General features: G+C 39.5%; 2 protein-coding genes across 8 annotated transcripts; one reads left to right on the top strand and one right to left on the bottom strand.

Annotated features, from left to right (window-relative positions):
• The first annotated feature begins 8,985 nt into the window (after nt 1-8,985).
• Nucleotides 8,986-56,971, top strand: DRP2 (dystrophin related protein 2). 5 transcript variants are annotated; one of them, XM_077146690.1, is made up of 23 exons: nt 8,986-9,332; nt 26,606-26,782; nt 30,907-31,070; nt 32,692-32,848; nt 34,153-34,273; nt 35,760-36,028; nt 36,415-36,561; nt 37,036-37,114; nt 38,850-38,910; nt 39,219-39,280; nt 40,349-40,423; nt 41,328-41,529; nt 41,753-41,838; nt 43,496-43,653; nt 43,958-44,124; nt 45,560-45,671; nt 46,967-47,103; nt 47,416-47,481; nt 47,728-47,793; nt 48,665-48,808; nt 51,192-51,429; nt 52,542-52,662; nt 52,986-56,971. In XM_077146690.1, exons 2-23 carry the CDS (start codon nt 26,666-26,668, stop codon nt 53,108-53,110), a joined length of 2,874 nt encoding a protein of 957 aa, XP_077002805.1. In that variant the 5' UTR covers nt 8,986-9,332; nt 26,606-26,665; the 3' UTR covers nt 53,111-56,971. The 5 variants fall into 5 exon arrangements, with proteins under 5 accessions (XP_077002805.1, XP_077002802.1, XP_077002803.1 ...); XM_077146687.1 differs by lacking the exons at nt 8,986-9,332; nt 26,606-26,782 and adding an exon at nt 29,406-29,544 and having other exon boundaries at nt 30,987-31,070; XM_077146688.1 differs by lacking the exons at nt 8,986-9,332; nt 26,606-26,782 and adding an exon at nt 29,406-29,544 and having other exon boundaries at nt 52,602-52,662.
• Nucleotides 56,972-60,039: 3,068 nt separating this feature from the next.
• TAF7L (TATA-box binding protein associated factor 7 like) lies at nt 60,040-78,771 on the bottom strand. 3 transcript variants are annotated; one of them, XM_077145225.1, is made up of 13 exons: nt 78,504-78,771; nt 74,323-74,390; nt 73,463-73,541; nt 71,510-71,643; nt 70,741-70,867; nt 70,440-70,492; nt 68,497-68,538; nt 67,598-67,670; nt 67,158-67,271; nt 66,563-66,739; nt 66,257-66,369; nt 64,617-64,676; nt 60,040-61,115 (listed from the first exon to the last, which is right to left on the bottom strand). In XM_077145225.1, exons 1-13 carry the CDS (start codon nt 78,736-78,738, stop codon nt 61,071-61,073), a joined length of 1,320 nt encoding a protein of 439 aa, XP_077001340.1. In that variant the 5' UTR covers nt 78,739-78,771; the 3' UTR covers nt 60,040-61,070. The 3 variants fall into 3 exon arrangements, with proteins under 3 accessions (XP_077001340.1, XP_077001342.1, XP_077001341.1); XM_077145227.1 differs by lacking the exon at nt 78,504-78,771 and adding an exon at nt 77,784-77,952; XM_077145226.1 differs by lacking the exon at nt 68,497-68,538.
• Between the last annotated feature and the right edge of the window lie 35,468 nt (nt 78,772-114,239).

Below are 114,239 nucleotides of genomic sequence, written 5' to 3'. Positions count from 1 at the left end.
TGTACTTTTTCCCGTATACTGACTGTTTTCAGCACCCTGCAATGCAGACATTCATTTATTCTCTCTTGCAAAAATGTTTTTTTATTTGTACATTTAATTATCATCATTGTCCACACAAGGCATTCCTAAATTGTACCATCTCAGTCTTTATTCTCTATCTTTCCTTTTGGTTTCATTTGTGGTCCCTGCGCTTCAACTTCAATCATACTCACATTCAGCTTTACTCAGTGTATTTATATTGTGCTACAAACAAGTAATATTGTGCTACCAATTTCTAAATATTTATAATCAGTCCTCTTGTGCAATCTGAGAAATTGCTCAATCTCTAACCTATTTCTATCTCTTGATAACCTGTGCTCTTTACTTCAAATCTCAAAGTTCAGTCATTAATATTAATTCATATTAGTGAGACTATAGAGTATTTGTCCCTTTGTTTCTGGCTGATTTCACTCAGCATAATGTCCTTAAAGCTCATCAATATTGTTACATGCGGTTCTCGTTTGCTAGCTGCCAGAATACAATATACCAGAAATGGAATGGTTCTTAAAAAGGGGAATTTAATAAGTTCCTAGTTTACAGTTCTAAGGCTGATAAAATGTCCCAGTTAAAGCAAGTCTATAGACATGTCCCATCAAAGGCATCCAGAGAAAGATACCTTGATTCAAGAAGGCCGATGAAGTTCAGGGTCTCTCTCTCTCAAGTGAGAAATCACATGGCAAACACAGTCAGGGTTTCTCTCTCATCTGGAAAGGCACATGGTGAATATGATCAGGGTTCCTCTCTCATCTGGAAGGGCACATGGTGGACATGGCATCATCTGCTAACGTCTTCTCCTGGCTTCCTGTTTCATGAAGCTCCCTGGGAGGCATTTTCCTTCTTCATCTCCAAAGGTCGCTGGTGGTAGACTCTGCTTCTCATGGCTATGTCGTTCTGCTTTGCTTTCTCTGAATCTCCTTCATTCTCCAAAATGGTTCCTCTTTTATAGGACTCCAGAAACTTATCAAGACCCACCCGAATGGGTGGAGACATGTCGTCACCTAATCCAATTTAACAACCACTCTTGATTAAATCACATCTCCAGGGAGATGATCTGATTACAGTTTCAAACATACAGTATTGAATAGGGATTATTCTGCCTTTATGAAATGGGATTTGGATTAAAATATGGCTTTTATAGGGGACACACATCCTTTCAAACCAGCACACATGCTTCACAACTTTATTCTGCTTTAAAGCTGTGTAATATTCTATCACATGTATATACAAAAGCTTGTTTAGCCAGTCATCCATTTACAGAAATTTGGACTGTTTACATCTCTTGGCAGTAGTAAATAATGCTGTTATAAATATCAGTATGCAAATGTCTGTCTGTGTCCTTGCCTTCAGGTTCTCTTAATATATATCTAATAATGGGATTGCTGGATCATATGACAATTCTATACTTAGCTTCCTAAGGAACTACCAAACTGCTTTCTATAGTAGTTGTACCATTTTACATTCCCACCAACAGCGGATAAGTGTGCCTCTTTCTCCACATTCTCTCCAGAAGTTGTCATTTTCTGCTTTTTTTAAATAATGGTCAGTCTAGTAGGTGTCAGATGATATCTCAGTATAGTTTTGATTTGCATTTCCCTAATAGCCAGTGAAATTGAGGATCTTTTCATGTGCCTTTTAGCCATCTGCGTTTTCTCTTCTGAGAAGTGTCTGTTCATGTCTTTTGGCCATTTCTCAATTGGGTTGTTTGTCTTCTTGTTGTTGAGTTGAAGAATCTCATTTTATATTCTGGATACTAAACCCTTATCTGATATGTGGTTTCCAAATATTGTCTTCCATTGCATAGGCTGCCTTTTTGCTTTCTTGACAAAGTTCTTTGATGCTCAAAAGGGTTTAATTTTGAGGAGTTCCCAGTTATTAATTTCTTTCTTCAATGCCTGTGCTTTGGGTGTTAGGTCTAGGAAACCACCTCCTATTACAAGTTTTATAAGATATTTTTTTTTCCAATCTACATGTACAATCAGTAATTCTTAATAACATCACATAGTTGCATATTCATCATTTCTTAGTACATTTGCATCGATTCAGAAAAAGAAATAAAAAGGCACCAGAATAAGAATTAAAACAATAATAGAAAGAAAAAAAACAAAAAAACAAAAACAAAAAACCTATACCTCACATGCAGCTTCATTCAGTGTTTTAACATAATTGCATTACGATTGGGTAGTATTGTGCTGTCCATTTCTGAGTTTTTATATCCAGCCCCGTTGTACAGTCTGTATCCCTTCATCTCCAATTATCCCTTCTCTTTTTTTTTTTTTTTTAATTAACGGAAAAAAAGAAATTAACCCAACATTTAGAGATCATACCATTCTACACATGCAATCATTAATTCTTTTTTTTTTTTTTTTTTTTTTTTAAAGGAAAGACAGAGAGAAGGAAGGAAGGATAGAAGGAAGGAAGAAAGGGAAACATTTTTAAACATTTTCTTGTTTTATTGTATTCTGTTTCTCCGTTTTTGTTACATGGGCTGGGGCCGGGAATCGAACCGAGGTCCTCCGGCATAGCAGGCAAGCACTTTGCCCGCTGAGCCACCGCGGCCCGCCCATCAATCATTAATTCTTAACATCATCACATAGATGCATGATCATCATTTCTTAGTACATTTGCATTGGTTTAGAAGAACTAGCAACATAACCGAAAAAGATATAGAATGTTAATATAGAGAAAAAAATAAAAGTAATAATAGTAAAATCAAAACAAAACAACACAAAACAAAACAAAAACCTATAGCTCAGATGCAGCTTCATTCAGTGTTTTAACATGATTACTTTACAATTAGGTATTATTGTGCTGTCCATTTTTGAGTTTTTGTATCTAGTCCTGTTGCACAGTCTGTATCCCTTCAGCTTCAATTACCCATTGTCTTACCCTGTTTCTAACTCCTGCTGAACTCTGTTACCAATGACATATTTCAAGTTTATTCTCGAATGTCCATTCACATCAGTGGGACCATACAGTATTTGTCCTTTAGTTTTTGGCTGGATTCACTCAGCATAATATTCTCTAGGTCTAAGATATTTTATTCTAAAAGTTTTATGGTCTTAGCTCTAATGCTTTTGTCTTTGATCCATTTAGAGTCAATTTTTGTATGGGGTATGAGATATGGATCCTTTTTTCATTCTTTTGCCTATGAATACCCAGTTCTCCAAGCACCATATATTGAAGAGGCTGCTCTGTCCAAGGTAGATTAGTTTGACTGCCTTATCAAATATCAATTGTCCATAGATGAGAGGGTCTATTTCTGAACACTCTATTCAATTGCATTGGTCAGTATATGTATCTTTATGCCAGTACCATGATGTTTTGACCACTGTAGCTTCATCATATGTTTTAAAGTCAGTGTGAGATCTCCTACTTCATTTTTCTTTCTCAAGATATTTTTATGTATTTGGGGCACCCTTCCCTTCCAAATAATTTTTTTTTTTACAAGGGAAGGCATCAGGAATTGAACCCGGGTCCTCTGGCATGGCAGGCAAGCATTCTTGCCTGCTGAGCCACCGTGGCCCGCCCACCTTCCAAATAAATTTGATTATTGTTTTTTTCTATTTCTGCAAAGTAAGTTGTTGGGATTTTAATTGGCATTGCATTGAATCTATAAATCAATTTAGGTAGAATTGACATCTTAACTATATTTAGTCTTCCAATCCATGAACGCAGTATGCCCTTCCATTTATTTAGGCTTTTCCATGATTTCTTTTAGTGATTTCTTGTACTTATCTGAGATTAGGTCTTTTTATCCTTAGTTCAAGTTATTCTTAATTATTTGATTCATTTGGTTGCTTTTGTAAGTGGATTTTTTTCTTGATTTACTCAGATTGCTCATTACTAGTGTGTAGAAACACTACTGATTTTTATGTGCTGATCATGTGTGCTGCCACTTTACTGTACTCACTTATTAGCTTTAGTAATTTTGCTAGAGATTTTTTGGGATTTTCAACATATTGTATCATGTCATATGCAAACAGTGAGAGTTTCCAATTTGGATGCCTTTTATTTCCTCTTCCTGTCTAATTGCTGTGGCTAGAACTTCCAGCACAATGTTGAATAACAATGGTGACCATTGGCTTCCTTGTCTTGTACCTGATCTTAGAGGGAAAGCTTTCAGTCTTTCCCCATTGAGGGTGATGTCAGTTGTGCATTTTTCATATATTCCCTTTATCATGTTGAGGAAGTTCCCTTCTATTCTAGCCTTTGAAGTGTTTTCATCAAGAAAGGATGTTGAACTTTGTCACACGCATTTTCTACACAATTGAGATGATCATGTGTTTTTTACTGCTTTGATTTGTTTATATGGTGTAATACATTAATTGATTTTCTTACGTTGAACCATCCTTGCATATCTGGAATAAATCCCACTTGGTCATGGCACATAATTCTTTTAATGTTTTTCTGGAATCTATTTGCAAAAATTTTGTTGAGGATTTTTGCATCTACATTCTTTAGAGAGGTTGGTCTTTAATTTTCTTTCCTTGTAGTATCTTTGCCTGGCTTTGGCATTAGGGTGATGTTGGCTTCATAGCATGAGTTAGGTAGCTTTCCCTCCTCTTCAATTTTTTTGAAGATTTTGAGCAGGATTGGTACGAATTATTTCTTGAATGCTTGTTAGAATTCACATGTGAAACAATCTGTTCCTGTACTTTTCTCTTTTAGCGGCTTCTTGACTGATTCAATCTACTGTGATTAGTTTCTTGAGGTCTTCTATTCCTTTTCAAATCAGTGTTGGTTGTCCATGTCTTTCCAGGGAGTGTCCATCTCATCTATGTTGTCTAGTTTATTAGCATATAGTTGCTGAAAGTATCCTCTCATTACAGCCTGTATTTCTGAAGGATCAGTGGTTATGTCTCCTCTTCCATTTCTGATTTTATTCATTTGCATCCTCTCTCTTTTTTTTCTGTCAGCCAGCTAATGGTCCTTTGATTTTATTAATTTTTTCTGGTTTTGTTGATTTTCTCAATTGCTTTCATGTTCTCAATTTCATTTATTTCTGCTCTAATGTTTATTATTTCTTTCCTTTTGTTTTCTTTACAGTTAGTTTGCTGTTCTTTCTCTAGTTCTTCCAAGTGAACAATTAATTCCTCAATTTTTGCTCTTTCATTTTTAACATAGGCATTTAAAGCAATAAATTTCCTTCTCAGTACTGCCTTTGCTGTATCTCATCAAGTCTTATATGTTGTGTTTTCATTTTCATTTGCCTTGAGATATTTACTAATTTCTCGTAATTTCTTCCTTGACCCACTGGTTGCTTAAGAGTGTGTTGTTTAGTCTCCCTTTTTGTGTGAATTTTCTAGCCCTCTGCCTGTTATTTATTGTCCTTGGTTCGAAAATGAGCCTCCTGTAGACAGTATATAGATGGGTCCTGTTTTTTAATCCATTCTGATAGTCTATATCTTTTGATTGGGGAGTTTAATCCATTAACATTTTTTGTTATTACTGTAAAGGCAGTACTTTCTTCTACCATTTTTTATTTTGGATTTTATATGTCATACCTATTTTTTTCTCTTTTTACCTTTACTGACAGCCTCCATTTCTACACTGTCCTCCAGACCTCTCTCTCCTGCATTTTCCTATCTGCCTGTAGGGCTCCCTTTAATATTTCTTGCAGAGTGGTCTCTTAGTCAGAAATTCAATCAGCGATTGTTTGTCTGAAAATATTTTAATCTCCCCCTCATTTTTTTCACAATCACACAGTCACAGTGCTTAGCCTGTAGTAAATGCTCAATAATGTTAGCTATTATTATTATTATTATAAGCTAATATTCTAAGTAAATCTAAGGCATTACTACCTGATAATGGCTTAATGTTTTCTCTCTCACAGGTAAAATTCTCATTTTCACATGGGCCCTTAGTGCCTTCACCAAAGGAAAAAATGGGCAGAGATTTCTTCCTGCCAAGATAGGGCCTGTGGGAGATATTTTTGAGTAGAGGTAGTTTTCTGTCTCTCCACCATAAACTCCCCACCAAAAAAATAAAATAAAACAGTCGGTTTATTTTCAGGGAGGCTGGCATTTTATTTCTGTATCTGCAGACTGAATACTTTCTCTTGAGACAGAAAAAGAAAAGTAAAGGATTATTCTACATGCTCCTTCTGATTTGGACAAATCCAACTACAGTTGAAATGGGGAGCAAGTATACCATCCCACTCATTCTCTTTCTTCCTTCTCCTAGACCTTGACTATGGTTTTGTAGAGCATGCTGGTAAGCTGGTGGTAGAGCTGTGCTGGTTTGAAATGATGTATGTACTCTAGAAAAGCCATGTTTTCATCCTAATCCCATTTTGTAAAGGCAGCCATTTCTTTTAATCCTTATTCAGCATCGTATGTTTGAAACTGTAATTAGATCATCTCCCTGGAGATGTGATAAAATTGAGAGTGGTTGTTAAACTGGATTAGGTGACAACATGTCTCCACCCATTTGGGTGGGTCTTGATTAGTTTCTGAAGTCCTATAAAAGAGGAAACATTTTGGAGAATGAGAGATTCAGAGATCAGGGCAGAATGACATAGCCACGAGAAGCAGAGTCCACCAGCCAGTGACCTGTGGAAATGAAGAAGGAAAATGTCTCCTGGGGAGCTTCATGAAACAGGAAGCCTGGAGAAGAAGCTAACAGATGATGCCATGTTCAGCTTGTGACCTTCCAGATGAGAGAGGAACCCTGACCATTTTCACCATGTGCCTTTCCAGATGAGAGAGAATCTCTGACTGTGTTTGCCATGTGCCTTCTCACTTGAGAGAGAAACCCTGAATTTCATTGGCCTTCTTGAACCAAGGTATCTTTCCCTGGATGCCTTAAATTGGACATTTTTATAGACTCATTTAAATTAGGACATTTTCTCAGCCTTAGAACTGTAAACTTGTAACTTATTAAATTCCCCTTTTCAAAAGTCATTCTGCTTCTGGTATATTGCATTCTGGCAGCTAGCAGACTAGAACAAGGGGGTGAGCACTGCGCCAGTTTCCTATATGTTTGATGTGTTTCTGTCACATAGTTCTGGTGTCTGTGCCAGCCCAAATAATTTCTCACTGCTCCCTCCAGTACTTCTTTCAGCCAACTCCCCCATCCACATTATTCCAAGTTGGTTGTAAGGGACTTCTAGGGCCCTCGGATTGGATGGTGCTGATAAACCCTGGAAGGTACCAGAATTAGGACTGGGGCTCTGTTCATGGTGCATATACTGAGAAGCCAGGTATGCTTCCAAAGTCCTTTCAGAAATCAAAGGCTCATGTGTGTGTGTATATTTCTCTACAAAAATATTTTTTAAAAAAAGAAAACAAAGGCTCTTTCTACATACACATGTAGGCTAGCTGCTGGTGCTTGGGCCAGGAAGGAGGGGCCACTCACACAGGTCTGAGAGCTTAGCTTAGGGAGGGACATTTTGTTCCCATTTTATTTGCTTGATTTTTGAGATCAGGCCTCATCTCTAACTTTTTACTGAAATCAGCAACTTAAGTTTATAAAATTTCATCTCAAAAGAAAACACCAACACTCACATATACTAGTTATTTCCTGGTTGAGGGTTTTCAATAACAACAATAATTCTCAGTCCTTGTAAATACTTTCTAAACACTAGTCCTGGATCCTTTGGGCCAGGAAACATTTTCAGTTCTAAATTCCAGTCCCATTAGAGCTTACAGAATTTTTTGAGGCAAATCAGTGAAGTTAGCAACCTGGCCCAAATCAATCTGTTTTCTCTCTCTCATATATATCCTACTTTTGGAAATGGAGCCCTGGCCTAGAGCTCTTAGGGCTTTGAGTATTAGTATGTTCATGTAGGAGGATGGGGGCTTTATGACTGTTATACTGTCCATTCCTTCAATTTATTCATCCAACAAAAATTTATTATGCAATCTACTATTTTAGTTTGCTAATGCTGCAGAATGCAATGTACCAGAAATGGGTTGGCTTTTATAAAGGGGATTTATTTAGTTACAAGTTTACAGTTCAAGGGCCATAAAAATGTTCAAAGTAAGGCATCCAGAGAAAGATACCTTGGCTCAAGAAAGACTGATGGCATCTGGAACACCTCTGCCAGCTGAGAAGGTATGTGGCTGGCATCTGCTGGTTCTTTGGCTTCTGGTTTCAAACAGCTTCTCTGGGGGCATTTTCTTTCTGCATCTCCGAACAGCTCAATGTCAGCTCTGAGCTTTTTCCCTCTCAGTGAGTTCTCTTAAAGACTCCAGTGAACTAATTAAGACCCACCTTGATTGGGCAGAGTCACATCTCCATCTAATAAAAAAGTCCAACCTACAATTGGATGAGTCACATCTCCATGGAAGTAATCTGACCAAAAGGTCCCACCCACAATTGGGTATGTCACATGTTCATGGAAACAACTTAATCAAAGTTTCCACCCTACAATATTGAATCAGGATGAGAGGAAGATGGCTTTTTGGGGGTACATAATTTCAAACCCGCACACCTACTATGTGCTGGACAATCTGTAAGGGGCTATCATCCCCTCCAATTCCCTTAGTGCCTCTTCCAGTTCTCTCAGGCTGTTTGAACAGTTAAAATGAGGGAGGGTGGGTGTTTGGAGTAGTTGAAGGGAGTCCTGGAGGAGCTGTATTTTCTCAAATCATTCAAGGACCAATTTGTTTCCCTCACTTGAGGCTTTTTTCTTACATGTAGATCTAAGAGGGGGTGAAGATGGAGCCTAGGGGTGCTGTACCATGGGCACCAGTGACAATTCTAGAACGGTGTTTCAACCCCCAACAGAGAAACTGAATACTGGACTGGTTACTGAAGGGCCCCTGCCAGCTGCTGGTTTTGAAGTTGGCTTTGGCTCTGGGCTTGATTTGTGTAAGTTGGGCCCAGGCTCCTCACTCAACAGCTTGTATTGATTTCCGGGGCTCTTTTGTCTCCTCCTCCCTAGTGGAAGCCTCTCCCCCTCTCCCCCTCTGCCTTTCAGGCACTTCCGGTTTTCTGCTTTGCTTCTAATGAATTGAAATCACCGGGAGCCGCCAAGGCTCTGATAGTTTTACAAAACTGTCATTGCTCTTTCTGCGTTTGCCCAGACAAGGGTATCTTTGCCTGAGGTTGAAGTGATGCTGTTAGTCCTGGTATGATTGCATCCAACACAGCACGGCTCCGAGTTGGAAGAAGAGAGACAAGGAGAAGGAGGGCAGGGAGGTGGGAGAGACAGAAGGAGTGTGTGCATACAGCAGCTGTCGGCATTCCTGTCTCAGGGACTTCTTTGCTGATTCACAGAGGCAGCCTAGCCCTGGCCTCCCAGTTTCCAGCTGCCGTTGGCTTTTCAGACCTGACAGCATCATCAGAAGGTAGGTCACAGAGAAATTATTTCTAAGCTTCGCCCGTGTTTGGCTGAGGGGAAATGACTGAGGGAGGGAAAGCTGTGTGTGTGTATGTGCTGCCTGTCTGCCTGCCAGCATGTGCCTTTGGGGGTAAAACTTGCATTTAAAAATGCCTACAATGAAGTAGCCACCATTTAGATTAATGAAGAAAACAAAAGTCCAAGGATAGAAACTCAGACCAATTTGAGAAACTATGTTCTAAGAATGAGTAAGAGGAAGGTTTATGGTTTGCTTCTTGTAGAGGAAAGGGTTATTTATTTATTTATTATTTATTTTTGTTCTCAATGACATGTTTTTTTTGTGCTAGGGTGGATTTCCTGGAGGGAGGGAAGGGAAGGTGTGTGGAAAGCATCGACTGAAAAGGGAGGGGAGAGGGAATGTGGGACCTTGGATTAGGTTTCTGAACATAAGAGTATTCTGGCCAGCACATAGGATGCAGGAGTTCTTCTCTGAAGTAAACTGGGCTCTAATTTAAGAACCTGGAGCTGAAGTGTTCATCCTAATTTCTGCATTCACTTCCTGGCTCAGGTCATTAATGCATTTTTTCCTTTTCTCTTCCCCTGGTTTCCTTTAATCAATCAAGAGGCATCTCTCCACTCCTAAGAGTGTTGCTTGAGTGGTTTGCAAAAAGGGCTTACCTCTCTTGGAGCCAAACACCTCATTTTCTTCTGCTCTCTGTATCTCTCCTAAGCATCAGGCCCAAGCATCCCAGTCTGGTTAGTGGGCCAATTAAAGGCTTTTCCTTCCTTTGGTAGGCAGGTAGAGCCAGGCCTCATGGGTGTTGGCTACAAGCAGGTGGCTGGGTTGGGGGGAGGGGTGTGTAGAGAGCACATCAGCAGCTGCTGGCAGCTTCCATTGAAAGCGTGGTGAATTCTGTCTGGAAATGAACATACTTTTCTCTTATGTTTTCTTTTTGATTGTTCAAAAGAACAAAAGCCTGCAAAAAGCTCTATGTCTAGTTTTCCTTAGCTCCTAACTTTTCTAAAGGAATTATTATTTCTAGATTCAAGGCCCTCAGGTAAAATAATCTTTTAAAGGCCCAGTGGGAACTACAAACCTCAAGAGAGTCTCCCTCTAGAATTTGGGTGGGAAGATGGTCCCAGAGAATCTCAGGGCCTTCTAAGGATATCCTCCTGAAAAGATAGTGCTGGAAGTGGAAATGCTAGGTATCCTGTCCCCAGAAGAAGACTGAGCCCCGTTTTCCTGGATAAACAGACCTCTGCACTACAGTCCTGCTTCTTGCAAAATATGGGGTGGGGATGAAGAGACATAGAAAAGTTCCTCTTATGAGCTTGTACCTCTAGGCGTTCAACCCTACTTAAGTAGCCCTGAGTTCCAGGACGGTGCCCCTTTCAGCCCTGCAGTCACATAAAGGAGAGGAGCATGGCTTGAAGCAGCAAACTTAGCAAAGGCCCAATAGCTAGATACCCCGAGCACACCTCAGATGCAACACTTGGAACCATAGATGTTCAAATGTTTCTCTTCCACAATGTCAGATAGGATGGCATCTTACTAATGAAGCCTGAAAAAATATCCTTCTAAACTTATCAAGGGCACCCATTTAAAGGAAATCCACTTTGTGGAAATTATACTGTGAAATTACATTCCTCCCTTACAGAGGATTCTAAACACACATCAAAAACTAAAATAGCATTTGAGATAAATCCTTCTAGAACACTATTCTGAGGGAATGTTAATAGATTCTGTTTTAAAATAAAGAGTGGCAGCGAGGGTGTGTGTGTATTGGGGGGGAGGTGTTCCATGATTTGATAATTTTTGAGAAATGCTTCATAACTAAATTCTCCTCTTGGAGATTCACAGTATATATAAGCATATTAAAGGCTCTGAAAAGTACTGCTGTAGGAAAATTGGTTTAATTTTTTTTTTTTTTTTTTTTTTTTTTTTTAAAGGAAAGACAGAGAGAAGGAAGGAAGGATAGAAGGAAGGAAGGAAGGAAGAAAGGGAAACATTTTTTAAACATTTTCTTGTTTTTTTATTGTATTCTGTTTCTCCGTTTTTGTTACATGGGCTGGGGCCGGGAATCGAACCGAGGTCCTCCGGCATAGCAGGCAAGCACTTTGCCCGCTGAGCCACCGCGGCCCGCCCGAGGTTTAATTTTTTTTTAACCCATTATATCTGCAACTGGTTTTACCAGGGACCTCTCTTCTACATGGAAAGCACTTCAGCATCTTGCAGACACAGTTTGGGAATGACTGCTCAAAAGAATAAATAGGAACTGGAAGAAATAGTCACATGGAAGAAATTTGTAAGATAAGCTAGTCTAGCACCACATTTTAAAATGTGAAATAACTGAGAAGTTAATCAAATTGTTTTCCTTACTATAGCTGATGAGTATCTGAGAGAGTAGAATGCTTATCTTCTGATCCCCAGCCCACTGCGCTTGACTGCTGCTTCTCTAGCACATTTCTTCCCCTGAAACTAACCCTGGGAAAATGTAGCAACTTTAAGGAATAATCATTTAATATTGAGCACAGCATTTGCATTTACAGTATTTCTTTTGTTATTCTGTTATATAAAAAATGATCAATTTTCCTCTATGCATGGGACTTTCATTTTTTAAAACAATGGATTATGAAATACTTTACATTCAAAAGGTATAAAAAATAATATGAATATCAGGGTGTTCACAAGTAGCTCAAGAAATAAACATCACCTGTAGTGTTTAAAGCCCCTATGTATCCTTCCATGATTAAAGCTACCTCCCTTCCTCCCTCTGAAGTAACCACTGTTCTGTATCTGCTGCTTATCATCCCCATGCATTTAATTATACTTTTATTACATATGTCTGAATCTTTAAGCATCACATACTATTGTTTTGTATATTTTAAAAGTTTATATCAATGGTATATTGTATGTATTCTTTTACGACTTGTTTTTTCTGTTCAATCTTATATTTGTGAAATTCATTCATGTTGTAACATGTGGCCCTCTACTCATTTTTCGCTATTGTATAGAACTCTATTTTTTAAATATATCACTATCCATTTTGCTGTTGATGAACATTTAGGCTGTTTCCAGTTTTGAGCTAGCATAATTGGGACAGATCTCCTTCTGTTACTATGTCTATTGGGTATATATCTAGAGTGGAATTTTCCCATCATGGAGTATAAGCATCTTTATCTTTGGGAGATATCATCAGACTGCTCTCCAAAATGGTTTACTAACTTATACTCCCACCAGTAGTATATAAAGGTTTCAGAACAAAATCACCCCCATAGGAATCTCTCCCCCGTGAGGATGCATGTCTCATTCTTTCTGTGGAAAATAAATTGTATTTTTCAAAATTACTTGACTTCTCAGGAACACATTTTGTTGTTTTCATTTGTCAGTGAGGAAGTTGCCCTAATCTCTAATGTGTCTTTCACTCTGATTGTCTAGGTTTCTATATCTATATTCATTAAGTGAGGTACATCTGAAGCAGAACTTTGGTTTTTGGCATCATTGTGGGAATTATTTTAAGAGCACATAACAAGGTTCAGTACCAATTAAATTTGTCCCTTCTTTTTTAGTGCCATGCTGCCAGATAGAAAGGCAGTGTTGTGAGAAGGAGGGAAGTTATGCAGCATATTACCTTTGATTAGGGAGAGGAATTTGTAGCCTAAGGGAAGGGGTCTTCTTCTCCCTGCCCTGTTCTTTCCTGAACCTCTTGTGATCTTCAGAGTCTTCCCTATTTCTTGATTCCCCCCCCCCAAGAATGATAAATGCTTGTTACAAATATATATATACCAAAACATATAAAGTAAAAAGGAGAATCCTCCTTCATACAATTCCCCATAAGTAATCCCAATGAACATTTGGGTATGCTTCTTCCAGACTTTTTTCCTATGCATACACATATGTAGATTGTTTGAAAGTATTTCAAGTAAAAACTCTTTACTTGAAGTACTTTCAAACTTATAGGATTATTAAAAAATAATACAAACCCTATCCAGACAACCCCAGTTTATCACTATTGTTCCAGATAAACAGATCCACCAATTTTAACATCTTGTCACATTTACTGTATCATTCTATTTATCCATCGATCTATCAGTCATCTATCTATCATTCTATCTGTCTGTCTATCCATCAATCCATTTTCTGAACATTGAGTGTAGGTTGTATACATCATTCTCCTTGAACATTTAATACTGCCATATACATTTCCTAATAGCAAGGACACACACCCATGTATACACCTTAAATTCAGCTATGAAGTTCAAGAAATTTAGCATTGATAAAATACAGTCTGTATTGTAATTTTTCCATATGTCCCAATAATGTCCCTTTTTTTCCCAATAATGTCCTTTTGAGCCATCTCTCCTCCCTTGTTAGATCCCATCTAGGATCATGTATTGCCTTTAATTGTCATTGTCTCTTTGGTTGCTCTTTTATTGTGGGAACATGTATACAACATAAACTTGCCCTTCTGAGCCATTCCTAAGCATACCATTCGATGGAATTAATCACATTCACAATACTGTCGTATCGCCATCACCTTCTGTGCTGGATTGAAAGGATTAGGTGCTCTAGAAAAGCCATGTTTTAATCCTGATCCAATCTTGTGGGAACAACCATTTCTTTCAAACTTTATTCAGCACTGTAGTTTGGAAACTTAGTTCATTTCTCTCCATGGAGATGTGATGCTGCCCATTCCAGGTGGGTCTTGATGGTTTACTGGATTCCTTTAAAAGAGGAGGCATTTTGGAGAAAGATTGAGAACAATGGGAGCACAACAGAGCCATCACGAGAATGATGAGAGCCAGAGCCCATGCAGCCAGAGACCTTTGGGGATGAAGAAGGAATATACCCCCAGAGGAGCTTCATGAAACAAGAAGCTTGGAGAGAAAGCTAGCAGATGTCGCCATGTTCGCCATGTGCCTTTCCAGTTGAGAGAGAAACCCTGAATTTCATCAGCCTTTCTTGAGTGAAGGTATTCTCTTGTTGGTGCCTTAATTTGGACATTTTTATAACCTTGCTTTAATTGGGTCATTTTCTTGGCCTTAAAACTGTAAACTAGCAACTTCTTAAATTCCCCTTTTTATAAAGCTATTTTGTTTCTGGTATATTGCATTCCAGCAGCTAGCAAACTAGAACACCTTCCATTACTAAAACCTTCTCATCACCCCAAAAAGAAGCCCTACACCCATTTTGAACTAACTCTCCATTTCCCCTGCCCCCTGCCCCTGACAACCTGTGCTGTAATTTCAATCTCTATGAGCTTGCAAATTCTCTGATATTTTCTTTGTAGTTACTATGAGGCTTAAATTTAACATCCTAAATCTGTAACAATCTCATTGGCTTTGATACCAACTTAACTTTAATATAATGCATAAACTAGGTTCCTATACTCATCTGTTCCCCATATTTTTGTAGTTCTTTACACAAATTATATATTTATACATTATGAGTCCCAAACCATTGATTTCTCATTACATTTCAGGTATTTGCCTTTTAGATCCTGTAGGAAGTAAAAAGTAAAGTTACAAACCAAAAATACAATAGCCTTAGTGTTTATATTTACCCCCATCATTACCCTTGCTGGAGATCTTTATTTCTTCATGCAGCCTCCATTGTCCTTTCCTTACAACTTGACAACTCTCTTTTACATCTCTTACAGAGCTGGTGTAGTGGTGACAAACCTCTCAGCTTTTGTTTGTCTGTGAATGTCTTAAATCTCTCCCTTGTTTTTGAGAGACATTTTTGCTGGATATAGAATTCTTGATTAGTGTTTTTACCCATCAGCACTTTAATTATGTCTTCCCACTGCCTTCTTGCTAACATGGTTTCTAATGAGAAATTGGCACTTAATCTTATTGGGGCTCCCTTCTACATAGTATATTGTTTCTGTCTTGTAGCTTTCAGAATTCTCTTTATCTTTGGCATCTGGGATGTATATATTTCAGTTTTTTGTTAAATTTGGGAAGTTTTTAGCCATTCTTTGAATATTCTCTCTGCCCATTTCTCTTCTTCTTTTTGGACTCTGTTCTAGTTTGCTAGCTGCTGGAATGCAGTATACCAGAAAGAGAATGGCTTTTTAAAAAGTGGAATTTAATAAATTGCTAGTTTACAATTCTAAGGCTGAGAAAATGTCCCAATTAAAGCAAGTCTATAAAAATGTTCAAATTAAGGCACCAATAAAAGATTACCTTTACTCAAGAAAGGCTGATGAAATTCAGGGTTTCTCTCTTCACTGGAAAGGCACTTGGGGAACATGGGGATGTCTCCTAGCTTTCTCTCTAGGCTTCTTGTTTCATGAAGCTCTCCCAGGGACGTATTCCTTTTTCATCTCCAAAGGTCGCTGGTGGTAGACTCTGCTTCTCATGGCTCTGTCGTTCTGCTTTGCTGTCTCTGAATCTCCTTCATTCTCCAAAATGTTTCCTCTTTTATAGGACTCCAGAAACTTACCAAGATCTACCCAAATGGGTAGAGACATGTCGTCACCTAATCCAGCTTGATAACCACTGTTAATTAAATCACATCTCCAGGGAGATGATCTGATTACAGTTTCAAACATGCAGTATTGAATAGGGATTATTTTGCCTTTATGAAATGGGATTTAGATTAAAACATGGCTTTTCTAGGGGACATACATCCTTTCAAACCAGCACAAATGATAAGACTTTAAGCAAGTTTCTTAATTACTTTGTGCTTCTGATTTCTCATCCATTCAATGAAGATAAGAATAGTAACTACTTCATAGCGATTTTGTCAGGAGTAAATGAGTTAATATGTATAAAGTAGTTAATATATGTAAAACCTGGTATATGATGAGTTTTAACTATTATATATTTGGCTATGGTAATGCTGCCATACTAGGCTTTCTATATAACAATTGAAGACCTCCATGAAATTTTAGTGGGGAATGAGAAAGGAGGGGAGAAGTTTTTAAATAGGTAATATATTCACATTGTTCTAAATTTAAAAGGTACAAAAGGATACTCAGTAAAAAGCATATCTCCTATTGGCAACGTGGGGCAGCAACATCTGGCAACACTAGGCAACACCTGGGCAATGATTATATGGAGAGTTGCTTTATGATAATTCAGTACCCCTTAAATACATGTTTTATGCACTTTTTGCACCTTTATTTCTAAAAGGGGAAATAGAAAAATATCCAAATGAATGGAATAATTTTTCCCACCCCTGACTAATAGTCACTTGGTTCCTGTGTCCAAATGCAACAAACATTAATATTTGTTATTTTTTTATACTTCCAAAGATATTTTAGGGCATAAGTAAGGACCTATTTTCCTTTTTGTTACAGAGATAAGACTAAATGCCTTTTTTCCTTATTTTTTAAATTAAAAATGTATCTTAAGAGATCATTCTATATTGACATATAAAGAGTCCTTTGTTCTTTTTCACAGCTGTATATAATTTCATTGCATAGATAGACCACCATTTAATCAGTCCCATGTAATGGACATTTTGGTTGTTTGCAATTTTTTGCCATCCAACAAAGTCCAGCATCTGTGCATTACCTAATTAGAGTTCAGTTCAACAAATTAAGTCAGGAAACATTCACTGAATGTGTTAAATATATATATATATATATTTGGTATATAAGTAGACATTAGGTATGGACCTTGCCATCTGTTTTAGTTCCCTAGCTGCTAAAACAAACATCAGACGTTGGGCTGGCTTAAACAATGGAAATTATTTGTCTCACAGTTTTGAGGCTAGGAGAAGTCCAAAATTGAAGTGTCAACAAGGTGATACTTTCTCCTTGAAGACTGTGATGTTCTGGGGCTGGCTGCCACGATCCTTGGTCCTTGCCTTTATCATCACATGGCAATACACATGGCAGTGTCTTCTTTCTTCTTCAGGTTCTGTTGACTTCCAGCTTCTGGCTGCTCCCTGTGACTTGTCTTTCTGTGTCCAATTTTCTTTGCTAATAAAGACTTTAACCATATCGGATTAAGTCCCATCCTCATTCAGTTTGGGCACACCTTAATTGATATCATCTTCAAAGGTTCTATTTACCAAGCAGGTACACACTTACAGGACCAGGGATTGATACCTGAACATGCCTTTTGTGTGGAAAATGAGTCAATCCCTAACATCCTCTAAGAGCCAACAGAAACCCCACTATTTCTCACATGTTTCAAAAGCTCTTATTTCTGCCCAAGAGAAAAGATGTCTTCCCCTTCTTGGCTCCTCCTGTAAAGGCCTGTGTGTGGCTTTAAGAACCAGGAAAAAGGTATTCCTAGTGGCAGACAGCCGCAGCTTGGTATCTAGCATGATCCTTAGTGGAGAGCACAAGAATAATTTCCACTCACATTACTCTGTGTGTCAAAATCTTCTCACTCACCTTTGTTCAAAAGCATCCTTTCCATGAATATATCCTAAATTCCTCCAACTAGAAGTGAACATTTCCTCCTCTGTGACCTCTCATAGCATGATTTCTTTGTCTCACATAAGGCATGCATCACTTTCTCCCTTAAATAATACTTTTTTTGTTTATCCATCTCATTTCCTATACTTGATCAGTTGGGGATCAAGTCTGATTCTTCTTAAATTCCTCAAAGTCTCTGCAAAATTAAAAGGAGAAATAGAAAGAGAATCTGTGGGTACAGATAGTACTTTGGGGCAAGATGGAAGTAAACAGAGAGACAAGAAGTTTTGCGAAGAAGAAAGAGCACTTGCCCAGGAGTCAGAAGTCCTGGGCTCACTTGTATCTCAACGTCTTCGTTGTAAAATGGGATCATAATTCTTGCAGGGACTGTTAAAAAAAGTTGAAAAAGTGACCAGATTTCAACAAGAGATATGAATGGAGCTGATCTGAGTAGAATTAAGGTAAATCCATAATACAGGGTGAAGGAGGATATGGTCTATATTTTAAAACTTCAACTCTGTCAGACCAAAGGAAGAAATGCTTATTTGATGCAAAATTTATATTTTTGGTAGCACACTGTCTAATTTAACTTGTATGGTCATTTTATTCAAACACCGTAATTACATGGAACCTTGATATTCAAGGTAATGAGAGCTTGTTACTTTGTACAAGTTAGTGTGATGTCCCAATACCTCCCAGTATAATTTGAGCAGAGAATAAAAAAGTATTTTCGAAGTTCCCTTAAGGGTCTGAGGAAAAAGGAGGAAATATTAAACTTACCCACCTGGGGGATTCCTGAGTAAAAAACTAGGACAAAAAAATGAATAAATAGTAGGGGCTTGTTTTAACCTTTTATTGCATTGACATATACACAAGTCCAAATTTCCCATTTTAACCACTTTCATGTGTGCAATTCAGTGGAATGGCTTTGCCTTTTGGTAATGATTTTTACAAGATATATCTTCAGCTATAATATGCAGTTTTTGTTAGTTCATAGATTAAATGGCTATTTGCTCAAATACTGCTTACTTGTTAAAGTGTCAAAGTATGTAATTGTTTAATTGTCAAAGTGCTTTAACATTTCTTAAATAAGTACTAAACATAGTGTGCTATTCTTTTAATTTCTGCTCAGCACAGTAGGTTGGAAATTTGATTAGATTATCTCCACGGAGATGTGACTCACCCAGTTGTGGGTATTAACCTTTGATTAGAGGGAGATGTGACTCCACCTATTCCAGGTGGGTCTTGATTTACTGGAATTCTTTAAAAAAAGAAGCATTTTGTAAAAACCTTCAGAGTCATGGGAGAGCCATGCGAACCACGAGAGCCCATGCAGCCAGAAACTTTTGGAGATGAAGAAGGAAAACACCCCTGGGGGAACTTCATGAAACAAGAAGCCTGGAAGGAAAGATAGCAGACGTCGCCATGTCTGCTACGTGCCTTTCCAGTTCAGAGAGAAGCCTGAACATCATCAGCCTTCTTGAACCAAGGTGTCTTTCCCTGGATGCCTTAGATTGGACATTTCTATAACCTTGCTTTAATTTTGACATTTTTCACAGCCTTTGAACTGTAAACTTGCAACTTAATAAATTTCCCCTTTTAAAAGTCATTCTGTGTCTGATATATTGCATTCTGCAGCTAACAAACTAGAACAGACTTTGGTACCAAAGAAGTGGGGTGCTGCTGTTGTTTGCAAATGCCAAACATGTTGGAATAGCTAAATACATAAGGGAAAGATTCTGAAAGAGTTGTAAGGGGCTGGCTAGAGAATGCCTAGACTGCTTTGAAGAGACTATTGGTAGAAATGTGGATGCTAAAGATACTTCTGATAAGGCCTTAGACAGAAATGAGGCACGTGTTATTGCAAACTGGAAGAAAGGTGATCCTTGTTTTAAAATGGTGCAGTTAATCTGGCAAAGTTGACTAGTGGCTTTGGCTGGAAGGCTGATTTTAAAAGCCATAAACTGGGATATTTAGTAGAAGAGATTTCCAAATTAAATGTGGAAACTGCAGACTGGTTTCTCCTTGTAGCTTATAGTGAAATGTGACAGGAAAGAGATAAGCTGAAAACTGAATTCTTGGGTACAAAGAAATCAGAAATTAATGTTCTAGAAAATTTCTGGGCTTCCAGGAAGGGAGACCCCAGAGAATAGTGCCCGATGTGAGGATTTAACCAAATGTGGAACCAGTCAGCCATTTCAGAAAAAGTCAGGATTGGAGATGGAGTTATCCAGGAAGGATTTGTGGAAACTCCTGTCTGATGGGTGTTATCTGAAACTACTGCATAGAAAGCCAAGAAGAGTGTTGTGGGATCTGTATAAATACAACTGCTACCAGCCTGGAATGAAAATCTCAGAAAAGGGAAAAAGTGAAGGTAAAATGTCTAAAGAGGAAGAACCATGGAGACTGGGTCTGAAGTCAAGAAGCCTCAGGCAAGGAGAGCAAACCCACCCAAGCACGTGGAGAGGGTGAATTTTCCCGGAAGGCAGAGGGTGGGCCTTCCACATCCTTGCAGGGGAAGAGTGGTGCCACCTCAGGCCTTGGAGAGGGTGGAGCACATTCCTTGGGGATTGGGGAGGCCTGGATGCCACCATATGGAGGAGTTGAGCATGTGCCCCAGAGATGGCATAGAGCCCAGGTGTGGCCTCAGTGCTTGGAGAGGGTGGAGCTGAGAAAAAGGTGGTCTCCCCATTGTCCCCCGAGGTTGCATTCAAAGAGAGGCAGGCCACTACATAGGCCCTTGGAAAGGGTGGGACTGCTGTTTTCTAAAATGCCAAAGATAAATGACTCTCAGACTTTGAAATCTAATGGACTTTTCCCTGCAGGTTTTTGAAACTTTTTGGGTCCAGTGACACCTGTATTCCTTCCAACTTCTCCCTATGAAAATGGGAATATGTATTCTATGACTGTCCTTCCTTTGTATGTTGGCAGCAAATAACTTGCTTTAAGTTTTACATGTCTAGAGCCAGAGGGGAAATTTGCATTAGAACAAACCATGCCTGTATCTGACTTTGTTGAGATTTTGTACTGTTTCTGACTTTGTATTGCATTTGTATTGTTACTGAAATGGTTTAAGTCTTTCTGATATTATGGTGGAATTAAAGTATTTTGTATATAGAAAAAAAAACATTTCTTTTTTGGGGTCCAGAGGGTGGGATGTGCTGATTTGAAAGGATTATGTACCCTAGAAGAGCCATGTTTTAATCTTGATCCATCTTGTGGAGGCAGCTATTTCTTTTAATCCCTATTCAGTACAGTAGGTTGGAAACTTGATTAGATTTTCTCCACAGAGATGTGACTCACCCAATTGTGGATATTAACCTTTGATTTGAGGGAGATGTGACTCCACCTGTTCCAAGTGGGTCTTGATTAGTTTTCTGGAATTCTTTAAAAGATGAAGCAGTTTGGAAAAAGCTTCAGAGCCATGGGAGAACCACAAGAACCATGAGAGCCCATGCAGCCAGAGACCTATGGAGATGAAGAAAGAAAATGCCCCTGGGGGAGCTTCATGAAACAAGAAACCTGGAGAGAAAGCTAGCAGGCTTTGCCATGTTCACCATATGCTTTTCCAGTTGAAAGAGAAACCCTGAATGTCATCAATCTTCTTTCCCTGGATGCCTTAGATTGGGCATTTTCATAAACTTGCTTTAATTTGTACATTTTTCCAGCCTTAGAACTATAAACTTGCAACTTAATAAATTCCCCTTTTAGGAAGCTGTTCCATATCTGGCACATCACATTCTGGCAGCCAGCAAACTAGAATGGGGTTGGGGGGCGGATAATGGGTAAGAAAAAGTTGGGTAGAGTGCAATACTAGTGGTCAATGAGAGGGAGAAGTAAGGGGTATGGGATGGATGCAGTTTTCCATTTTTATTTTTCTTTATTTTTTTGGAGTGATGCAAATGTTCTAAAATTATCATGGTGATGAAGGCACAACTATTTGATGATGTGATGATATTGTATACTTTGGAGGGACTGTATGGTGCATGAAGATATCTCAGTAAAAATAATTCTTAAAAAAATGAAAAAAAATTCTTGCTGGAGCAACACTACAAGGCATTAGTCACAAGAGCATGCTACATGGATACAAGGAATGATTGCATTTTGGTGCTTGGCATACCTTAAACATAATCTTGTTGAGTCCTAACATTTTACAGAATGTCAGACCAAGACCTAGAGAGGTAGAATGACTTGTGGTCATGGCAAAGTCCAAAAACAGCAGGGAATAGTCATGCTAGGACCAGAAAGAGCTTATTCCTTTTCTGCCTACATTGGGATTAGAAGTTCTGAATTCTCCAACTCCTGGGTTTATTTTCTTTTATTTTGTTGTGTCAAGCATCAATCTGGCATCAGTTCAGTAAAAGAATAAGAAGGAAGAATGTTAAACTATAGAGGAGAAATGGATCTTAGAGGAAAGAAGATATAGTTCACAAAAGAAGAAATAGAAGTGGCCACTAAATATGTGGGAAAAAGGTTAAGCATCTCTAGTAATTAAAGAAATGTAAAATAATCCTCAAGATGCAATTTTTACTTTCAAAATTGGCAAAGATATTTTAAAAATAAAATACTCAGTACTGGCAGGTGTGCTGGGAAACTGGCAGTTGCATACGTTATTGGTGGGATGAGAAACTGATAAACTTTTATCTAGGGCAATTTAGGCCTGAAATTGGTTCATATTCTTTGATCCAGGAATCACCCTTCTAAGAAATTATCCTAAGGAAGAAATCACAAATATGCACAGAGATGTTCATTGTAGTGTGACTTATAAATCAAAAGCTATCAATAAATGTCAAATTGATAAATATAGATAATGGCGTATTCATGCAATGGAATACTATACAACAGTGATTAAAGTTAACAGTTATTAAGCTGGGTACTATTGCCAGATATTGTGGTAAGTTATTTAAATTCATTATTAACTTTAATCGTTAGAATAATCCTGTAAGGTGGTATCATTGTTATCCCCATTTCACAGCTGAGGACACTGAGGCTCAGAGAGGTTAACTTTTACTAGGCCACACTGCTATTAGGTTGAATAGTGTGAATTTGACTCTTGGTCTGTCTGACTCTAGAACCCATGCCCTTCAACCACTGTGCTGTACCACCTATACAGCCATTAGAAATCATGTTTTAGGGGAATATTTAATAGCGTTCTAAAATTGTAATGATATAATGGCAAGTGAAAAAAGCAGAATGCAAAATTATTTATATATATATATATACACACACAATGTGATGATATTATTTTTAGAGTACATACATATTTTTCATAGAAAAACTACAATAAGGCCTCACAACTGTTAGTAATGATTATCTCTGAGTGGTGGTCTTATAGCTGATTTTGATTTTCATCCTTATGATTTTTTGTATTTTTCAGTTTTTCTATAAGGAACATGCATTATTTATGTAATTAGCAAAAAGAAAAATGTTAATATAGAAAGAGATCTGCACGTAAGCCTTGAGTAATCTTTATGCCTATATATGCCTATATTAATGCTCCATTATTTTATCTGAATGACTAGTTTATGTTGGTGTCTGATCAGAGAGGAACCAACATTTCAACCATTCTTGGGAATATTTTGGGGGATGAGGGGCTATATAATCTCTAGGGACTTCAACTACAACAAAGTATCCTACAAAACACAAACGCCTGAGCCCTGATGATCTGTAATACTCCCCAATCTTTGGACCATGAACCCCTGAGGAGAGAAGAATGGTATTTAATACAAGGAGTCCACAGATCCTTAAATGTATCAATGTTTTTGTCTGTAGGTACTAAAAGTACAACTACTCTTGTGGGTGTGAGTGGATGAAGTAAGAACTTTTTTAACCTTAAGAAAGGGCTCTTAGACCTAAACTGTTGGGAACCACTAGAACAAGGTGTAAAAATGATGGCTATTAAATCAAAGATGTTCACTTCCTGCCCTTTGGATCTTGGTTTCATGTCTGTGCCTAGCACCAAGAGATAACACCTTTTTCTTGCTGTTTGTTTATTGTCTCTATTAGTCGGGGTTCTCCAGGGAAACAGAAAAGACAGGGTACACACACACATACATATACATGTAAATATATATACATGTGCATGTATATATGTACATGTAAACATTATGAGATTTATTATGGAAATTGGCTCATGTGACTGCAGGGATTGGCAAGTCCAAATCCTGTAGGGCAAGCTGCAAGCTGGGAACTCCAGTGAAAGTTTCAATGAATTCCCCAGGAGAGGCTGGCTGGCTGAAATAGAGATGGAAATTCTTCCTGCTGACTGGTGAAGTCCTCCGTTCTCCCTTGAAGGCCTTCAACTGACTGGATGAGACTTTTCTCATTGTTGAAGGCAGTCTCCTTTGTTGACTGGAGATGTAATCAGCCATGAATATGGTCAGCTAACTAATGATTTAAATCCATGAAATATCTTCACAGTAACAATTAGGCCAGTGCTTGCCTGCCCAAACAACTGGATAGCAAAACCTGGCCAAGTTGTCACATCAACTTAACTATTACAGTACACCCTTGTCAACATGGCACCCATACATATATCCTTAAACAACACTTCATCTCTAAATAAATCAGGAGCACTGAGAGGCACAGGTCCCTTTGGGGAAAGCTGGGAGGAAGATTAATAATATTAATCTTCAGCAGTATAACAGGGTCCTTCTCCAAGGATCCCAGCCTTCCCTTCATTCAAGGAGTTCTCCATCTGTAAACTGCCTCAAGTCTGGGAATTGACTGAGTCAGTTCTGTTCTTCATATGGTACCAACAGGACCAGCTTTCAGAAACTCAGACCTGAGCATGTCGTTCTTTCCATGGCTTATGGCTATGGTTTCATGGTCTGGTACCTGTTTATCCTTCTCCCTCCTTGAAAGTCTGTGCTCTGAATCTTGTACATTGCTCCTTCTGGCTTCCTTTGCACATCTGCTATCTGAGTGGAACACTCATTCCAATGCCACTCCCCAACACACTCCAAATTAAGTCATATTTCAAGTCTCAATGACATGTCGCTTCCTCCAGGAAGCGTTCCTTGCTTGATTTAGGTGCTCTTCCTGTGTGTAGCTCTACTTGAGGCCTTCCTGCCTTCTGTTGAAATTGCATCTTACTTGATAATCTCTCCCACTGAGTCGGTTCCATGAGGGCAGGAACTATGTCTGTCTTGTTCACACCATATCCGTGGCAAAAAAAGTTTTGAGGCTGAGAAAAATGTCCAAATCAAGGCACCAGCAAGGCGATGTTTTCTTTCTGAAGACTAACTGCCGGCCATCCTTGACTACTCTCCATATAGCAAGGCATATGATGGCGTCTGCTGATCTCTCCCTTTTCTGGATTTCGTTGCTTTCGGTTTCTTGCTTCTGTGGCTTTCTCTCCTAAAATATATCACTTTTTTCCGTTTGCAAGCATCATCTTCACCACTCATTCTCATCACACTTGTGTACATTTATTCAACTGTTAATTGGTTTGTGCATCAAATTTTTCACTATTTCTCCTTTTCTAAATTTAGCTCCTGGCATCTAAAGCTGCCTCAAGCATTGCATATTACCCAATATCACACTCAACCCAAACCACACCAAATTTGCTCCTTCTCTTGTCTTCCCTGTCTTGCTATTGACTATATTACCCACCCAGGCCCCCAAATTAGAAACTTTGACTCCTTCACTTTACTACCCTTCACATCCAATTGATTACCAAGTACAATATATTTTACCTCTTCAGTGTATCTCAAATCCATGCTCTCTACTCCATTCTCACTGCAACTGTCTGATTTTTATAACAGCTTCTTAATGGATTTTTCCTCTGGGAGAATCATTCTACATGGCAGCCAGAACACTCTTTCTAAAGGGCAAATCTGATCATGTTACTTCCCTGCTTAAAATCTTCAGTTTCTCCCATTGTCTACAAGATAAAGTCTAGAATCCTCTGCTTGGCATTCAAGGCACGCCACAATCTGCCCACTGCCTCATTTTCTAGCCTCATCTTCTATGACTCTCTATAAGGAACCTACTTTGTGCTCTGGTTACGCTGAGCACACCATACATTTTATTTTCATGCTGTTTAGAATGCTATTTTTACAATTTTCTCTGCCTAATGGCAATCCTATTTCTCTTTCATGACTCAACTCAAGCATATTTCCTCTAGGGAAACCTTTATGGACATTTGACATTCCCATGTAGAACTCATGTTTCCCTCATTTGTCCCTTCATATCACCCCATAAACATTTCTATTATTAATGCAAGTAATACTTTATGGCTTTTATTTTTTCCATATTTGTTCTTTCCGTATGAGGCTGTCAAATTCTCAAGGACAGGCACTGTGTCTTTTTCATCTCTGTGCCTCCTAAACTCTAGCCATACTGAATTCACTGTTCTCTGATGATGCTTATGCCTTTTTGGAACAGCTGCATTTACACAGGCCCTCTACCTGGAACACCCTTCTCTCCTTCTCTGTGTAGGCACACATCTACTCATCCTTTAAGATGTAGTTCAAATGCAGTTTCTTTGAAATCTACACATTTTCAAGAGTAGTTTATTGTTCCCCACTCTGTGCTCCCCTTTCCTTCTGGTCAAACCTTGATGATAGCATTTGCCACATAGGCATTTTATTATATACATTAGCTTACATGAATTCCCCCTCCCCCGTTACCATCTTCCACTCAGGCTGTGAGATCTTTGACAGCAAGATGGGGTCTTCTTCATCTTTGTCTCTCTAGCATAAAGTACAATAAATACTTCCTTAACGAATAATTAAATAAAGTCCTTTGAAGTACATGGTGGCCTGGGACAAACTATTGGGGAGGCTGGTAAGCTTTTAATACTTAATTACATAACTGATCAAGGCACCTCTGGGTAAGTGCTAGATTCATAAAACTTTTCTAGGTCTTCACTCTAAATCTCTCCTTGTTAATCTTCCAGGTACTTATGCCCAGCAGTGGGTATACTGACCATCTTCACCCTCCATGAGGCTTGGTTCTGATGCAATCTATGGTCATGCAGGGATGCCCTTACACCTTCCCACGATGTCATGAGTGGCAGGCCACTGACCAATTCCATCACAGCAGCAGCCTCAGAAGTGCCTGTCCCCAGCCTCAGGTAAGAGGCCTATAGCAAAAGACAAACCTGAGGAGAAAGGGTGTAGACAAGATCTATGTGTGTTCTGATGGGTATCCATGCTTCCTAAGACTCAGAGGCATTCTTGTACATATAAAACCCCTTGGATAACATGGAGCCTCCTTGTGGCCCATTATTTGTCACTCATAAGACCTTTCATGGGGGGCAGCAGGTAAGGAAGAATTATGGGCTGGGTAAGCTAATGGGTCCACAATAGTTGAGGAGCTGATTCCATATTAACTTCTCAAGGTCTACAGATCTAGGAAGATCCCAAAAGAGGGAGATCCTTTATAGTATGGCCTAGAACTGTGAAAGGCTTTTCTCTGCCTTGTATTTTCTGTGAAATACCTCAGAGTCTGTAGGTATCTCTCTCCTTCCACTGGCTCTTTCTCTCAACTTCCTAGTCTCACTTGCAGCTCCCAGCTTAGCCCCAGGAAGCATTCCCTGAGCTTCATTTCTGCTTCCATTTCACTCTTGTCCCCTAGGATAAGGAGCAGTGGTGGTGGTGGTGTGTGTGCATGTTTCTGTATGTTGGTAGGGTGAGTGGGGAGGGCAAAGGGTTTAGAGAATTTGTGAGAGGCAGTGATCTTGAGATGGCAGAACTCTCTCCTGACAGTGAGGGAGGTTCACAGGAAAGTTTAGTGGATAAAAGAGAAGCATAAGCATATTTTGGGTTGTCCTCCAGTGCTTTGGGGTCCAGATGCCATGAGAGTTTGAGAAAGTCATGCTACTGCCTCCTCACACATAGGTCTGCAGTGCTGATTCACTACTGGGGATGCAGGTGGTAGCTAAATATATAAGGAAGAAAGGAGGGAGGAAAGCCATGGGGATGGAGAATGTGGGTGCTGGTGAGCTAGTTTTCAGGAGAATAATAAGGGAAAAGTTCAGATTCAGAGAGTCATAAAAGCCAGAAGTAAATTTCACTGAGCTGTTTTCCCACATCTAGTCAGACAAAGTTGCTGCCTCTAACATATTCTCAAAGCCAGGGTCAACGTGGGAGTCTCCCAGTGCATCCACCTCTTCCCCATGTTGAAACTTTCATAGGGTTGAGGGATTGAGAAGCCTGAACCCCTCCAAAAGGCTTGCCGTGTTCACTGCCCCCCACCAAGCTTTACTGCCTAGGCAAGGGTACCTAATGGCTTCATTTTGTGATTGGGATTGATGAGGTCGAACTCCTCTTCTCTGCCACCGTCCAGTTTCACTTTCTTCCCTATTGCCCTGATTTCCTCTCAAAGGTTCAAGAGATGGGTAGAGAGCCCTGTGCAGAGTGAAGAGTGAGAAGCTAATATCTTGGCTACAAAAGCCAGAAGTAGAACGCAATCAATAGGGAAAGGGAAAGAAAACAATTGCTGTTCATTTCCTATTGTGTTCCGACTTTGCTAGGTGGGACTTGGGAGTGTAAGGGGGAACTAGGAGAGGGAGAATAAGAGGATAGGGAACAGTTTAGAAGCTGGGCAGGGGCCAGGAAACAGGGAAGCTGGAAGGGATGAAGGACTAATATGGGTAGAGCCAAGCTTATTGTAGGTTCTTCCCCCAGAGCCAGGACAGCTGTGTTGTGGCTGAGTCACAAGAGGCTGTTTCTAGCTCTGGGACAGGCCTGGTCCAGAGGATTCTGCGAGACAGTTGTCTCCACCTCAGTCCCCTGAAAGGGTCAGGCGGCTGTTCAAACTATTCCTGTAGGTGGGCTTCAGCATGGAAACAATGTGGAATTGTGGAAAGCCCAAATGACTCTGTGGGAGATAAATGAGGATGGGAACAGAACTCTTTTTGGTGAAAGCTAAGTGTTTTCCCTCAGTGCTGAGGAATGAGGCCTAGTTATGGAATGTTAACCCTTCCCCCAGAAAAGACTGCTAAAGAAATCAAAGGGGGCCCTGCATCACAGTCCAGTGGCTTATGGGAGTGGACCTCCCCTCAGCTCCCACCCAAGCAGGGCACAAGAGTTTCCTTTGCACTGGGTCCCTGCATGGAGCTGTTGGGTTCCATTTTCTCTATTTGCTCCCCTGCAGAGGTCCAAGGGGATGCCCACAGAACCCCGCCCCTGGACTCTGATGAATTTTCTGGGCTCTGCACTCATCCAAAGATCATCGGATTCAGAGGGCTATTGCTTCCCAATCCTGCCATCCCATGGCTCTGTTCCCCTGTTTGCCACACACATTCCTTACTGTCTCTGAGGATCCTTATTTAATTAAGGACAAGTCTTCCTTCCCTAGCCCATCCTCCTGACAGACCTTGGGAAAATTGCTTACCAGAGGTCTGCTACCAAAGTGGTCTGATCCTTTCCTCTATTTCAGGGGAGGGGTGGGTCTGGAGGCAAAGTGAGTCCTTTGTGTCTTCTGTGGAAAGGGAAAATAAATCAACAGAAGCTACCCTCAGCATGCCCCTCCTCAGCACCATGGAATGCCCAGTCCCACTCCTGTTATCCTTGCCAGCCTGGGAGGGCCATCTTGCCCTGGTACAGTGGGCCCAGTTGCGAGAGAGCTGGAATTCCTCAGGGACAAAGATTTGATTCACCAACCAAACCCTGACATAGCCACCCCCTCCAGATTCCTGGGGGGTCAGTAAACAAACAGGGTGACAGCTCCCACCTCGTAGCCTGGCTCAGCTCTGCCTCCCACTGAGTGGGCTTGATCAGAGCCTGTCAGGACTGCCTGTGGCTCACCAGACATTGGGTCCGGCAGGGGATTCGTACTGAGGGATGATCATGGAGCAGCCCAATCCTGGAATGGAGCCCCCAGGCAGCACAGGTAGGGTTAGCTCATAGGCCCCAAGAGAATCTGAGTTCAGAGCTTTGCCTCAGATGGTGAAGGGAAGCTGGCTAGGCTGTCCTTGTGTGCAGAGGCTCAGAGCTTGGCTACTGACACTCCCTCAACTTCCTTTTCACTGAGTGGCTGAGAGCCATGGTTTTTTGTGTGTGTGTTTGTTTGGTTTTTTTGTTTGTTTGTTTGTTTTAAAATTCTGAGATTCTAAGCTTTTTATATATAATCTAGTCTTCCCCAGAGAGAGCTGTGGTTTTAATGGGAAGATTTGTTTCGGAAATTGCCTGGAGAGTCTTGTGGGGGAGAAAGTATGGTTTGAGGAAATGGGAGACTAGAAGAATGTTAACCACTAGCGGGGTCATTTTCTTTCCACAAGAAGACAAGCAGATTAATAAGCAGATAGGCATGTGGGTTTCCATGGATTAGGGTGGAGTGGCACAGGCCAAGATTTCTTCCTCTACGCTCCCCTTCCCTCTACTCTCTAATGTCTGCTGTCTGGGCAACCCTGGTACTGTGCTGTGTGGAGCTAACTTCTTTCGAGCTATTTGACCAACCTGCCTTCAAATCCCACAATACCCCTCAGGGACCTACTTATGCTAGGGATAGCAAGTGATCGGCTATGAACTTGAGGGCCCAAGGCTAGACTTTGGCATGCTCCATGGCTTGTCCTCTTAGCTGCCAACTCTGGGCAGAGTGCTTTGAAGATCAAGATCCAAAATGCTGCTAGCCCTTCCTCAGCCCATGGAAGATGAACAGTTCTCTTTAAGACTATTTCCGGGTTTTCCAACTGGTAGTGGGGAATGTGGGAGGGGAACTAGGGAGGGGATATTAAAGCCTAGGTCCATTTGAGAAGTAGGACACCAATACTGATAGCTTTCTCTGACTGGTCTACTCCTTCTTAGAATCTTTATGGGGTAGCCTTTCAGCTTTCTTTTCTAGAAGGCCAGGTAGACTGTGGGAACCTGAAATACCAGCCTACAGCTTGCCTTGAATGTTGCATTTGCCAGTGATCAGACAATTCAGAGAAGCTTCTTACTTAATGCAAGTACTTCCAGGATCCAGTCTGGGCAGTGGTTACTGATAGAATGAATAACAATAATAATAATAATAGAAGTAGTAGTCAGCAGTTATAAGTGACCAACCTATACCAAAAGAGGATTTTGCAATGAACAGAGTTTACAAAAGTTTTATTTGTTTTATCCCCAGAGAATAAGATTTCTGAACCCTAAGACAAGATTTTTTTCTCCCCTCATTCACATTTGTTCCACCTTGGCTTGATGCACACTTGGGTGTGACACACTCCAGGGATCACAGCAGCCTGTGTGCTGGGATATCTGTGTTTCTGTCCAGGTTAGAGCTGCTGCCTCTGCCCCTGTGCCTCCTCAGGGTGGTGCTGGGGTTCCCTGCTTAAGCCAAAAGCTGTTTATCAGATCTGTTGGTGCCGCTGGACCTCTGGAATCACCAGCCATGAATCTGTGTTGGAATGAAATAAAAAAGAAGTCTCACAACCTCCGGTAAGGCCTGGCTCCTTGAGACACATGCCTGAGGGAATTGGCTGGGATTGTGAGTGGGCTTTTTTGGCTGCTGTGGCTTTGCTGCCTCCTCTCAGCCTGGGCATCATCCTTTCCTCAACCTCATCATTCATTTCTTCTCCCTTTCTTTCTCTGGCACTGGATAAGAATCCTGGTTTGAAAGGCAGGACACTTGGTTTTGAGCCCTGGTTTTAAATAGCTGTGTCACTTTGTTTGAAGCCTCTGAATTTTAACTTCCACTTGTTTTTGTTTTTAAGAAAAAAGATGAGTGGAGGAATAATACCTGTCTTAACTACTTTACTGTGTTGTGAGATTCAAATTCAATATGAAAATGCTTAACTTTTAGTGTATACTTAAAAATACTATAATGTAAACGATAGAAATGATTACTCCCCCTCCTGTTCCTCTCATAAGTGTCCTCCATCTTGGTAGATCTCATCTGCTCTCTCTCCCATGCTTTTATTTCTTCTACTCACATCCATTTGGTTATCAGTCCACTTATTCTATCCCAAATTAAAGACAAGTCAAGAAGAACCTGAAGGAAATTTCTATATCAGTTGCTCTTCTTTTCCCTTCCCTTCTATGACCAACTCTACTTCTCCTCCCCACTTCCTATCATCAGATCCCAAATTCCTGGGCTCCAGTAGGGGTGGGCCGTGTGGAGAACTTGAAAGGATGAAGGCTCTGGAGCCAGACAAACTTGTGTTCAAATCATAGCCCTACCAGTGACTTAACTGTGTGACCTTGAGAATCACTTAATATCTCTGGACAATATTAGTTCCTGCATTTTTAAGGTTACTGTGAAAATTAGCTGAAGCAATAATGTAGGGAGAATGCTTGGCCCAGGTGATAAAGAGGCAATGAAAAAAGATAGTCATTATTTTCAGCTGAAGGGAATGGACTTGATGGCTGCACACAGTCTGGGCCAGCCTCCAGCTGCCTCCCACTTGGATCTCAGCTCAGAGTTCATTTGTAGGGGGAAGCAGACAGAGATAATTATATACTACAAACTTTCTGCTTATGTATGTCAAACCTCTAGCCTATGTTGTTATCAACTGTTGGGACCCTTAGGCTGCTTGTATTCGTAGGCATTCTCATACAAGTTTGCACACAGACAAACACCTGACTTACCCTTTCCACTTACAGCATCCTTTTCCGCTCAGAGGGCAGGCTCAGAGCAGCCTTTGAAAGAGCAGTTTGTTATGACTTGAATCCTGCCAGGGCAAGAGGGTAACTGACAGTTGTCATCCCCTAATGCCCCTGCTCAGTTTCCTACCATTCCAGTTTCCTACCAGCCTGATACTGGGTATGAAACTGAATTAACTGAGGGCCAAAAAGTGACATTTTAAGCCACGTTAAGTTTGGGCTCCCTTCCCATCCATGGCCCTCCTTACTGGTTTCAGTTCTGTGTTCCATGCTGAGAAGCCTTAGGAGCCTGTGTGTGGAACAGGGGGAAGCTGTGGGCCTCCGTCCACTTCCACCAGAGCAGCTCCTCTTTAATCTGTCTAGCATATTAAGTTTCCATGTAAATATTTTGTTTGAGAAAAACTGTTTCCTCACTTAACAAAGGTTGAAAATCACTGTTCGTACCTATTGTGTGCAGTGCTCGCCTAGAAGCCTTCTCAGACCATAGTGGAAAGCTTCAGCTCCCTCTCCAAGAGATTATTGACTGGCTCAGTCAAAAGGATGAAGAGTTGTCAGCTCAGCTGCCTCTACAAGGGGATGTAGCCCTGGTACAACAGGAGAAGGAGACACACACGGTAGGTAGAATTATGGAATCCATGGTGTATAACTTCTCAGCTGGGGAAGGAATCCCTTCTGCAATACCCTGGTAGACAGGTGCTTAGACGACTCTAGTAACAGGAGGCTTCATGCAGTCCATCTGGTCTGTGGATAGCTCTTCACAGAATAAGTCTAATCCTTCTTTCCTATCCCTCCCATCAAATATTGGGACTCACTGAAAATCCTCCCCTGATTTTAATGGGGGTATGGAGAAATTGCCTTAATATGATATTAAGTGAAAAAACAAACAGACTCCAAAACTATATACAGATAGAGCTCAGTTGTCTAAAACTGTATATAGGTGAGTGTATATAGAAACAGAGGAAGGAAGGGTGGGCCACGGTGGGCTCAGTGGGCAGAGTTCTCGCCTGCCATGCCAGAGACCCGGGTTTGATTCCCGGTGCCTACCCATGCAAAAAAAAAAAAAAAAGCAGAGGAAAGAAATATGTCAGAATGTTGATAATAGTTAATGAAATTAGAATTGTTATTAATTTTCTTCTTCGTACTCCTCTGAAATTTCTGAAAATGTGTGATTCATATTACCTTTGTAGTCAGAAAGTAACAGCAGATATGTCTTTGACTATAAATACAGAATAGAGTACAATATACCAAGAAAATACACTATTAATTATATGCCACAATGTGGATGTAATTTACAGACAATAGGTTAAGTAAAAAAATTCAAATACAAAGAGAACTAACGTATGGTTCCATTTATATAAAGTTCAAAAATAGACAAAACTAATCAGTGATGTCACAAGTTAGGATGGTTTTTACTTTTGTGAAGAGAGCTATGGTGTAGTGACTGGAAGTGGCCACAAGAGGCCCTTCTGGATGCTGGTAGAGTTTCCTAATTGCAGCCCTGGATACACAAATGGAATAATTTTATGGAAATTCATCAAGCTTTACACTTATGGTTTGTGTACTCTTCCTTATGTATGTTTCAACCTAAAGTTTAAAATATAACACAGTTTTTTTATTTCTCCAAGCCCCTTACAGGGACTTTTTGAGTCCTCCAGAGAAACAAGCTTCCCAACCCAATATCCCATACTTTGCTCTACTCTGTGCCATAGACAGATTTTCCAGTGTCAGAAATTCATTTCCCTGCCTGCAGGAAAGATTGCACCTTTTATTATTCTGTGAAGCCCAAAGAAAATGGTCACATGATAGTGTGAAAGGACTAAATCACACTGAAGAGAAGAAAGGGTGTTAATTTCAGTATGGAACTTAGAGAGTTTGAAAGACCAATCTCTCCTGTTGACCACATTGATAAACTTCACAGGCCTTTATGGACGAAGTCAAGTCTCGGGGCCCTTATATCTACTCTGTGCTGGAGTCAGCTCAGTCCTTCCTGTCCCAGCACCCATTTGAGGAATTAGAGGAGCCCCGTTCTGAGAGCAAAGGTGGGTGGTCTTCGTCTCTTTCCTCTTCTTCTTGATCTATGTGCCACTAAACACCTACTGCCTTCACTAAACTCATTTCCTTAACTGGTATCTACGAGGACAATTTTCTCCGAGGAATCCAAAGTTGGGGAGGAGCAAGATTTATACTGAAAAGCAAAGCAAAGAGAGCAGAACCTGGAGTGGAGTTACCAGTGCAAAGCCCAAAGCTTTATGTGGCTATCTGGAGCATCATGTGTAGTCTTTTAATTAGACATAAAAAAGAAAAAAAAAAAGCTCAAATGAATTGAACTTATTCAATGAATAAAAACAGTACTTGAAAATATACACTGCTTTATTCCAATATAAAATAAAAATTTTGAGTAATGACACTAGAGAGGAAAAACTTGTTATGACTCATTGACACTGCCCTGGTAGCTTTTTGTCCTTTCCCTCGGTAGAGTGGGCCAACTCTAGTACTAGATTCAAACTAGAAGATAGGATGGGATTCATGGGGATTCTGTCTGAGTGGTGGCTCAGCAAGGCCTCTTCTCCAGAAAGAGTGCTCAGGCTTCTGAGAGAGTCTATTAATATCCTGGAAAGACCCTTCATTAATGGAGCCTTTTGTTAATGTTGTTTATTGTCAGTTTACTTCTAGCCCCTCGTAGGAGGGCTAGGACTTAATTTGCTGCCGATGAGCTCAGCTGGAACAGTGACAACTCAAGTGAGTGTGGGGCTTTGGGACTTTGAACTTGTTTCTGCAAAAGCAAGAGGAAACCTACAAATTAGGAGATTAACTGGAAAAGTTGGATAAGAATAACCTCTCCTGGACTAGGCCTTCATAAAATGCCACCATTCTCTGTATCAAAGTGGGCAGCAGGCATTGGACAAAATCATGTTCCAGAATCACGTGAACATGACTTTACATGATTCACCTCACAATACCCCTTAAAATATGTAGCTCAATATTTTGCCCATTTTTTTAAGGCTATGAGAAACTCCTCATGATATAATAAATGGGGAAAATATATAAAACAAAACATAGTATCTTAACTGTGGTGGTGGATACTCAAATATATGTATGTGATAAAGTCACACAGAACCACATACACAAGTAAGTACAAGTAAAATTGAAGAATTCTGAATAAGATCTGTAGATTGTGTCAATGTCAATATCCTTGTTGTGATATAGTACTATAATTTTGCAAGTTGTTAGCATTTCAGGAAACTGGATAAAGGGTATATGAGATCTCTGTTTTATTTCTTACAAGTGAATGCGAATCTACAATTATCTAAAAATAAAAGTTTAATTAAAAAATCTAAATATGAAAAGGAGTTCAAACACGGAAAATGTCTATTTGTATATGTATGAATATATATATATATAACTACACACACACATACACATGCACACATATTCTACAAGGGCTGTCTGTGTCTCTGTTCTTCCTTGTCCCCTGAGCTGCCTCTGCCTGATTGTTCTGACCTGACTTCCTGCTTGCCCTTGTAGATAACTCCCCCCGACAACGGATTCAGAATCTTAGCCGCTTTGTGTGGAAGCAGGCAACAGTGGCCAGTGAACTGTGGGAGAAGCTGACTGCCCGATGTGTGGACCAGCAACGCCACATTGAGCGCACTCTGGAGCAGCTGTTGGAGATCCGAGGGGCAATGGAGGAATTAAGCAATACCTTGACCCAGGCCGATGGAGTTCGAGCCACTTGGGAACCCATTGGGGATCTCTTCATTGATTCACTCCCAGAGCACATCCAGGCTATTAAGGTATACAGGTCCCCCTCACCTGGCTTCAGTCCACCCTTAGTCCTGATGCCTTTCCCACACCCTGACACTATTCCTCCTATTGAGACTCCATTATTGGCCTGGACTACAACTGGGCCTTCTTCAGTTTATGCTGCTGGATTTGGGGGCTGGTTTGACTGTGGTTTTCACTGTTCTGCTGTCTTTTCTTTTCCTGGTGTTTTCTGAGAAGAGGAAAGGAAGAGGGTAAAGACAGTAGCCAACCCCATCTTAGTCTGGTTGCCTTGTTAAACAAGCACCTAGGTTGTGTTTTAGTTGTAAAACCTTTGGGTGGGAGGGAGGAGTTCAGGGGAATGGCTAATGATTCCTCTTTCCCACTCTGTTCTGGGACTTTGGTCCTGCTTTTACAGCTATTCAAAGAAGAATTCTCCCCTGTGAAAGATGGCGTGAAATTGGTGAATGATCTGGCCCACCAACTTGCAATTTCTGACGTGCATTTGTCAATAGAAAATTCCCGGGCCCTGGAGCAGATCAACATCCGGTGGAAACAGCTACAGGTAGAAGAGCAGCCTGGAGTGAGAGATGAGGAAGAGCCTCAGTATGCGTAGGCTTGGGGGAAGGTGTGTGGTGGTGGCAGGAAACTTCTTCAGGTCCAAAGTAAATGAAGGAGTATTGAAATGAGACCTACATGGGAAAGGGTAATTACAAAATCTGAAACAGAAGAACAGGACTCTCAACCTTTAAGCTGCAGGAAGTGATTAAAATGACAAAATGAGAGGGATCTGTCTAGATTTGAGCACTTTGGGTAGAGAGGGCAGATGAAGAGTGACTATAGCCTAGAATTAGGGCTGTTCTTCTCTCGCCCTTGGGAATGCCTAAGGAGCAGTAGGAGTTGGGTGATGGTGTGAGGAGCTGGAACTGGAAAAAAGCTAGCCTATGAGGTAGTTCATAAATATACCTAGAGGTGCCTGGAAATCCCACACTAAATACCTGGAATGAATCAACTTACCTCCTACCCATTCTTTCCATAGGTGTCAGTAAGCGAGAGGCTTAAGCAGCTCCAGGATGCCCACAGGGACTTTGGGCCAGGGTCACAGCACTTCCTCTCCTGTACGTGAGCCAAACTGGACTTTAAGTAGCAGAACCTCAACTACCTTCCAAGAGAGTCTACTATTGTCCCTTGGGGGCCTGGTGGGAGCCCAGTATACCTTGGTATCCAAGAAGCAGTAAGGATAAAAAAGTGTAGTATAGTGGTTAAAAGAACAGTCTCTCAAATCAGCTAGCTCTAGGTCTGAGTCACAGCTCCACAACTTAATAGCTGTAGAAGCTTGGAAAACTGGCTTAACCTTCCTGAAGCTCAGTTTTCCTATCTATAAAGAGGATAAAAATATTACCTAGGTCATAGATTATGAGAAGTTAATGACGTTATTTGTTCAACAATATATATTGAGGGCCTACTATGGACCAGGACTGTTCTAGGCATTGGGATTACATCAGTGAACAAAGGGGACAAAAATACTTGGACTTGTAAAGCTTGCATTCTAGTTGGGAAAGCCAAGCAATAAACAAATAAGTAAAAAATATAATGCCAATTGGTGACAAATGCTATGGGAAAAATTAAAGCTGGGAAGGCATGAATAGGGAGTGCTGGACTTAAGGAAGGTGTTGCAATTTTGAATAGGGTGGTTAGGAAAAGGCCTCACTGAGAGGGTGACAATTGAACAGAAGCCTAAAGAATGTGAAGGACTGAGGCACGTGGATATCTGAGGGAAGAGCATATCAGGCAGAGGAAACAGAAACTTCCAAGATCTTAAGGTAAGGGCATGACTAAGGAACAAGAGACTGGCGTGGAAGTGAGCAAGGAGGGGAGAAGGTCAGAATAGTAGCAGAAGGCTAGAGCATGGAGGGTCTTGCAGGCTGTGGTAAGAACTTCAGATTTTATTCTGAATAGAATGGAGAACATGTGATGTGGTTTAAGCCAAGGGATGATCTGACTTATGTTAAGAGAGTCAGAGTGTTGAGAATAGACTGTTGTAGAGTGGAAGCAAGGAGTTCTGTTAGGAGGCATGTTGCAACAATCCAGGTGAGGTATTATGGTGGCTCAGACAAGGGTGGTAGCAGTACAGATGATGAGAATATATATATCTATATTAGAGAGAGAGAGAGAGATGCACACAAAGGATTTAGCATAGTCTCTGGCACATAGTGGGAGTGCAATAAATGTTAACTGATTATTATCACTATTATAGTCACTAGCATGCAGTTATACCTTCTAAGGGCTCTTGTATCCAGGGAAATTGCACTGCGGAGGTTGGTCAGGTCACCAGAGCCTTTCCTAGAACATCCAGAATGTAAAGATGTAAGCCAGAGAGACACATACTTTTCCAGAGTTCCTCACTAGACACAGAAATGAGCTGTACCTTCCCCTATTGTCCCACAGGACTGAGAAGCTTAACCTTTCCATAAAGAAAGTAAGATCCACTTCATATCCACTGCTGCATTCCAGCTGTCTGCAGCTGAATGTGTAGAAAAGGTAGTCTGTTCAGGGAGGGGATTATCATGATGGCCAAGGCTCAGTATTCCTGTTCATGCCCTTGCTATATCTCTGGTATGTTAGTACCAGTTGCAACCTTTTCTCTTTCCCTTGTCCTAACATAAGGGAGAGAATTTTGTTCATTAAAAGTTTTTCCCCATACCCTCAGGGGCTGTGAAGAGTTGGCGATGAGAGTCATGAATCTCTTTTGGGTTTGACCACCTCTTATGGAGGATAGAACAGGGTAGTGATCAAAGGCCCTGAAGAGCATTCATAGTCAACTTTCTTTTTCTTTCTCTTCTCCTTTACCAGCCTCTGTCCAGGTGCCCTGGGAAAGAGCAATTTCACCCAATAAAGTTCCCTACTATATCAAGTGAGTGACCATTTGGATCAAAAACGGGTCAGAAACCTGCTCACCCACTCCCTCACCTGTCCTTTTTCTACCTTCCCCTGTCACTCCTTGTCTGTCAAGATTCCTGCATCCAGTCCAGCTTTTCCCCCACTCATCTCAAGAGCTCAAGATTCTATCAGAGTATATGTGAATCTCTTGTGCTTTGAGATCTCCAGAGTTCACCCTTGGATCTTGCAGCTTCTTTCATTCGACTTATCACTGAATGGTGTGCGTGTATGTGGGGAGGTGGGTGGTATAGACCCTGGTGCCACTGATATTTTTGTTTGTAGCCACCAGGCTCAGACCACATGCTGGGACCATCCCAAGATGACCGAGTTATACCAAACTCTAGGTAAGAATGTGAGACCTCTGAATAGGGTAGGAATATATACAGCTGCCTTTGTCTTATAATATTAGAAGGGATTTCCCTTGAATAAACAAATGGGGTGGAAGTGAGTACCTTGTCCTTTCTCCAACAGCCTTCCTTCTTTCCATTCTGTACCTCCCTCAAATGGGGTTCTACATTTCCCCTGGACCACTTTATCATTACATTTGGAAATTCTGCTTATAAATGTGAAGTCTGATCTGCTTTGAAAGACACTGTCAAAGATATGTGCCTTATCTCTAGCTGCTAAGAGGGACTCACCATTATGTTGCAAATTTTATCTATATTGATGCATGTAACTATAGGTTATTAATTTTCACTGTTGTACAGTGTTCCATTGTATATAGTGCAGTTTATATATCCATGCTACTATTGATGGACGTTTGGGTTGTTTCCAGTTTGGGCTAATAAGAACAATGCTGCTATGAAGTTTTGTGCATGTCTTCTGGTGCATGTGTGCCAGAATTTCTCCAGAACATATTTTTTTTGGTCTGTAAGTAATAAAAGCATTTTAGAGTGCTGAGACAGGCATTCAAAAGATAAAATGGACTAGGAAATAGCATAATGCAACAGAGTCTTAGCAAGAATCATATTTGATATTAAGGTTGTTATGTTTTCTTACCTATCAAATCTATAGCGCTATTGTTTCCTAAAATATTTGTTTTAGATATTTGTGTGTGTTTGTGTGTGTGTGTTTGTGTGCATGTTTGTATTCTGGGTGATGATACAAAATGTTTTTCTTACCATAAGTCTTTTTCAAAAATGCTTGAAAAATAAACTGTTCTGGGATAAATAGCTAGCTAGGTTGTAGGGTACATGAATGTTGATTTTACTAGGTAATAAGTTTTGTATCAGTTTACAGTTCCATAAGCAGTTCTTTGATCCACCAATAGTGGATCAATGGATCCACATCCTTGCTGACGCTTGCTATGATCAGACCTTTATTTCTTGCCAATCTGATGGGTATGAAATGATATCTTGTGGTTTTAATTTGAATTTCTCTGATCTGAGTGGGTCTATTTCCATTCTTTGCAGCTGATCTAAACAACATTAAGTTCTCAGCCTATCGCACTGCCATGAAGCTACGTAGAGTCCAGAAAGCACTGCGCTGTATGTCTCCCACTGCACTTCCCTTATGGCTTTCACTCCTATTATTCTTAATCTATCTGCTCTTCCCACTCTCACCTCATCTTGACCAGGGTGGTGGATTAGCTTGGTGGGAACTCTACAAAGGCTGGGATATGTTGACTATGAACGGTTGTTGTTTCCAGGGTCCTTCCACTCTCCCCAAACCTCAGATGAATCCCCAAATTACCCCCAAGGTCTCCTTCCTTGATTCATTTTCCCTGCCCAACTGCCATATAAAAGGAAGTATCTCAACCCATTGTTTGGAACTACCAGGGGCATATTTTTTTTCCATCTTGGGGTTATTGGATGTGGCAGCATGCCAGTTGTTAGGGGACAAGATGGCTACACATATAATGTGGCGTCTAACCTTCCTCAAGGAGACTGTCCATTCAAGATTCCTGGCCCAAGCAATTCTGGCTGGGATAATTCCAGCATTGGGAAGAAATAAAAAGTCCTGTCCTCCTGAGCATATTAATGTTCAGATGTCCAGCCACATCTGAGCATTAATAACCAGTATCTAGGTTCTCAGAACAAGGTTCAAGGACAAACCTATTTGCAGTTTGAACATGTGTAAGAACACAGAAAATTAACATGGAGTTAATACGACATAGGAGATTAGATGAGTCATATCCCACCATCTATTGAAACTGATGTCAAACAAAGAACATATGGGTATGGAAACATCTTAGGATAATCTGTGAGGCTTTTATCTACCTTCTGTCTCCCTGGGGTGAGGGTCTTGGTAAAGGAAAATATTGTATCCTATTTGCAAATGGTTGGTCTGGAGATTGAATCAAATTTGGTGACACCGATAGCCCAGTTTCCTTGTCTAACCCCCAGAATTCTACTTTTGCCTGTGTTTTTCCCTTTTTCCTTTCTTTCCCAGTGGACCTGATAACTTTAACCACAGCACTAGAGATCTTCAATGAGCATGACCTTCAGGCCAGTGAGCATGTGATGGACGTGGTAGAGGTTATTCACTGCCTGACTGCCTTATATGAACGGCTGGAGGAGGAAAGAGGCATCCTAGTTAATGTGCCACTCTGTGTAGACATGAGCCTCAACTGGCTCCTTAATGTTTTTGATAGGTAAGGTCTTTCAGCCTTGGCAGCTTCCAGGATGAAATTCAATGGGACATCCTGGAGTGGGCGTGGTGTGAAGGGGTGGCTCTCATAGTGGACCTGGACCTAACTCAGTCTGGGGTATGGTTTGCACAGAGCCCAGCTGGGATCAACTTTGTGAGGAAAAAGACTACCAAGATATTAATTCTTTACATATATTCATGTTCTCAGTCTCTTCTTTTAAACCTAGTGGTCGCAGTGGAAAGATGCGGGCATTGTCCTTTAAGACTGGCATTGCGTGCCTGTGTGGCACAGAAGTGAAGGAAAAACTTCAGTGTGAGTACAATTCCAAAGTCTGAAGTGGAGCTGGGTGGAGGGGAGAGGACGTGGGGAGGTAGAAGCATGTGAAATAAGCAGACAGTAGGTCCTATGATCCAGCTGAGGGCTACTTGGGCTACCTTGTGATGCTTCCTGGTCAAGGCTATTGAAAACAACCCACAGCAGACAAGGTCCATGGTAGCCCTAAGGCCTGTTATTCCAAGTGCCACTCCAGGGGGGTTGGTTTCCTCTGATCTGTTGTAAGTTCTTAGTCAGGATCTGAGTTGGCTTCCTGGGATACCTAGGCCCTGACATTCTAGTTTTACTTCTCCCTGGCCTATCAAACTTAACTCTATCCCAGACTGAAACTGAAGCCATATCAAACAGTCTACTTGAGACTTTCAATATGAATACATGATCAGAGTGCAATAATCTTCATTATCTGGAAAGTGAACTGTACATAATTATACAGTTTTTAACCTCTCTTGTTTATAGTACCTTTGCTAGCCTCATCATCCTCCATCTTTTAAAGTTTAGCATTTTTAACTTTTCTCCATCATCATTAGTTGCTGAGTGCATAATGCGTGTCATCCACTTGCTAAATGTAGCAAATATGAGGTTAAATTAGACATGGCCCCTGCCTCAAATGGTTTCCAGTCCAGAGGAAGGGACAGAAGTACACAGAAAGCATTTAAAAATTAGAATAGTTGAAATGGCAAACGATATGTGCTACATAAGATCGGCGAGAGATGACAGTGGTCTGGAAAAACTTTACAGGAAAGGCAACTTTTCAAAACATGTTCATAGCTAAGAAATAATTTATTTCTCCCACCATTCCTTTGAGATGACAGTGATTATTTATCCTCAGTTTACACCATAAGGATACTTCAGTATAAAGAGGTTCATGACCAAGTTTCTACAAGCTAGTTAATAATGGATACAGAAGTAAAACCTAGGCTCCTTGCCCTTTACTTCTGTGTATTTTCTAAGCTTTGATGACATGTGAAGCAAACAGGCAATGACCTCTGGAGGCAGGTTTTCTAAAGAGTGGTTTGGGGTAGTTCCCAGGACAGCAGATACAGCCCATATTCAAATATGAGTACCATAGTAAATTCCACAATCACTGAGATCACTTAGAGATAATTTTTAGATGATTAAACATTTTGAATCATCTCCTCTTTGGGGATTATCATGTCAGTGTTTCCTTCCATTTGGGTGGATAATTGAAAAGTGTCTGCAGTATAGGACTACATGAACTATATGAACAGAAGGGTATATGGCAAAGTGACTATGACTCATGTTCAGGCCGCCCTGAATCCCACACCCCACCCATCCTACTTCCTGAGGAATCTGTTTTCTCAGAAGTGTCATATCTGTGTCTGGTACTGCTCTCACATGCAGTTCTCTCTCTCCATTTCTCCCTTTCTTTCTCTCCCTCCTCTTCCTGACACACCCTCTTTGTGTCTCACATTTTCTCCCTTAACTCAGAGAAATACTCTTTGTTGAACTCCTGGGCTTCTAGAAGGTCAGGGATGACTTCTAGATATTCCAGTTCCAAAAGTTATTAGCTAAGTGTATGCACTCTTTCTCTCTCTCCCTTTTATGTACTTTCCTTGCACCATTCTCTGGTTATTCCTGCATCTGGGTTGGGCATTACTTATGCTGGGGCCAGCAGACCTTTTCAGCCAAGTGGCCAACTCAGGCAGCCAGTGTGACCAACGCCACCTTGGTGTCCTGCTTCATGAGGCCATTCAGGTGCCCCGTCAGCTGGGAGAAGTGGCAGCCTTTGGAGGCAGCAATGTGGAGCCCAGTGTCCGTAGTTGCTTCCGTTTTGTGAGTATGGAACACAGGAAGAAGAGAGGAAAGGGAGGAGGGATGGAGGGAAGGAGGACTTAGAGCTAGGCTTTTGATCTGAAGTACTCATGTGTAAGAGAGTGGGGACAGACAGTTCTCTGGGCTTTGAGAGTCAGAGTCCTGTTGGGGAGGGTGCCACCTCAACTGGGTCAAGATAGAAGGTAGGCTTCTCTGGAGAATAGGCCAATAAGGCCTTTCTGGTTCCCCTGCTCCTCTGAGGGTTGATATTCCAGAATATCACTTTGGTCCTCAGTCATTCCCATTGTATTTCTTGTTTCCCTAGAGCACTGGGAAGCCAGTCATTGAAGCTTCCCAGTTCCTGGAGTGGGTCAACTTGGAGCCCCAGTCCATGGTATGGCTAGCTGTTCTGCATCGGGTCACCATTGCTGAACAAGTGAAACATCAGACCAAATGCTCAATCTGTAGGCAGTGCCCCATCAAAGGCTTCAGGTAGGGAAACCAATACCTGCTGGAATGTAAATAATGATAAGCAGTCCATTTTACATATGAAATACATATTACATAATCACTATATAATTACAGGTAATTGATTATACATTTTTATATATTGCAATCCTTTCTGTTTATAGCATGTCTAACTTATTTAAAAATTAACAATTATGAAATATTTTATTTCATAGAAATGAACTGAAATGGTGTGTCAGCAAATGTTTAACAACCAGCTCTCCTCAAAGGAAAAATGAAACCTGATTTGTAGCATTTGCTGATTTCTGTGATATTAATTCTCCCACCACGGTTGATGTCAGGCTACCAACATGAGATCACTGAACACAGAGTTGGGAAGAGATGTGCAGTACAAACCATTGATAGTATTTCCATCATGCAGATACAATAGACATAAAGACCTCAGATAATAATAAAATAATTAAGAATTGATGAGGTTTGAGTATTCATTACCTTTGTTTTTTAATATAGTTTATTTAATTGTAAGTGTGTAAAATTTAATTTTTAAATAATGGCTGTATTTAACATCTGGCCTGTAAAATCTCTGAAAGGTTAACAATTGGCTCCTGTGAGCTGGTATGAGTTGGCTTAAGCAAACCACCTTGTGTACCCACCACCAAGCTTGAGAAATTAAATATATTAAAATACATTTGAAGCTTTCCTGATTACATTCATCTCCTTCCCCTACAAAGGTAACCACTATTGTGAATTTGGCTTTCATCTTAAAATGCTCAACTTTTGAACTTTTTAAAGCACACTCTTCTCATAACCACCCTGGTTTTTGTAAGATGAGCAAATGAGGCACAGATGTGGAATGTGTTTGTCTGAGTTCACACGGCTAGTTAGTGGTAGAACTAGATATTGGACTCTTTTACTCCCATAAGTCTAGACACTTCACTATTCAATGCTGTTAGCTCCAGGCAGCTGAGCCTGGCTTTGGAACTGGATCTTTTATATTCTATAATAAGAGATACTATACATAACCTTGGGAAATAACTTTTAATCAACTTGCCCAGGGCTGGCAGAATAAGTTGCCTTCATATTGGATGTGTAATTTCCCCAAGGTAGGTGGTGGTACTTGTGAGTCTGGAACCTTTGAGGTCCATCTTTGTACAGAAATCCATTTAATCTAATGATATCTTTACCTCTGTTCCCCTCCCCCTGCCCATTTTCTTGAGAAGGTGGTGAGATAATGCTATTTCCCATATATCCTGGATATCTGAACTCGTGGTTTCATGGAAATTTATAGTCCCTGAAATAAAGCTATTCATCTATTGAGTACTCAGTCACTGCTATATATAAGATGTTGAACAGTTGATGGCCAAATGCCTCACTCCCATTCCAATGTGTGCATATATTTGAATGATGGGGGAGTGAGGGGAGGTGAATTGTCTTTCCTACTACTTTTCATCTCCTCAAGGTACCGCAGTCTGAAACAATTTAACGTGGACATCTGCCAGACCTGCTTCTTGACAGGCAGGGCCAACAAAGGCAACAAGCTGCACTACCCCATCATGGAGTATTACACCCCGGTATGGAGCCTCTGGGCTGGGTGGGAAGGGTAGGCAGCTCTCAGGTACTAGCCATTTACCCACCTTGCCAAGCATTGCCTAACTGTATTCTGCTGTCTTTTGAGGGAGCATTCTTAAAACAATCCTGGTGACTCACAGGTTTGGGGAATCCAAGGTTCTCTGTTTTTCTCTCACTGGGGTAAGCAGAGCTTCACCCTCACTGGGGCCACAACTGATTATAGCAGCCCAGCATACTCTCAGCCTTTTAAAGGGCACTCACTATGTACTGCAGAGAAAAGTCTCAGGAAAAAATAGAGAGTAGGACAATTCCAAGTGACTAGCCTTCCTTGCCTTCCATTGCTCACTTTAGTTTCTCCTGTCCAGCTTTGTCCTTTGCTCCTGTACTGGATCACCCTTCCTTACCTGATTCTTTGTCATTGTTTCCACTCCTTCTAGTCAATACCAAAGTTTGTACTCAAATATTCAGTCCCTTGAAAAAAAAAAGGTATGTTCTATACCTGGGGTCCCAAACTCCACTTGGAAACTGTGTCTTTCATAGCCACTTGAGCCCAGATCTGTCCACAACCCTGAACTCTAACCATAGAATTTCTCCTTTTCTGTGTTCAAGACCCATAGCTCTATACTTAGCTTCCTGAGCTGACTCTGGTCCCTAAACTTTTTAACCTCTTTCTGCCCCACAGATTTTCCCAAGGCCCCAAGCATATCCCCAGCTCCCTGACCTTTATCTAATCTAGCCTGCATCACCATCTTTCACCCTGTTTCTGTATAATCCATCTTTTCAAACTATCATCTCTTCTCCAAATTATGTTGGCATAGAAACATGTGTGACTCAGTGGAAGCAGGAATCTTTCCCTTTATTTCATGTTTATCATTTGAAAGAAAACATTATAGAAGCTGAACATGGGAAGCTGGCTTGAGATGATAGACCAAACACAATTCCCTACTTCCTGCTCATCCCCTATATCCTTGACATTTATATAGAAGATATGCAAAAATAATTAACAAATATATACTCATTTCAAAAGATTCAAGTTATATAGAGATGTCTAAAGTATAAAACGAAAGTGTCCCTCTCTCCTTACCCTGGCCCCCACCCCTCCAGTCAACTTCCCAAGGGCAACTGGAGTTCACAGTCTGGCATGTATTTTTCTACACCTTTTTCTAAGAGCAGGGTGTGATAAGCATGAATAAGAGTGGATTACCTGTCACATGTCTTGTGCTAGGGGAGCAACCACATCTTTCCATCATTTCTGGAAGCCTTTAGGGTGAGTCCCTCTGACCTGTCTCCTCCCCAGACAACATCCAGTGAGAACATGAGGGACTTTGCCACGACCTTAAAGAACAAATTCCGCTCAAAGCATTATTTCAGTAAACACCCTCAGCGAGGTTATCTGCCTGTACAATCAGTGCTGGAGGCTGACTACAGTGAGACGTGAGTAACTGTGGTGGAGCAGGGTAGCCTCACTAAGAATCGGTATGTACTGTGAAGGGGTTGGGTCCCAAGCGGGCTAAGATAGGGTTTCAGGGCAGATCTGAGTAATGATAGGACAGTTCAGCTTGGGACTAACCAGGTATCTAGCCAGAGAAATACACTAGAATCCAGTCTGCGTACTGTTTCCATCAGTTTTTGCCCATTTCATAAATTTGGTGGTGGTGGAATGGGGGCGGGTGGTTGGAGAGTGAGAAAATAGGCAGACTAGCTGCACAGTCTTTGGTCATCTGAGTCTTTGTTGCTTTCTTCTAGGCCGGCATCTTCCCCGATGTTACCACATGCTGACACACACTCCCGCATTGAGCATTTTGCCAGCAGGTACCGCCAGGTTTGGGGAAGATTTTAGGGAGTCCAAGGGGGAAGGAGTTTTCAGTTGGGGCAAGGATAATGGAGTCATGGCCAGGGGGATGTGCACAGTAAGGTATGCAGCAACCAGTAAGGCCCAACACTTTAGAGATGTTTGGGGAAGCCCATAAATCTGATGATCCCATTGGAGGGTTAGAGTATTGAGATAAAGTAGACCCCACACCCTGTTTTCCCTCTTTTCCTGCTTTTTCTTCCCAGGCTTGCTGAAATGGAAAGTCAAAATTGCTCCTTTTTTAATGACAGCCTGTCCCCAGATGATAGCATGTGAGTCTCCACAGCTGCTTATTTCTCCAGGAATAGCTTTTCTTGGGATCCTTCTGCCACTGTTTGGGAAGGGTATATCCTTGAGGAAGAAGTGGTTAGGCCCTTGATTCCCTAAGGAAGGCAGGCTTCTTTCTGGGCAGTGTATAGTAAGAGAAGCAGTCTATCCTCTATTACCTGAACTGGGGAATGAATGGTGTACTCTCTCCCTGCCTAGATCTCTTCCTTTTGCAAAATTCCATTCTTCTGTGCCAAACTTTGAGGGAAGAAGAATATGCCCTCATGTAAAGTTGAACATATGAGCCATTGTCTTATGCTCAAGATTCAAAGTCCCATCTAGTACCATGATATCCCTGGGAAGACATCAGAGACTTGGCTGAAGTATGGCTAGAGATACTCCATGGCTCTGTAGCCCAGAAAAGGACCCCTTCATCTATAAGGAGGTCCCTGTCCTACTCAGAGGGCTAGGAGATATTGGCTACATGGATCAATCTGGTCCTGGCTGGATTTCAGGCAGGCAGTGGTCCTTTGGTGGTGGGAATGGGTGGTACTGGTGAAGAAGTGAAGAGGAGCAGGGAAGTAGAACAGCAAGGAAAGGGGATTGATTTGCTTATTGCTTGTCACTAAGCCATAAGTAGAACCCAGAAACCCCAGCATCCAGAAAACACTCTCTTCCAATAGCTTCCACCATGACCTGTGCCACCTTTGACCACTTTCTCCCCTCTTAGACAGAATACATGGCCTTTCCATCTCTATGTTACTTAGAAATGAATCTCCGCCATGTATCTCCTGGGGCCCTCCTGAGCTGAGAGCAGAAAGCTGTTTTTCTGTTCAATGCCTGACCACCTCCTTTTCTCTCCCTATACCCACGTAGAGATGAGGACCAGTACCTGCTGCGGCACTCCAGCCCTATCACAGACCGGGAGCCAACCTTCAGACAGCAGGCTCCATATGGCATGGCCACAGAAAGCAAGGGGGAGCTAGAGAAGATCCTGGCCCACTTAGAAGATGAGAACCGGTAGGTCTGGTGATGGCGCAGTTTCTTTTTCTCCTAATTTTTAAAAACTTTTTTATTGTAAAATATAACATATATACAAAGCAAAGAAAGAAAAGAGCAATAATTTTTTTCATCACATAGTTGTACATTCATCATCATGGTCATTTCTTAGAACATTTGCATCAATTCAGAAAAAGAAATAAAAAGAAAACAGAAAAAAAGTCATACATATCATACCCCTTATCCCTCCCTTTCATCGATCACTAGCATTTCAAGCTACTAAATTTATTTTAACATTTGTTCCTCCATTATTTATTTTTATGCTTTATGTTTTACTTGTCTGTTGATAAGTTAAATAAAAGGAGCATCATACCAAGGTTTTCACAATCACACAGTCACATTGTGAAAGCTATATCATTATACAATGATCTTCAAGAAACATGGCTACTGGAACACAGCTCTACATTTTCAGGCAGTTCCCTCCAGCCTCTCTGTTATGCCTTAACGAAAAAGGTGATATCTATTAAATGCGTAAGAATAATCTCCAGGATAACCTCACAACTCTGTTTGGAATCTCTCAGCCATTGACCCTTTATTTTGTCTCATTTCTCTCTTCCCCTTCAGTCAAGGTTTTCTCAATCCCTTGGCACTGAGTCCCAGTTCCTGCTAGGATTTCCGTCCCAGGTTTCCAGGAAGGTCCACACCCCTGGGAGTCATGTCCCATGTAGAGAGGGGGAGGGCAGTGAGTTTGCTTGTCGTGTTGGCTGAGAGAGAGAGGGATGGCACAAATTTGTATGGGTTCTAGAGACAGACTGCTGGAATTTAAATCCTGGTACTTCCACGTCTAGCTTTGTGACCTTGAATAAGTTGTGTTCTGTGATCCTCCATTTCCTCATCTGTAAAATGGGGATGATGATAATAGTATCTACCTCCTAAGGTCATTTGTGAAGACTAAATGAGATCGGGCATTTAATGTGATAGTCCAGTCAATAAATGCTAGCTATAATAATAATTTATTGAATCCTTTTAATTCAACCAGACTATATTCAAGTACCCACTAGATGCAAACCACTACAGAGAATACAGAAGAGTATGACATGTCCCTGTCCTCAAAGAATTTTCACTTAATGAAAATAGTAAAGGAAGAAGAAGATACCACATAGAGCACATGAGGGCAGAAAGAGGGAAGGTGAAGAGCCTCACAGGGTTGGCCTTAATCTCCATGAAATAGGGGTGACAGCAGGAGCCCTAGGAGGATCCAAGCCATTTGGGTTATGCAGTAGAATCCATAGTATCCCTAAAAGCGGCACTTCTTGAATGTTAGTGTACATACAAAGCACTTGGGGAGCTCAGTAAAATACAGTCTGAGTCATAGGTCTGGGATGGGGTCTGGGTTTCTGTGTTTCTAGCCAGCTTCAAAATGATGCCCATACCACTGGTCTTCAGACCACACCTTGGAGTAGCAAGTCTTTAGAACAGTAGCTACTCAAAATGTGGTGTACAGTCCAGGGCCAGTCTGTGAACTGTTTGTTACTGATACAGGACAAGATAAATACAAAAATGGAGAGTAAGTTCTGAGAAAGTTTTGATATTGCCATGATATCCAAGCACACAATTAGTGGACTCGTCTCATTGAATAGGATATAGATCAGTTTGGGTGGTGGTGTCACATGTAGCATGAGCTCTGTACCAGACATGTGCATTAGAACCACATTTTGGGCCACAAATGTACTAAAAAAAAAAAAACCTGGATTTTCACTAACTATAGATAGTTTGAGAAACACTGCATTAGAGCAGCAATCAGCAGGCCCTGTGATTCTGTTCTGTTGCAAAAAAAGGTGATGACCCCAAAAGTAGGTCATCTCTTTGGTATCTGTTTCCCTGATGACCCAGCATGGGTGTTCCAAGTGAGCCAAAGAGGTAGGTCATGGAAAGAAGAGACAAGACCTGTGATCTGTTGTGTATGTTTATGTCTTCCTGTGGAATCTAAAAATCTGTAAATGGAGTCAGTAAATCAATGGCCCTAATACCTAATTTATTTGCAGGCTGTGTTTATGCCTGAATCTAAGGTGTGGATTAATCCCCAAAGCAGCACATCAAAACTGTGAGACATTTGTAATGTGAAATGTCAGTTCTCTCTCTTTCTCTGAGGTGTAAGGATAGCAAAGTAAATGACACATACACTGGAGGAGAGGTGGATATGGCCATTCAAGCAAGAACATGACTAGGGTGGGAGTGATAATAGGGGAGCAAAGGGATTGCTCACACTAGGCCTGCATCCAGGCAGCTCAGACCAAGCCCTTCACGTTGTCCACGTAACTGGCGTAAGTATGCTGGGATATATAGGACCTGGACAGTCAATACCTTGTCAGACCATAGGTCTTGGTTTCTCTATCCTCGGCAGGATTCTCCAGGGAGAGTTGAGGCGCCTGAAGTGGCAACATGAGGAGACAGCTGAGGCACCCACCCTGGCTGAGAGCTCTATCGAGGTAGCACAGGACCACCGCAATGAGGAGCTTCTGGCTGAGGCTAGAATCCTTCGGCAGCACAAGAGCCGCCTGGAGACACGCATGCAGATCCTCGAGGACCACAACAAGCAACTAGAGTCCCAGCTGCAGCGCTTAAGGGAGCTGCTACTGCAGGTGTGGCTGAAGACGGAAAAAAGAGGGCAGCCTTAAAGGGGAGGGAGGTGGGAAGTGTGGCAACGAGGAGGAAAGAAAGAGTAACTTGGCAGTGGCAATTAGGTGACTACCTGAGGAGTACTTGGCTGGCAATGGGGATGGTCACATAGTGTGACCGATTCTCTTCCACCTTGTCCTTCACTCCACCCTTGTCTGTTATTCTCAAGCTACCTTGCAGCCTGGGGCAGAGGGGGGACTTCTGAGGGCTCACTTTTCTACAAACCATTTGAATCCAGTATAGAAAGAACAAATTTCACAGAATCATCCAGAACAAATTGTTTTTGCTAGTGTCTGCCGAACAGATTTGGACATGCTTGGAAAAACAAATATTTTTGCTGTAAAGAAATCTTACGTTATTTTTTGCTTCATTCTTCTTTGAGAGGAAGTGTATATAATATACAATGCAGCTCTGGAGCCAGATATCCCAGGGTTTGAATCTGACTCTGCGACTTAGTGGCTGTGAATGTTGGGCAAATTTCTTAACCTCAGTAAGCCCCAGTCCCCTCATTTGTAAAACAGGGATAATAATAGTACCAACCTCATACAATTGTGGTGAGGATAAAATGAGATAATGTATTTAAAACATTTAGCATGATGCCTGGATTACAATAAACACTTAATAAATGCTATCTATTATTATATAACAGGTAATGCCATACTGCTACCTCTTCCTCAGATCCTCCAAGGGATGGCCTCTAAATGAATTTTCAGGGATTTCTAAAATATGCTGTTCTATCATGAACTGAGGAGCAGGTGTGCAACTGTACATTTCCAGAAAGAATTGGGTTTTACCTAGCCTAATTATAGCTGAAATGATAGTGAGAGACCTTTAGGTGTGATGTAATCCTTATAAGAATTGAAAGCCTTTGGCACATGTTGTTGAGGGAAGAGGGTAACTGGTAATGGAATAGTTTAAGGTTTCCAAAAGGGGAAACCACTCTTTGGGGTACTACCAAAAGTGTCATAAATTCAAAGGGATGGGCATGAGTCTTTAAGGTCCCTTCTAACCTCAGGAATCTGTTAAAGTGATCAGAAAAGCAATGCCACTTAAGTAATGCTTTACCTCTTGCTAGCCATCCACGGAATCAGATGGCAATGACTCCGCAGGCTCATCCCTAGCTTCCTCTCCACAGCAGTCAGAAGGCAGTCATCCCCAGGAGAAAGAACAGACTACTCCAGACACTGAGGCTGCAGGTGAGCTCCTCTTGCCCCTCCTAGCCCTTTCCTCCATGACTGTCCTGTCCCAGATTTCTTGCCCAACGTTCTTCTAGGATTGGGAATGGTTTCTCCTCATAGCTTTCAGCCTAGGGTCATGATTTGATTGGCTTAATAATGGGTTGATTCATTTGTTTATTCTACAAATGTTTATTTAGCACTTCTTACATGCCAGGCATTGTGCTGGGAAGACACAAATGTTGTGGGTTCGTCCTTCATCTGGCGCCTTCCTACCTGAATCCCCTGGTCTGATAAGAGGTCTTCTAGTTCTCTTTCCTAATCTCTTCCCTTTTCCAACTCAGATGATGTGGGGTTAAAGAGCCAAGATGTCAGCCTGTGCTTGGAGGACATCATGGAGAAACTCCGCCATGCCTTCCCCAGTGTACGAAGCTCTGATGTGACTGCAAACACCCTGCTGGCCTCCTGATGGGGCCAGATCCCCATGTGATAATCCGTAGCCCTCTTGGTTCAGAGTCAAAGCCTTCCCTTGGTTTTCACCCAGTCTTTCCAGTCCCCATTGGTCCTACATTCCTCAACCAGAGTTATTTGGGCTCCAGGTAGCAGCAGGGATCTGGTGATATGTGAGGTTGGTGTGTAGGGACTGAGGAGGGGGAGATATAATTCCTCTGACTCTAGAAATGTGCCCTTTAATCCAAGTTTGAGACCTGTCCTTTAAGTAACACTTCTGTTGCAGCCTAGGCAAATGGCACTTGGAGGTCATTCAGATGGGGAGCCTTGCAGAACTAAACAATGCCCAATAGCCACCTTTCCCTTCTCCACGGAATTATGGAGATAGAGAAGCTCTCCGCCTGCCCAGGGTTTCAACATATAGTCCTACTTTCTGGCTTAGCTTGGGGTGGTGGGAAAGGATATCTCTAAGGCCCTCCCCCAAAGTACCCCCCCAAAAGTCTGGGCAGTGTGTGTCATATTACTTCAGCTCCAGGGCATATCTCTAGTCATCCTGATGCTGCTTAAATGTTTCTGCCTCAGTCCCTGGCAGACCTTCCTCTAGAGGGGGAACAGTTTATTGTGGTTCCTACTTCCAACTTAAATTTGGAAACATTAATGAAGTACTTATGGGCTTGATTTTTTTTCCCACCCTGATCCTCCTCTTTCTTAAAGGCCCCAGCATTCTGAAAGAACAGCTAGAGTGCTCAGGGAATCCAGCTGAAACCGCCCTTTGCTCTTCTGAGTCTGCCCTCACAGACCTGGGGGAGGAGTGTCAGCTTGCCATACAAGGGTACCTTGCTGTCTTTGAGTGAGAGGAGTGAAGCCATTCTCTAGGCTCCAGGAGTATGACTTCACAATACATTTCACAGGCTATGGCTCTTCTTTCTCTTAGGCTGAATCAGGTGAGGTGGCTGATCACACCCAGCTAACCAAAGGTAGATGCAATCCCAGGGGCCACTGGCCACAAATCAGGAAGCTGGCCACTTTCCTGAGATACTGAAACAACAGCAAGGCCTTTTATTGTTTAAAACTGTTTTTTGTAACTCTGGAAGGTGATTCCATCCTTAACTGAAAAACTCTTCCTTGGCAATATATACCATGATCCCTTTATCCATAAAAGTTCAGAGTAGATGGGGACAGGGGATGGAAACTTTGAACATATTCACAGTCCACTTTTAGTAAGCTTTCTCTCAAGAGGAGCTTTATAACCTAGAGCCTTGCGATTGACTTAATTTTCCTAGGTTTATATACATAGGTTTACACATCTATTCTATATATCTACTGTGCATCAGTACTCTGCTGCCCTTATTCACTCATTAAATTCTAATACCTCTTGAAGTATTAATGTTCTGCCTTGCTCTTTGTTAGCCCCAAACTCTGGTTGGACAGGTAGTTGCATCTTGGAGCACTCCACTCAGGACTGTTAATCTAGGATGTCTCTCTCCATGATGTTTGAAACGGGTTGACCTCAAGACCAAAGCAACAGAAGCCTGTGGCCACAGAGGAACCTAGCAGGAAGAGCCCCTCTGTTATCTTCATTCTTTCCAAATTTTGTTCCCTTGAGACCCAGGTCTTTGATGTCTTTTCTTGGGTTCCTCTGAACAATGGTTCAGGTGCCAAGATAAACCAAATCAAAGCTCTGCCAATTGCATGCAGAAAAAAAGGAACAAATAGGCCTTTGTAAGCCTTTGCCAGGCTAATACACGGAGTACATCCTCTAGATCCTTCCAGATTCTAAGATCTGGCTCAGTGTCTTAAAGAAAGCAGTGGTTGCCAACAAGGTCAGGAGAATATGAGATGGTTGGGGTGTTGTGTTATAATCAAGCCAGTAGTTACAACTGCTGGGAACCTAGATTTATCTGCTGTAGGAGAGGGAGGGCAGAAGCTTGGGTCCAGAAGCTAAGAATTGCCTCTTCTGGAATTTCCAGGGGGCACTAAGCAGCAGGACCTCATACCACAGTATCTGCCTTACTGTTTTTAAGGGCTCATGGTGGGAGAACTGGGTATCTATCTATATGGGGAACAGGTGGTAGGCAAAGCCTGGGTATCAGTCAGGTTGGGGGTATATTTGTGGGGGCCTATGATGTAGGCAGGGCAGGAACGGGATAGAAGACATTTGCTGTAGGGCAAAGGGCTCAGAAACTTTGAGGCATGTGCCTGTCTAATCTTTAAATATGTTGTGGAACAATCCTTTCCCTGGAAAGCCCTCGAAAATCCTTTACATAACCCCCACTTCCCCCTCAGAGATCTTGGGTTGCTGAGGGCCTATGGAAACTGCAGTGGGCCAGGCATGGGAGAAAAGATACAGATCTTGATACGTTGGATGTGTGCTATAGGTAGACTGAAGCAGTAGGTCATAGAATCAAGAGTTGGAATTTTCACTAATGTGGGTCACTGACACTTAGTGGTTCTGTATTTACCTTAATGCTTGAGGTGAGTATATTGCTCAAGGGTCCAGAGACAATCACTGTAGTGTGTGTTGGCAGTTTTCCCACAGTGAGGTAAATGGATCCTTGGGCACTGTGAGTCCAAATTAGGGTTGGATTTACTGAAATGTGCTGTATGTTGTTAGGCATCTGTTATGTATCATGTCTCCTAAAGGTATTGTCTGTGGAGCTAGGTAGTTTATTGCCCTGTACTGGAAGGATGGTGAAGGAGGTTGCTGGGTAGGTAGACTAAGGAAAACCTGACTTGTGGGATTAGCATTAGTGATAAAGAATATGAGCATTTGCTGGGGTTGTTGGCAAATAGTATCAGTGAACTGTTAGGACTGATAGATGATTTTCTCTTGGCAGGATCTGACAGAGGCCAAAAAGACATTATGAGAGTGTCTGCTCCTAGCTAGAGCAATAGATTCATGTTGGCTTGGAAATTGGTAGGGAAGGCTGACTGGTGAGAGGACATCAGGCTGTGGGATGGTTCGCTAGAGTAGGTCCTACCTGTGAGGAAAGGCTCTACAATGAAAGGAAAAGCCTCTAGAATGAAAAGGCTGAAACTGAGACTCTTAAGTGCCCATTTTCTTGAAGTCCCAAAGTTTGGAAGTATTTCTCCCCAGAAAAGCTTCCTTAAGTTCCTGGTACCCCAGGAACTGGGCTGGCAGGCTACAGTAATAAGAAACCTTTTGAGGCCAGGCAGAGACCAACCCTGGGAGATGCTCCCCCTCCCCTAGAATCATTTTAAGGAAGTCCGATCTGGCTGGGGTGTGTACTTGGAGTTTGGGCTTTGTATACAGCTTCAGGATAGAGTATTCCTTGAAACTGCATTATCAGTGGCAGAGTCATGGTCTCTGGGACAATTTCAGATCAAGAATACAATAAAATTTCCCTCGGCATGGGTGACAGATAAGCAAAAATGTAGTTTCCTTAAAAGAAACATTCCTAAGAAAGAAACTGGGGGCCTTGCCTTGATGCTGTGGAGACATCTCCTCAGCTAGACAACTCTTATCTCTGGGCTTTCTTGCCACAATCAGTCCCGGGGAACAAAGGAATACTTCAGTTACTTCTTACTGTTTTAACACCAAGGCCTGGACCCAGCTCCCAGCCTCCCTCTCCTCCCACAGCTGCCCCATTCGGGAGGGTACCTGCTGAATGTTACTGTTGTCCCCAGGGCAGTTTTCATGCCAGACTGAAGGCTGCTATGCTGCTTGCTGGCTGCAAGAACTGCTCACAAGGATGGGAGAATGGGAAGGGATTTGCTGGAGGTGGGAAGGGTAGCATGTAAATCTAGAAGAGTCTGGGGTGAAGGGGTGGGGTGAATTGGTTAATTTTGCCGCTCGCTGTGGTGCTTTTCCAGTTTCTCTTTGATTCTGCCTTGAAGAGAATAAATTTGTATTTGTTTACTTCGGTTCCTCTGGTTATACTCTGACTCTGACATTCCACATTCTTCTATCATTTGGGGGTGGGAAGAGAGGGTGGGCCAAGATGTGACAGGAGCAGTGTAAAACCTAGGCCACCAGCTGATGCCAACATCTATGGGACAAAAAGGCATCCACTATGTCCCCATCCGCCACTGTTACATGGATTGTTTGCTTCTCGAGGCCCTACACAAATTAGCTAGTTATCACCTCCTGGCATGAGAGGTGTAACACCATGGTTCCTAAATACCATCCTCATCAATATGAAGAAGTTTCACCAGTCTGAAGCAATATGAGAAAAATCAGGACAATGCAGTGAGTTCTTCCTTAAAGTGGTATTTATTCAGTTTTAAAGTTCTATCCTTTATTCTGAGAGAATGGCTATATATATATATTGGTGTTAGAATGTCCTTGTGAATTGATGGAGACAGATTTTTTTAAATGCCACTTTCTGGTTACATGAAACCCTGTCAGTCCCTCTTCCCCACCACCAAAATTTTTCCCTCACCATTCTAGAACACCACTTTCCAACAGAAATATAATGTCGTTAAAAATTTTCCAGCAGTCATATTTTAAAAAGTAAAAAACCATGAAATTAATTTTAATATTTTAATTGACCTCAAATATTATCATTTCAGCATGTAATTAATATAAAACAATTATTTTATATATTTTTTTGTACTAAGTTTCTGAAATTGTCAAGAGGCTGACAGATCCAGCTGCTAAAGAAGCAAGAGACCCAGATAGATTTAGACAGTTTATTACTTATATAGACAGAAAAAGCAAGATCAGCAATGGTATCAGCTTCCTATGTCTCTCATCCCGCAGGATAACACCAAAACAACAAAAGGGCCCAGATAATATGCAGTATGAGTGGTGGGGTGCCCTGTTGCTGAGTAGTAGATTCCACACTGTGGCTAAGCAGTTTTATGGACTGCAGCTGTAACCTACAGAGGTGGGGGTAGGGTGGGGGGAGGCAGAAAGTCCCATGCCTGACCAGAATGAGGAAGGCAGATGAGAACGTGCTTCATAGTAGCTTCTCACGAGATAGAGAGCTGAGTGAGAAACACTCTTGTCCCAGGTCTCACAAGACTGCCTATCTTCCCATATTCTGAGAAGATCACAGGCCATTTTGCCAAGACCAGGTCAGTCTGTGGTTAAGCCTTGCCTATATGGTCTATGTGGATGCTTGCAAAGTCATTAAGGTGCTGGCACAGAGCAGTTTCCCTACAGAAATCTGTTGTGTATTTTATGCTTAAGGCACATCTCAATTCAGGCGATCAACATGCAACTAGTGGATGCCATATTGGACAGCACAGGTCTATAACATGTAAAAATCTGAGAACCCCTGAGTTCTAGCAAAGAAAATCTTCTTGAGGTGTCAGTGTATGTATGTTAGGGGTAGGGTGGGGAGACACAGAAGCAATAAGATTTAGGTTGACTGGAAGGCAATGATGAAGCAGTTACCTAGGTTACAATGTGAAGTGGTAGCAGAGGGAATAGAAAGACATTGCAGACGAGCTAGTTTTCCTTTGTCCTGTCATGTTGACTTCCCTGCTCTTGGACTGCAGTATCAGGCAGGGACTAGACTAAAGCTCTTCTACCTCTATCATTCCTGAATGCCACCTGGGGCATATGTGCCACCATCACTGGCCTCAGTCTACCCAACCATGTTCTTAGGTGTTAAGGGCAGAATTGTGTCCTCTTAAAATGTATGTTGACATCCTAACACCCAGTACCTGTGACCTTATTTGGAAATGGGGTCCTTGCAGATGTAATAAAGTTAAGATGAGGTCATACTGGATTCCAATATGATTGGTGTTCTTGTGAAAAAGAGAAGAGACACAGATACACACAGAGAGGGGAGTGATGCCATGGGAAGACAAACACTGGGAAAAGATGGCCATGTGAAGTCAGAGGCAGAGATTGGAGTTAGAAGTCAAGGAATGACTTGTGCCATCAGAAATAAGGAAGAAGCAAGGAAGGTTCTTCCCTAGAACCTTCAGAGGTAGCATGGCCCTGTTGATGCCTTGACTTTGGACTTCTAGGTTCTAGAACTGGGAGAGACTAAATTTATGGTGGTTTAAGTCACCCAGTTTGTGGTATTTTGTTATGGCAGCCCCAAGAAACTAATATACTAAGGAACTTTAAAAAATTTGTTTCTGCTCCCCTTCCCTGCCTTCTTTTATCTGGAAAGGGCTATCTTCGTTTTTAACTCTACCTCTTTCCCCACCTTCTGCCCTGATGTTCAATTCCTTTTTCCCACCCTTATTCTCCTTATTTTCATCTTCTCTGTTCCGTATTTCTGAAAAAAATCTTTTTAAAATCATCTTAGTTTTCAAGCTGTCATCTGACTTCTCTCCTAATCTTGGCTTCATTTTGTTTGCCCTTAACATGGCTACCTCCCTTAGTCCTACTTCTTTCCCTTCATTTCCCCCAGCATTTCCTCTGTATTCATACTACCTCCACAGGCCCTGCCCATACATATTGACTTCCTCTTTTCTGCCCTTGGCTTACTAACTTTGATTTGGAATAATAATATTAAAAGTGACAAAGATAACTTGGGAGCACATTTCCTAGAGCAGCAAGCACTTCAACTGAGACCAGCCTGTGTCTAAACAGGCTACTTTCAGAAAATGCTCAGATGCGTCTTACTGCTAGGCATTAACATCCTTGATTTACAGACGAGGAAACAGAGACTCTAAAATATGTTGGAATTTACCCAAGGCAAGTGGCAGACATGGGATCACAACCTTGTGTTCACTCCACTATAACATAATATTTTGATCCAAATACTGGAGCTGCCATTTTTACTGCTTCTCTATACCACTGCTCTATACCCTCTCTCTCCAAACCCCAATACTATGTGCTTAATATGAGATTATTTGCTTGGTTCATTAGAAATTATAAGAACTCTTTAGAAGGATGTCCCAGTACTGATAGCATCTTACTGTCATTTCCTAATTGTATAGTTTATTGCTTGTCTCACAAGTGTCCATCTGGAAATGAATGCTCTCTTCACGGGAATGGCTTATTAAAGTGACATCAATCCATTTCAAATAAAGAATTAATTTATTGCATAAAGAATACATATCAGAAAGGCTTAATAATACCACTGAACAAACAACGCAGGGTTATTAAGGAAGTCTTCACAGGCATCATAGGCATCTTGTTTCTCCTAACCTTTTCTGATGGAGGTTAGGATGTGGAGGCTCAGAATAAGGATAATAGCTCAGAATTTCTTAATCTATGCCCTGCCTCATTGCTATTAATTTTTTTTTCATGGGCAGGCACCGGGAATTGAACCTGGGTCTCCAGCATGGCAGGCGAGAGCTCTGCCACTGTGCCATTGCCAGCCCTGGTCACAAAAGCACAACAGAACAAAGACACCAGCAGCAAGACAGCATCCCTGAACAGAAAAGCAGCCCTTATCACACCTGAATAGAGACAGGACACAACCTAACATGAACTGCTATGAGGTACACACTTAAATTCACTGAGCCAGGTCCTAACCCTTGGTAGAAATGACTTGTTTTATTCAATGTTGGAGAAAACACTTAAAATCGATAGAACAAGGGCGGGCAATGGCACAGTGGCAGAGCTCTCGCCTGCCATGCTGGAGACCCAGGTTCAATTCCCGGTGCCTGCCCATGAAAAAAAAAAAAATTTGACAGAATAGAGAAAAGCTAAAGCATATGCAAACCAGCTGCATGGCATGCAAGAAATAAAAAAAAAAAAAAAAAAGAAGAAGAAGAAGACAGCCTGCCTTTTTGTAAGCATGGCTGAATCCTCTGATGGTACCAGAGAACAGAAGCAACAAAATTCTCAAATTGATAAAGACAAGCAAAGTCTTATGGTTGAGGTGGGAATTTATATCTCCTACTTTTTATAGCTTGTCCCTTTCTGTATGACTACAAACCTTGAATATATTATAACTAACAAAAACAGTTTAGAGAAACAAATATAATTGTTTCAGCATAAGGCACTAAAGGGATAAAGGGAAAGAAACATGCACAATTTTATACAGTTTTCGGTCTGTAAGGTGAATCCAAGCAAGGTCTATGTACCAGGGTGAAGGCTCTCCTCATTTCTCCAGAAAATATTTCAGTTTCTCCTGTAAGGAAATGAGCTGTAGGAAGAGGCAGAAAAGCATGAAAAATTCACCTGAAATATTAAGTTTCAGGACTTGATCTAGAATTTACTTATATGAAACAAAAAAGAATGACTGTCATTTGGCATTTATAAGGTGTCTTTCTCTTACAGTATTCCAAAGAACAGTGCCACAGTCAAGAATGCATATGCAATGCTGCGGCAATGATGTGCTTTATTATGTCAAACTTATAAAAGGATGCTTTAAAATTGTGTATGATTGCTCTTAAGAATTTATGCTTCAGGGAAGAGTATATAGAGGTAACACTCACTGTAGGGGCAAAGGAGATGGGTTCACTGTAGCCATATTTTCAGAGTCAGGAAATAAAGCAGTTGGGATAACCTCATGTACCATTCTTCCTCACCTGCTTAACCTCCTCTTCCTTCTTGCCACGTCATAAGACACTTGAAAACAGGGTCAGAGTCCTGACCAGTCAGGAGCCTAATGATATTCTACTTATCCTTAAGCTTTCTTAGTCAGAAGCCTTGAATCTTTTATAGTGTAGGATTTAAATTTTTTTAAGTTTGAAATGGTAAGGTGACCAATAGCATCAAGAGAGGTGTACTCGTGTGATTGTAAAAACCTTGTGTATGATGCTCTTTTTATCCAGGGTATGGACAGATGAGTAAAAAAATAAGGACAAGAAATAAATAAATAATAGGGGGAGGATAAGGGGTAGAAAAAAAATGGGTAGATTGGGATACTGGTAGTCAATGAGAGGGAGGGGTAAGGCATATGGGATGTATGAGGTTTTCTTTTTATTTCTTTTTCTGAAGTGATGCAAATGTTCTAAAAATGATCACAGTGATATATACACAACTATGTGATGATATTGTGAGCCACTATTGTATCGTTTGAGTGGACTGTATATGTGTGAAGATATCTCAGTAAAAATATTTTAAAAATAAAAAAGAGAGGTATACTGCCTCTGAAACAAAAATTATTTTTTTTACTATTATCCACTTTAGGTCACTTCATACCAGAATGGATTTTCATTCTGTAAAATGAAAGGAATGGAGCATTACAAAACAATCCTATACTCCACATCACCTACCAGACTGCTATAATTGCTACCTGCAGTAATTTAGAGGCTCTTTTCACAGTGATTCCTCACAGTGAACTACTGACTGCTCCAGTTCTTTCTCCTTTGTGGAGAAAGAACTGGAGCAGTTCTTTTTATTATTCCACTCCTTTTTATTCCACTGCCCCTAAAGGTAGGTTTTTCCCTGCATTCCAATTTCCTGCTGAACAGTCAATTTGCCTAACTCATATATCCCCACAGCTTCAATGACCATTTCTGTGCCTTCTCTAAGATCTCCCATTTTCAAAGGCGCTTCCTACTCAACACTCCACAAACTAAACTCACCATCTTCCTGATACCCCCCCCGCCCCAAATATCCTCTTCCTGTCATCTTTATATTAATTATTGGTACAGCATTTCTCAGGTACCCAGGCTTTGGACTCATTTTTGTTTCCCTTCTTGCCCCATAAATCCAATCAATTAAGTTCTACTGAGTCCTCCCATCTCTTGCATCTTCCTCTAGTTTCACCACACTCTAATTTTACCTATACACTGTTGGCAAAGTAATCTTCTTGAATTTCTCCCGAGATAAAATAAAAAGCTTAGATGGCTCATTACGACCTATACCAAAAGTCTAAGTTTTCAGCTCGATAGGACAACCCCTCAGCATGCTGCTTTCTGTATAGAATGCCCTCCTTTCCCTATCTTCTTATTAAAACTCAACCTATATTTTCAAGGCTCCAAACACCATCTTCTCCACGAAGCTTTCCCTAATAGCCACAGACAAAACCCAACAGTGAGCTCTCATTCCTTTAAACATCCATACCTCTCATGGATTTCTTCCCAACTGAAGGCAGATACTATGTCTTAAGCATTTTGTAGCTCTCTATAGAACCTCGCTTAAAGAAGGGACCCAATGAATCTATGTTGAATAAATGAGCAAACACAAAGAACTCTGAGAAGCGAATAAAGTTTATAGCTATATTTCTATGTTGAAAATAGCACTCCTCAGTAGTAACTACTTACATGGATGAAAACAAGGTGTTTGGTGGGTATTAAAGCAATCTTGGCATTAACTATTCACCTTGTTGTTTATAAGAAGTATGTGAATGAGTGATTTGTTGAGAAGGGAACCTTCAGAAGATAAGAATTCCCCTGGCCTTGTAGCAATGGGGGTGGGGGAAAGTGCCTATACCTTAAGAGCCCCATGCTAAGCTCATCCTTATGATACAACCTTCAGAATTTTTAAAAATTGTTACCCCTAATAGTACAGGGCTAGGGTTAGCATACATTTTCTAAATAGCTGCTTGACTCTCGTTTATCCCACTTTACCCTCTCTTCTTTTTACTCTCCATGCTATTGTGGCATTAAAAATACAGTTGTTCAAGTTAGAAATCTGGCATACATCCTTAACACTTTCTTCTCCTTTAATACCCAGTAAGAATCCATCACCAAGTCCTGTCAATTCTACCTGTAAAATACAGTCTCTCATATATAGCAACATTATTCATAATAGCCAAAAGTGGACACAACCCAAATGCCCATCAACTATAAATAGATAAACGTGGTATATCCATACAATGGAATATTATCCAGTCATAGAGAGGAATAAAGTACTGATACATGCTACAGTATGGATGAACCTTGAAAACATTACACTAATTGAAAAAAGTCAGTCACAAAAGATCTTATATGGTTCCATTTATATGAAATACCCAGAATAGGAAAAGTAAATTGGTAGAATGCACAGTAGTGGTTGCTATGGCTGGCAAGGATGGGAAGGGGACAGGAGTTGGTAGTTAAAGCACATGGAGTTTATTTTGGGGGTGCTGAAAATGACCTAAAATTGACTGTGGTGATGGTTGCACAACTATATCAATACACTAAAAACCACTGCACTGTATACTTTAAATGGGTGAATTTGTGGTATGTGAATTTATATCTCAATAAAGCGTCTATAAAACTTTTATTGCAGCTAAAAATATATATGTTCTTTCTATCTCCATTGCTACCATCTTGGTCCAAGTTGTTATACCCTCTCATTAGACTAACACACAGCCTTCTAACTGGTCTTGCTGCTTCTCCTCCTGCCCTCCCCCGCCAAATCTATTCACCAGATAATAATCAGGGTAATCTTTTTTAAAAGTTTAAATTAGATGTGACTCCTGCTTAAAATTTTTTAAGGGCTTTCCATTGCACTTAAGACTAAAACCCATCCTCCTTATCGTGGCCTGCAAAAAGCCATATGATCTAACCCTTGCCTACTTCTCCAACCCTATCTTAAGCCATTCTCCTCCTAGTTTTAAATACTCCACAGGTCTTCACAAGGGCCAAGTTCTTTCCCAATGTGGGACACTGCATAAGCTCCACCTGAGAGACTCTTCATCTCACTCTCTGCCTGAGGTAGGGGGTTCTTAGCAGCAAATGTTTTCTGATTGAGTTCAAAACACACTTCTCACCTGCTCGTTTTTTTCATTTTCTCGAAATTTAAGCTGCTCCAGCACAGACCGTAAATGACTCTGGAATACAAATGGTTTAAATGATGAATGCTGAGACTCCAAGGAGAAGAGAGTCAAGGGAGATAAAGAACTTGGCAAATAAATTGATAAGTAAGAAAATTGTCAGCCACAAGAAAAGAGCACTCTTTTTAAAGGATTTAAGACTATAAAAACTGCACCCCTAACTATAGCTCCATCCTATTTGGTTTTATACACTCTACAAAACACTTTTTTCTTACCCTAAAATAAATAGCTGGAATGCCTTCATTTAACCTTTTTAGCATAGATCCTTTGCTATGGTGGCCTATTAAAAGAGTTGGCTTGTACTTTGGTCCTGATTCTTACATTTTTCCTCACTAGGGCAGAAAATTACTGTTCCTAACTAGTACAACATGCAACAACAATAGTCAAAATAATATCATGTATCTTTCAAAGTATGTCCACATCTATTATCTCACTTGGATATTCTAAAAGACAACACCCAAACAGGTATGGTTCTATGACAAACTGCTACTCTCCAGACTGCAGATCTACAGAAAATGAAATCTGGCAAGAAATTCTCCAGATGCTTCAGAATTCCTCTCACTATAATAAGGGAAGCAAACATGGCCTAAACATACATTTTCCTTTAGTTGAAGCTTTTAAACATGTATAAATAAAAATAAAGCAAGTTATTTAGTCTTGTTTAAGCATGCATCATAAAATTTAAAAAAATAAATTTAATTCTCTTTCACTGCAATGAATACATTTTGATATAAATACTACTTCCTTTGGGCCTGGTCAAATTACTTAACCTCTTTGAGTTTCAATTCCTTATCTATACAATCAGAATAGTGAAGTACCTATTTTCCAGGAATGTGAAGATGAAATGAAATAATACATGTAAAATATTTAGCTCTTTATATGTCTAACACATAGTAAATGCTCAACAAATATTGGATATTATTGTGTCAAGTCATCTGGTCCCTTCCAAAAAATGCTTATAAGCTGATCAAAATTACTCAAGTAAAAAGAAACAAGGCTACCTTTTATTGGGGATTTCTAAGAGGTTGTTTAGGTTCATGAGTAAATAATATGCTGCACTACACAGAGATGACATGAGTGGAAACACAAAGATAGAATTTTGAAAGTAAGATATCAAGATTTCTTTATATGGGAATGGGGGTGGAGATAGGAAATAGGGAGTTAGGCTTAAAATGAACAGAGTTCCTATTTGGAATGATGGAAATGTTTTGATAACATGCTTTTAATAAATGATGGTAGTGATTGTGGTGATGCTAGTGATGGTAGCATAACATTGTGAATGTAATTAACAGCACTGAAATATATATCTGAATGAAGTTAAAAGGGGAAATGTTAGGTTGTATATATGGTAACAGAATAAAACTTTAAAAATATCCATGGAACTGCACTACACAAACATCTAAGTTAAACCATGAGTTGCAGTTAATAGTACAATTATAAAAAATGTATTTTCCTTAACTGTAACAAATTGTAACATGATGCAAGATATTAGTGGTAGGGTTGTATATGGGTTTTGTAAACCCAAAACTTCTCTAGCAAAAAAAAAGATTTCTTTATATCAGCCACGAAGAACATACCTTAAGTGTCAGGTTTTCAATTTTCATGATGAGATCCTCCTGTCTTTGTGCTTTGCCCTGAATCTCCTGAAGCTGCTTCTCCGTCCAATGAATCTGGTTCTGAATTTCCAGGACTAACAGATAGAGAAAGTTTATGTATCTAAATATAGCCTAAACTAGTGACAGAGACCCAAATCAACTAAAACTCCACTACACATCTGAACAATAACTTCTCAAACTTAGTCCTGCATCTAATGTGTGATTAGAGTTAACCTTTAGCACTGCCATCCACCCTGTCCCACTCCTTTGTGTTTTCCTCTGACATACCTGTTGAACTGGCTTCTTCCTTTGCCTTGTATTGGCTAGATTTCATGAACTTGGCCTGAAGCTCCCTTTTCAGATCCTCTTCTTCCTTTTCCTCCTCCTCTTCTTCCTCCTCATCCTCATCATCCTCATCACTGTTACTGCTAGAATCGTTGAACATCTCCCGAAACATAGCATATTCTATCGATTTTAAACAAGAAGAAAGTGAAACTATCTCAAACTTTTCAAATGCTTCTTACTCCAGCTAGAATTATACTACTTGCCTTCAAATTTACTGGGCATCCAGTGAATTTCTCACAGGAAGATTATTCCCCTCACAAAACAAGGACAGGAAATGTGAAACACTGTAACATTCTTTCCATGTATTCAATGATCAAGACATTATAGAATCCAAGGGCCCATGGGAGGTTAGCATACCAGGGAGAGATGAAAGATTAGAATACCAATCTAAAATCCATTAGGTACTGAGGACCAAAAAGAGGGAAGAAGGATTAGGTATCCTTTTTCTGTGACTGAACTGTGAGTCCTTGGAGAACAATTTTAACCAGAGGTAATGCCTGTCACCTCTGAAGCTCCTGCTTTGCCTTTACTAATGTACCTGATGAGAAATGACCCTGCTTGTGGTCAGTCATTTCTGGGGAGATCTCAAAGCCTGGAATGGAGCCTTGACATTCTATTTCTTTGGTTTCATCTTCAACAACGACTTCCCATCCTGAAAGGAGGGGCAGTCAAGGAAAAGGCAGAAGGAAAAGTGAAGACACAGTTAAAAGGGAAGAGGTTCTCTGGCTGGAAATACTATTTAATTTAATCCAACTTCAGGCCATTGTATCTGGATTTCTGGTTTAGAGAAGTGCCTTATATTGAATTACACAACTAAATGAATTTTCATTACATGAATTTACTGCACCTAGCTAAAAAATAGTATTTCCAAAAATCTTTAAATTGTACACATCAAAACAGCACACAAATACCAGAAGTGAGGGCTTGTTGGCAATTCTATATGGGGTATAACAGGAAAAGTTTAGTATAAAAGGATACGGCCGCTGACAGCTTCAGCATCTGAATACAGCAGTCTCTGCACTTCCTTTTCCACATCCAGAGAGTCAACGTACTTAACCAAAGTTGGGGGGGGGGTTGGAAATAACAGCAATATCATTTAATACCCTGTGCTCTGAAGGAGTACTCCCTTCACATGTACAAATGAATTAAAATGATTAAATACCCGTTCAACCAAGTTCCTACTTTAAGTAGAACTATTTAGAAAGGAATCTTTGTCTAGGGTCTGGATTTTTGTATGGTAAGATTATTTTGTTTCAAGCAAACAAGGTACTTGTGACATTTAATTTTTCAATATGTAACTCTATGGTAAAGACTTCTATCAGATGTATGACCCTTAAGACTCAGTTATGAATTATTTGCCCTTACTCATAATGGCAAAGAACTACAACTTTATTAGTTGTTTAGAAGTCATTTCACTTCCTCACATCTTTATTATTATAGATATTCCTACAAAACCTGGATCTTAGCTATATGTTCTCCTTTTAATCCAGTTTTAGATAATTATCTCCACAGCAACCAATTTGTCATGTCATGAATAGAAATCAGGGCTTTGAGGGAGAATACACAACAGCAAACAACTGCTGGTAAAAAGTGAACCCTGGTCTCTAAGAAATGGCTTTTAAAATAAATATCAGAGAAAAAAGATTAGCATACACAGAGTCACTGGCCAAACTGTATCTTTTCCCCTAAGAGTTATCAGACATAAAACAATGAAGTCATTTTTCAGTGAACCAAATTCAGTGTATGTGTGTATGGAAGTGAGGGGTAAGAAGTGAGAAAGAAGGCTTGAAAGTAAACTTCATGATTTCTGAAACTAATGAGCTACGAAATAAAACACACTAAGGATAAACAATGAACTTGTATTACGATTGCTCTACCTCAGTAAAGCTGATTTCTTCGATTTGTTTGAAATCAATGAGCTATGAAATAAAGCACAATAAACAATGAAGTTATATTATGATTGCTCTACCTCAGTAAAGCTTAAAGAGCTCTATAACTATTCTTAGCTTAGTTTAGTCTTAGCTTAGCTTAGTAGGCACTCAATAAATGCTGCTGACTGACAGATTATAAAAGGCAAGGCAACTGTGTTCATGAATTGGAAGACCCAATTTGGTAAAAATGTCAATTCTCCCCAAATTGATCTATAGGTATAATTCCTACAAAAATTCTAGCAAGGAATGTTTTAGACATAGATAAGCTTATTCTAAAATGTATATGGAAAGGCACAGGCCCTAGAGTAGTTAAAACAAATTCTGACGAAGAAAAATAAAGTGGGAGGAATCAGTCTACCCAATTTCAAAACTTATTATATAGCTACAGTGTGATATATCGGTGGAGAGATCAATACATAGATCGATGGAACAGAAGAACCCATAAATAGACCCACATAAATATATCCAACTGGAGCAACTGGACATTCATAGGTAAAACAATAAGTTTAACAATAATTAAACTAAACCTCAATTCTTATATAAAAATTCACTCAAAATGGATCACAGACTTAAATGTAAAATACAAAACTCTAACAATTTTACAAAAAAACACAGGAAAATATTTCCAGGATCTACACTATCAAAGAGTTCTTAGACTTGACACCAAAAGCATGATCCATAAAAGGAAAAATCGAAAAATTAGACCTCATCAAAATGAAGAACACTGCTGGCAGGAATATAAATGGTATAGCTACTCTGGAAAACAGCTTGGCAGTTTCTTATAAAACTAAACATGCAGTTACCATAGGACCTAGCAATTGCACTCTTGGGAATGTATCACAGAGAAATGAAGACCTAAGTTCACGCAAAAACTTGTTCATAGCAGCTTTATTTGCAATAGTCAAAGACTGGAAATAACTCAGATATACTTCAGTAGGTGAATAGTTAAACAAACTGTGGTACATCCATGCTAATATGGAATACAACTCAGCAACAAAAAGGAATAAACTATTGATACATGCAACAACTTGCCTGGATTGTAAGGGATTTATGCTGAGTGAAAAAGCCAATATCAAAAGGTTACCATGTATGATTCCACTAATATAATATTCCTTAAATTAAAAAATTATAGAAATGGATAACAGATTAGTGATTGCCAGGGGTTAGGGACTTGGGATACAGGAGTGGAAGGGAGATGAGTGTGGTTATAGAATAGAAATATGAGGGATTCTTGTGATAATGTACTGTTTATTATCTTGATTAGTCATGGATACATGAACCTACACAAGTAGTAAATTGTGTAGAACTAAACTTTGTGAGTACAAGTCAAACTAAATAAGATTGGTGAATTGTATTCAATGTGAATTCCTTAGTTGTGATACGGTACTATAATTTCATAAAATGCTACTGGGGGAAATGGATAAAGGGTACCTGGTAACTCTTATTATTTCTTACAACTGCATGTAAATCTATAATTATCTATTTAAAAAAAGCCACAGTATCCCTGTGGTTTGCTCAAGGTCCTACAAATCTGAGGTAAAGTTAGGAATATAACCACAATTTCCAATTCTCAGATTCTGGATTGGTTCACTTGAAAAAAAATTAGATCTTGCAATTAGAACTAAAGGCAGTAGCAAAAGTTTCAAATTAATGATATTTCCAGATTTCTAAGCAACTACCCTATAACCTCAGGTATCAGGTCAGTTTTTGTTCACAGCTATATTCCCAACCACTAGCACACAGTGCCTGGCATTTAGCTCACACTCAATACATGTTTACTGAACATCTGAATGAATAAAATTCATCCCCAACTGACTTTTTCCCTTTCCTTCCTGCACATAATCCTCTTATGATCCATCCAGCAAAGATACAAAATGTATGCAACTAACCTTTGTTGTTCTCCGGAACCTTTTCTTTCTGACATTCTTAAGTGGCGGAGTAACTAAAATAAATATGACAGGGTGAAATATATATATGATTGATGGTAGTGACATATATATCTAAATTTAATAAAAAGAAAGTTCATGCTGGCTTAAGCCGCTGGCTCAAGATATGACTTAGTCCTTTAAAAGTGCCTGGGAGCTTAATGAACCAAACTCCTATGAAAGGTAACAAGTTCCTGGTTCACAGTAATTAGGAGTCAGCAGATACATGCAGTCAGTCAGAATGAGCAAGGGACTGGTGACTTACTGCCATGCTTCCAGGCATATTTCTTCTGTTTCTCCCTTTCATGTTTCTTGATTAATTTAAGATCAGGCGAGGTAACTGGTTCTTCCGGAGAAGAATGGAGATCACTATCAGCAGTACACACAAGCATCTATATTTAACAAAGACAAAGAGGTTGACTATGGCTCCAAATCTTGAGTTAGTAATGAATCAGGACCATCCCTACTACCAGAAATCCTTGGTTACAGAAGTAAAGAGACTAATACTTGGCATTTCCAGAAAATCAAATCAAGTATTACATATATTTTCTCTCGCTTTCTCTCTCAGTGAGGCAGCACTATATACAGACTTCAAGGTGGTTTTTTTTGTTTGTTTTAGCTAGAATGTTTATCATTGCTAAGGGAATATACTGAAAACTGGTATATCTTAATATTTTGATTCAGAGAGGAAATAAGAAATAGCAGATATGACAAATAAGAACTAATTTAAATCTCCAGAGTTAACAGCATACTGCTTTAGCAGAAATTTCAGAAGATCCAAGCTGCTTATTGTTTTTAATTAATGAAAGACATTATAAATAACAAATAGGGGACTCTACAAGCTATTTGGATAAAATAGTGAAAAGTTAAGGATCAAACACCAAACCAGAACATGACATTTTTTTCTGATCTAGAAATTAGCAATGGCAAGTTATTCACCAAGTAGAAAGGAGTACTGAAGGAAAGAGAAAAGGAGGGAGAAAGGTATTCCTTGAAGGATGTGAAAGCTAGTGGATGAAAAAACTAGTCCATACCTGAGAAATATCTGCTGTTTTATAAAAGGTTTTTTTATCAAGAGTTTTCAGGCTTTCAATAACACAAGGCAAATCAACCAGCTTAGCAGTTAGAGAGACATCTTCTATTACAACAACTGCATGACGTCCATCAGCTAAAGAGAAGTAGAGAGATTAAAGTTACTATCTTCCCGATGAACTTTCAAGCTTAACTAGGATTTGAGTAATGAAGACTTATGTGGGACAAACTAGTCTTTCAGTGAAATCTACTATTTCTCATGATGCCAGAATTGTGTACACAATTGGGAACTTCCCAGAGAAGAGAGGGCAGAATATATGAAGCTCTCTTTCCAGTTTAGTGGTTTGTTTAAAAGTAATTAAGTTTTGGGTGCACGGGTGGTTCAGCGGTAGAATGCTCGCCTTCCATGCAGAGACCCAGGTTTGATTCCCCGACCATGTACCCCTCCCCCCACTGCAAAAAAAAAAAAGTAATTAAGTTCCTTGTTAATGGTTGTGAACTAAATGCTGGTGAAGTGATAAAGGTTTCACTCTCATCTTGAAATGCAAATTTCATTCCTTTGAATGCATTCATTTTAACACTATTCAATCTGTCAATGTGTGTGTGTTTTCAAAGGTTTAAGTGAGGTAAGAGTAAACTGCAGAGCAGTGCAAAAGGGCCTCAAGTTATTATCTTCTAGTTAGCGTCACAAAGATAACATTGTATAAAAGCAATATACTGAACTCTAATCTTGTCCAGATGTCTCACAGACGAATGTCTTTGGATCCAAGAGGATTCAGGTGTAATCTTCCAATATTAAGTGAAAAAAGAAGGATACATATTCATGATCCTTTTCATGTAAATTCACTTAAAATTTACAGAGATTACTTAAATGCTGGTATGCATAAAAGTTTTGTCTGTAAGGAAATGCGAGAAGAAAAGGTTGGAAGCAACCCAACTGTCTATCAACAGATGACTGGATAAAGAAAATGTGGTATATAGATAAAGTGGAATATTACTCAGCTGTAAAAAAGGAATGAATTTTTGATATATGCAACAAGATGGATAAACCTTGAAGACTTCACGCTGAGTGAAACAATTCAGACAAAAAAGGGCAAATATTGTATGATACCACTGATACGAAATAACTAGAATTAGCAAATTCACAGAATCAGAAACCAGAATAGAGGTTACCAGACTGAGGAGTTAATGGTCAATTGGCACAGAATTTCTGTTTGGGGTGATGGAAAAGTTTTGGTAATAGATGTCAGTGGTGACTGACATTGTGAATATAATTAACTCCAATGAATTATATATTTGAATGTGGTTAAAAGGGAAAATTTTAGGTTGTATACATGTTACTAGAATAAAATTTTTTTAAAAAAGCATGACTGTATAACACAGTGAATCCTAATGTCAAAAAAGAAAAAGAAACTTACTACTAGTTACCTTTGGCATTGAGTTTGGGACACTCTGAGAAAGAGGAGTTTCACTTTTCTCCTTTTGAATCTTTTCTGCTCTATTTGAATTTTCTAACCATGAACTTATATTACTCTAATATTTGAATATCAATAGGGATTAACTGAAAGGTGGAATTATGGGCCATTTTTTGTTTTCGTCTTTATACATTTCTCTGTTTTTTTTAATAAATATTATTTAAAATATAATAATGTTTGTAAACAAAGAACAGCATATTCATTTGTTCCTCCCTTAGACAGTAAAAACATCACAAAGCTGGTATCTAGTAGGAGATAATCAGCAATATGAAAGTCCCACAGTTGACCACTGAGTTCTTCCTTATACACTTCCTTATACTCCCTCGAATGACTTAAGCCTGTCTAAATTGTGAGCCAATCAAGGCAGAAATCACATTCTATCTTTTTTCACATCCTAAGCACCTTGTATAATGCCTCACACACAGCAGTTCCTTAATAAGTTACTGTTCAATATATGGTGAATGGATATTAATTACTTACGATATAGGTCAATTTTCAGTTTATCCTTGCTGGTAACACTTCCAGAACGTACTAACTGTCTGAGAGTAGAAGCATATGCCTAAAAACGAGATAAATTGAGAAACCAGAAGGATGGATTATCTACTTGGCAGCTAATAGAACAGATATGTCAGAAAAGACCTCCCTTAAATTAAAAACGTTAAACTTCCCAAACCTTTATAACAATGCAATGTATCATGTGCATTGTATTAGTCAAGTTATGATGAGACTAACACTAATCTCATTCTCTACAGTTAGTGGCTTCTCCAAGCTCTACATGCTTGCCTTTCACTGCTGTCCTTCAGTTGTAATCGCAAAGAAATTGTTCAAGAGTACTGGGTATATTAATTAGCCCTAATTTGGAGAAATACTCTTTTGAACCCTATCTCTAATATCGTTTTTTTTTTTTTAGATTATGAAATGCTTGAATACAGGTATCAGTGTGAGAAGAGACCCTAATACAGTGTTGAAATGAGCTTCCAGTCTTACATGATGAGAAATTTGTAGGAGATTCACCACTGGTCCCTTGCATTGCCCCTCTGGAGGTGACAGAGGATTTCAGAAGAGTCTTAGCTTTTAGTGTTTGTGTACCTAACTGAATCCATCATTGCCTCAGCTATTTGTCAGGAATTCAACCCACATAATCAATGGTATGTACAGAAGGAAAGAAGTGCTGTCCAGAGAGTACACATTAGGATAGAACTGCTTGATTGAACATGATCCCTGGGAAACCAATATTCTGAGTTGTTATATAGCTACCTTACATAGAAATATCACAGATCTAAGCAGAACTAATACTTATGCACTGAAAACATTTGGTCTGACATGCAAATGCTTCTTACCTGAGGCAGACGCAATATAAATTGGTTCTCAAGTTCGTGAGGCGGTTCATCCTGGCTTTTACTCATCTCTTGTTTTTGAGTTCATGAAAACAAAAACAAAACCAACAGAAAGTCACTAAAAATTTCTCTTGCTCCCTCTGTTGGCCACTGCTGAGAGTACTGGATAAATTATACAGGACCTTGCCCAGTATCCTCACTGGAATGATGTGTGTACAGCTCAGAAATACTTTATTTGTACAGCTCTGAAATACTTTATTTGGCATAAATCGATTATTTCTAAAAGTCACCTTATCTCCCCCCCAATATGTGCAGATTTTCCAAAGCTAATCCAAATTAATATAACAATTCTTTTTAAATTAATCATGTATAACAAATGAGGTAAGAGCTATCATGAAACACGATTTCACTTTCTTAGTGATATTCTTAGACACAAAGGTAAAGACCTACAACACAATAACACAGATAGTGACTACTTCAGGTAAACTACATGATCTCTGCAGGGAAGAATGCTAAATGAAGATGGAAATCAACTCAGAAACCACTGGCAGAAATATTCAATACTGATTTGAAGGAAACAAGGGCTACATTTTCAATATTTCACTCACCTTAATGGATTGGTAGGAATTAAGCAGTGCATGGAAGAGAATGCATCTTTTTATGACTCTAAAGCCACATTCAAGAGCCTCTGAGCTACTTTAGGGAAAAATTAGTTCAGTTCTTATGGCTTAGAGTATCTATATGAGTGTGCCTAACTTTATGCAATGGATGCATTTGTGAGGGATGATATATGTAGAACTTAAAATCTGACTTGATTTACTCATTACTAAATTTGACCATGTATACTCTATGTGTCTGGTACTACATTGAGTGCATTAGGTCTATTCTTTTATTTAATCCTCATAACCACCATTTATTTGAAATACCCCTAAAAGGTATTTAAAGGAATCCCATAATGCATACTTTTGTAAAGTGAATAATCTCCCTCAATCTTTATTTTTAATTTTATTTTCCATATATTTGAAATGTATCTGTAGTGGCTTGCATTTTGGGTATTAGGGTATACAACTCTTCAATTGAAAATAATTTTCTTTCCACCTCTGAGAGGCCTGACAAAGTTTCTTATGTTCTAAGGACACCGTACTATACACCAAGTTACAAAATCCAGTTAATGCACAGTATCTAATACTCTGTAAACCATTAAATAGGCTCAGAGTTCTGAATTTGAATCTCATTTAAGAGTACTGAAGGCCTCCCCCACCTTTTCAAAAACACATCCAAGTGGATCTGGGACCTCATTAGGGTGAAATCATTCACTAGTTATGATTTCAGTCCTTTGGTTGGCTTTGGAAACTATCAGAAAAACATAGTACAGAAAGGTCAGCAGTTTGCAGTAGCCTTTTCACAGTGGAAAAGCAGACACCAAGAAAAGAGAGAGATCAAAAGACCAAGAGATATTAAATTATTAAATCATGAGCATTTTCTCAAAATACTGAAAAGTACTGAACACAACATCTCAACATAGCAAAGATACATCAGTATACCCATAAACCAGAATTCACAGATATATATCTTTTCTCACTTTTGCTTTAAATCTTTTGTTAAAGGGAAGAAAATTAGTTTGCCTTTAAAAACAAGACTTAACGATTTCTTGAGGTTTAACTTCAAGATTTAAGATGTCTACTATCTTTTATTCATGTATGCCAACTATTTCCCACAACAGTGTGCATTAGAATTTTTTCGACTTTTTTTTCTTTTTAACACATACACTGGAGTTAATTGTTTTATGTCAAATATCATAAGTAAATATTCTTATTGTCTGGATTTTGACTTTTTATAGCATTTTGCAAGGGGTTTTAAAGACCACAGTCTGTATTCCCTGTTACTTCTTCTAATAAAAACCATAGCTCCTTTAAGTTATCACCTATTTCTAGGTGGTATTTCCTTTTCTCCAACAGAGTAAGACCACATACCACATCATAGAGTCAAATTGTCTAAGGAAATGAATTAAATGCTCATTTTGAAGACATCAATCTTGTCTCATCTTTCTACACGTCATTCCCAAAGCAGAATATTTTGTCTCAGGAGCGAACGCAGTTTATATAGTACAAAAACTATACTTTATACACAGAAAGTTCAAAATTCAAGTCCTATCTCATTTACTTTCTTATATCCTCATCTGTAAACTGCAGATATAAGGGGATAAAGAGAGGCACCTCAGGATTTAAAAATTTAAAAATGTTATCCCTTTTATTTTGATAAGAATAAAGCATACAATGGCATACATACAGAAATTTGACAATGTTCCTGAACTTTATTCTCCACCATGCTGACATTAAAAATAGTTTCTGAAAGTTGATTTTCCTTAAGTATTTAACTTGCATATGTTTTCTTAATAGATTGAGGAAATTGGGCTCATTTTGTAACCATATATATGTATTTATAAAGCTAATAAAATACCTTTAAAATGTCAAAAAAAAAAAAAGACCAAGAGATTCAGGGTGGGGGTAGGGGAGCAATCACAATCGCTTCTCTACTTGTTTCATACAGAAACTCCAATATAACCATTATACATAAAGACAAAAATGAAACGTGACAAGAAAAATGTTATTTAAATTAAAGTAAATTAAATAAAAATCCCAGGGCTGGGGCACATGGCCTAACGGAACAAATATTAACAAACACCTAAAGCTCGGAGCAGGAACACATTATTTGAAGAACTAGCTGCTAAGCAAGGTTTTATCAGATCAGTAGAAACTTTTGGATTTCTCTGCAGAACTAAGAACTAAGCATTTTGTTCATTACAATTCCTTTTTGGCAACTCCCCTCCTATGAGAAAAAGAATGTAAGAACTGAAACTATTTCAAAGTAGCTGTTTATAAACACCCTAATGAAACAAACAAAAAGGCCTGATGGGAGAGAAGGTGGACAACTTTGGGTGAAAAGATTTGTATTTATTCATTTTTCATTTGCTACCTGCATTTACCCAAAGAACTAATTTAATGTATCGTATTTATTTTAAGAAAAGGCATCCACTTTTTCCAGCAAGGGCTCTTTGATACCTAATAAAATTAAAGGACCGCGCCCCGCCACCCCCCCCCCCCCCCCCCCCCACTCAGCCCCAACTCCATTGCACTTCAGGGGAATAATAATAACTAGCGGGACCGCACCTCGCAGCATGCACCAATCAAAATACCAATCGAAGTTGGTATTTTCTCAAGTTCACAGTTACTGCCAGCGGCGTGGGGGGAATGACGACTCCATCCTTTTCCCGGGCCATAAAACTTCCAAGGGGAAATTCTAGCTCCTTGGCTTTGATCCCGTTTCCCTCGAAAACCTCCCCCGGGGCCAAAAGGCCCCAGCCTTCGCGTCTTCCCGCCGAGGCAGGCTAGAGAGGGGAAACGCCGCGCGCCTCTGCCCAGCGCTGACCCTGTCCCCAGAGCCTTCCGGCCGGACCGACTCACCCGCTCCTCCACTAACTCGCGCCGGGACCGGAAAGGGTGTGAGGACCCGGACGGCCTCTGCCCCGTGGGTTCCGGGCGGGGGCGCGAGTGAGTCCACGGGCAGGTCGGCAGAGCTGGCGCTCGGCGAGCGGGCTGAGCTGGGTAGGCAAGAACCACGCGCTCGCCTGGCCCCGCCCACCCCGCCGCCGCGCCCCCTGGGACCGCCCGGGCTACAGCCTACTGGCTGCCGGCCTGAGGTACCCGGCCAGATAGTCGCGTGTAGGGTGGGAAGGTTCGAAAGGGCGGCGAACGCAGGGGGACCTCGAGGAACAAGCCTGGGGCTCCATAACGCAATACTTTTCTACCTTCCCACAGTGGCGACCTTCGAGGTGCCCAGACTATGTCCACCCATATACAGCAACACCTGTAAAAGGAGTGGCCTGTTTCTTTGCCTCTCAAATCCGTTAGATTGGACTGATTTTTCCCTTTGGGGAGGTGACCTCGCCTGGAGACAAATGCACCACACAAACTCATTAAATACCTAGTAACCCCGCCGAAACGACTCGCGTGTAATTGCCACCCCCTCATCCTCCCCTTAGCAGAGCCATTATTTTACATCTATTGGAGAGGAACACAAGTCAGGCCGCTTATTTGCGCTAAGGATGGTCGCGGTTTAAATGCTAGTAGTTCGCCTATCTCAAAGAGGAATTTCGGCTTGTGAGAAAACTTGAAGCTACTTACCTTTCCCCTCCGGCAAGTTTTCCAGAGTAGTTTTGACAGAAGCTTGGGCACCACAGTCAGCATCAGCTTGGGCGCCAGGATCGGCAGGAATTTGAATTCCCTGGTCGCTGGCAGCTTCGGCACCACGGTCGTCAGAACTTTGGGCACCTTGGTAGCTCGTTACTTCTGATGTTGAAGCTGTTTGTGTTGAATTGTTTTCCAGGAGAGCTGGGGGCCCTCCCTCAGAGAACTCCATGGTCCAACTAGTTGGGGCAGTATAATGGCTTCCGGTTCAGTCATGTGATCTGGAAAGTTCTAGAACATTCATAAAAAGGTCAGAGGTACCTTCGTTAAAGACATAGGGATAATATTGGAGGCATTCTAGGTGCCAGTTAGGGATTCTAGTCAAGTGGTCTCTATTCCCTAAGGCTAAATAAGTTTACGTAAAACCTAATTGTAAAATAAAAGCAAACAAAAAACAAACAAAAAAAAACAATTGTAAAGAATAAATATTTTCGGAAAACAAATATTTTTAAATCAACCTGCCAGTCATTCTGGATGCCCTATTTTTTTTTTTTCATCCAATTAAGCTAGATTACCAGAATTTAGGCCCCAACAAAATCGTTTTGGTCCCTTTTGGAGCAAATCGTTTTAATTTTGAGGTGGTGTCATATTACAAAATAGAACGATGAAATTCATATTATATTGCCTATAGAGTATTCTTGAAGACAGTTATTGTATCAAAAAGAATCTGTTTATGAGAACTCAAAGGAAAAAATTATATTTTCAGTAACTGAAACAGCTGAACAATTTGTTTGTTTTGAATGTATAGACCATGTGAATTCTGTAATTAACTTTTTCTCTTTCTGGTGGTTGCCAGGAAGCTTAGAACCAAATTTGCAGTCCACCTCAGCAACTGTAAATCTTAGGGGTACGTATTGAACTTTGCCTTATTTTATACAATCATATCTTCTCCAACGTCCCTAATTATTTTTCTGTTGTGTGGTAATAACACTGAAAGCTGCTTGGAATCCTATTTTTAATGTTTTCATTGTGAAATATATATATATAAAAAGCAATATATTTCCAAGTACATTTTTAACAAGTAGTTAAAGACCAGATTTCAAAGTTTGGTGTGGGTTACAGTTCCACAATTTCAGGTTTTTCCTTCTAACTGCTCCAAGACATAGGAGACTAAAAGAAATATCGGTATAATGATTCAGCAGTCACACTACTTTGTTGAATCTTATCTTCTCTATTCTAACTCTTCCTTTTCCTTTGATCCTTCTGCTGATCTTTAGGAATATTTAGGCTATGCCCATTCTAAATTTTTCATGTTGAAAAGGGGTGTTAACAATATAGGATAGGGGAATTAACTAGTTGATGTTCTCGGAGAGGCCGGTCCCTCTGGGGCTCAGGATTTATCTGGCCTAGGAACCATCAGGAGGTTATAGATTTCTAGAAAGTAAACTTAGTACATGAAACTTTTGCAGAATCTCAAATAGAGCCCTAGGTGTTCTTTAGGGTTAACAGGAATGATGATGGTTGGGGGTTGGCAAACCATGGCAATTAGGGATATCTAGCTGAAGCTTGCATAGGAGTAGCTGCTAGAATAGCCTCTTGACTTTATTTGAACTCTCTTAGCCACTTATACTTTATTTTGTTACATTTATTTTCCCCCTTTTGGCCAGGAATGTATTGTTGATCCCATGATGCCTGGGCCACGCTCATCTCTGGGAGTCATATCCCACGTTGCCAGGGAGTCTTTGACCCCTTGGATGTCATGTCCCACATAGCAGAGATGGTAATGATTTTCCTTCCTGAGTTGGGCTTAGAGAGGGAGAGGCCACATCTCAACAACAAAGGTTTTCTGGAAGTAACTCTTAGGCGTAAGTATAGGCAGGCTTACCATCTCTGCTACAAAAATAAGTTTCATAAAAGCAAGCCTCAAGGTCAAGGGCTTGATGAGGAAGAACAAAGGAATGTCATTTCTGCTGGGTGTTGAAAATAGATGGTAATTAATATTTAAAAATTTTAACTTATGTTGAGACTAAAGCAAAAAATGTCTATCTGTTACAAAATTTATATTTTGACTAGTGCAGTTCCTAATATAACTTATGTGGACAGCTTAATTGAACACCATAAGTATGTGGAACCTTGAGTAGGTCATAAGATTTTATAGGTTTGTCCAGAGTGATGCCCCAATAAATCCCAGAGTGATTTGAACAGTGAGAAAAAAGTGTTTGCAAAGTCCTCTTGGGGGAATGGTGAGAAAGGGGGAAAATTCAAATTCCCCAAGTGGAGAATTCTTTTTTTTTTTTTTGATAATATATTGACATTTTATTCTAAGAACCCCCCCAAATCTAGTTTTAGCAACCACATCATCTGAATCCATGACAAAATGAGTGTTAACTAGTTACTTCACCACCATATTTGCTTTTTTCCAGACTTGAAAGGAAGCAATCTTTCTGACTTATATCCTACGTTCCACCTTGACCTTAGTTAGTTCCACATTTTAGGATTTATTCTTGTTCCTAAAGTTAACTTGTTCACTCTACTTCTTGATACCAATTTCTGCATTACCCAGGACTCTTTCAGGTGTAAATGACAGAAACTCCACTCAAGTTGCCTTAACTGATAAACAGTAATTAAATTTACTGGGGAATACAGGAGTGGATTTCAGGTACTGCTGGATCCAGGGAATGAAAGTAGGGCATCAAAATGTTCTTCCTCTCTCTCCTCTCTATTGGACTTGTTATCACCCATTGGAAATGAGCTTTTTTTCCCATGGTAGATGAGAGGCTGCCTGTAGCCAGACCTCCATATCCTTTGAGCTCCAGGTCCTAAAAAAAAAGTAAGTCTCCCCACTAGCTCCTCTGAGGAAAGACTTTAATTTGGTCACAATAGGTCTCATCTCTGGGATTATTACAGTACACAGAACTATCACTTTGACCAGGGCAATAGACTAATTAGGCCTGGTCAGGTGCCCATCTCTATTAGAAGGAGAAAAGAAAGCAAGATGGGCAGCTGGAACAGCAGCCATATTGGTGTCTTTACAATTTAATGCAATGGAAAATCCATATATCCCTTACTAAGCTAAGTAAACTGCCCCTTTTCTGGTTTTTTAAAGCTGATGAAACGCAATATATCAGAAATGAACAGGATTTTAACAATGGGGATTCATTAGCTTACACATTTACAGTTCTAAGGCCATGAAAATGCCCCAATTAAGGCATCAACAGGATAATAACTTCTCTAAGACTGGCTACTGGTGAGCTTGGGCTCCTCTGTCACATAGCAAGGCACATGGCGATGTCTGCTGGTCCTTCACTCTGGGGTTTCTGTTACTTTAGCTTCTGGCTTCTTCGTCCATGGCTTCTTTCTGTGAGCTTCTCTCAATTTCATCTCTTAGTTTCAGTACGTGTTTTATCCTCTTATAAAAAACTCCAGTAAAAAGATTAAGACCCACACTTTAATTACACTTTAGTAATTAAAAATGACTGTTCGGGAAAGACTCCCTGAAGTTTATTTCCAGCTACTGCAAGGATTATAACCATTTTCTTCTTCTCTCTCTTTTTTTAATTTATCATTTTCTTCTTGAAGAGACTCAGTTGAGGAATACACTGCAGTGCCAATTATATTTGACTACTATTTTGATTTGCTAAAGCTGCTGGAATGCCGTATCCCAGAAATGGATTGGCTTTTATAAAGGGGATTTATTAAGTTGGAAGTTACAGTTCTAAGGTCGTGAAAATGTCCAAATTAAGGTACCAATAAGAGAATACCCTCTCAGAGGAAAGGCATCTGGCATCCAGGACTCCTCTGTCAGCTGGGAAGGCACGTGGCTGGCGTCTTGAGGTCTTCTTCGCTCCTGGTTTCTGGTTTCAAATGGCTCTCTCAGCTCCTGGGGGCCTTCTGGTATCTCCTGAGGCAGTTTTCTTCTGTATCTCCAAACATCTGTATCTCTTGGTTTCATCTCTGTATTGGCACTGAGGTCCTTTTCTCTCTTGTGAGCTCTTTTAAGGACTCCAGTCAGCTAATTAAGATCCACTTTGAACGGGCAGGGTCACATTTCCATGGAAATAATCTAATCAAAATCATCCCCTGGGGCAGTGTGACGTGGTTCAGTGACAGAGTTCTCGCCAGCCTCGAGACCTGGGTTCCATTCCCGGGGCCTTGGAGGCCCACAGCAAAGTGCGAAAGTCCTCGACGTTTTTTGTTCCACATTTCTGAGTACTGTAACATGTTTCTACCAGTAAGCGCGGCAACCTCGGCGCTGAACACAGAACTCCCGAACTTAGTCGGCAATAGCCGCACCCAGCAATGAAAATTACCTCACACTCCGAAACCCTCACTAGCCTTTCTCCCAAGTGGAGAATTCTTGATATTCTCACAAGCAGTGGGGACAACCAAAGCAGTAGTCTGAAACCCCAATCTTGAGGTTTGTTCATATGAAACTTAACCCCACGAAGAATAGGTCAAGCCTACTTAAAATTAGGCCTAAGAGTCACCCCCAAGAGAACCTCTTTTGTTGGCTCAGTTACGGCCTCTCTCTCTCTGCCCTCCCTCTGACTACATGGAACATGACTCCCAGGGTTGTGGACCTTCCTAGCAACATGCGACAGAAATCCTAGAATGAGCTGTGACTCAGCATCATGGGATTGAGAAAACCTTCTCGACCAAAGGAGGGAAGAGAGAAATGAGACAAAGTAAAGTGTCAATGGCTGAGAGATAGAGTCGAGAAGTTATCCTGGAGGTTATTCTTATGCATTAAATAGATATCACCTTGTTTGTCAAGATATAATGGAGAGGCTGGAGGGAACTGCCTGAAAATGTAGAGTGTGTTCCAGTAGCCATGTTTCTTGAAAGTGATTATATAATGATATAGCTTCCACAATGTGACTGTGTGATTGTGAAAACCTTGTGTCTGATGCTTCTTTTATCTACCTTATCAACAGACGAGTAAAACATATGACATAAAAATAAATAATAAGGGAGCAAATGTTAAATTTAGATTGAACTGCTAGTGATCAAGAAAGGGAGGGGTAAGGGGTATGGTATGTATGAATTTTTTTCTGTTGTCTTTTTATTTCTTTTTCTGAATAGATGCAAATGTTCCAATAAATTATCATGATGATGAATATGCAACTATGTGATGATATTGTGAATTACTGATTATATATGTAGAACAGAATAATCATATGTTAAGAATGATTGTATTTGTTTGTTGTTATATATATTTTTTTAATTAAAAAAAAGATTAAGGGCTTGGCCTATTAACTTGGGAGACCCTAATGTTTGAGAGAGTATTAGGGAGTTCCCAGGTGGTAAAGTTTAATAGCTCCATATTTTTTCTCCAGTCCTTCAAGGGACTTTACCAATACTTTTTAATTATCTGCCTATCATACTCTGGGATGTATCTGGGTTATTACGTTAAGATATACACATTCCCATTCTGGACTTCATGTGTTTGGAATGTTTAAATGAGCTATTTGGGTAGGTTGAGTTAGATTGTTTGCTACAGAAAATTTAGGTTGCGGACAAAATAAACTTTCTTTCTTTGTTCTCATACAATAGGTGAAGCTCTAAAGTACAGACAATTTCTTCCTTTTCCCTGTATTTTGATTTACCTTGGTCCCAAACAGATTGGCTTTGTTCTTATCTCTAATTGTAGCCTGATCTCTTTTTCGGTTTCTTTAACAGTTGTTGTATGTAGCTATGCTGATTTTCAGAATTGCAGAACTCCAGCTCTGAGTCTTAGGTGTCACACAGATACCCAAATTTCCAGGGAAATACCAGGTGTATTAGTTAGGGTTCTCTAGAGAAACAGAATCAACAGGGAACATTTGCAAATATAAAATTTATAAAAGTGTCTCACGTGACTGTGGGAATGCAGAGTCCAAAATCCGCAGGGCAGGCTGTGAAGCTGACGATTCCAATGGAGGGTCGGGACGAACTTCACAGGAGAGGCTCGCTGGCTGAAGCAGGAAGAGAGCCTGTCTCTTCTGAATCCTCCTTAAAAGGCTTTCAGTGATTAGATTAAGCATTACTCATTGCAGAAGACACACCCCTTGGTTGATTACAGATGGAATCAGCTGTGGATGCAACTGATGTCATCATGATTTAATTCTATGAAATGTCCTCATCACAACAGACAGGTCAACACTTGCCCAACCAGACAAACAGGTACCACCACTTGGCCAAGTTGACACATGAACCTGACCATGATACCAGGTTACACACATATAGCACAGCATCTCAGAATATAGAAATAACACTTGACAACTATGGACTAAATGTGACTGCTTTATGAGCTTAAATCTAGGCCCCAATTTTCTTATAAATATTTTCTAAAAGAGACCATACAATATTCTTTTGTTTCTGGCTTGTTTTGCATGATGGAATCCTTTTTGGGAAGAATCAGATGTTAATATTAGGAATATAAAAATAGTTCTATGGCATAGTATCACAGGGTGTTATTAGTGGAGATGGAGGCGGGAAGCACAATAACTCTGCACCTATAAATTCACTAATCCAGAAAATTTGAATTAAGAATCTAATGTGCAAGATTTGATTTGACACATTTGTTAAATGCTTAAAATATGATGAGTTTCATAGGAATGATGTAAAAATTACCTTTAGGAAATTTACAAATTAATTAAATATACAGTCCTGCAAAGCTGTAATTTTCCCCTTAATTATAACATTGAATTTCCCTCATTTTTAGTTTTGTTGCTCATGTTTTTTATGTCATTTCTAAGAATCCATTGCCAAATCTAAGGTCACTGATATTTATCTCTATGTTTTCTTCTAAGAGTTTTATAGTTGTAGCTATTACATTTAAGTCTTTGATACATTTTGAATTAATTTTTGTATATTACGTGAGGAACAAGGCCAACTTCATTCTTCTGCATGTGAATCTGCAATTGTCCCAGCACCATTTGTTGAAAAGTCTATTCTCCCCCTCATTGAAAAATCTTGGTAGCCATGTTAAAAATGAATTGACAGTAGGTGTATGGGTTTGTTTCTGGACTCTCAATTCTATTCCATTGCTATATTATATTTCAACACCATACTGTTTTGATTACTGTTGTTTTAGTAACTTTTGAAATTGAAAAGTGTGAGTCCTCCAACTTTGATCTTGTTTTCCAAGATGGTTTGGGCTCTTTGGAGGTACCTTGAAATTCCATATGAATTTTAAGATCAGCTTTTCCATTTCTGAAAAAAAAAAAAAAGGCAGCTGGGATTTTGATGGGGATTGCACTGAATCTACTGATTATTTGGGGGAGATTTGCCATCTTAACACTATTAAGTTTCCCATTCCTTGAGCAAAGGGTTTAATGTTTAAGTCTTTTTAAATTTCTTTCAACAATATTTTGTAGTTTGCACTTCCTTGGTTAAATTTAGTCCTAAATTTTTTATTCTTTATGATGCAATTATAAATGGAATTGTTTTCTTAATTTCATTTTTGATTGTTCATTGTAAGCATATACAAATGCAACTATTTTATATTCATCTTGTATCGTGCAACTTTAACAAACTCATTTATTAGCGCCGTAGGTTTGTGTGTGTGTAGATACTGTGCAGTTATAGATTTAAAAAAGTCATGTCATCTGCAAATATAGTTTTACTTTTTCCTTTCAAATCTGGATGATTTTTATTTCATTTTCTTGACTAACTACCCTGGCTAGATGTTCCAGTACCGTGTTGAATAGAAGTGGTCATAGTGGACATATGCTTTATAATTTTGAGGAGGTTTTCTTCCATTCCTAGTTTTTAAAGTGTTTTTATCAACAAAGGGTGCTGGATTTGTGAAGTACCTTTTCTGCATCAATTGAGATGATCATGTATTTTTTTTCCTTTCATTCTATTAATATGTTATATTACATTTATTGATTTTCTTATGTTAAGTCTCACTTGTTGTGGGACATAATCCTTTAATATGCTGTTGCATTTAATTTACTATTTTTGTATCTATATTCATAAGGGATATTGGCCTATAATTTTATTTTCTTGTGATATCTTTATTTGGTTTTGGCATGAAGGTGATGCTGGCCTCACAGAATGAGTTAGTAAGTATTTCCTCCTCCTCAATTTTTGGAAGAATTGAACAAGATTGGTGTTAATTCTTCTTTGAAAGCTTGGTAAAATTCACCAGTGAAACCATCAGATCCTGGACTTCACATTGCTGGGAGGTTTTTTGATTACTGATTCAATCTTTTTACTTGTGGTTAGTTTGTTGAGATCTTCTATTTCTTTGTAAGCTTAGATTATTTATATATTTCTATGAATTCGTCCATTTCATCTAGGCTATCTGATTTATTGGCATACAAATACTCATAATGTCCTTTTATAATCTCTTTTATTTAATAAGGTCTGTGGTAATGTCTCCTTTTCATTTCTGATTTTTGTTATTCGTACCCTCTTTTTTTTCTTGGTCAATCTACCTAAAGGTTTGTCAATTTTGTTGATTTTTTTCAAAGCACCAGCTTTTGGTTTCTTGAGTCTCTCTATTGTTTTACTCTTCCTATTTTAGTTATCTCTTTTCTAATCTTTATTATTTCCTTCCTTCTGCCTACTGTAGGTTTAATTTCTTTTTCTTTTTCTAGTCCTTCCATATGTGAAGTTAGATTACTGATTTGAGATCTCTTTTAATGTAAGTATTTACAGCTGTAAATTTCCCTCTGAGCACTGTCTTTGCTGCATCCCATAAGCATTGGTATTTTGTGTTCTCATTTCATTTATCTAAAAACGTGTCCTAATTCCCCTGTGATTTCTTCTTTGACCCATTGGTTGTTGAAGAGTGTATTGTTTAATTTTCACATATTTGAGAATGTTCCCGTTTTCTTTCTGTCATTGATTTCTAGCATACTTTTGTTGTGGTCAGAGAATGTCCTTTGTATGATTTCAGTATTTTAAAATTTATTGAGAATTAATTGCTTTGTGACCTAATATATGTTCTACCCCAGAGAATGACCCCTATGCACCTGAAAAGAATGTGTATTCTACTGTTGTTGGATTGATTGCTCTATATTTGTCATCAAGGTCTAGGCAGTTTATAGTATTGTTCACATCCTCTGTTTCCTTATTGATTTTCTGTCTAGATTTTCTATTCACTATTGAAAGTGTATTTAGATCTCCTACTGTTTTTGCAAAGCTATGTCTTTCTCCCTTCAAATCTGTCCAGCTGTGATTCCTATATATATGGGCTCTGTGGTTAGGTACATATATGTTTATAATCTTTATATTGCTTTCATTAATTGACCCTTTTATCAATATATAGTGCCATTTTTTGTCCCTTTTAATAGTTTTTAACTTAAAGTCTATTTTGTCTATAAGCATAGCCATCTCTGCTTTCTTTTGATTACTATTTGCATGGAATATTTTTTCCATCCCTTCATTTTCAATCTGCTTGTGTCTTTCAATTTAATATGAAACTCTGGAAACAACATATAGTTGAGTCTTTTTTTTTTTTTTTATGCGTTCTGCCAGTCTCTGTTTTTTGACTGGAGAGCTTAACCCATTTGCATTTAAAGTTATTACTGATAATGCAAGACTTCTGTCACTTTGATCTTTGGTTTTTGTAAATCTTATACCCTTTTTGTCCTCCCATTCTTTCGTTGCTCCCTATTTTTGTATTTAATTTACCTTTTGTAGTGAACCACTTTGAGTACCTTCTCGTTTACCATAGTACATATTTTTCCAATATTTTCTTTGTGGTTACCATGGGGCCTAAATTTTTTTTTTTTTTTTTTTTTTTTTTTTTAGAGAGAGGGAGGAAGGGAAGGAAAGACAGAGAGAAGGAAGGAAGGATGGAAGGAAGGAAGAGAAACATTTTTAAACATTTTCTTGTTTTATTGTATTTTGTTTGTTCGTTTGTTTTTTACATGGGCTGGGGCCGGGAATCGAACCGAGGTCCTCCGGCATGGCAGGCAAGCACTTTGCCCGCTGAGCCACCGCGGCCCGCCCAAAGATCTAAATCTATAACAATCTCATTTGTTTTGAATCAAATTAACTTTAATAGCATTCACACTTTATGTTCCTGTACCACTCACTACCCCCGCCTTTGTGTAGTTCTCACCACAGAACTACACATTTATATATTATAAACCAAAAACATTTATTTCTTATTACATTTTATGCATTTGCATTTTCGATACTGTAGAATGTAAAAAGTGGAGTTACAAAGCAGAACTACAATAGTACTGGAATTTATATTTACCTATGTTATTAGCTTTACTGAAGATCTTTATTTCTTAATGTGACTTTGAAATATTGTCTAGTGTCCTTTCTTTCAACTGGAAGAAGTCCCTTTATCATTTCTTATGGGACCATTCTACTGGTAACAGACTTTCTCAACTTTTATTTATCTGGGAATATCTTAATGTCCCTGTCATTTTTGAAAAGTAATTTTACCAGATACGGAATTCTTGGTTAACTTGGTTTTTTAGCACTTTAAACACATCACCCCACTGCCTTCTTATCTGCATGGTTTCTGATGAGAAACAGCACTTAATCTTATTGAAGTTCCCTTGTACACTCACTGCTTCTCTCTTGCTGCTTTCAGAATTTTCTCTGTATCTGACATTCAGCAGTTTGATTATCATATATCTTGGTGTAGTCTATTTGGGTTTATATTATTTGGATTTCATTGAGCTTCTTGGATGTGAATAGTTATATCTTTGGTTAAATTTGGGAAATTTTCAGCCATTATTTCTTCAAATATTTTCCCTGCCCCTTTCTGTCTTTCTCCTTCTCCTCCTTCTGAGACTCCCACATGTACATATGTGTATACTTGATGGTTTCCCACAAATCACTTGTTTCACTTTTATTCATTATCTTCTCTTTCTGCTCCTTAGATTGAATGATTTCAATGATCTTATCTTCAAGTTCACTGAATCTTTTCTCTGCCATCTCCAGCCTACTGTTTAGGCCCTCTTGAGAATTTCTTATTTCTGTCACTGAGATCTTCATGTCTGCTTTGTTTCTTTTCAGGGGTTCCATTCCTTTATCGACAGTCTCTTTGTGTTCAAATTTCCTTTAGTTTTTAATCCATGCTTTCTGTGCCAGTTTGAAAGTATTATATACCATAGAAAAGCCATGTTTTAATGCTGATCCAGTCTTATGTGAGCAACCATTTCTTTTAATTTTGATTCAATACTGTAGGTTGGAAACTTTTGATTAAATTGTCTCCACAGAAATGTGTCATGCCCAATTGTGAGTGTGACCTTTTGCTTAGGCAGAGATGTGACTCCACTTGTTCCAAGTGGGTCTTGATTACTTTACTGGAATCCATTAAAAGAGGAAGCATTTTGGAGAGAGTCAGAAATAACAGGAGCCTATAGAAATGACAACTGACAGAGATAGCAGAGACACGGATATTTGGAGATGCTTGGAGCCCAGCAGAAATTGCTGTATGCTTTCCCATGAGATGTTAAGCAAGCCAGAAACTGAGAGAGCCAAGGGAAGCCAAGAGATGAAAGCCAACCCCAGAGAAGCAATGTGAGGATCCCCCAAAGGGACAGAGGCCTAAAGAAATGGAGCCCAGGACCAACAACTAGCAGATGCCATCCACATGACTATCTAGATGACAGTGATGTTCCTGAACCATCGACCTTCCTTAAATTAAGGAATCTTTCCCTGGATGCCTTAGTTTGGACATTTTTATAGGCTTAGACCTATAAACTTGTAGCACTAAATTCTCCTTTTTGATCCCAGAGTGATTTGAATAGTGAATAAAGAGTATCTGTAAAGTCCTCTTCACAGAAAGGGGAGAAAGGGGGAAAATTCAACTTCCTCATTTGGAGAATTCCTGATATTCTTGCAAGCAGTGGGAACAACCAAATCAATAGGCCGAGCCCTCAATCTTTGGATTTGTTCATATGAAACTTATCTCTGCAAAGGATAGGCTAAGCCTACTTAAAATTAGGCCTAATAGTCATCCCCAAGAGAAGCTCTTTTGTTGCTCAAATGTGGCCTATCACTCTCTCAGCCAATACAGCAAGCAAACTCACTGCCCTCCCCCTCTCTATGTGGGACATGATTCCCAAGGGTGTAAACCTCCCTGGCAACATGGGACAGAAGTCCTAGAATGAGCTGGGACTCAACATCAAGGGATTGAGAAAATCTTCTCAACCAAAAAGGCAAAGAGAGAAATGAGATGAAATAAAGTGTCAGTGGCTGAGAGATTTGAAACAGAGTTGAGAGGTTATCCTGGAGGTTATTCTTTTTTTTTTCTTTCTGGAGGTTATTCTTACACGTTATTTAGATACCCCCTTTTAGGTTTAAGGTGTATTAGAGAGGCTGGAGGGAAGTGCCTGAAACTGTAGAGCTGTGTTCTGGTTGTCATGTTTCTTGAAGATGAATGTAAAATGGTATAGCTTTCACAGTGTGACTGTGTGATTGAGAAAACCTTCTGTCTGATGCTCCCTTTATCTATGGTATGGACAGATGAGTAAAAAGTATGCATTATAATAAATAAATATTAGGGGGAACAAATGTCAAAACAAAATGAGTAGATTGAAATACTAGTGATCAACGAAAGGGAGTGGTAAGGGGTATAGAAAAAAATAGGAGTAACAAAGATCCGAATATGTTGGGTAGATGGAAATACAAGTGGTTAGTGAGAGGGAAGAGTAAGGGGTATGGTATGTGTGAGTTTTTTCTTTTTTCTTTTTATTTCTATTTCTGGAGTGATGCAAATGTTCTAAAAAATGACTGTGGTGATGAATATACTACTATGTGATGATATTGTGAACCATTGATTGTACATCATGTATGGAATGTTTGTATGTTAAGAATGTTCATATTTGTATGTTGTTTTGGTTTGTCAATTTTTAAAAATCCCCCTTTTTGTGAGATGTTTATTTTGTGCAAAATTTATATTTTGGCTAGTACATTTCCTAATTAAACATTTATGGTCAGTTTAATTGAACACCATAAGTACAGGGAATCTTGAATAGGGCATGAGATTTTATTGGTTTGTCCTGGTCAGTGTGATGCCCTGATAAATCCCAGAGTGATTTCGACAGTGAATAAAGAAGTATTTGCAAAGTCCCCTTGGAGGAGTGGGGAGAAAGGGTGAAATATTCAATTTCCCCATTTGGAGAATTTCTGATATTCTCATGAGCAGTGGGGACAACCAAATCAATAGTTCAAGCCCTTTATCTTGGGGTTTGCCCCATGAAACTTATCCCTGCAAAGAATAGGCTAAGCCTACTTAAAATTAAGCCTAGAAGTCACCCCCGACTCGTTTCGTGGTGCCTGCCCATGCAAAAAAAAAAAAAAATCACCCCCAGAGAACTTCTTTTGTTGCTCAGGTGTGGCCTCTTTCTCTGAGCTGGCATGGCAAGTGAACTCACTATCCCCCCCTCCACTACGTGGGACATGACTCCCAGGAGTGCAAATCTCCCTGACAACATGGGACAGAAATCCAGAAACGAACCAGGATACAGCATCAATGGATTTAGAAAATCTTTTCAACTGAAAGGCGAAGAGGGAAATGAGACAAAATAAAGTTTCACTGATGGAGTGATTTCAAACAGCGTCTAGACGTTATCCTGGAGGTTATTCTTACACATTATATAGACATCCCGTTTTAAGTTTGTGGTGTATTGTAGTGGCTAGAGGGAAGTACCTGAAACTGTAGAGCAGTGTTCTAGTAGCCATATTTCTTGAAGATGGTTGTATAATGATATAGCTTTTACAAATATAATTATGTGATTTTGAAGACCTTGTGTCTATTGCATGCTATGAGCTATGTTCAAAAGGAAACCATCAGCACTATCACAGCAACAGCAGAGGTAAATAATGGGGGGAGGGACAACAGTTAACAGGAGGTTTTGATTTTTTATTTGGCGAGAGTGTGTTTATTAGTTTACTTTCTCTGGGGAACAATGAAATTATCTAAAATTGAGAATGTTGCTGGACTGTGAACTTGGGGACCTCTACATGATGCCCAATGAATGCAGGTCGCTGAAGGATGCACTGAGAGAAGTTGATTGGCAAACGATGGTGTATACTTACGAACGAAGGTTGTGCTGATATAAAAAGGAACAAAGTCGTGAGGCATGCAATGATGTGAATGAACATGTGGGACATTTGGTGAGACAAAATAAGCTAGAAACAAAGGCACAAGAATGCATGGTTGCCATTAGAAAATGCTTATAAGAAAACAAGGCCTAGATTGTAAGCTTTTAGAGGAGACACATTAAGTCTAGAGTGATGATTATTATTTCTGGATTTTGAGAGGCTGTTTTATATATGTAACCTGATATTTAGAGATAAAAATGAAGCCAAATAGGTTGGAGTTAAAGTAATTCAGAACATAGGGGTAAGGTAGACAGTGTCTATATTTTAGAACCACACATACTCTTTGAGACCAATGGAGGAAAGGTTTATTTGGTCTGGAACTGAAATTTTCTGCAGTGCCTAATTTAATTCGACCTATCTGTATAGCTCATTTGAGCAATTGAAATACAGGAGCACAGAATAAGAAAGAGTTCCTTTAATCCTGTATAGATTATTGTAATGCTTGGATACTAGATATATTAAGCAGATAATATCCTAGGGTATATTAAGCAGATAATCAAAAAGTATTGGTAAAGTCCTCTGAGGGAATGGAGAAAAATATGTAAGTATTAAACCTTACCATCAGGGAACCCCCTGATACTGTCTCAAACTTTAGGGGCACCCAAATCAATAGGCCATGCCTTCAATCAGGAGGCTTACTCTTGTGAATCTTATGTAGGTAGCAGAGAAGCTTAGACTACCTATAAGCATGCCTAAGAGTTACTTCTGGAGGACCTCTTTTGTTGCTCAGATGTGGCCTCAGTCTCTCTAAGCCCAACTCTGCAAGTGAAATCATTGCCTGCCACCCACCCTACCCCCACCATGTGGGACATGACCTCCACGGTTGAAAGTCTCCTTGGTGATGTGGGAGATGACTCCCAGGGATGAATCCAGACCTGGTACCATGGGATCAACAATTTCATCCTTACCAAAAGGGGGGAAAGAAGTGTAATTAAGAAAGTATCAGTGGCAGAGAGAGTTCAAATAGAGTCGAGAGGCTACTCTGGAGGTTGCCCCTATGCAAGCTTCAGTTAGACCTTGCTACCTATCGTAATCTGCCAACCCCTAACCAGGACCATTCCAGCCAATCCTAAAGAACACCTAGAGCAATATATAAGATTTCACAAGGGTTCCATGCACTAGAGTAACTTTCCAGAAACCTATAACCTCCACATGGGTCCCTGGTCCAGAGAAGTCCTGAAACCTAGCCCAGCCTCTCCAGAACATCAGATAATTCCATCTCCACACCCCATATTAGTGAAAGACCCTTTTAATATGAGAAATTTAGAATAGCTGTAGCCCAGACACCCCTAAAGAGAATGGTGGAAATATCAAAGGTAATGATAGTGTTATATAGAGAAGATAGGATTTAACAATGAATATGAATACTGAATCATTAAGTTGATATCTTTTTTAGTCTCCAGTATTTTAGAGATGCTAGTAGTAAAACTAAAGGATAGGGGATGCCTTTGACTGTATTTTAAAACTTTCAACATCTGTGTGACCCCAAAGGACCTTCAATTTTGGGGCTTTCCCTTATGAAACTTATTCCTGCAAAGGAAAAGCTAAGCCCAATTATAATTATACCTAAGAATCGTCCCCAGAGAGCCTCTTTTGTTGCTCAAATGTGGCCTCTCTCTCTAAGCCAACTCCGCAGGTGAACTCACTGCCCTCCCCACTACGTGGACATGACTCTCAGGAGTGTAAATCTCCCTGGGTATGTGGGACACGACTACCAGGGATGGGCTTGTCCCTGGCATCATAGGAATGAGAATGTCTTCTTGATCATAAGGGGAAAGATAAAGGAAGCAAAATAAAGTTCAGTGGCTGAGAGACTTCAAATAGAGTCAAGAGATTTTACTGGAGGTAATTCTTATGCAGAATACAGATATCCTTTCTTTCTTTTTTGTGTGTGTCTATTGGAGTAGCAAGAGTGAAATACCTGAAACTGTTGAATTGTAATCCAATAGCATTCATTCTTGAAGATGATTGAGTACCTATAGAGCTTTTAAGATGTGAATATGTGAATATGAAGCCTTGTGACTGATATTCCTTTTATCCAGTGTAAGGGCAGATGACTAAGAAAAAAAAGACAAAAGATAAATAAATAGGGTGTATGGGGGCTATGGGATGTTTTGGTTGTTCTTTTTCACTTTTATTTTTATTCTTATTTAATGATTTTTTGAAGTAATGAAAATGTTTAAAAATTGATTTTAATGATGAATGCACAGCTTTGTGAAGATTCTGTGAACCATGCTTCTACAATTTAGATGATTATATCTCAATTAAAGTTCACTGAGGAAAAATGTATGAACATAAATTAGGGAAAACTATATAAATAAACTGATGTACCATACACATTGACAAAAAAGAAAAAGAGCATAGGTTTGGAAAACCTGTGAATTCAAGTCAAAGCACTGTCACTAGCCATGTGATTTGGGGCAAATCACCTAACAATATTTCTAAGCCTATACTAATCCATAGTATTGGAATGAAAATTTAATGAGATTATTCAAGTATATCTGGACATTTGCCTGCACAGTGTCTGGCAGATGACATAATAAATAGTAGCTTACAACAAATCTAGGATATAAGTTTTTTGTTTTTTAATATTTTTATTGAGAAATAGTCACACACATACAGTCCATATATGATATACAATCAGTGGCTCACAATATCATGACATAGTTGTGTATTCATTACCATGATCATTTTTAGGACATTTGCATCACTCCAGAAAACAGACTAAAAAGAAACAAGAAAAATCTCATACATCCCATACCCCCCACCTATCCCTCTCACTGACCACTACTATTTCAATCTACCCAATTTTTTTTACCCTTTATACCCTCAGTTATTTATTTATTTTATCCATTATTATTTTACTTATCTGTCTGTATCTTGGCTAAAAGGAACATCAGACACAAAGGTTTTCACAATCACATAATCACATTGGAAAAGCTATATGCTTATACAGTCATCTTCAAGAATCAAGGCTACTGTACCAAAATATAAGTACTGAATGCAGCTGAATGTGAGTATGATAGAGGGAGAAGGGCTGGGGGTACATATGCAACCAGAAAGAAAGAGGATAAAGACTGAGACGGTATATTTTAGAATGCCTAGAGTGGATAATGATGGTGATTAAATGTACAAATAAAAAACCGTTTTTGCATGAGGGAGAATAAATGAATGTCAGTATTGTGGGGTGTTGAAAATAGATGGCATATGGGAAAAAGTACAATCAATACAAGCTAGGATCTATAGTCAACAGTAACATTATAATATGCTTCCACAGAATGTAACAAAGGCATTATGCCAAAACTAAACGTCAGGCAGGGGGCATGGGGAAGGGGTATGGATTCTTAGTGGAAGAAAAGGAATTGTCTTCAGATAGATCATGGTGGTGAAGGCATGTCTGTACACTTAGGTTGGATTATATGATATGTGAATAAAACTGTTTAAAAATGAACAGAGAGAAATCAGTGCTGGAGAAAATGCAGAGAAAGAGATGTACCTGTTCACTGTCGGTAGGGAAACAGAGGTGCAGCCCGTTGGAGGGCAGTGTGATGGTTCCACAGTAGGCTAGAGGTGGGATTGCCATATAATCCTGAAACTCCGTTACTCAGTATATACGTGGAAGAACTGAGTGTGGGAACACGAATGGACATTTTCACACTGGTGTCTTTGGTGGCAGTGTTCGCAGTCCACAATGGATTGCAGCCTAAGGGTACACTGACTGAGGAAGGGGAGGGGGAACTACGGTGTATACATACAGTGGACTACTGAGTGGCCACAAGAAGGAATGAAGTTGTAAGGCATGCAACTAGATGAATGAACCTTGTGTTGAATGATATGTCAGAAAAAAAAAGACAAATATTATCAGGCCTCAATCATATGGACTAACTATAACATAAAAACTCAGTGAAGTCAAGAGCATGGGATATCAGGTTGGTGCCTGTTGTAAAGGGCCCTAGATTATAAGCTCTTACAGCAGTCACATATATTCATGAGTTGTAACTGTTATTTCTAAATTCTGAGATACTAAGCTGTTTGTATATAATCTGGTTGTTCCCACAAACTTCGGGTATTTATGTGACACCGGAGACTCAGAGTTAGAGCTCTGAAGCTATGAAAGTCAGCAGTACCCCATAGAGGAAGTGTTTAAAAAGTTGAAAAAGGGATCAGACTTTGACTCGAAATATGAATGAAGCTGATCTGTATGGGAATAAGGTAAATCAGAATAGAGGGTAAATATGATAACATCTATATTTAAAAACTTCAAATTCTGTGTGAGACCAAAGGGAGAGATATTTGTTTGGTGAAAAATTTATATGTTGGGTAGTACATTAGCTAATTTAACTTGTATGGTGAGTTTATTTGAACATCATAAGTATGTGGAATCTTGAATAGGGCATGAGATTTTGTTGGTTTGTCCAGATTTTAGCGTGATGCCCTGATATATACCAGAGTAATTTGGGCAGTGAATAAAGAAGTATTTGCCTCTTCAACTTTTTGACAATTTGTGATATTCTCACAAGCAGTGGGGACAACTGTGCTGGTTTGAAAGGAAGTATGCCCCCTAATAAAGCAATGTTTTCATCAAAATATCATTTCATAAAGGTAGAATAATCTCTATTCAATAGTGTATGTTTGAAACTGTAATCAGATCATCTCCCTGGATGATGTGATTTAGTCAAGAGTGGTTGTTAAACTGGATTAAGGGACGACATGTCTCTACCCATTTGGGTGGGTCTTGATTAGTTTCTGAAGTTCTATAAAAGAGGAAATATTTTGGAGAATGAGAGATTCAGAGATAGCAGAGAATGCTGTAGTACCAAGAAGCAGAGAGTCCACCAGCCAGTGACCTTTGGAGATGAAGAAGGAAAATGCCTCCTGGGGAGCTTCATGAAACCGGAAGCCAGGAGAGAAAGCCAGCAGATGATGCCGTGTTTGCCATGTGCCCTTCCAGCCGAGAGAGAAGCCCTGACTGTGTTCGCCATGTGCCTTCTCACTTGAGAGAGAAACCCTTAACTTCATCGGCTTTCTTGAACCAAGGTATCTTTCCCTGGATGCCTTTGATTGGACATTTCTATAGACTTGTTTAATTGAGACATTTTCTCGGCGTTAGGACTATAAACTAGCAACTCATTAAATTCCGCCCTTTTAAAAGCCATTCCGTTTCTGGTATATTGCATTCGGGCAACTAGCAAACTAGAACAACAACCAAATTAATAGGCCAAGCCCTTGATCTTAGGGTTTGCTCCATGAAACCTATCCCTGCAAAGGATGTGCTAAGCCAACTTAAAATTAGGTCAAAGAGTCAGCCACACAGAACCTCTTTGGTTGCTCAAATGTGGTCTCTCTCTCTCTAAGCCAACGTTGCAGGTTAACTCATTGCCCTCCACTGTACGTGGGACATGAGTCCGAGAGGTATAAATCTCCCTGGCAACATGTGAAAGAACCAAAGCCTTCTTGACCAAAAGGGGGAAGAGAGAATTGAGACAAAATAAAGTTTCAATGGCTGATAAATTTCAAACAGAGTCGACAGGTTTTCCTGGAGGTTATTCTTATGTACTATATAGATATCCCTTTTTAGTTTGTGGTGTATTGGTTGGGATAGAGGGAACTACCTGAAACTGTTAACTTGTGTTCCTGTAGCCTTGAATCTTGAAGACAATCATATAAAGATATAATTTTTACAATGTGTGTGATTGTGAAAACCTTGTGTCTGATGCTCCTTTTATCCAGGGTTAGGACAGATGAGTAAAAAATATGGATAAAAATGAATAAATAATAGGGGATATGGAGTTAAAAGAAAAAACTCCCAACAAAGAAAAGTCCAGGACCAGATGGCTTCACAAGTGAATTCTACCAAACTTTTAAGAGAATTTGTATCAATCCTGCTCAAACTCTTCAAAAAATTGAAGAGGAGGGAAAGCTACTTAACTCATTCTATGAAGCCAACATCACCATAATAAAAGACAAACAAAGATACTACAAAAAAGAAAATTACAATAAATGGTATATGGGAAAAAGTACAGTCAATGCAAGCTAGGGTCTATAGTCAACAGTAAGGTTGTAATATGCTTCCACAAAAGGCATATTGTGTATGTAAATGTAAAAAAGGCATTATGGTTTGATTCCTGGAGCCTACCCATGCAAAAAACAAAAACAAAAAAAGGCATTACGCCCAAACTAAATGTCAATGTGGGAGGGCATGAGGAAGGGTTATGGATTCTTTGTGGAAGAAAAGGAAATGTCTTCAGATTATGGTAGCAAAGGCATGTCTATACACTCAGGTTGGATTGTATAATGTGTGAATAAAACTGTTTAAAAATGAACAGAGAGAAATAATTGCTAGAGAAAATGCAGAGAAAGATATATGTCTATTCACTGTTGGTAGGGAAACAGAGGTGCACCTCTGTTTCCCTACCACTGGGAGGGCAATGTGGTGGTTCACCTGAAGGCTAGGGTTGGGTTTCCATATGATCCTAAAATCCTGTTGTTCCGTATATATCTGGAGGAACTGAATGTGGGGACATGAAAAGATGTTTGCACACTGATGTCTAATGGTGGCAGTGTTCATGATCCACAATGGATGGAGGTGGCCTAAGGGTATAACGACTGAGAAATAGAAGGGGGAACTATGGTGTATACATACAATGGACTACTGACCAGCTGCAAGAAGGAATGAAGTTGTGAGTCATGCAACTATGTGAATGAACTTGGGGGACTGTATGTTGAGTGAAATGTCAGAAACAGCAAGGTAAATATTATCATGCCTCACTCATATGGACTGTCTATGATAAAAATAACTTGGTGAACTGAAGTTGAGACCATGGGTTAACAGGTTGGGGCCTATTGTAAAGGGTTCTAGATTGTAAGCTCTTAGAAGACACGTTTATTCGTGAGTTGTAACTGTTATTTCTTAAAAAAAAAAAAAGAAGAAGAAGAAAATTACAGACCATTATCTTTAATGAATATAGATGCAAAAATCATCAGCAAAATACTTCAAATCATATCCAGGAGTGCCTTAAAAGAATGTGCACCATGACCGAATGAGATTTTTTTTCTAGTTATGCAAGGATGGTTTAACACAAGAAAATCAATTAATTTAATACAGCACATCAATATATCAAAGTGGAAAAAACCACATAATCTCCTTGATTGATGCACTAAAGGCATTTGACAAAATTCAACATCCTTTCTTGATGAAAACACTTCAAAGGATAGGAATAGAAGGAACCTTCCTTAACATGATAAAGGGAATATATGAAAAACCCACAGCTAACATCATATTAAATAGGGGAAGTCTGAAAACATTCCCTCTAAGATCAGGAACAGCACAAGGATGCCCACTGTCACCATTGTTATTCAACACTGTGCTGGAAATTCTAGCTAGAGCAATTAGTCAAGAAAAACAAATGAAAGCCATCCAAATTGGAAAGGAAGAAGTAAAACTTTCACTGTTTGCAGATTTCGAAAACCCTGAAAAATCTACAGTAAAGCTACTCAAGCTAACATATGAGTACAGCAAAGAGACAGCTCTCTGATTGCTGTACCAAAACCCCACAGGCAGGCCTCAATCCTAACTTTTGAGATGATGCTCCACAAAGAAATGGCTCCTTTAATGCCCACTTCATGTGGGCAAATAATCTGATCAAAATAGTGAGCTCAGGGAAATTCACTGAATTGCATTCATAAGGAGCTAATGTAACTGAAGCTATATGTGGACACAGATAAAACAGAAAAGTGAGCAACCCTGTTCCAAGTCTAATAGAGGACAAAATTCCTAAATCTATCCAGTAGGCATTAATAGAAATTGTTTCTCTATACGTTGCACATACTGTTGATGTGCTCCTTCAACATAATAAGTAGTTTACAGAAGTAAAAAAGATACTACAATGCTCTGATGATGCCATAATTTTAAGGTCCATTCCTTCAAGATTACTAGGATTTCCAGAGAGAAAAATGCTGCAAGGTAATTAGTGGCTGTCTCCACAGGACAATAGTCTGCCTCATTCAGTGAAGAGGGGTCTGTGAAGTTTCCATTATGTTCTCCTTGTTCTGTGGGCAATGGTGACTCAGTGGCAGAGTTCTTGCCTGCCAAGCCAGAGACCCGGGTTCGATTCCTTGTTCATTGCTACACATGACTTACACCTGCTGCTGGGCTTCAGCCAGTAGGAACTTGCATGTGTCACTTCTGGTCTGGTCAAGTGTAGGATCTTTAAGCATCCTCTGCTGCCTTTGTTTGTGGGAGGGAATGGAACACGGGCCTCCATCTGTCAGAAGTACCCAATCAAAACCTCTGATCAGCGATCTCACACTGGATCTTAGGGAAGTGGGTTTTTATGAGTACCAGTAAGCTACACCAAGTGCCAGATCCCACTGCTGCTTGCAGCAAGCATAGGGGATGAGTGACAGTAACCACTGTGTGGAGAAAACAGTTAACTGTTGTTTTAGTTTTTTAATGCTGCCAGAATGCAATATACCTGAAATGGAATGGCTTTTAAAAGGAGAATTTAATAAGTTGCTAGTTTACAGTTCTAAGGCTGAGAAAATGTCCCAATTGAAGCAAGTCTATAGAAATGTCCAATCTAAGGATCCAGGGAAAGATACCTTGGTTCAAGAAGGCTGATGAAGTTCAGGGTTTCTCCTCAAGTGGAAGGGCACATGGCAAACACAGTCAGAGTTTCTCTCTCAGTTGGAAGGGCACATGGTGAACACAGAGTTTCTCTCTCATCTGGAAAGGCACATGGTGAACATGGTGTCACCTGCTAGCTTTTTCTCCTGGCTTCCTGTTTCATAAGACTCCCTGAGAGGCATTTTCCTTCTTCATCTCCAAAGGTCGCTGGCTGGTGAACTGTGCTTCTGGTGGCTATGTCATTCTCTGCTCCCTCTGAATCTCCTTCATTCTCCAAAATATTTCCTCTTTTATAGGACTTCAGAAACTAATCAGGACCCACCCAAATGGGTGGAGACATATCTCCCCTAATCCAGCTTAACAACCACTCTTGATTGGGAGATATCTCCGGGGAGATCATCTAATTACAGATTCAAACATACAATATTGAATAGGGATTATTCTGCCATTTTATGAAATGGGATTTTGATTAAAACCTGGCTTTTCTGGGGTACATACATCCTTTCAAACCAACACACATGGGAAGGGAGGCACATAGCTGGAACGTGGTAGTCCTTGTCCTGGTTCCATTGCTTCCAGCTTCTGATGCCAGTGGTTTCCTGTCTAAGCACCTATGGGCCTTCACTTAGCTCATATGGGATACAACTCTGGGTTCTGGCTAGCTTAACATCTCATGGGAAGACACATAGTGATGTCTGCTGGTCTCTGCATCTCCAAGCATCCATGTCTAGTCATCTACTCTCTCTGTTGGCCCTCCAAGCATCTTCAAATGTCTGCATCTTTGTCGGCTCTGAAGCAACTGTGTTTTCTCCAAAATGTCTCCCCTTTAAAAAGGACTCCAGTAAACTAACCAAGACTCACCTTGAATGGGCAGAGTCCATCTCCATCTAATCAAAAGCCCACACCCACAATTGAGTGGGTCAGTCTTCATGGAAACAATCTAACTAAAGTTTTCCACCTTACAATATTGAATCAGGATTAAAGAACATGGCTTTTCTGGGGTACACAACACTTTGAAACCTGTACAACTTGTATTTAACTGTAATTTACTAGCCTCTTCTTCCTGCTTCTCTCTGGATGTTTTACAGTGTTCTCCTGGACTCTGGAGTTTTGAAATAGTTAACTCAGACAGTTCAAATCTATTTAATTGTTGTTCTAGTGGAAGGGATCATTCTTGAAGCTCTCTACTCTACTGTCTTCCCACAATCCTGCTATTGTTTCTTTAGTTACTCTTTCTTTTTTCTATTTTTTAATTGAGGAAATATATATGCACTATAAATCTCCCCATCCCAGTTGTTCCTGAGCATGCTATTCAGTGGGATTAATCACATTGACAATATTGTGGTACCCTTACCACCATCCATTGCTTGAACCTTTCCCTGACTTCAAACAGAAACTGTGCCATTATTCATTAACTTCCCATTCTCCTGACCCATCCCCCTGGCAACCTGCACTCTATTTTCTGTTTCTGTGAGTTTGCATATTCTCTCATATTTTCTTTATGGTTACCATGGGGCATAAATGTAACATCCTAAACCTAAAACAATCTCATCTGGTTTGATACCAACTCAACTTCAATAGCATATACAGACTATGTTCCATTAACCTTCTCTCCCCCACTTCTCTGTATATCTTGTCACAAATTACATATTCAAACATTATGAATCTAAAACCACTGATTTATCCTTATATTTTATGCATTTGCCTTTTAGATCCTGTAGGAAATAAAATGTGGAGTTTCAAAACAACAACAACAAAAAATGGGCAAAAGCCATGAACAGAAACTTTTCTGAAGAGGAAATACAAATGGGTCAAAAACATATGAAAAGGTGTTTAACTTCACTAGCTATTAGGGAAATGAAATAAAAACCACAATGAGATATCATCTCACACCTATTAGAATGGCCATTACTGTAAAAAAAAAAAAAAACCCAGAAAATTTACAAGTGCTCAAGAAGATGTGGAGAAAGAGGCATACTTATTCACTATTTGTGGGAATGTACTGGTGCAAATTCTCCAGAAGGCAGTTTGGCAGTTCCTCAGGAAGTGTAGTATAAAATTGACATATGAAACAGCAATCCTATAACTGGGTGTATATTTGTAGGAACTGAAGGAAAGGAAACAAACAGACATTTGCACACCAATGTTTATAGCAGCCTTATTTATGATTACCAAGAGATGGAAATAGCCCAAATATCCATCAATGGATCAATGGTTAAAGAAACTGTGGTATACAAATATGATGGAATATCATGCAGCTGTAGGACAGAATAAAGTTATGACACATGCAACAACATGAATGAACCTTGAGGACTTTATGCTGAGTGAAATTAGCCAGAAACAAAAGGACAAACACTGTGTGGTCTCACAAATATGACTGAACATTAATGAGCGAACTTTGAGAGTTAAAGTTGAGAACATGGGTTATCAGGAAATAGAAAGAGGGTAGAGATTGGGCCTTTGATCCTGAAGGTGTAAAGAATGTTCAGCAGGATGGATTGTAATGATACAGACATGGATAGCACAGTATTGTAAGTACGCTGAACAAAACTAAGTGTAAGTATGGTTGAAACATGAAGACCAGGTGCATGTATGACACCAGAAGGTAAGATAGAAGATAAAGAAAGAAGATAAGTACTGTATAGCTTAGCGAAACCTGCATGGACAGTGATATGATTAAATGTACAAATATAAGAATGTTTGACATGAGAATAAATGAATGTCAATAGTGAAAGGTGTTGAAAATGGATGGTCTATGGAAAAAATACAATCAATGCAAACTAGGGTCCATACAGTAATATTGTAATATTTTTCCATTAAATGTCACAAAGGCAAAATACAAAAGCTAAAAGTCAATAAGAGAGGGGTATAAGGGAGGGGTATGAGATTTTTGGCATTGTTTTTGTTGTTTCTACTTTTTGTTTAATTTGATTAAATTTAATTTCGTATTCTTTTTCCCCCTTCTTCTTTCTTTGTGGAAGAAATGAAAATATCCTCATATAGAATGTGCTGGTGAATGTATAACTATGTGATGTATCAGGAACCATTGTTTGTTTCCTTAGGATGGACTGTATGAGGTGTGAATAAACTTTAAAAATAAACAGAAAGATACAAATGCTGGAGGAAAAAAATCTATATTTTTCATTTCTTGAATTCTTTTTTTAATTTACCTTTTAATTTTTAATTTTTAATTTTTTTAATATTCAATATAGAATTTTTTATATTCTATATAATATAATACCCATCACGCAAATATTTGCTGAGATGATTTTCTATTGATACATCAGTCTTGTAACAGAGGAGCATTATGATACAAAATAAATTTCCACTATCAAATGTTCAATTAATTAATATAATGTTGAAATTTTTTTCATTATTAATAGCCTATTTTCCATTTTCATAGGCGTAGCTGATTTCATAACCTTAAACTGATTTGTTTTAAAGCTTAATGAAATGCCCGCTCAAGGAATGTGACTGGAATAAAAATCAGCACAGTCACATTTATGCAATAATTGTGGGTTTTTTTTGTTTGTTTGTTTATAATCTTTTTAAAAACTACGTTTAGGTTTTCTTTCTTGCTAGATACATATATAGGCAAAGTCCTGAATTAATATTTTTTCTTGGCTTTAGAAGATTTTTTCCAGTAATTATTTATCTGCCAGGAATTATTCTAATGTTCTTATTCACTTAGTATTTTTTTTATTAATTAAAAAAAATTAACTAACACAACATTTAGAAATCATTCCATTCTACATGTGCAATCAGTAATTCTTAATATCATCACATAGATGTATGATCATCATTTCTTAGTACATTTGCATCGATTTAGAAAAAGAAATAGCAAGACAACAGAAAAAGAAATAAAATGATAATATAGAGAAAAAATTTAAAAATACAAAAAATATATATAAAAAACAAACAAACAAACAAATAAAAAACTATAGCTCAGATGCAGCTTCATTCAGTGTTTTAACATAATTACATTACAATTAGGTAGTATTGTGCTGTCCATTTTTGAGTTTTTGTATCTAGTCCTGTTGCACAGTCTGTATCCCTTCAGCTCCAATTGCTTTTTATTTTTTATAGTGTCTGTTTTGTTATATTTTCAATTATGTCTTTAGTCATTTTAAACATTGTTTACAGTGTGTTATAGATGATTCTATTACCTGAAGATCTTGCAGTCTAATCTTGCTCTTTATTGTGTTTTCAGGAATTCGCTTATTGTGGGGTGTTTCTTCATTTGTTTTGAAAAATTTTATTAAAGTCCATATTCATTTGAACTTTACCTGTGGAAATATTGTGGAGGATACATCCAACCAGAGCTGTTTTATGTTACTTCTGCCTGCTAATTTAGTGGATAGCAGAAGCTAAGTCTCACTTTATGCTCATTTTATGGCCTGGAAGATTTCTGGACCTTTCAGATTGAATCCCAAACCCATGTGACAGCAGGCCTGAGATTACAGATCCTCATAGGGATACCTTTATTCCACATTCCCAGACAGAGCCCAGATTGTCACCCCATGCCAGTGATGGATTTTTAGCCCATCCTTTTGATGGTGTAACAACTTTACATAGGTGTCACGATTTCAACTCTCTGTTTTATGTAGACCCAAAGCCCTGTCTCTTGCCTCTGCATGACCATTAAATTCTAAGCACCTGAGTGATATCATCATCATTCCACAAATGCTGAATCAAAGAAAGAGAAAAATATCAGGTAGGAAACTTCCACATTCCCAGACAGCGCCCGAATTGTCTCCCCATGCCAGTAATGGATTTTTAGTCCATCCTTTTCATGGTGTAACACCTTTATATAGGTGCCACAATTTCAACTGTCTTTTTTATGTAGAACCAAAGCCCTATCTCTTGCCTTTGCATGACCATTGAATTCTAAGCACCTGAGTGATGTCATCATCATGGGGATGTAAGATATCCCCTGAAAATAAAAACTCACCGATTTGGTGGGAAAAAAAGGATCTATCTCACTTGTTTAGAAATTTGCAGGAAAGTGGAGACTGGAGGAGGATTCCACAAATGCTGAATCAAAGAAAGAGAAAAATATCAGGAAACTTCCATCCCAGACCAGATGGTCCTCTTCCCTGCCTCTTACTCAATCCCACTTGGGAAGTGTTCAGAATCAGCAGCTGGGATCCCTTCCACCTCCCACCATGGATTACAGACTATAAGAAGCAGTGAATTGGGAGTGGGGAACTATCGGACCAAATGGCGGCTTAGCACTGTGCACCATTTAGTTTGTCCTCCAGAACAGCTCCTGGGGCCATGTCAGTGACTGGACACACAGTGTACCCCAGTCTGGACCAGCTGGACCAGCTGCGAGCTCCCCCAGAACCGTAAGTTCCCCAAGCTGTGGTGGCTGGCACCCCTTCCCCCACAGGCTGCTTCCCAGAGGGGGAAAAGAAAGAGACTTTACAAGGAGCAGGGGATAAGCCCAACCAAATGCCAACTGTGGAATTAATTAACAAATTCTGACAACTAAAAACAGGCCCCCAGCTCAGGTGAACCTGGTCAAAGCAGAAGTCTCTCATTTTTGCCCTGGCACCAAGGAGGCAGGGCTGATGGAAAAAGAACTCTGTGGCTGTGTTTCTACAAAGTCTTGACTGCCTTTGGGTACAGCGGAAGGATTTCTCAGACTGCAGCTGCCCCAGGCATAGGCAGAAACAAGCTCGTTTGAGGGCTTGTCTGGAGCCTGTGTCCTCCCCAGGGGAGGGGTGAAGCCCAACTCAGGTGGAATCCCTCCTTTAAGGAATTCAGGGACCATAGTTTGGTAATTTGAAGCCATTAAAATCAGCCTACAACCTCTCCTCTGTCTCCACCACGGCCCCAGCAGAGAGAGTCTGCCAAAGTTAAAGGTACCGCATCATCTTATGCTGGTGGGACCTGCAGGCAGACAAGCGCCTCATAGGGCAGGATAAGAAAAACTGAGTCCAGAGATGCCACAAAAAATCTTTCAACGTGCTGGGTCTCAACCTCAGGGAAAACTGATGCAGGTGACTCTTTCCTCCAGATAGGAGACCAGTTTGGTCTGGAAAAATCCGGCTGGGGTCTATTATACCTAAATAGACCCTCCAAAGGGTGGGGTGAAAAGGTACCATGCAGGCAGGGAAAGAAACAAGAAAAGAGAACTGAAAAATTCTCCTCTGTTAAACAAAACCTAAGCTAGAGGTCCAGAAAAAGCTGAACTGAATGTCAAAGAACAGATAGACAACAAATTCATCCAGCAAGAAAACCCTAGGTAAAAGAAGTGAAAACAATCTCCAGAATAAACTAAGGTAATTAAATGCCTAGATGCCAGCCAAAAATAATAAATCACACCAGGAAAATTGAAGATATGGCACAGTAAAAGGAACAAACCAACAATTCAAACGAGATACAGGAGTTGAAACATTAATTCAGAATATACAAACAGATATGGAAAACCTTCTCAAAAAGCAAATAAATTAATTAAGGGAAGGAAAAAAAAAGGGCAAGGAATGAAAAAAAGAAGAAATCAAAAGTCTGAAAAAACAAATCTCAGCACTTATGGGAATAAAAGCCACAGTAGAAGAGATGAAAAAAACAATGGAAACCTACAATGGTAGATTTTGAGAGGCAGAAGATAGGATTAGTGAGCTGTAGGACAGAACATCTGAAATCCAATGAGAAAAAGAAAATATAGGGAAAAAAATGGAAAAATATGAGCAGGGACTCAGGGAATTGAAGGACAATATGAAGCACATGAATATATTTGTTGTGGGTGTACCTGAAGGAGAAGAGAAGGGGAAAGGAGGAGAAAAACTAATGGAGGAAATTACCACTGAAAATTTCCCAACTCTTATGAAAGACTTAACATTACAGATCCAAGAAGCGCAGCATACCCCAAAGAGAATAGATCCAAATAGAAGTACTCCAGGACACTTACTAGTCAGTATATCAGAAGTCAAAAAGAAAGAGAGAATCTTGAAAGCAGCAAGAGAAAAGCAATCCATCACATACAAGGGAAACCCAATAAGACTATGTGTAGATTTCTCAGCAGAAACCATGGAGGCAAGAAGACAGTGGGATGATATATTTGAATTACTAAAAGAGAAAAACTGCCAACCAAGAATTCTATATCCAGCAAAATTGTCCTTCAAAAATGAGGGAGATGATGAATCCCAGAGTGATTTGATCAGTGACTGGAAAAGTATTTGCAAGCCCCCTTCGGGGAATGGTGAGAGTGGGGAGAAATTCAACTTCCCCAAGTTGAATTCTTGATATTCTCACAAACAGTGTGGACAACCAAAGCTATAGGCTGAGCCCCCAGTCTTGGGGTTTGTTCATATGAAATTTAACCCCACAAAGGATAGGTCAAGTCTACTTAAAATTTAGGCCTAAGAGTCACCCCCAAGAGAACCTCTTTTGTTGCTCAGATGTGGCCTCTCTCTCCAGCCAACATGACGAGCAGTCTCACCACCCTCCCCCTCTCTGCGTGGGACATGACTCCCAGGGGTGTGGACCTTCCTGGCAACGTGGGACAGAGATCCTGGAATGAGCTGAGACTCAGCATCAAGGGACTGAGAAAAACCCTAGAATGAGCTGAGAATTAACATCAAGGGATTGAGAGAACCTTCTCGACCAAAGGGGGAAGAGTGAAATGAGACAAAGTGTCAATGGCTGAGAGATTCCAAACAGAGTTGAGAAGTTATCCTGAAGGTTATTCTTATGCAGTAAGTAGATATCACCTTGCTGTTCAAGATGTAGCAGAGAGGCTGGAGGGAACTGCCTGAAAATGTAGAGCTGTGTTCCAGTAGCCATATTTCTTGATGATGATTGAACAATGATATAGCTTTCACAATGAGACTCTGTGAATGTGAAAACCTTGTGTCTGATGCTCCTTTTAGCTACTATATCAACAGAAGAGTAGAACATATGGAATAAAAATAAATAATAGGGGGAACAAATGTTAAATAAATTTAGTTTGAAATGCTAGTGGTAAATGAAAGCAAAAGGTAAGGGGTATGGTATGTATAATCTTTTTTTTCTCTGTTATCATTTTATTTCTTTTTCTGTTGTCTTTTTATTTCTTTTTCTAAATCGATGCAAATGTTCTAAGAAGTGATGAATGTGCAACTATGTGATGATATTAAGAATTACTGATTGTATATGTAGGATGGAATGATATGTTAATGTTTTGTTTGTTAATTTTTTTATTATGAAAGTTAAAAAAATGAAGGAGAAATTAAAACTTTTTCAGACAAAAAATCACTGAGAGAATTTGTGACCAAGAGACCAGCTCTGCAAGAAATACTAAAGGGAGCACTAGAGACAGATACGAAAACACAGAAGAGAGAGGTGTGGAGAAGAGTGTAGAAAGGAAGACGATGAGTAAAGGTAAAAAGAAGGAAAATCAGATATGACATATAAAATCCAAAAGGCAGAATGGTAGAAGAAAGTACTATCCGTACAGTAATAACACTAAATGTTAATGGATTGAACTCCCCAATCAAAAGACATAGACTGGCAGAATGGATTAAAAAAGAGCACCCATCTATATGCTGTCTACAGGAAACACATCTTAGACACAAGGATAAACATAGGTTGAAAGTGAAAGGTTCGGAAAATATATTTCATGCAAATAACAACCAGTAAAGAACAGGAGTAGCTATACTAATATCCAACAAATTAGACTTCAAATGTAAAACAGTTAAAAGAGACAAAAAAGGACACTATGTATTAATAAAAGGAACAATTCAGCAAGAAGACATAACAATCGTAAATATTTATGCACCAAGCCAGAATGCTCCAAAATACATGCGGCAAACACTGGAAACACTGAAAAGAGAGACGCATCTACCATAATATTAGAGAATTCAATTCACCACTCTCATCAATGGACAGAACATCTAGACAGAGGATCAATAAAGAAACAGAGAATTTGAATAATGCAATAAATGAGGTAAACTTAACAGACATTTATAAAACATTACACTCTACAACAGCAGGATACACCTTTTTCTCAAGTGCTCATGGTTCATTCTCAAGGATAGACCATATGCTGGGTCACAAAGCAAGTCTCAATAAATTTAAAAAGATTAAAATCAGACAAAACACTTTCTCAGATCATAAAAGAATGAAGTTGGAAACCAATAATAGGCAGAGTGCCAGAAAATTCACAAATATGTGGAGGCTCAACAACACACCCTTAAACAACCAGGGGCTCAATGAAAAAATTACAGGAGAATTCAGTAAATATCTCTAGGCAAATGAAAGTGAAAACACAACGTATCAAAACTTGTGGGATGCAGCAAAGGCAGTGCTAAGAGGGAAATGTATTGCCCTAAATGCCTATATCAAAAAAGAAGAAAGGGCAAAAATTGAGGAATTAATTCTCCACTTGGAAGAAGTAGAGAAAGACCAGCAAACTAACCCCAAATAAGCAAAAGGAACGAAATAATGAAGATTAGAGCAGAAATAAATGAAATTGTGAACATGAAAACAATTGAGAAAATCAATAAAACCGGAAGTTGGTTTTATGAGAAAATCAATAAGATTGATGGACCCTTTGCAAGATTGACGAAAAGAAGAAGAGAGAGGATGCAAATAAATAAGATAAGAAATGGAAGAGGAGACATAACCACTGATCCCACAGAAATAAAGGAGGTAATAACAGGATACGATGAACGACTTTATGCTAATAAACTCGCCAATGTAGATGAAATGGACAACTTTCTAGAAAGACATGAACAACCAACTTTGACTCGAAGAAAGAAAGAGACGACCTGAAGATCACAATCACAAGTAAAGAAATTGAGTCAGTCATTAAGATGCTCCCCCAAAAGAAAAGTCCAGGACCAGATGGCTTCACGTGTGAATTCTACCAAACATTCCAGAAAGAATTACTACCAATCCTGCTCAAACTCTTCAAAAAAAATGAAGAGGAGGGAAAGCTACCTAACTCATTCTACTAAGCCAACATCACCCTCCTACCAAAGCCAGACAAAGACATTACAAAAAAGAAAACTACAGAACAATCTCTCTAATGAATATAGATGCAAAAATCCTCAGCAAAATTCTAGCAAATCGAATCCAGCAACACATTAAAAGAATTACACATTATGACCAGTTAGGATTCATTCCAGGTATGCAAGGATGGTTCAACATAAGAAAATCAATTAATGTAATACACCATATCAACAAATCAAAGCAGAAAAACCACATGATCATCTTGATTGATGCAGAAAAGGCATTGGACAAAATTCAACATCCTTTCCTGTTGAAAACACTTCAAAGGAAAGGAATAGAAGGGAATTTCCTCAAAATGATATAGGGAATATATGAAAAAGTCACAGCTAATATCATGCTCAATGGGGAAAAACTGAAAACTTTCCCCCTAAGATCAGGAACAAGACAAGGAAGTCCACTATCACCAATGTTATTCAACATGGTGGTGGAAGTTCTAGCCAGAGCAATTAGACAAGAAAAAGAAATAGAAGGCATCAAAATTGGAAAGGAAGAAGTAAAACTCTCACTGTTTGCAGACGATATGATACCATATGTCGAAGACCCTGAAAAATCCACAGCAAAACTACTAGAGCTAATAAATGAATACAACAAAGTGGCAGGTTACAAGATCAACGCTCAAAAATCTGTAGTGTTTCTATACACTAGTAATGAACAATCTGAGGGGGAAATCAAGAAACGAATTCCGTTTACAATTGCAACTAAAAGAATAAAATACTTAGAAATAAATTTAACTAAAGAGACAAAAGACCTATACAAAGAAAACTACAAGAAATTGTTAAAAGAAATCACAGAAGACCTAAATAGATGGAAGGGCATAGAATAAATTTAACTAAAGAGGCAAAAGACCTATACAAAGAAAACTACAAGAAATTGTTAAAAGAAATCACAGAAGACCTAAATAGATGGAAGGGCATACGGTGTTCATGGATTGGAAGACTAAATATACTTAAGATGTGAATTCTACCTAAATTGATGTACAGATTCAATGCAATATCAATTAAAATCCCAACAACTTACTTTTCAGATAGAAAAAAAACCAATAACCAAATTTATCTGGAAAGACAGGGTGCCCCGAATAGCTAAAAGTATCCTGAGAAAAAAAATGAAATCAGAGGTCTCACACTACCTGACTTTAAGGAGTATTATGAAGGTACAGTGGTCCAAAAGCATGGTACTGGCATAAAGATAGATATATTGACCAATGGAATCGAATGGAGTGTTGAGATATAGACCCTCTCATCTATGAACAATTGATCTTTGATAAGGCAGTCAAGCCAACTCACCCAGGACAGAACAGTCTCTTCAATAAATGGTGCCTAGAGAACTGGATATCCATGTGCAAAAGAATGAAAGAGGACCCATATCTCACACCCTATACAAAAGTTAACTCAAAATGGATCAAAGACCTAAACATTAGATCTAAGACCTTAGAATTGTTAGAAGAGAATGTAGGGAAATATCTTATAAATCTTATTATTGGAGGTGGTTTTACAGACCTTACACCCAAAGCAGGAGCATTGAAGAAAGAAAGAAAGAAATGGGATTTCCTCAAAATTAAACACTTTTGCTCATCAAAGAACTTCATCAAGAAAGTAAAAAGACAGCCTACACAATGGGAGACAATATTTGGGAATGACATATCAGATAAAGATCTAGTATCCAGAATTTATAAAGAGATTGTCCCAACTCAACAACAAAAAGACAGCCAACCCAATTACAAAATGGGAAAAAGACTTGAACAGACACTTCTCATAAGAGGAAATACAAATGGCCAAGAGGCACATGAGGAGATGCTCAACTTCCCTGGCTATTAGGGAAATGCAAATCAAAACCACAATGAGATATCATCTCACACCCACCAGAATGGCTATTATCAATAAAACAGAAAATGACAAGTGCTGGAGAGGATGTGGAGGAAGAGGCACACTTATCCACTGTTGGTGGGAATGCCAAATGGTACAACCGCTGTGGACGGCAGTTTGGTGGTTCCTAAAAAAGCTGAATATAGAATTGCCATATGAGCCGCCAATACCATTGCTAGGTATCTACTCTAAGGACATGAGGGCAAGGACACAAACGGACATTTGCACACCAATGTTTATAGCAGCATTATTTACAATAACCAAGGGATGGAAACAGCCAAATGTCCATCAACAGATGAGTGGCTAAACAAACTGTGGTATATACATACGATGGAATATTATGCAGCTGTAAGACAGAATAATGTTATGAAGTATGTAACAACATGGATGGACCTTGTAGACATTATGCTGAGTGAGTCTAGCCAGAAACAAAAGGACAAATACTGTATGGTCTCACTGATATGAACTGACATTAGTGAATAAACTTGGAATATTTCAATGGTGTGGTAGTTAGATTCAGTTGTCAACTTGGCCACGTGACGACACCTAGTTCTGTTGCTGTGGACATGAGCCAATGGTATGTGAACCTCATCTGTTGCTCATTACATCCACAGTCAGCTAGGAGGCATGCCTGCTGCAATGAATGATGTTTGACTTAATTGGCTGGTGCTTAAATGAGAGAACTCAAAGTAGCACAGCCCAAGCAGCTCAGCATACCTCATCTCAGCACTAGCAGCTCAGCCCAGGCCTTTGGAGATGCAGAGAGCAATCACCCGGGGAAAGTTGTTGGAACCCAGAGACCTAGAGAGAAGGCCAGCAGAGACCATCCTGTACCTTCCCACATAAGCAAGAACCTCAGATGAAAGTTAGCTGCCTTTCCTCTGAAGAACTAAAGAAGTAAATCCCCTTTTATTAAAAGCCAATCCTTTTCTGGTGTGTTGCATTCCAGCAGATGGCAAACTAGAACGGTTGGTAACAGAGACCATCAGGAGATAGAAATAGGGTAAGATATTGGGTAATTGGAGCTAAAGGGATACAGATTGTGCAACAGGATTGAATATAAAAACTCAGAAATGGACAGCACAATACTCCCTAACTGTAATACAATTATGTTAAAACACTGAATGAGGCTGAGAATGATAGAGGGAGGAGGGCTGGAGGCACAAATGAAATCAGAAA

Source organism: Tamandua tetradactyla, chromosome X (genome assembly GCF_023851605.1).
Source record: "Tamandua tetradactyla isolate mTamTet1 chromosome X, mTamTet1.pri, whole genome shotgun sequence".
In the NCBI taxonomy this organism is placed as follows: domain Eukaryota; kingdom Metazoa; phylum Chordata; class Mammalia; order Pilosa; family Myrmecophagidae; genus Tamandua; species Tamandua tetradactyla.
This window is presented reverse-complemented; position numbering and strand designations above follow the sequence as displayed.

Bases quoted from the DNA above. Each gene is read 5' to 3' on its own strand.
- DRP2 (XM_077146690.1), top strand. From the start codon at position 26,666: ATGCAATCTATGGTCATGCAGGGATGCCCTTACACCTTCCCACGATGT. The intron at 32,849-34,152 runs GTAGGTAGAATT...TAAACTTCACAG, and splicing joins AGGAGAAGGAGACACACACG to GCCTTTATGGACGAAGTCAA. The intron at 36,029-36,414 runs GTATACAGGTCC...CTGCTTTTACAG, and splicing joins AGCACATCCAGGCTATTAAG to CTATTCAAAGAAGAATTCTC.
- TAF7L (XM_077145225.1), bottom strand. From the start codon at position 78,738: ATGGAGTTCTCTGAGGGAGGGCCCCCAGCTCTCCTGGAAAACAATTCA. The intron at 73,542-74,322 runs GTAAGAAGCATT...TCTCGTTTTTAG, and splicing joins TTATATTGCGTCTGCCTCAG to GCATATGCTTCTACTCTCAG. The intron at 64,677-66,256 runs GTATGTTCTTCG...TTTGTATTCCAG, and splicing joins TTGAAAACCTGACACTTAAG to AGTCATTTACGGTCTGTGCT.